At 33.7% G+C, this 127,772-nt stretch overlaps 1 protein-coding gene across 1 annotated transcript; it reads right to left on the minus strand.

Moving 5' to 3' along the window:
- Window positions 1-31,887: 31,887 nt before the first annotated feature.
- On the minus strand, window positions 31,888-93,410 carry SMC5 (structural maintenance of chromosomes 5). The gene is given in 26 exon segments (XM_074280714.1): window positions 31,888-32,612; window positions 34,408-34,503; window positions 34,589-34,768; window positions 36,501-36,620; window positions 36,891-36,995; window positions 37,387-37,482; window positions 40,955-40,988; window positions 40,990-41,035; window positions 41,038-41,074; window positions 45,021-45,143; window positions 45,521-45,644; window positions 46,655-46,824; window positions 47,793-47,966; window positions 49,991-50,123; window positions 50,263-50,357; window positions 54,959-55,072; window positions 57,243-57,397; window positions 58,243-58,498; window positions 60,821-60,892; window positions 62,190-62,351; window positions 63,632-63,772; window positions 67,891-68,025; window positions 71,207-71,369; window positions 73,398-73,450; window positions 76,861-77,002; window positions 93,012-93,410. Coding segments are annotated over 26 exon segments (3,249 nt in total). The 5' UTR covers window positions 93,191-93,410; the 3' UTR covers window positions 31,888-32,468.
- Window positions 93,411-127,772: the final 34,362 nt, after the last annotated feature.

Consider the following 127,772-nt stretch of genomic DNA (forward strand, 5'->3'; position numbering starts at 1 on the left):
ATATGCCCGTAACAAAAATATAGTTCTCAAGAGTTCTTTTTATCTTTATATGTGTCTCTTGAGTTCTATATTTGGAGGTCAGATTTTTTTGTTTAGCTCTGGTTTTTTCATTAGGAATAAATGGAATGTCCATTTTATTGAATGTCCATCTTCTTCCCTGGAAGAAAATGCTCAGCTTAGCTGGGTAGTTTATTCTTGGCTTCCTTCCAAGTTCTTTTGCCTTTTGGAATATCAGATTCCAGACCCTTTGATCCTTTAATGTGGAAGCTGCTAGATCCTGAGTAATTCTTATTATGGCTCCTCGGTATTTGAATATTTTTTTCTGGCTGCTTGTAATACTTTTTCCTTATACTGATAGTTCAGAGATTTAGCCACAATATTCCTTGGAGTTTTTATTTTTGGGTCTCTTTCAGAAGGTGTTCAATCAATTCCTTCGATGCCTATTTAACCTTCTGATTCTATTACATCTGGGCAGTTCTCTTTGATGATTTCCTGAAAAATAGTGTCTAGGTTATTTTTTTCATCATGGTTTTCAGGGAGCCCAATAATCCTTAGATTATCTCTCCTAGATCTATTTTCTAGGTCTGTTGTTTTTCCAAGTAGATATGTAACATTTTTTCTATTTTTTTCATTTTTTTTTTCGTTTTGCTTGACTGATTCTTGATGTTTCAACAAATCATTCATTTCCATTTATTCAGTTCTGATTTTTAATGAGTTTTCTTCTTCATTAACTTTTTTTACTTCTTTTTGTATATGTCCAATTGAGTTTTTAAGTGAGTTGTTTTGCTCTATGGAATTTTTTTCCATTTCACTATTTTTTTCTTATAAATTATGTTCTTCTTCCAATTCACAAATTCTGTTTCCCTGGGAGTTGTTTATATTTTCCAATTCACATTTCAAAAAGTTGTTTTCTTTTTCCACTTTATCAATTTTTTTTATGAATTATATGCCTTTTTCCATACTCTTTTACAGAGCTTCTCTTTTCTTTCCCCATTTTTCTTCTAGCTCTCTTTTAAGTTCTTTTATAATTTTTTTCTAGGAGAGCCTACCAGGTTATATACCCCTTTGTGGTTTTGTCTAGAGACTGTCTGCTATTAGTCTCCTCAGTGTTGGAAATCTGTTCTCTTTCTGTATAGATGTTATCTATAGTTAGAACTAGCTTTGCATTTTTACTCATTTTTTAAAAAGCCCTTGGAGGTCTGCCTTCAAGGCAAGGAGGTTCCCAGCTTCCTCTATGAACAGGGACAGATGTATAGTAACTGTCCTGCTAATGGGTTGCAAAGAGGAGCAGAGCTGCAGAAGTGTGAGTGCCCTGGGCAGAGACCTAGGCTACAGAATGCAGCTGTGTTATACTATGTTCATACTGATTCACTCCCGGTACTGGGTAGGTGTAGCCAGGTCCTGTGAAAGTCTGGAGTTTGGGGGCACACTCTACCTTTGGCATTTGTGAAACTTTTCTGCTGACCTACTGCTTTTCAACCAAGCAGAGCAGCCAACCTGCAGTAGAATCCTCCCTGCAAATTCTCCACCTGTGGAGATGCCTCCCCTCCCCCACTCCACTCAGCATGAGCTAGCCTCCATATTCTGCCTCTCTGCCTGTGCTGACCTCCTCCTGCAATCAAGATAGACCTATTCTGATGATCTTCCAGATTTTCTGCTGATAATTTGTTGTCCTCCCAATATTCGTGGATTCTACCAGTCAAACACTATTTCAGGGGCTGAATCTGGTAATCAGTAGTGAGAGTAGAAGCAGCTCAGAATGAATCGTGGGTCCTCTCTGCCATCTTGGCTCCGCCTTTTCATATAAGTCTTTCTAGGCTTTTCTGAAATTAGCCTGCTGATCCTTTCTTACAGAACAATATTATTATTTTAAAAAATAGCTTTTTATTTTCAAAATATATGCAGATAGTTTTCAATATTCACCCTTGCAAAACCTTGTTTTCCAAATTTTTCTCCTTCCCTTCCCCTATCCCCTCCCCTAGATGGGAAGTAATTCAATATATGTTAAACATGTGCAATTCTGCTATACATGTTTCTGTATTTATTGTGCGCACAACAAAAATCGGATCAATAAGGAAAAAAATTAACAAAAAGCAATCAAACAACAACAACAACAACAAAAAGGTGAGAAATACTATGTCATACTCCACATTCAGTTCCCACAGTTCTTTTTCTGGATGCAAATGGCTCTATCACGAGTCTGTTGGAAGTGGTCTGAATCACCTCATTGTTGAAGAGAGTCACTTCCATCAGAGTTGATCATCACATAATCTTGTTGCTGTGTACAATATTCTCTTGGTTCTACTTACTTCATTTAGCATCAGTTCTTGTCAGTCTCTTCAGGCTTTTCTGAAATCATCCTGTTGATTGTTCATTATAGAAAAATAATATTCCATAACATTCACATACCATAACTTATTCAGCTGTTCCCCAACTGATGGGCATCCACTCAGTTTCCAGTTCCTTGTCACTACAAAAAGGGCTGCTACAAACATTTTTGCACATGTGGGTCATTTTCCCTTTTTAATAATCTCTTTGGGATACAGGCCAAGTAGAGACCCTGCTGGATCAAAGAACATGCACAATTTGATAAGTCTTTGGGGCATAGTTTCAAATTGCTCTCTAGAATGGTCTACCAACAATGTATTAGTGTACCAGTTTTCCCACATCTTCTCCAACATTTATCATTATCTTTTCCTGTCATCTTATCCAATCTGAGGGGTGTGTAATGGTACCTCAGAGTATTCTTAATTTGCATTTTTATCAGTAGTTATTTAGAGCATTTTTTCATATGACTAAAATGGTTTGTTTGTCTAAAAATTATCTAGAACAATAATAATCCAATATATTCATATAATTTATTCAGCCATTCTCCACCTGAGAGCCATTCAACCACTTTCCAGTTCCTTGCAACCACAAAAAGTGCTGCAACAAACATTTTTGTATACATGGATCCTTTTCTCTTTTTTAATGATCTCTTTGGGATACTGACCCAGAGACCCAGTAGAATAATTGCTGCATCAGTGTGTGCACATAGTATAAGCACAGTGCCAAATTGCTCTACAGAATGGTTGGATCTAAATGAACATTTTTTTAAAGGCCTATATGCAAAGCACTGTGATTAGATCCGAGAGACTGGATGTGTTGTCTAAAAAGATATTAGTAAGATATGGTGCCTGATGTAGTTCAAGGACCAAAATGATGTGATATAGACACCAGATAATGGTAGGCACCAAAAGTTGGGGTTTGGTCATGTGAAGAATTCACAATGGCCAATCTCTTTGGCAAAAGGTAGATTAAGGGAAGAAGTTACAGACAAAATGAAGGGACACAATAGACTTTGATAATGGTAAATGTGAAATAGAGTGGGAAAGCATATGAAAGACAAGTTCCTCAGTAGAACCTACAATTACCTAGTGGAGATTGGGGCATGCCCTTAGCTGGCAGGTGCTAAATTTAGTACCCTAAAATAATTAGCTGTAAGGAGAGGTGTTAAGGACCATGCCTAGGTGATGGGGCAGGTCAATTCTTCAAGAGCCTCCACAGCTGTGAATCCAAGGAGTTGCAAAGCAGCCTTTACTAATACAGGTGTTGCTTGTGGACTGGGAATGAAATAAATTGGAGGCAGAGGGAAAAGGGAAGAGGAGAGGGGTCAGACAATGCAACTGCCTCTCAGTCTCCTTGCCGCATCATCCTCCTCTCACATGAAGAGATCCATTCTACAGGTCTGAATTAGACCTCCAGCAGCCATTGGCAGGTGGCTCACATATCATAACAAAGGAGAGGTGGGGTTGAGAAGCATAGTAGAATTAGGGGAGATATCACATAGCATAAGGGGAAAGAAACCACGAGACAGAATGCTGTGGCAGTTTGACTCAAAAGGCGGCAGTAGATGACCCATAAGTAGATTTTATAGGAAAAATCTAACCTCAAGGACATGATTAGGATTTCTGATGGGGCATGGCAAGGTGACTGGCTGGAGACTTCTACAAAAAGTGGGTGTCAGAGGTTTGGCAAAACTTGAATTTCAGAGTAGATGATCTCCCGAGAGAATGGGATCATGGAGCTAAACTGACCTCTATCAGTGCCTTCTCCCTGCCTGCTTCAGGGATCTTTATCAATTCCTCTACTAACAGTTTAGTAGAGGACAAGTACAAAAATAATTATAATACATCAGGCATAAGAAGTATTATCATTGATCTAATTAAAAGATAAGAATGGAAAGCTTTCTGAAACAGCAACTAAGACATCTATGGTGGGCCTATATTTTTATTAATTTAAAAAAATTAAAATTTTTTTCAATTAGCAAAAATCCATCTTTTCTCTTTTCCTACCCAATTCAATAAAAAAGAAAAGCAAAATCCCTGACCTCCCTAATTTCTTTTAAGTTTCAACTAAAGTCCTATTCTACAGAAGTTTTACCCAACCCCTTTCTAGTGCCTTCTCTTTTTAAATTATCTTATATTTGCTTTGTGTGTGTGTGTATGTATTTTGTATTTCTCATTAGAGTAAAAGATCCTTGAGGGAAAGGACTGTATTTTGTTTCTTTTTGTATCCATATAGTAAATGTTGATTGAAGAATGTATAGTCAAGTCAAACACATTTCCACACTGGCCATTTTCTCTCCTCCTTTCCCCTTTAAAAAAGGGGGGGAGGAGGAAAGGCTCTTTATTTATTTCAGGAGTTACTAATCTTCCCTGAACATACCTTAAATATACAAAGGTAATAGAATATTATTGTGAGGAACAATAAAGAGAGTGGTTTCAGAGAAACCTGGTAAGATTTTTATGGACATCTGGTGCAGAATGAAATGAACAAAAGAGAACTTATTCAATGATAACATTTAAAAATTTTGAAAGATACAGGAATTCTAATCAGGATAACCAGCCATGACTCTAAAGCACTAATAGTGAGACTTGCTTCCCACTTATTGAAAGAAAGCTGAAGGACTCAGAGTGTAGAATGAGCCTTTCCTCCCTGCCCCCCTCTTTTTTAAAGGGGAAAGGAGGAGACAAAATGGCCAGTGTGGAAATGTGTTTGACTTGACTATACATTCTTCAATGAACATTTACTATATGGATACAAAGAGAGACAAAATACAGTCCTTTCCCTCAAGGATCTTTACTCTAATGAGAAATACAAAATACATACACACACACACACACACACACACACACACACACACACACAAAGCAAATATAAGATAATTTTAAAAGGCACTAGAAAGGGGTTGGGTAAAACTTCTGTAGAATAGGACTTTAGTTGAAACTGTGCATGCACAGTGGACACATTGTGGCAGATGGCAGATGGGTTAAACCAGACTGAGGGTAAGCAAAAAGGTCTCACCCTATGTGGAGTTGGGGGGGGTGGATATTACTATCCCAAGCATGTAAAGACTTCCCCTCCCCTGAGGGAATGGGCTGATAAGAACAATTTATTCCAATGGCCATTATGGCAGATGAAATAGATGCTGTGAACACTTAGAGCTTGGTTAGCCACTGAAGATATCAAGGTCATCTACTGCATCTTGAGTCATCAACAGCCATCTTGACTCTGTTCTGCCATGGACAGTGATGACTCTGGATGTGAGAGTGAGGCTGATGACTTTGTGCCATTCACCTCACTTAAATTCAATTTTGTACAAATCAAAAAAGATCTGGTAGCAATGGTACCAGCAGATGTAAAACACTTGGAGCTGAGTCACAACCTTGCACACAAGTGGCCCAAGCCTTCTCACTGGAAGTAGCAATGAAATTCAACAGACTCTTGGGTGTTTGAACAGTTTTTTATAAGTCACACTGCTCACCTCCTGGTGTGATGAGGAGGTTAGAAAAGATGTTCTAAAAATTGTCTGCTTACCCAACTGATTGCTGCAGCAGGCAGGAATTCCATTCTGAGGTTAAAACACTAAAAAATGTACAAAACTTCTCCAAATTTGATTCCACTCATCATTGTTACATGGAGATGTGCTCACATTTATAAACAAGACAAAATCCAGTAAAACTGAAAGATCTATTGCACAAGAAGCCAACAGATATTATGTCCAAATAGTAGCCTCAAGTAAAAAAAAAAAAAAAAAAAGGTTGGCAAAGGAAGTTTCCTGCAAGTGGCAATCACCCTGTCATGAGTCTGTTGTCTATTCCTTTTGTAAAGCATAGGAGTTTATTTAGTAGATTAGTTCTGAATGCAAAACCTATACCAGCTTCACAGCACTCTCCTTCACATGACATGAAGTCCTTGGGGGGTGTGGATTTGGAAACAACAGCAGTGATCACTTACTACTGAAGATTTGTGCATCTCATGATTACCATCCATTTACCTAAATGCAATAAAACGTCATCTATGCACCATCAAAGCAAACATTGGCATTTAATAGACTAAGTGATTGTAAGAAGAGACAGATATAATGTAAGAATGATGAAGGGAATGTGTGGTGCAGAGTGCTGGACTGATCACAGAATTTATCCTTTTCAAGCTGAATATTCACATTACAAAAGTGGTGATCCCAAGGCAAAAAGACTAGAAGAAGAATGAATGTCTACAGATTAGAGTACTTCTATGAGAGGGAACAGTTTGTTACTGCCTTGGAGGGTAAGTTGAGCCAAAAGAGTTGGCAACAGTGGAGTAGAAAAGGAGTGAGCAATTTTTAGAGATTTTGTGCATAGGACAACATTTGCTCCAGATGAGTCAGAAAACTTGCAAACCTCAAGACTGGTTTGATGAAAATGGAGACATTCAGAAGCTGCTAAATGAAAAACAAGAACCCCACAGGTTGTACCAGCAGGATAGTTCATCCATTTCTAAGAAAGTAGAATATCATCAAAAGTAAAAGACAATTGAAATTTGAGAGATGCAGGATTCTTGGCTCAGTAAGAAGACAGATGAAATAAGAGTTTTTTGCTGATATAACAACAATCCAAAGTGCTTTTATGATGCAATGAAGGCTATTTATGGGTCAAAGACCTATGGTACATCTCAACTACTAAGTGCTGATGGAGTCAAAATTTATTAGTGATGATGTTATCCTAGAGAGATGAGCTGAACAGTTCCATAGTGTTCTCAACAGACTGTCAAAAATAAATGTGGAAGCCACTGACTATTTATCAATCATTTCCTAGCTGAAATCTCAACTGAAATAAGTTTTGAATGCCATTAGGCTACATTCATGTGGCAAAACATTTGGTGCCGATTCTATTGCAGCTAAGATTTACAAGGTGGCGGATTCAAAGCTCATATTAAAGCTGACTGAAATTTTCTAGATTATATGGGAGAGGAAGTTATGTTCTTGAAGTTCAAGCATGTCTCCATCGTCCATTTCTTTAAAGGTAAAGGAACTTTGTTGAATCACAAGAGGGAGGAGGAAGAAGGTGTCTCTTAGTCATTGCTGGAAAGATTGTTAGTCCTTTTTAATAGGCAAATCCTACATGAAGAAAGGCCATTTACCTGAGAGCTCATTGTGGCTTAAGAAAGGGCCAAGGGGAGGGAGGGAGAGAAGGAAGAGAAGGAAGGAAGATGGAGAAAGAGATGGAGAGAGATTGGGGGGGGCAAAGATGTGGTGTTTGCTGCCCGACAACTCCAGGAAAACTATTAGCAGCGGGAGAGATCTGTATGCAACATTTGTAGCTCTGACCAAGGCTTTTGATAGGCAATCCTGAGGGCTTATGGAAAAAATTAAGTCAAGATTTGGTTGTCCATAGAAGTTCATCAGCATAGTGCATCAATTTCATGATGACATGCTTTCCTGGATTCTGGATAGACAATGAACAATGCTCTCAAACTTTCCCAGTCACCAGTGGAGTAAAACAAGGCTTTTGTGCTTGCTCCCATACTTTTTAGTATGATGTTTTCAACCATGTTGGCATCAGCCAGCTATTGCACTGATGGCAGATTCAACTTGAAAAGGCTATAGGCCAAAAACAAAGTAGAGGTAATGTTGGTACATACTTTTTGTTCGCAGATGATTGTGTATTTAATGCAGTCTCTGAAGCTGAGATGCAGCAACGTATAGATCAGTTTTCTGATGTTAATGCTAATTTTGGCCCAACAATTAATACCAAGAAAACACAGGTACTTCATCAGCCAGCACCACACTATCCATATGTGGAACCATCAGTTATAGCAAATGGAGTTTTTAATTCTGTGGATGTTTATTTACCTTTAGCAGTACACTTATCAGGGATGTACACACTGATAATGAGGTTGACCCAAGCATTGCCAGAGCTAGTTTAGGGTCTGAAGTGTGAAAGAGGAGAGGTGTGAGACTGACTACCAAACTGAAAGTTTACAGAGCTGTTGTGCTGACCTCATTGTTGTATGCCTGTGAAACCTGGACAGTATACCAGAACCATGCTGGGAGACTGAATTTCTTCCATCTGAATTGTCTTAAGAAGATTCTGAAGATCACCTCTCAAGTATCCCAGACACTGAGGTCCTTTCTCAAACTAAATTGTCAAGCATTTAAACTCTACTTCAGAGAGTGCAACTATGTTTGGCTAGCCACATTGTTTGAATGCTAAATGTAAGCTTGCCAAAAAAAGGCTATTTTATGGAAAATTCACACAGGGCAAGTGCTCACAAGGTGGTCAGAAAAAGCAGTACAAGGACACTCTCAAGAACTTTAGAACTGATTGTATGACATGGGTGACATTAGCAGAAGATCTCCCAGTGGGGTGCTCCTTTTTCAGAGAAGGTACTATGCTTTATGAGCAAAACAGAATTAACTCAGAAGAAACACAAGATACTGTTAAGATTAGAATCCATCCCAATGTTGATAGGAACTATTTGTGCTCAACTTGTGACAAAGCATTCCAAATTTATATTGGAATGATCAACTATAGTTGGACATACTAATTTGATTCTAACATAGGTGATATAATTTTGGTCCCAGTCTGTTAAGGATCATGTCTAGGTAAAAGGGCAGGTCAATTCTCCTAGGGCCTCCACAGCTGTGAATCATAACATCTGAAGGAGCTGCAAAACAGCCTTTGCTGTTGCAGATGTTGCTTGTGGACTGGGAACGAAATAAATTGGAGGCAGAGAGAGGATGAGAGAAGTCAGACAATGCAACTGCTTCTTAGTAGGGAGATGAGAGAAGAGCAACTGCCTCTCAGTCTCCTTGTATCATTATAATCCTCTCACATGAAGAGATCCATTCTACAGGTCTGAGTTGAATCCCCAGCAGCCACTGGCAGGTGGCTCCAGTATCACAACAATGAAGAACCACCAACCATCCTGTGACTTATTCAGCTACGTCCCAGTTGGACATCCCTTCAGTTTCAAAAAATGTTCTATTTTTAAACATTCTTAGTTTTGCTTAGGACTAATCTTTCCCTTAATATGACCTTTTAATTCTCCCTTTCCTTATTTCCAAGATTTATTTTGTGCCTAATTGTGTATATACTCTATCCTCCTTTGAAAAGTTTTCAGTTCATAATGAGGTTCATGTCAGTCTTTTCCTCCTTTTAGAATTCTTGTCCACATTATGAGATAATTTTCTCCAACATTCCTCTTCCTTTTTTCCATTTAAAAATATTTCTTGCACATATTTAATCTATATTAGATTGAGAGAAGTAAAGAAAAGAGGGAGAAAAATTAGGAACACAAAGTCTTACAAAAATAAATGCTGAAAACTTATCTTTACATGTATTTAGAAAAATACAATGCTACTGAAAATTTTAAGAGTATTCCTTTTCCTTTACTTTCCATTTTTAACAACATCAAGAACCACTTCCAGGCCTTCTGTCTTGTTAAGACTCCTTTTATGACCCTTGCTAATAGAATACTGAGATAACGTGCATTATCTCCTCATATTGAAATGTATTATCTCCCCATATTGAAATGTAAGTTCTTTAAAAGTCCCTTTTGATTGATCCTAACTTGTTTTTCTTGAGCCCTGTTTTGCACTTGTTACTGTGTAGCTCTTGGTCTTTTCATCAGAAGCATCTGGATGGCAGAGTAGCTAAGTGCTGAGCCCAGGCCTGATTTCAAATTCAGACACTTACTATTTATATGTCCTTGGGCAAAATGACAACCTCTCTTTGGCTCCCTTTCCTCAGTTATAAAATAACACCAGTCTGATAGTTGTTGTCAGGATCAAATTAATTAAGCTGTAATGTTTATTCCTTTCCTGGCTCCCCCTCCACTAAGAAATGTCTTTAATTTCATCAAAGATCCATGTTTTTTGTTTTTTTTTCCAGTAAGGATCATCCTTTGTTATTCTTGGTTATAAGTCCTTTGACTTCTGGAATATCATTTTAAACTCTATTCCACTTTTCAGTTGCTAAATTTTGTGTGATCAAAACTATGGTTCCTTGATACTTGAATTCTGACTGCTAGTAGTATTTTAACTTTGACCTAAAAGCTCTGGATTTTGGCTATTATTCTTCTTGGAATTTTCATTTGGGGGTTTCTTTCAGGTAATGGCTGGTAGATTCTATTTTCACATCTGTCTGGATCTGGGAAGTTTTTCTTTATGATTTCTTGAAATATATGAAAGCATTTTTTTGGTCATAGCTTCAGGTAGTCCAGTATTCTTGAATTATATTTCCTTGATTTGTTTTCTAGGTCAATTGTTTGTTAATGAGGTACCTATGGAATATTTTATACATACATACATATATATATATATATATATATATATATACACATACACATATACACACACACATATATATATGTATATATACATATATATTTATATATATTTAACTTTGCTTTAGTAATTCTTATCTCATGGAATCAATCATTAGCTTCTATTTGGTTCATTTTAATTTTCAGGAAGATTTTTACTAGGATAAAATCACTTATCATTTGTGCCAAGCTATTAATTTCCTTTCCATTTCTTGCTTCCAATTCTTATTTCTTCTCATTTTTTATCCTTGAGCATATTTATTTCATTAACTAAAAAAGTCCTTAACTCTTAAAAAAAAATCTTCTGATTAATTTCTTCCAGGAATTCTAGCTGTATCCAAATTGTTTTTCTTTGCAGCTGTGCGGATAGATATTTTGGAATCATTCCCTTCTTCAGGTTTGTATCTTAAGCACCTGTCATCATGGAGAAATGCTTCTAAAAATGTTATTTTGGGGGCAGCAGTGGATAGAGAATTGGCCCTGAAATTAGGACCTGAGTTCAAAACTGGCCTCAGGTACTTAACATTTCCTAGCTGTGCGATCTTGGGCAAGTCATTTAACCTCAATTGCCTTGCAAACAGGAAAAAATATTTTTAAAAAATGTTTTTTGATTATTCTTCTTTCCAGCCTACTTTCTGTCTTTGGACTATATTAGAGCAAAAGCATACTGTGAACCTGAGCTGCTCCAGCTATTGCTTTCTTCGGAATACTGGATGTTGTGTTATTCCAGAATCTCAAACACAGTTCAGATTGGAGTTCTATAAACTTTCATTGTCTCACCTCCCCCAAAGCTAAATCTGAAAATACAGATCTGGGTTTGAGTTTCAACAATGTTTTGGGACTTGCACTATGCGGAATTTCAATAAGACTGCTGCTGGACTTATTATCAGGTAGCCTGAAAGCTATGTTGGATGGAGGCTTCTTTTTAGACTGAGAATGCTGCTCCAATCATTCTATTGAGGGCTTCATGCAGAGCAGGAGAACCTCAATTCTCTTGAGACTAAGACATATAGCTATTGCTTGCTTCTGAACTTACTCTTCAGTATACAACCTACAGCCTATAATTGCTCTTCACTCTCAAATGCCATCTTCCTGTAGGTTCTCTCCTCTGTCTGCTTTGGATCTGTGATCCAGATCTGAGTATTAAGTAACAGAACTGTCAGTTGGCACCTATTTCCTGATCATGCATACATTCAGTAACTTTTGTGCAGGATCCAGGGCTTCCTCTTAGAGATAACCTCCCTCTGAACTGAAGTGATTAGTTTCATGTGCTCCAATCACACCCCATCCTTAGTGTGGCAGATGTACAGGTCCTTCTCTTATGAATATCTGGTTTGAAAAAATGTGATGTTTCTCCCCCCCCCCCCTTCAATTTCCTTATCAGGATTTAGTCTGATTTATCTTCTAGATATGTTGAGAGGAAATCTCATTGTATTTCTGCCACCTAGCTATTTTGCCATTTTGGCTTTGCCTTTAAAAAACAAAACAAAAAAAAAAAACCTACCGAAAATAAGAATTATTTTACTAGTTTAGAAGGTAGTATAGACATAAAATTATTAAAATTTACATTAAGAAAATGATATACTTAAAGATTTTTAATATACTGTCTCAGCCTAGTCTTAACATTTTTTTAATGGCACAAAACACTCCCATCACAGTACATCTATACAGATGTCAAAATCAGTTTAAGCCAAGGACACGTTATAAACACTGGTTTTAAGTAAAATATGCTTTCACAAAGGAAAGGAGGCTATTCAAGGAAAATTATAAGCAAAAAGGAATAGAGATAAGGAACAAACTGAATATCAGGGATAACAGATTTATTTGATGAAGTTAGTGAGAAGGGAGAACTTTGGGAAGCAAACAAAAAGCAAGGCAGAGGAATGTGGAAATCACTGTAGATTCACTGCTAGCGGGAATTGCAGAGTATTTTTTAAAAAATAATAATTGTAGTATAATGGATTGCAACAAAATGCTTACTCACTTCAGACAATAACTGGGCTTACTGCAAATTAATTTGGGCTAAGATTTTGACTAAGTTATAATCCTGTTTCTGTTTCTATTTCTTTGTCTGTACTCCCTTTAGTGTAACTAGAAAGAAGTGATTCTATAGTTAATGGACCACCACTGTCTGAACTTGAGTAAAATTACTCTACTTTATTGAGTTTTGGCTTCCCCATCTCAAAATTTAACTTGGAATATTGCCTCCAGTTCCAAGTTCTATGATCCTCTGACCTTCCTCACAGGACTGTTGTGGAGAAAAACTGTAATATGGTTTGCAAATCTATTAATAGGAAGACATGTCGGACATAAGAGAAATAGAATGTAAATATATGATGAAATGATCCTGTGTGATTTCTAAGGATTGAGAAATGCCAATAAATGTTTAACAATTGGCTGAGGAGGGGGATATCAGGTAGAAAACAGACTTTTAACTTTACATTATTATTTTCTTCAGACAATCAACAAAACACTCAGTCAAACATTGATTTATAGCATGTACATGATTTCTAATTCATTAACGTTCACATTGGAAAATTTAACTATCAGCTCTAGTGTCAGCTAGAGAACATATGAGAACATATTTATAGTGACATATATTCAACAGTTTCATTATTATTATTTATTGCATTCTCTGGGAGGATAAAAAAAGCAACACTGAGCAAGGGAGAGGAGTCTCTACTCTAGGTCAGAGTTGGCCGCTCTCTACAGGAAGAAGAATATGGCCGAGAGATTGAGTTGAGACAGCAGATCTCCTCCCAGAGAATGATCTGCAGTTTCTGGAGACAACAGAATTTTACGTGAAACCAAAAATATTAATGGAAGCAAGGGAAAGTGGCCTTGTAGACCACAGTAAGGGTCAAAGTAAAGTATCCTGAATACAACCAAAATGGATCAGCTGCTTGAGAAGGATGCCCCTAAAGCCTAGATCCACTAGAAAAGTAAATCTCAGAGGTTTAAAAGCTGTCCAAAACCCCTTCACAAAAAATCAAAAAAAAAAAAAAAAAAAAAAAAAAAAAAAAAAAAAAAAAAAACCAACCAAAAAACCAAAAAACCCTACTAAATGGTAATAAAACTGTCAATGACAAGATCGGACTGAAGTGGACTTAAAAGTGTTGGTTTCCTTATTATAGGTATTGGGGATAGCTGATAAAAATAGTGGCAGTGAAAACCAGTAGGTGGAGCTAGCCAGCTGGGTATTAAGTTGGCTGGCATCAAAGCACTATGTGAGGTAGGGCAGCTAATAGAACAAATTAATAGAAACATGCCAAGTCATAAAAATGGGAAGCAAAGGAAAAATTGATACTACCACAAAGTTAAAAAAAAATCTAAAGTTGGTCTTGGTGAATCTTCTAACCAGTCAGAAAGAAAGACAATTAAAAACAAAAATTGAGAACTTGGAATAACTATCAGGTAAAACTAAAGCAATTTCTGGTACTAATCTTCTTCGTTATGTACATGCTTCCCACTATTAGTTAGCAAGCATTTATTAGGAGCCTCCTATGTGACAGGATAGGTGTATAGATAGAATGGCAGACTTGGAGGCAAGAAGACCATAATTTGAATCTTGCTTTAGAAGGTTAACTGTGTGACTCTGAATATCATTTCTTCATCTCCAGTATGAAAGGGTTGCACTTCATAGCCTCAAAGGTCTTTTCCAGCCATAATCTGTGACTTTTTTGAATGAATAAGAAAGGATTTATTAAATGCTAAATGTGCTAAAGCGTAAGGCATAGTTCTTCTCAAGGATCTCATATTTTAATAGGGAAACACAACAAATATAGATTTTAGTAGCAAGTCAAATGGAAAAGCCCAATGGCCCTTAGAATGCAGTGGCAAAAGACGGTTATACATCTTTTTTTAATGTCTTTTCTATTGATGAAATCATATCTGGCTTCTTATTTTTAACTGTTTTGAAAGTTCCAAAGAATTTAATGCTGAAAACTCTTTGGGGATTTTTATTCACTGTGATAGCTAAAATGAGGACTTAAGCAACTGTAGAAGTTGCCATGTTATATTTCTTGAGATGACAGAAGCAAAGGCTGGAATGGAAGCGGGAATGGACCTGAGAGAACTACCATTCATGGGACTTTGGAGCTCGCCTATCATTGCAATTCATCAATTGAAGGCTCCTTCTTTATAGTTGTTGGTCCGCTTAATGGTAGGGTGAGGATGGAAGCAGAATTGATGGTCTAGATTGGGATGCTTGTTCTAGAATCCATGGGCACAAGGTTCTGAGCTCTGAGAGAAAGATATGGCAGTTGTTTGGCTGACATGCTACTCATGTCTCTCTCTTTCCTTTGGGATCCCTTGCTACTTTGAACTCCCACAGCCCACAATCCCAATTCTTTTTTTGTAGAGCACATTTATGAAGTTAAGGAGCTTCTGATGTCATTCTAACATGCTACAGTATGATCAGCACAATTTTTACTTTATTATTTTTGGGGACTTTTAAAAAGTCAGGAGATATAAACCTTTGGTAAATTTGATCAAAAAAAAGAAAGAGGAAAATCAAATTGATAGTCTTACAAATGAAAAGGGGGATCTTTCCACCAATGAAGAGGAAATTAGAGAAATAATAAGGAGTTACTTTGCCCAACTTTATGCCAATAAATTTGATAACTTAAGTGAAATGGATGACTTCCTCCAAAAATATAGGCTCCCTAGATTAACAGAGGAGGAGATAAATTGCTTAAATAGTCCCATTTCAGAAAAAGAAATAGAACAAGCTATTAATCAACTCCCCAGGAAAAAATCCCCAGGGCCAGATGGATTCACATGTGAATTCTACCAAACATTTAAAGAACAATTAGCCCCAATGTTATATAAATTATTTGAAAAAATAGGGGATGAAGGAGTCCTACCAAACTCCTTTTATGACACAGACATGGTACTGATACCTAAACCAGGTAGATCGAAAACTGAGAAAGAAAATTATAGACCAATCTCCTTAATGAATATTGATGCTAAAATCTTAAATAAGATATTAGCAAAAAGACTTCAGAAAATCATCTCCAAGATAATACACTATGATCAAGTAGGATTTATTCCAGGAATGCAGGGCTGGTTTAATATTAGGAAAACTATTAATATAATTGACCATATTAATAATCAAATTAATAAGAACCATATGATCATCTCAATAGATGCAGAAAAAGCATTTGACAAAATCCAACATCCATTCCTACTAAAAACTCTTGAGAGTATAGGAATAAATGGACTATTCCTTAGAATAATCAGGAGCATATATTTAAGACCTTCAGTAAGCATAATATGCAATAGAAATAAACTGCAACCTTTCCCAGTAAGATCAGGAGTGAAACAAGGTTGCCCACTATCACCATTACTATTCAATATAGTACTAGAAACGCTAGCCTCGGCAATAAGAGCCGAGAAAGAGATTCAAGGAATTAGAGTAGGAAATGAGGAAATCAAACTATCACTTTTTGCAGATGACATGATGGTATACTTAGAGAACCCCAAAGACTCTGCTAAAAAGCTACTAGAAATAATTCAAAATTTCAGCAAAGTGGCAGGATACAAAATAAATCCACATAAATCCTCGGCATTTTTATATATCACTAACAAAATGCAACAGCAAGAGATACAAAGAGAAATTCCATTTCAAACAAATGTTGAGAGTATAAAGTATTTGGGAATCCATCTACCAAAGAAAAGTCAGGAATTATATGAGAAAAATTACAAAACACTTGCCACAAAAATAAAATCAGATTTAAATAATTGGAAAGACATTCAGTGCTCTTGGATAGGCCGAGCGAATATAATAAAGATGACAATACTCCCCAAACTAATCTATTTATTTAGTGCTATACCAATCAGACTCCCAAGAAACTATTTTAATGACCTAGAAAAAATAACAACAAAATTCATTTGGAAGAATAAAAGGTTGAGAATTGCAAGGGAACTAATGAAAAAAAACTCAGAGGAAGGTGGTCTAAGTGTACCTGATCTAAAGCTATATTATATAGCAGCAGTCACCAAAACCATTTGGTATTGGCTAAGAAATAGACCGGTAGATCAGTGGAACAGATTAGATACAAAGGACAAAAAAGGGTACATCTATAGCAATCTAATCTTTGACAAACCCAAAGATTCCAACATTAGGGATAAAAATTCATTATTCGGAAAAAACTGTTGGGAAAACTGGAAATTAGTATGGCAGAAATTAGATATGGATCCACACTTAACACCATATACCAAGATAAGATCAAAATGGGTCTATGATTTAGGCATAAAGAGGGAGATAATAAATAGATTAGAGGAACAGAGGATAATCTACCTCTCAGACTTGTGGAGGAGGAAGGAATTTATGACCAGAGGAGAACTAGAGATCATTATTGATCACAAAATAGAAGATTTTGATTACATCAAACTAAAAAGTTTCTGTACAAATAACACTAATGCAAACAAGATTAGAAGGGAAGTAACAAATTGGGAAAATATTTTTAAAAACAAAGGTTCTGACAAAGGTCTCATTTCCAAAATATATAGAGAACTGACCCTAATTTATAAGAAACCGAACCATTCTCCAATTGATAAATGGTCAAAGGATATGAACAGACAATTCTCAGAGGAAGAAATTGAAACTATATCCACTCACATGAAAGAGTGTTCCAAATCACTACTGATCAGAGAAATACAAATTAAGACCACTCTGAGATACCACTACACACCTGTCAGATTGGCTAAGATGACAGGAACAAATAATGACAAATGTTGGAGGGGATGTGGGGAAATTGGGACACTAATACATTGCTGGTGGAGTTGCGAAAGAATCCAGCCATTCTGGAGAGCAATCTGGAATTATGCCCAAAAAGTTATCAAACTGTGCATACCCTTTGACCCAGCAGCGCTACTACTGGGATTATATCCCAAAGAAATACTAAAGAGCGGAAAGAAACATATATGTGCCAAAATGTTTGTGGCAGCTCTTTTTGTTGTAGCTAGAAACTGGAAGATGAATGGATGTCCATCAGTTGGAGAATGGTTGGGTAAATTGTGGTATATGAAGGTTATGGAATATTATTGCTCGGTAAGAAATGACCAGCAGGAGGAATACAGAGAGGCCTGGAGAGACTTAAATCAACTGATGCTGAGTGAAATGAGCAGAACCAGAAGATCACTGTACACTTCAACAACAACACTGTATGAGGATGTATTCTGATGGAAGTGGAAATCTTCAACATAAAGAAGATCCAACTCACTTCCAGTTGATCAATGATGGACAGAGGTAGCTACACCCAGAGAAGAAACACTGGGAGGGGAATGTAAATTGTTAGCACTAATATCTGTCTGCCCAGGTTGCATGTACCTTCGGATTCTAATGTTTGTTGTGCAACAAGAAAATGATATTCACACACATGTATTGTACCTAGACTATATTGTAACACATGTAAAATGTATGGGATTGCCTGTCGTCGGGGGGAGGGAATAGAGGGAGGGGGTGTAATTTGGAAAAATGAATACAAGGGATAATATTATAAAATATATATATATATATATAATAAAAAAAAAAAAAAGTCAGGAGATGACAATTGGAAGTTAATTTTTAATCCCAGCTAGACAAGCAATCAATTGGAAAATATCTTTATTTCAAACATTTCTAACTAACAGGTAAGTGGTCTAAAGACACGAAGAAGCAATTCTCAAATGAATAGCAAACTTAATCATATTGAATATTGCTCAAAGTCACAAAAGAAAAATGAAATCAAAACAATGTTGAAGCTTTATTTCGTTTAGCAAACTAGCAAAGAATATCAAAGACAGGTATAGTATTAGAAAGTTTGTGCAAAGACAGGATTACTAATAGAGAGTTGGGATTGTAAACTGGTATGACCATTCTGGAAAGCAATTTGGAATTTTGCTAAGAAAATGACTAAAAAGTCTGCTTTTGACCCAGAGATTTGGTGAAAGGCACATATTCCAAGGAAGCAAAAGATGAAAAGTAAACAAAATTATGTACCCTGAAATATTTATAGTGGCACTTCCTAAAGTAACAAAGTATTGGAAACCCATCAACTAGATATTAGCTTAACAAATTATGGCATGTGAATATTATGTATACACTGCAAGAAACAAATATGAATAACATAAGGAACATGTGAAGGAACATATGAAGTGACAATGCAAATCAGAATCGGGAAAAACCATACAATGTTGTTTTCTCTCCCTTCTTTGTTGAACTGGAAAGACTATGCATGTAGAACACTTGATTGATCATTTGGGCAGATCAGACTCTACTGGTATATTTGTTAGTTTTCCCTAACTTTCATTATTTTCATTGTAAATGATGATTCTTTGGATGGAGAAAGGGAGAAGGATATAGTGGCAAATGAAGATGATATAAAACAAAATAGATAGCACACTTAAAAATATTTTTAAAAATATACTAGGCAGTTGACCTGGCAATGAGGCACTACCACCATTGTGAGACCTGTGGCCAGAAATTGAGGTTGCCATAGCTGAAGAAGATCACTCTCTTCTCTGGCAGCCTTAACAAGTGATGGAGGTGCTCTTCTTCAAACTTGTCCATCAGACAGGTCCTGTAATGAAAGTAAAAATCCCAAGGGATAAAGGTGATGAACCAAATAATTTTAAATTTATGAATTTCAAACAAAGATTCTGTCCCTTATGGAATAATTATATTTAATTTGGGGTCAATGAACTTGTGTAAGAAAAAAAAGCCACCCTTATTACTATTCTCTAAATGAAATTTAGCATTTCCTTCAATTATGATTACTTCTTAAAGGGTCCTTATGTTTTACCTGATTGCCAAAGTGATTTGCTATATTTAAAAAAAGTATTAGAACCTTTATAGACTTTCTAAGTCTATAAAGGATTAGACTTCTACAAAGGCCCATCAAAACTCAGTTGATTGGAAATAGCCCTATCTCTACAAGAACTCAGTTTATCTGCACTCACAAAATAATTTTGGGAATTCAAACCTCTCCAGAATACCAATCTACCTCCAACCTCTAGCAGGCATGAAAAGAATACAGATGTGACATCTAGATATAATTTTTTACACATGATATGTACAACTTTCATATCTAGATAATTTCCTAAGTCAAGCCTTGATGTAGAATGCGCTGCAGAGAGGTAGCTGAAGAGATCATTCAATATTAAGCCTGGATCTCCTCATGGATCAGCTGATTTTAGGCTTATCAGGTTATGAAATGGTATAGTCAATTTCTTTAATAAAACTTGAAGCTCTTAAGAGGGCCAGTGTCTATGAAAAATACAAATAAGTACTATCAGTTCTATCAGGGAGTCATTACACATAGGAAGCAGTGATATAGAGACATTGGAAAAGCTTATTATAAAGGAAGAACGCTGATTCTGTAAAGATCCTTGACAACAGTAGAAATGCAAAATGGTGCCCATCTTAGCATTAAAAAGTATTGTAATGAATTTGAAAAATTGGGTCAGTTAGGCCTTCTGGGTAAATCTTTGAAAAACTATGAAACAGCTTCATGATGGACTAGATTTTATTAGTTAATTTCGTCTATGGAAATAAAAGAATGTTAACAGGTGCATTAATGACACTGCCTTTTAGCTCAGTTTTATGAAAGGCTTTTGTTTTGCTTCTGTTTTAAAAAAGGAGTAAATTATGATGCTCACATAAGAAAGCAATACTTTTTTTGTAGTGAGATGTAATGAGATGAGTATCTATAGTAGGATATATATAAAATTGATAGTTTAAAACTGACATATCGTAAACTGAAAAGTACTTCTCTTCAATGGGTCATTAACAATGGTATTCAAGTTGAACACAGAGTGTAATACCCCACTGATATGTACTTTGTCCTGAGCACATATATAGAATAGTGAGCATCACTGTTAAATTTACATATATAATGACATAATTAGCATTATGTATGAAAAAAGTACTTGGTGTTAGTCAACTACAAACTCAAAATGATATTATATGGAATCCAAGACAGTGAATGTTATATTTCATTGGAAGGCACAGCTTCCAGGAATAAGGAAGTTGATAGTTGATAGATATTATATTCTATCCTGATCATTTGTGACATTATGATTATTAACACTGGAGAAGAACCAGAAAAATGAAGCACCTTGAAGGCATGCTACAATGAAGAGAGTCTGAAGAAGAGTAAACTTAGAGGGAATATAAGTTATATAAAAAAAATTATGTATGAAAAGAATTGAAATTATTAGGTAGATTTCCCTTTACTGGAGGTCTTCAGGCAAAGGTTGATTAGCGATTTTACAGGTCCATTACAGTGGGAAGGTTTTTGGGTAGTGTTCTTTTAGATGGGCATGAATGTTTATTCTAATTCTTAAATTTTGTTAAGTATATATCCTTAAAAAAGTTTTGTACTCAATTAAACACCAAATAAAAAATCCTGAAAATCAAAGGAGAGATTAATAAAATTTAAATAAAGGTCACTGAATTAATGAAAAGGGTGAATTCACCACAAATGAAGAAATTAAAGCAATCATTAGGAGTATTTTGCCCTATTAAATGCCAGTAAAATTGATGATTATTTTAAAATTTTTAAATTGCCCAAATTAACAAATAAGGAAAGAGAATACTTATATAACCCTACCTTAAAAAGTAGAAATTAAACAAGCCATTAAAGAACACCCTAAGAAAAAATTCCTGGGACAAGATGCATTCATAAGTGAATTCTCCCTAAATCTAATATTAGATAAACTATTTGGAAAAATGGGTAAAGAAGTCCTATTAAATTCGTTTACAACATAAATAATTTACCATATCAATATCATAACCAAAAGAAACTATAACTATTTCAGTAGATGCAGAAAAAGCTTTCGACAAAATATAACACTCATTCTTATGAAAAACATTAAAAAAAAAAAAAAAAAAAAAAAAGGAACAATAAGATCAAGAATGAATGCCCACTGTTATTCAATACTGAAACAGAAAATAGACCGGTAGATCAGTGGAACAGATTAGATACAAAGGACAAAAAAGGGTACATCTGTAGCAATCTAATCTTTGACAAACCGAAAGATATCAACATTAGGGACAAAAATTCATTATTTGGAAAAAACTGTTGGGAAAACTGGAAATTAGTATGGCAGAAATTAGATATGGATCCACACTTAACACCATATACCAAGATAAGATCAAAATGGGTCCATGATTTAGCATAAAGAATGAGATAATAAATAGATTAGAGAAACAGAAAATAGTCTACCTCTCAGACCTGTGGAGGAGGGAGGAATTTATGACCAGAGGAGAACTAGAGATCATTATTGATCACAAAATAGAAGATTTTGATTACATCAAACTAAAAAGTTTCTGCACAAACAATACTAATGCAAACAAGATTAGAAGGGAAGTAACAAATTGGGAAAATATTTTTAAAAGTAAAGGTTCTGACAAAAGTCTCATATCCAAAATATATAGAGAACTGACCCTAATTTATAAGAAATCAAACCATTCTCCAATTGATAAATGGTCAAAGGATATGAACAGACAATTCTCAGATGATGAAATTGAAACTATTTCCACTCATATGAAAGTGTTCCAAATCAGAGAAATGCAAATTAAGACAACTCTGAGATACCACTACACACCTGTCAGATTAGCTAAAATGACAGGAACAAATAATGATGAATGTTGGAGGGGATGTGGGAAAACTGGGACACTGATACATTGTTGGTGGAGTTGCGAAAGAATCCAGCCATTCTGGAGAGCAATTTGGAGCTATGCCCAAAGAGTTATCAAACTGTGCATATCCTTTGACCCAGCATTGCTGTTATTGGGATTATACCCCAAAGAAATACTGAGGAGGGGAAAGGGACCTGTATGTGCCAAAATGTTTGTGGCAGCTCTTTTTGTTGTAGCTAGAAACTGGAAGTTGAATGGATGTCCATCAATTGGAGAATGGTTGGGTAAATTATAGTATATGAAGGTTATGGAATATTATTGCTCTGTAAGAAATGACCAGCAGGAGGAATACAGAGAGGCTTGGAGAGACTTACATCAACTGATGCTGAGTGAAAAGAACAGAACCAGAAGATCGCTGTACACTTCAATGCTGTATGAAGAGGTATTCTGAGGGAAGTGGATATCTTCAACATAAAGAAGATCCAACTCACTTCCAGTTGATCAATGATGGACACAAATAACTGCACCCAGAGAAGGAACACTGGGAAGTGAATGTAAATTGTTAGCACTACTGTATATCTATCCAGGTTACTTATACCTTCGGAAGCTAATAATTAATGTGTAACAAGAAAATAGTATTTACACACATATATTGTGTCTAGGTTATATTGTAACACATGTAAAATGTATGGGATTACCTGTCATCGGGGGGAGGGAGTGGAGGGAGGGAGGGGATAATTTGGAAAAATGAATACAAGGGATAATATTATAAAAAAAATACTGAAACAGAAATGTTAGCTGTATCAATATGATAAAGAAATTGAAGGAATTAGACTAGGCTAGAAGGAAATAGAATCATCACTCTTTGCAGACAATATGATAGTATGTTTAGAGAGTCTAAGATAATCAACTAAAAAGCTAGGTGAAATAATTAACAAGTTCAGCAAAGTTGTAGGATACAAAATACATCTACATAAATCATCAGCATTTCTATTATACTAAAAAAATGTCTAGAAGAGATATAAAGTGAAATGTCATTTAAAATAATTGTAGACAATAGAAAATAATTGGGAGGCTAATTGCCAAGACAAACCCAGGAACTCTATAACACAATTACAAAATACTTTTTATATAAATAAATCAGATCTAAACAATTGGAAAAATATTAATTGCTTATGGACAAATTAAACCAACATAATAAAATGACAATTCTATCTAAATTAATTTACTTTATAAGTACAGTGCCATATCAAACCACAAAATTTGTCTGTAAGAACAAAAGGTCAAGAATGTCAAGAGAATTAAAGAGATTTTTAAAAAGGGAAAAGAACCTATACATAAAAATATAGCAGCTCTTTTTTGAGGGCAAAGACTTGGAAATTGAACGGATACCCATTAATTGGGGAATGGCTGAATAAACTATGGTTATGAAGGACTATTATTGTTCTACCAAAAAAACCTTGGAAAATCCTCCATATAGTGCAGCAAAGTGAAATGTAGTACGTACACAATAATAGTAAAGTTATGGGATAAATAGCTGTGAATGATTTTGCTATTCTCAGCAATACATCTAAGACTACTCTGGAGGATTTATAATAGAAAATGCTATCTCTACCTAGAGAAAAGAACTGACTGTGCCTGAATACAGACTGAAGCATCCTTACTTTTATGGAAATGTTTTGCACAATTTCACATGGGCCTTCTCAATGAGGGGAAGGGTGGTATGGAAAGGAAGGGGGGAAAATCTGGAACTCAAAATTTTAAATACAAATGCTAAAAAAATTCTTTTACATGTAACTGGAGAAAAAAAAACTATTAAACAAAACAAAATATCAAGGGAATTAATAAAATAATGTGAAGGAAGGTAGTCTGGTTATATCAAATCTAAAAATTATTATAAAGTGCTTATCAAAACAATGGAATGGTGGATCAGAATAAAGTAGGCACATAATTCACAGTAGCAAATAATCATAGTTAATCTACTATTTGATAAACTTAAAGATCCAAGTTTTGGGGGAAAAACTCACTAAAACTGTTGGCAAATTAAAAAGCACTTAGGTAGAAATTAGGTACAGACTAGTATCTCATATTACAGAAGTATGAAATAGTTTGCCTGTCAGATCTATGGAACAAGATAGAGCATTACAAGACAAAAATGAACAATTTTGACTATATTTAATTAAAAAGATATTGCACAAACAAAACCAATGAAGCCAAAATTAAAAGAAAAGCAGAAAATTGGAGAATTTTTTTAACAGCAAGTGACTCTGATAAAGATCTTATCTCTTAGAGAACTGAATAAAATTTAAATACTAGTTATTCCCCAATTGATAATAAAAGCTATTTTTAGTCATAAAAAATGCACTAAGTCCACCACTGATTAGAAAAATGCAAATTAAATCAACTGAGCTACCAACTCATTCCTATTAGATTGGCTAACATGACAGAAAAGGAAAATGAAAAATGTTGGAGGGAATGTGGGAAATTTAGGATACTAATACTCTGTTGGTGTTGTAAACTGATTAAACTCTTGTGGAGAGTAATTTGGAACTATGCTCAAAGGACTATAAAACTATGCATACCCTTTGATTCAGCAATACTACTACCGGCTGTATCAAAAAGAGATTTTTAAAAAAGGACTTATTTGTACAAAACTATTTTTAGCAATTCTTATGTTGCCAAAGAAGTAGAAATTGAAGGGAAGTTCATCAACTGGGGAATGGTTGAACAATTTGAGATACGATTGTATTATGCTATAAGAAAATGATGATTTCAGAAAAAACCAGAAAAAGCCTAAATGAATTGATGTAGACTGAAGCAAGCAGAACCAGATCATTATACACAGTAATAGCAATAATATATGATGATCAACTGTGAAGAATTTGGCTATCCTAAACAATATAGTGATCCAAGCAATTCTGAATAACTTATGATAAAAAAATGCTATCCATTTCCAGAGAAAGAACTGATGGAGTCTGAATGCAAGTCAAAGCAAGCTATTTTTCACTTAATTTTTTCGTGGGTTTGCATGTGCATTTTCTTTCATATGGACACATTTTGCATAATTGCACATATATAACTGTCAAATTGCTTATTCAAAACTCTAAATTTTAAAAATGAATGTTAAAATTGTTTTTATATGCAATTGGGAAAAATTACAATATTAAAAAAAAGAGGTTTCATAAATCTTCCTATAAGTTTATCCATATTAACTTCTAAAGTGTGTAAATAGCCAGGTGATGTAGTTTTGAATTTTGTTCATGAAATCCTTTTATGCATGGTTAAAAATGACTCAAGTATTAAATATTTTGATGCTATATTTACATAATTCCTCCCCCCCCAAAGGAATTCATTTGTATCACTTTTTGTGGGAAAGAATGTCTATTTTACCACACAAACTATGGTAGGTTCCTTTTTAACTTGATCAATTGAGACAGGAGGAAGGGAATAAGCATTAAGTTTGTTGGGTACCTTAGTGTTTTTATGAATATTACCTCATTTGGAAGAATTTAGTAGGTAATTTCACCCAATTTTAAAATCACTTAACAATTCTTAGTAATTAACACTAGTTTCCATTTTGATAGAGAAAATGAACTTGTTTACAAAATCAGATCTGAAAAATTCCACCTTCCCTTGTTAAGCAATGAGAAGGTAAAGTTTTATAGAAAAGGTCTTTAAAAACACAGAGGCAAACTATGAAGATTAGATTAGATGATTGTTAAAAGATCTTTTAGTGAAATTAGATTATTATTCAATTGTTTCAGTCATGTCTCACTCTTTGTGATCTCATTTGGGGTTTTCCTGGCACAGTGGAGTGATTTGCCATTTCCTTTCCAGCTCATTTGACAGATGAGGAACTGAGGCAAAAAGGATTAAGTGACTTGCCTAGGGTCACACAGCTAGTATCTGAGGTTGGATTTGAAATAAAAAGAGTCTGACTTTGGCCTGGCACTCTATCTGATGTGACTTATCAAATCCAAAACAGGAATTCAGAAATTTCAAGTAAATATTAATCTATTATTCAGGGGGTTCACGCTTTTGTTCTGACATATTTTTGTGACTTCAGATCTGAACTATTTTAATTTACAAGTTTTTTATCCCTTAAATTTTCTTGGAAGTGTCACCTGGGGTCAGGGGGAGAGACTGCTCTTCCAATCATTTGCATCTTTTTTTCCAATTCAATAGTTATTTTTCTGAGCTCGCTTTCCCTCTGGAGTATTGCAGGTTGCTTCTGCATTGATTTTTTTAGGTTTTCCTTTATTATTTATATTAGTATTTTTTCCTAATTTACAAATTGCTGAACTTCAAAGCTTTACAGATGAATGGCCCTAAGGACTCTTTCCTTGGCATTTTCCTCTATAGATTTCTCCAGGTTGGGAAGCTTAAGCTTATGTAACTGGTAAAGTAATGCTTCACCTGATAAATGATAATACATTGATAATAAATGATAATACATTACTGGTAAAGTAATGCTTCACCTGATAAATGATAATACATTGTTCTCTTAAGTTATAATTCCATTCAGAATCAAAGAGTATACTTCCTCAGAAGGTACATTTAGTCATTATTTGCCAGATTTGGGAAATCAAGGTAATCTAAAGAACTTTAAAAGCTAGACTTAATCAAGAAAATCTCAAGGATAACAAACACTTTGATCATCTTCCTCAGAAGTATGACTACTTTGTTAGCTAAAACTCTTAAGAAAAACATATTTTCTAAAGTTCTCTCAGATCTGGATTTTATTTGTTCCTCAACCATATTTTGTTAATTCTCAAAATATACTACCTAATAAAAAGGCATTGGTCCTAATAGAATGTTACACTTTTAAGTTAATAATTCAAAAAGTCAAAAGTTATTTATGAAAGGTCTATGTGGTTATACTATTTTCATCAATCATTTCTTACCTTGAAATCAATGATGCTGACCAAGTTTTAACACATTCACTGCTGAAAGAATTGGAGAAAATGAACTTAAAACTGCAAAGACTGAGTTATAGTAATGTTTTGTTTTTTTATAATCTATTAAGAACATGGAACAGGTCACAAATAGATCTTTTCTTGTATAGTCTTTTGGAGGAGAGGTCAGGTTATTTTCTGCTTAAGAGGTAGGGCAAAAAATCACCAAACTATTGTACCCATTCTATGTAAGATTCTAGAAAGATGACAAAAAAAAAGCAATTTGCTTTTGAAAACACACACACATTCTACTGGGGAATAGGACCCCTGTTCTTTGTGGAGTGGTGGTCCTCCTTGCCAAGATACATTTACTTGTGCTTTCAATCCATTTCTTCCCATAAGCTTCAAGAAGATGCCTATTTATCTGCTCATCTTTGATATCTTTCCCATGTCCTTCCCTACTGACTATAGTATATCCATCTCTTCTATCCTTAAAAAAATTATATTGGAACCTTAAAATCTTCTCAATCATCTTTTCTCTCTCTCTCTCTCTCTCTCTCTCTCTCTCTCTCTCTCTCTCTCTCTCTCTCTCTCTCTCTCTCTCTCTCTCTCTTTTGCCAAATTTATGGACTTCTAAATAAGTACACCTGAATGAAAAAAAAATTAGTCTAAACTCAGTACCCACTTGCAATCTTATTCTCTTCATTACTAATAATCCTGGAATTTCTAAGTATCATCAGTCTTTTCTCTGTCTTCATGTAATGAAATCTCTAAAACTTTTGACTGCTGAGTACCCTCTTTTTGGATTTTCTCTTATTCCTCTTATCTGTGGCAATGTCCTTTTTCATATCTGTTCACTTCTGTGACCTTTGCTAGCTCATCATTCTGTTCAAATTGTACTTAACCTTTTAAGATTCTGAATGAGGTTCTCTGCTTTCTGCCATGGTGACCTCTTCAGTTGCAAGGTTTAGTTTTCTATGCAGATGACTACCAAATTTACATGTTTTGACATTACCCATTAACTGCTGAACACTTCTATGTGGACATTCCATTAACATTAACTCAACATGTGCAAATTAGAGCTGATTATCTCTGCCCGTTTCCACTTTCTAACCCAGACACCTCAAAACATCTGTATTTCCTGAATAAGTCACCATCATATAAGTCACCCAGGTCAGTAAACTCAAGACTCTTCTTTCTACCTCACAGTACACATCTAATCAGTTGCTAAATGTTTAATTCCACTTCCCTAATATCCAGACTCTTTTCTACAGAGAATGCTTTTTGTTCAGGCTTCTGCTTGGATTAGCCTTTCTAATTTTAGCATATCCTCTTTCCATTCCATTCTCCAGATAACCGTTAGGTCAAAGGTCACCAGCAGCAACTATCACCTTCGATGCAGTAAGTCTATAGACACAGGATTATAGAAAGAATTTCTGAAGCATATCACATCCATAAAGTACATAGTTTAAATGATTATTTCAACTGTATTGTGTCTGAAGATGATAAAGAAAATAATAGTGACTCATTCTATTGATTCTGGTAAAGTATTAAGTGTGTCTAATAATGAAGTGAGGTAAAATTCATGAAATAAATAGCAGATTAGCAGTAATTTACCTTCCAGACAAATTTTCCCTTGCATATCTTTATGAATGGTTTCCTTATCTGAAGGATGAGCTAGAGTGGCATCAATACACAACTCCAACATAAAGCTAGAAAAATGGTTTGATAAGATTTCAACTAAGTTTATTAGTTTCAGGAAGGTCAAACAGGCACTAGTTGTGGCATCTGGTGAATCACAGTACCTTTCAGGTGTTTCTCTGAGGCTTATCTAAAAATAACCAACCTCTCCTTACTGCAGAAGTTCAGATGGATCCAGTGTTATAGAAAAACAAGACCAGACTATTTTTAAGCAGGGCTCAGGGAAATACCTGAGAATGCATTTCTCAGCTTCAAGTGCTACATGTAGAGTTGTATCAATAGCTGTTTTCCCCACAAACTACCCTGGTGCCAACACCCAAACCCACACTTACCTATACCCTAGTTACTAAGAACCTAATTTTTCGTAACCAGCTAACCTATTAAGTCAACAACCACTATATGCCCACAATACAGAAAACTTAGTGGGGGACATGGGCTCATCTCCAAAATTCATATATACTATAATTAGAAAGTGACAAAATACAAGGAAGGACTATTAAAAATATCAACCTATTTCCTTATATGATCTATTGAAACCAGTATTATTAATTTGCAGATCCTTCTAATGGATATAAAATCTTAAAGTCTTTTAAAAAAGAATGTCTCAAGATTATAGCCAATTGGCTGAAGACCAATATCTAGATATTCTCAACAATGATATTAAATTTATTGGACAGCAAAGATGAAAATTATTCACTAATTTTCAACTAGATTTATATATATATATATATATGTATATACAGAAATGAATACTTAGACATTTTGATGACCAAATGTTTCATAAACAATGTAAAAATAATTAAAATTTTTAAAATGTAGTGAGGCTAAGAATTAAAAATGGGGTAAGCTAGTTGATGTACACAAAAAACTGCTGGACCTGGATTCAGGAAGACCTGAGTTCAAATGTGACCTATACTTACAGGGTCCTCTGAGATCCTGGGCAAGTTGCTTAACCCTATTTGCCTCTATTTCCACATCTGTAAAATGAGCTGAAGAAGAAAATAGCAAACCACTCTTTGCAAAGAAAATCCTAAATAAGATCACAAAGAGTTGGACATGACTGAAATGACTTAAACAACAAAGTAACAATAACAACTGATTTTAACTCAAAAACTTCTATTACATTGGGTAAACTCAGCATTGGTTATTCTGAAGGGCAAATCTCTTTTAGGTAAATATTTTGTTTTCCAACTAAGTTTCTTGAAGATAAGCCTAGATCCTCAGCTCCTATTCAATTGTAATTCTTTATCAAGCCCAGACACTTTCTGTAAACACAATGCCTCAGAATTGTTTTTGATTGAATCAGAACCTCAAATGTGATTAATATATAAAAAATATAACTTTTTTCAATTTAAAATAATTTTCACCAAAAGTATATGAAAATATAGATTTATTTCCAAATTTCCCAACAACAAGGTGATAGGTTGTCCTTTCTTCCCAACCTCACTCCTCCCTATCCCACCATCAATTCCTAAAAATAAGGCTTTTGTTCATCATCTCTTTATTTACTCACATTTTTGGATAAAAATATTTCAGAAGGATGGACTTATGAAAATGGCATAATCTTGAAGGAAATATACAAAAGAAAAATAAATATTAAAACCAATTAGAAAATAGCAAAATATTTTCCTTTTACTTTGAATTACTGAATTAACATCAATGCACTAAATCAAATCTGATTCTTGATGTTTTTATGAATTGTGTGCAAACAGAATTCATTTTTTCCCTTTTCAAAATGACATTTACAAGTAGTTGAGAATATACTGACCTTGGTAGACTTTTCATTCTTTGCATTTTTTACTTTTTGTATTAGAATACTACATAATTTATCTTTGAAGTCAGTATTTCAAAGGGGAATCACACATTCATGTTTTTAGTACAAAAATTTGAATGCTTATAAAGAATGATTATGATATATAAATTGAAATGCCATTAACCATCTTATTTTTATCTATGGCATCTTTGAGCTTGTTTCCATAAATCTTTTATCTTGCTAAAAAGTAATGACTGAACTCAGGATAAAAAATTAAATCTATATTACGCTAACCACATAAATAATAGATTTAACTGGTAAAAATGAATATACTTAAAAATAAAACAAAAAATTTACTAAGTTTCAGAATTTCCATAAGGAACAAAATATCAAAGCAATTTGATAAACTCACAAGTAAAAATATTATTTACATATTTCATTCATTAGACTTAATAAGCAAAGGTTTTCTTTTAAACTTTTTATACAGGAAAATGTAATTTCACTCTTTTTCACTGAGAAAATCTCTAGGCTGAAAGAAAGAGTATAAGTTATAACACCATTATTTCTTGACCCAAGAAAAATATCAATTCTGAAGGCTATTTAAAATATATACATATATAAAATGCACTGAGTTCAATTTCTCATTTTTCCATGACCAGACACACTGAAGGGACATATGTAGATGACAATACAGATTTAACCAAATGGACTTCTTAGGGCAAGCCTGTTTCTCTCATATATAGATATCTCAAAAAGGTAAAGAATTTGCTTTGCACTGCTGAGGGAATATCTTCAATTTAAAAATTATTTAACAGGTTTTTCACTGATAAAAAAAAATTTAATTAGATTTGAGACAATGAAGAAGACCAATATAATTACAGAAGTGCAATAAATATGAAATTTTAAGAACTCTTTTATGTTCTGAATAAATGAATGCACTTTTCCTCTATGTAAAATATTTAAGAATCTTAGATTATAAATAAATCCCAGCACATATGAATCCCAAACTAATTCCTCCTAAATTATGAAATTGCTCAAGATTTAAAATGGAAAATAAAATTTACTTTTAATACAAAAATTTTATAGTGTTATTATTTCCTTCCCCAATAACCTCAACACCTGATTTTCTTCCTTGGAAGTTTCCTGGTTTTATTCATGCTACTTCCAAGTTCCACCTTGTGTCACTTCAAAAGAGTCCTACTATTACTTTCTAAACCAATATGCTTAACTGGGAAGCAGGAGGAGAGAGGAGGAATATGAAAGACAAATAGGACAAAAACTTCAAATTCCATAAAAATTTTCTAAATTTTCCAAAACAAAGGTATACCTCAGAGTAGAAACGAGTATTGACAAACATTTCAGACTAGAAATATTAAAATCATTTTTATCAATTAAATAAGGGACCTTAGAAGAAAAATCATGACCTAAGCTTACAGAACCAATTTTAGGTTTTAAAAATTACTTAGGTCTCTCTACATTTAACTAATGGTTGTTCTGTTGTAATAGCCACATGACCATGAACCACCTAAACTCTATAATCTGCATTTTCACATATTACATGACACAATTTGATTTCATACTAAAAGTTTTACATAGAACCTCAATGAATTAACATCAGGGTACAAAGGACCTCAAATCGACAAAAACTAAACAGGGTAACTAACTACCAGCAAATTTTCCAAAGGAGCACAAAGAAATATTAAGTACATGGTTTCAACCTTATCATCCTACTTATATTTGAAAGCAGGCTTCCAAATATAAATCTTGTTCTTTGTCGTTTCAGCAAACTTTCTCATTTTCACTCAACAGTTCTATAATTATAAACATAGTTTTAAGGCAAATTTCCTAAGACCCTTTTTTTTCATCACTGATCCATTCGGCTAACTCCAATACGTCGTCGTCTCCTAAGGAAAGCCTTTAAATTGTATTTCTTTGGCTCTAGCATGCAAGGGCCATTGTAGACAAATAACACTGTCATCTTTTCAGAGTAAGTGAGATTCTGAAGAAGCTGTAAAAATTAAAACACATAAAAACATAAGTTAAGGGACATTCTTTTAATATTATTATTCCATTATAACAATACTACAAAATTCTAGGAACTCCAAAATACTGACAAAAGACCAGTAATCACCAAATGACTTCAAATGTAACTGAGTCTAGGATTCTCAGTTGAATATCTTTGAAAAGGGTTTAAAGACCAACCTGTATGTTCCAGGGAACCCTCCAGATGATTAGTATTAAAGGAACATAATCAAAATTTCTGGGGAGACTCTGGTCCAGAATAGACTCTCTAATCTTGTTCCAGTTTAAACCTAAATCCTCATGTTTTCCCAGAATCAGCCAGTGCCCAGTGCTTATGATGCATAATAAGCAATAAAAAATTTCATGCCCCATCTCTAAGACAGCCAGGTGGTACAGTGGATAGAGCATCAGCCCTGAAGTCAAGAGGACCTGAGTTCAAATCTGACCTCAGACTTAACATTTTCTAGTTGTGTGATCCTGGGCAAGTCACTTAACCCCAAATGCCTCAGGGGGGAAAAAAAAGGAGTTGTGCTTGTAGCAGTAAGAATCCAAATCTGATTGGAGAATGAATTTTGAGTGGACTAACTGGTTAATAAGTAATAGTGAAAAATAGCAATAAGCTGGCATTTATATAGGACTTTAAGTCTACAAAGTGCTTTATAAGTTATTTCATTTGGTACTCAATGAACACCAAAATAGGTATGATACATAACGATATTTTCATTCTGCAGATGAAGTATATCTCAGCAGGATTAGACCTTAGTTGGAAGTGAAAAGTTTAGTAGAAGGGACAAAGTGATTATGGAAGTTAGAGGAAGGTTCAGACTCTTTAACACTAGGTGATTATGGAAAAGGTGACCACACTATTTCAGGTATAGGTGTTTTGTTTTGTTTTTTGTTTTTTTTTTAGGTAGTGAAATCCACCATCTGGTTTAGTGTTCTTATCACATACCAATGACTATGGTCATTTGTAGAGATATCCCTTATGTAGCATGAAAGGGCTGGGAAAATGTAATACACTCTGTCAAGGCAGGAGAAATGGGAGGTGACTAACTTTTTCTAACTGTAACAATGAAGTTTCAAATAGTAAAGTGTGCTACTGGAATAGAATGGTTGAATTTTTGTGAGCTTGAAGACAAATTTTTAATGAAACTACCTCATAAAAATCCTCCATCATTTTTACATTTACAAATTGAAGGATTAATATAAATGGGAAACAGTTTAAACATGGAAAGACAATATTTTGTTTCACAGATTCAAGTTTTCTAACATTTCATAATTGTAGGAAATGTATTCTGAAGTGTATGTATTCTGTCATACAGCATTCCATGAGGAATAGTAATTAACATAAATGTTCTACAACTTCAGAGAATGAAAATAAAATATAAAGAACACTAATCACAAAGAACAAAATTTCATTTTAAATGATGTAGAAGGTATTTATCTATAGGGCACAGAGCACTGGCTCTAGAGTGAAAAGGATCTTGCTTCAAACACATGCCAGACTATCTGGCATAATCTCAAGGAAATGACTTAACCTCCTTAGGCCTTAGGTTTTTTTTCCCAACTCTGGAGGTATGAGCCTCTATTATCCTCTTTAATAAGACAAACATTTTTTTAATTCTTTCTGTTCTTCCTTTACCGCTGCTACTACTATAAAGTACATGATTATTTTTACCATTGGGTAAAATCCTTTTAAATTATCCAGTTACTAAATGGGCATCATCAAATGGCAACATACTTAAAAATATGTTAATGCTTTCAGGTCATAGATTACCTACCTTTGGTGTAATTAAGAAATACTGAGATGTAGTTTCTTTACAGGCAGTATTTACAACCATCTCAAATACTCTTCTTTCATTGGCTGGATCCATTCCCTTGATGATAATAATAACAGTAAAAATTAAATTCCGATTTATTGGAAAATGAATAAAACTTAATTTCACAAAGTAATACTCTTACCTGATTGATTTCATCTACAACTCTGAATGGACATCTATTAAGTTCCTGGAGTGCCATCAAGTATAACATTGTGGAAACACTTCTTTCACCTCCACTTTGATGACTAGAAGTTAATTCGTGCAATTGGGTGCTACTGCGAAATTTGACCCTAATTCTAATTCCATATTTATCATAGTCTTCCTGTAAATCAAATACATATTATGAATAACAAGCCTTTTCCTCTCTTATTTCATTTACAATTATATTTACAATGGGGTAAAATAAGTTCTCAAAATAAAAATATCAATGATAAGATAAAGTGACTAAATTTTAGTGAAACTGTTTTGTCTGATTGAAATTGTTAAAATGCATAACTGGGCTCTAATGCACAGTTAAAATATTTCTGTATGGGTCAGTACAGAAGGTTCCCTGAAAAACAGGTCCCAGTTAGTTAGTCAAACAAATACTACCACTCAAACACCAATGGAAATGGAATCCTAGAAATAGTATCACCTCCCAGACTACTCATCCAATCCCTGCAGTAAATCAAGGGGAGTATTCATAATTGAAAGCCAACTATGTCTACCATATCCATGTCAACTACCAATTAATTGCCATCTTCTGATCATCCTCAGTATCACTAGCTCTATTTCTAGTTCCTGTGGGTACTGTTCAAGGGGAACAACTATTAGGGAGACAGATCCAGGAAGCTGCCTCCAAAGTAGTCCTACATTCAGGAGATCAGAAAGTTCTTATCCTCAAATGCCTGGACATCATCAAAAACTGACTTTAGATGGTTTTATCAGTATTAACATTACCACTCTTTTTGTCTCTATATCTTAAAAGTCTACTTGGTTTTCTATCTAACATCCATCTGAAACCTTCTAAAATGGCCTTCAGTAATGTGTACTCCTTGAACCCAAAGACTGGATTGCTTTTCTGTTTGTATTCCTAGAACTTAGCACAGTTCACAAAGCACTGTGAACATCTAAGTGCTTAAAAGATTTGTTTTAAAAAACCATTCACTACTCACATGTAACTAGATGAAAAAAACTATTTTCTGAAATTAAATCTGTTTAATCATCCAAGAAGCAAATCAACTAATCTAAAACTTTACAAACCCTTTAAGTTAAAAGAGACAGTCTTAGAATGATGGCCTTAGTTTCCAGATATGTTACAACTGAACATTATTGGAGAAAGGTGCATCAGTTCACCAAAATTAATGTAACATTTAATTAAATTCCAGGAAATGGTTTTGCCTAAGTTGGCTATCAATAATCCTCATCATATACAGGTGACGAAAAAAAGGATTCTAGGAGTGAGTCAATATCAAGAAAGAGAAAATATTCCTAGAGGAGGAGGAGGGGAGAATCCTGATAAACCCTATCATTAAGGGTTGCCTGTACTTCTATTGCACATTAAGCAATACTTACATACTTAAAAAATCCCTGGGCTCAACATTTTATTGTATTAACATTGTTTTACTATTTATCATATATTTAGTTATTTTACTTAATATTAAATACTAAAATTTATGAAATACTACCTTTTGCAATAGTACTAATTCTTTTTCACAAATTTTCATACTAATGAAATTTTATAGTTCAATTCTAAATGAAAAAGTTTTTTTCATTATTGTTCACCAAGTTGGATTTACCATTACTCACTTTTATTGGCTGCAACAGGTCAATAATGAGATTATTAATTCACTGATCTTTAAAAGTCACCAAAAAGGTTTGACTGAACAGATATTTTCCTTTCCTTCAATTTTTTTTTTTTTTTTTAGTGAGCAATGATTTTTAACAAAAGACTTCTAAGACCTCAAACTAAATAAACTTAAGGAGGAGTTATTTCTATAGGAGAAAAGTAAATTATAATTATTGTTCTTTAATTCTTTTGTAGTTCTTTTTGTAATAAGGAAAGATATCTATACCTCATTTTCTGTATGGAGATCCACTTCACCAGCACACTGCATGGAACTAAAAAAATTGCCAAATTTTTCATTTATTTGTTCTACTAGATGTTTCAATGGATTGAGCCACCTTTCTTTAACCTAAAAATAAAGAGACAAATATATAGTACCACATAAATTTGAAAAAAAAAAACCAACCCCCCAAACTACATTATAAAAAGAACACATCAAATTGGACTTTATTATATACTGAACTTTAAATACTGCCATTTTCTCTAAAAAAATTTCCCTCCCCATAAAAACAAAAAAAAAACTATGAATCTATTCATAGTATTTTCCCTTTTATGTCCTTCCCTCTCCTCATGTTCAATAGTTGAGTCAAGGGACAAAAAGCAGAATTTAAAATATCACCTTTGAAATAGTTTGCCTATAGTTATCCAGCTCATTAGTCTTTTGCTCTAGTTCTTCAGTTAGCTGTTGTATTTCTTGTGCTCTTTTTTTGTAATCTTCAACAACCTGGCAGCAAAAAGCACTTTACTTTAGGACAAATCTTTCAGATGATAAAATAACATTAAAATGTGCATCAATTAAAGTCAACTCAAAAATGCCAACTGTGTTGCTTTGTTTGCATGCAATTAACTCATGCACTCCTTATGTACTGAAAATATGACATTTCTATCTTTTGAAAATTGTTAGACATTGCTATTCTAAGTTAGCCCTACTATTCTTTTTATAAAGAAAAGGCAAGAACACCCTGTTTCTTAGGAAAAATCTATTTAAAATTCTAATAGATTCAGAAGCTGGCATTTAAAGCACATTGTTCCTGCTGTCTAGCTTATTATTACCAAGAGCTCTAGTACAGAGTGGGAGGCAAGTACTAAGAAGACTGGGGGGGTGGAAAGCATACTGAAGCATTCAGGCCTGTGAAGCAAGAAGCTCTCGTCTTCTCTTCAGCAAGTAAAGAATCAATTTCTTCCACTGTGTTTGGGAGATCTTGGAAAGCCTAGAGAAAAAAAAAAAAAATCTGTCCATTAGTACTAGATAGTAAGAATACTAAGAAATAAGAAAATTCAATTAGTATTTTACTGAGGCTGACACCATGTAGGAATACAAAATAATTTCATAAATATTGCTTTCAAAAAGCTTACAATATTCTTGAAAAAACAAGCCTTGTAGAGAATACATATAACACCATATAATTTATAAGGAATACAACATAAATTTGACATAAAGAATAAAAATAAATAGCATAAGTAGTGTTATTTGGGCTTAAAATATAGAATGAGAAATCAGGTAGGCTATAGCGGTCAGGAAATCTTTAACTCTTCATTTCTCACCAAACTGTATTCCATTGGACTTTTCCATTATTCGTCATCCTGGAAGATTACTTTAATTCTGGAACCCAAACCCTGGAAATACCCTCTGACTCTGATTGGTGTATTTAGAAGAGTTATTTGCATTCCCTATCTGGACTTTTCCATTAGGCATCTCCCCCCCCCCATTCCTGTCTCACTTTCCCCCTACCTTCCCAACCCAAACAAACTTCCTTTTTCTAGCATTCCTTTTATGTATTATTTTCTTCATTAAAATGTAAGCTCCTTAAAGACAGGTCTTCTTTTGGGTTTCATTTTCACTATTTAATACAGTACCTGGCACATTCTAAGTGGCCAGACTGTGGATAATGGAGTCCTCAGTTGAGATTTGGGTTTGTAAAAAGGGATGAAAGACTTTTAGCATTTTAATATCCAACAATATGAAATACAAACACTTTTGTCTGCTAAGACCCACTATAATTTTATTTCCACTCCTTTACTAATATGTATTGGAAGGATATAGCATTTGAATCTGAATACTGACTCACATTTCTTTTAGGTTAGTCATTGAATCCTTCAGGGGATTCAGTTTCTTCATATACAAAATGAAGTTAACATAACTGTAGAAGGACTTCAGAGGAGTGCTATAAGGATCTGCCCTTGGCTGTATTGTCCTATATTCATAATTTGGATAAAGTTAATTGTTGACCTGTTTCTGAAATCTGCATATAATAATCTGAGAGGAATAACTACTATGTTGGATGACTGACTCCAAAAGGATCTTGATGGGCTACAGATACCAATGAAGCATCTAACAGAGATAAATATAAACTCCTAAGCTTAGGCTCAAAGAAGTAAGTTGAAAAAATATAGGATGAAAAAGATCCATGGGGCAAAACCAGGAGCCAGGGGTAAAGCTCTCTTTAAGGGAAATGTGCCTAATGAAGTTATGCATGCCCTAACTTTGTAAGTTTTCAAGTAGATAAAAGCTCCATGATCCTTTTGAGAGAACTTTAGTTCAAAAGTTTTTGAGTATACCATACCATACCTCAAGCTGAGACTTTGTGCAATTTTATGAAACTAACTATTCATTCAAAACTTTTTACTTCATCAAGATCCATCTTTTCTCAATTTCACCTCTTGAAATCAATTTGACTTCCCTTCCTTTTTTAAATCTGGTATAGTAGAGGCAGGAGTAGGAGAGATGGATCCATACTGTACCTCTTTCATTTTATATTTCTCAAAGAATAATATGACTCTCTTGGGTAAGATAAAAAAAAAAAATTAGGGGGTAGGAGCTGTTGGTTAGTATGTATAATAATAAATCTAGATTAAATTCCATAGAGATCAAACCCTTTCTCTACTTTGTGAGTGATATTATCGCATTATATTTATGGACAGACTGACTTTAATCCCAATTAGAGGTATGTCTCAGTTGTCTACATTTCATTCATTTATCTTTGTGATTAATTATTATCTTTAATTATCTTTATGAAGTAATTAGTATTTTAAATAATTAGCAATAAATTATGGGGAAAATGGACAAGAAGCAAACAGAATGAGAAGGCATTGCTAATTGTGGAAAGAATACTTACACTAATTAAATACTTACACTTTGATATGTCAAATATCAAAACAACGAAAATTCCATATAAGTACTTAAAAATTATAAATACTATAAATATTTTCAAAGAATTTGCCACTCATTTACTCAGTACAAAGTATTCTAATATGTGAGAGCTAGAAAGAGATCATCTTGTCAATCTCATCATCTCACATGGAGCATTCATAGATTTAGAGCTAGAACAGACTTCAGAAGTCTTTTAGGCTAACTCCTTCACTTTATGGGCGAGGAAACTAAGAACCAATGAGGTTAAATGACTTACCCAATATCATAGATATAAGTGGCAGAGCTAGAATTTGAATATAATATTCCAAAGTCAGTGCTCTTTCCTGTCTCCCACAAAAACTAGACTCAGAGACATTAAGTTACTTGCTAAAGCTCATATGGTTAATATGAAGTGAAGAAATGACTATAATTTAAATGTCCTGAGTCCTAGTTTCTAAGATACATTTAATCTAGAAAAGACTTTAGAAATCACTCCTTCATTTTACAGATGAATAAGCAGAAGCTCAATAAAGCTGAGTGATTTGTCCAAGTGACTTGCTCCTAATGAATAAGTCAAGGTTTGAACATAAAACTATGCAACTCTAAATCCAATGACCTTTCCACACTTTGTCAGGATTTCTTTCCCTCTTTCAAGGAAACTGAAGTAAAGCATATAGGAGAAATTTTCAGAGCTTTGTAATTGGGGGAAAAACAAAAAACAAAAACAAAAACCATTGGACTAAGGAAAATCTTTCCTGTTATCTAGGACATCAATAAGTTGTCGAAATTTAACACTGAATGGAGAGTACAAAGGTTTTTCTTTTTCTTTCTTTTTTAAACTAACATATCTGGGACACTCAACTAATAATCCAATCTCCAGAAAATTTTTCCTAAAACAATCCAACCACCAGAAAAATTTTCCTTAAAAAAACAACCCCCCCCACAACAACACCCCTCCCCCCCCCACTCTCTCTCTCTCTCTCTCTCTCTCTCTCTCTCTCTCTCTCTCTCTCTCTCTCTCTCTCTCTATATATATATATATATATATATATATGTATATATATACATATATATATATATATATGTATATATGTATATGTATATGTGTGTATTTTTAGAAGTGGAACTGGCTAGGAATGGACCAATGTAAGTGCTCAGAGGAGAATGATTTTTTTGGTGATCACCAACCCAAGATTTGAGGATTATGATACTACAGCTAAAAAATGATCTCTTTCTGAAATGATCAGTAATGTCATAGCAAGTTATATCTTTATATAGCACTTAATTTAAAAAGCAATTTCCTTACAAGTAGTTTGTACAAGTCTTACAGAGATAAGAAAATGGGCAGAGAGAAATGAAGTGAAATCTAGCAAAATGAAGCAATTCATTAAAAAACTAAGATTAGAATTTAAGTCATCTAGTTCTCAATCTAATACTCTTTCCTTTATAGCACATTTTCTCTCAATAGTATGGGGTAGGAGCATGTCGAAGAGTTAAATGCTAACAAAAGTAAAATGCCAAAAATCTACATAATTATGTACTCTCATACTTACTGTCTGGTACTCTTGAGGAATGCTCTGATCTGGGCAAGGTTACCACGTGCCTAGCTTTCTTCATAAGCTCTTTGCACTTTCTAGAAGTCTACGTTTTTTTCCCAAAAACATGTATTGTTGCTATTATAATAAAATCAGAGAAGGGTTTTTGAGAATTTGGAGAACAGTTATTGCAAATAAAAGATGTTCTTTAAACCACCCGAGAAAATTCATCTATGTATTTTACTTCACAATCATGAGTAAATCAAGTGCAATAGTATTGAAAATTACAGTTAATTTACTGACAAAGAAATGCAAATTTTGTTCAATTTTGTTCTGAGAGTAAAGGGTAAACTTGCCTATATACATCTAGATAAGAAAAAATTAAACACATAGTGTAAATATGTTATAAAAAAAATAGCACTTATTCATCTTCCATCTAGAACCATAGGTGTCCATGTGATTTCCCCATCCCCCTCAAATAAGGAAGATCATGGGGGTGAATATGACAATAGAATACAATTGCTTTAATTGACATACATAACATAACAACTATTACTGGTATAAGAAAAAACATGCAAATGAAAAACTCTCATATAAGGTAAAAGTTTCTTGTCCCTATGCCAATTCCTTAAATTTGACTTGGAATTACTTAATTCCCATAACCTGCTATCCTAGATGATATTGATCCAGCAGGGCAGTATGAACAAATTTACCAATACTGTCATCAGTCTTGTTGAAACTGCATATCCTACACCATAATGGCCCTTCAGGGGTCACGCACCACTGAAAATTGGAGATCATGGACAGTTTGACTAACTTTTCTTTCCAGGGTTCCCTAAGACAGTTTTCAGTGGAGAATTGAAACATCAAAGAGCAAATAAATTCTCAGGATTGCTCAGCTATGGCTTTACATGTGAAGATCATATTTAGTCTTTCTCACAAGGTTCACCTTATACAAAGATAAATAGAGCAATTGGGGGGCCCTTTATAACAGAAAACAGTATAACAAAACTACAGAAAAAGACTTCAAGTCATACTACTAATTATAAGCAAAACTCTTAAGATATATATATGTACATATATATATACACATATATATATATATATATATGACACATTGCTGAAATTATTTCTTGAAAAAGTCTGATTTGCAGGTAGGAATGTCTGGGTTTAAAATGGGGACCTTATTTATTTTTTGGGGGGGGGGAAGGTGACCTCTAAAGGAAGACATTAGATCTTCAGAAATCTGTTCTCAAAAAAAATCTATATATACAAATATATGCATTTGTTGTTGTTCAGCCCTTTCAGTTATGTTGGATTCTTTTGTGACCCCACGTGACCTTGGTCTATGGGGTTTTCTTGGCAAAGGTCAAAGAGTAGTTTGCCATTTCCTTCTTCAGTGTGTTTCAAGTTTATGAGGCTGGATTTGAACTCAAGTTTTCCTTATTCTAAACCTGGCATTCTAAATCCACTAAGTAACTAACACATATCCCTAATTTTTAAAGAACAAATTCTCTGGCTTTAAAATAAGGAACAGCTTTTCTATGGGTGACCTCTAGTGGAAGACAGTAGAATAGTTCTACAGAGGAATGCACATACATGAACATGTATTATATGCAGATAAAAACCATATTATATATTAGAATTTATTATATTCTATATGCACATATATGCATATGTATATACACACATACACACAAATATATTTATATAAGGACAAATTCTCAGAACTATTTTACTATTTTAAACAAGAGGTCACCCATAAAAAAGGTGTTCTTTATTTTAAATCCAGATCCCAAATGCATACATATGAATTATATTGGATAAGAATCTTTTTAGAGGATTTATAGAGGAACATGGTCAAAAATAAAAATTTAAGTAAGGAGACATGAATTTTTACAATTTATATAACTTTAAAGATGACGTACACTAATGACATTGAAAATGTTTCAAAATATATAACTTAATAACACTGAAATACAAGAATCAAAAATGAAGGAAAAGATTTCATATGAGAAATTAAGCAATTCCAGATATATTGGACTTTTAACCACATTAACTATTATTTTCTTTTTAATCAGTTCTATTCTATATTTCTTTCTTTCTGTCATGTAAAATTACAACTATAACAAATGTCACTTCCCATTTCAAATTAATTGGATATATTTATAGCACAAGACAAATAGGTTTCAGAACATGAAAACTAAATTATCATCTGAAAACTTAAAAATACTGTGACAGTATAATTTTAAAAATCAGTATTACTTATGGAAATGATTTATTGATTTTCAAACTATTTAAAGTACTTTCCCCCCTTGGTTCTGCTAAAGAGGGAATGATAAGAGAAATAAATAAAAGCATGTGGAATGAGTAATGAATGGCAAGCATAAGGAATTCACTTCCTGACTGTTGCTTCTGGCCAATCAAGATAAGCTAGTAACAAAGAGATGTCTCATGGATGATATGCCATCAGCATGGCACGCTGATATCATTAGGAAGTATTGTATTTTTGAGAATCTGTACACCCAAATATGGACTTACAGTATTATTAGTTTTATTTTACAGATGAGGACGCTAAGAATCAGAGAGATTTCATGACTTGCCCAAGGTCATATAATTAATAAGTGGTAGAGCAGATACATGAACCCAGATTTTGTGATTCTAAATCCAGTGCTCTCTTTCCACTAAAACCATTACAAATATACTACAAATAAGGCAATGAATAAAGCACCAAAATTTGAATATATTCTGTTTAAAAGTATTGTACGTATGATCTGTATGTGATTGCTTACTGTCTTGGGGAAGGGAAAAAATTTTGGAAATAAAATATTACTGAAAAGAAAAAAAATGAACATATTCCTTTTATCCCATGACCAATAGCAATGTTAAAAGAATCTAGACTTTGCAAATGTCTGTTCCATAGTCTAATGATTAATTATAGGAATTTATGCAGATCACTTGAACAATAGATATTATTAACTCCCTTTTATAGAGAAGAAACAGAATCTGGGAAACAAGGAAATGACTTGCATGTGAACTTCTAGCATGGCATCCATGTCTTCCTGATTCTAAGGCCAACTTTCCCTTCATTTCTGCTCTGCCTTGCCTCTATTGAACCAATATTACTGTTAATTTGAGATTTCAAATAATAGGAAAAATGTTAACAAAGTATTTAATACAATCTTGGTTTTGATTTTTATTCTCTGAAGATATCCTCATGATTACCTTAGAATTTTGTTGGATTTAACTTAGTATGTATAGCACATCTGTCCTCAATTCGTGTCATCATTTAAATTACTATTTTGAAGAATATAAAAATATAATAAGATATATTTTAAAAATATTAGACCAATATTTTTTCTTTGAAGGGATGAGGCTATCTGGATTAAGTGACTTGCCCAGGGCCACACAATAAGTGCCAAGTGACTGAGGCAAAATTTGAACTCAGGTCCATCTGAATCCTTAGTGAATGCTTGATCCACCATACCACCAAGCTATCCCCTAGTAATAGTTCAATATACTAAAGGCTTTCGTAAAAATGTTTAGATATGGGTACCAAAATATACAATTATGTTCTATTTTATTTTTATTTATTTATCTTTAGATATTATACAATGTAAAGATAGCAATCAAATCCAATGGTTATTATTTACTAATTATAAATACCCTAATGTCCAAAAATTATCACAGGAAAAAAACACAGGCAATTGTATTAAATAACCAAATTAGGTAACCTAACTTCTCTTAATGATCATTTAAAATAAAACCAAACCCAACCCAAGTTTTGAACATAATATTTTTTTTTTTCATCAATAGGCTTCACGAAGACAGTAAAATTTAAGGCATATATGGATTCAAAATTCAGGGATTCAAATCCTTGCTTGGCTAATTACTACCTTTGTAATCTCAGGCAAGATCACTGAATATGTCTGGACACTCTCAGATGTAAAATGAAGAGGCCGAATAAAATAACTCTTAGGTGCCTTTTTCAAAACTAAAAACCTATGATCCAAATATGAAATTGCACAGATTTTTATAATTAACAAAATGTCTTATTTAAAATAAGTAAATGGTAAAATCTTACCTCTAGTTGCCGCTGGTTTGATATTGTAGTTTTATATTCTCTTTCTAATTTGTTCTTCTCATAGCCTTCAGTAGCTAGCTCAAGAACTAAATCTACTTTCCGTACATTCAACATTGTGCAAGTCTGGTAACAAAACCCATAAAACTTGTTTATATTTATTTTAAAAGCTCTCCTAAATTTCTTATCTAAAATTACTATACTATAGTTTAAAAAAAAAGCAATTTAATCAATCATCTCTTAAATTATTTGTGTCAATTCTGTTTACAATTTTCCTACAGAAAAAATTATGTTAAATGTGATTATTATCATACATATTACAATACAATTCAATAGAGGTAATCTGACTTATAAAGACAGAAGTCAAGGGTAGGAATTTATGTGTTTTTTGAGTATGTAAAATTTTTGAAGCAAAAATCCTTATTCAGAATGGCAAAATCAGGCTTTTAAATAAGTTTTAATATTTTTTTCTTGACATATCGCCTATAGATTTCAAAACTTACCTTAATTAGCTTCAATAATTCAGAAACCAACTTTGCTTTTTGGGCATTAATTTCTTTGATTTTGGCATTTGTTTTCTGCTCCTCTTCCTCAAGATTATAAGTACGATGTTCTATCAGCTTTAAACTATACAAAAAAATAAAATGATACCTTAATTAAGGGTGTCCCAAAGTACTGGGAGAAGAATTCCATCCTAACATCCAAGTCCTAGCTCTGCCATTCAATGGCTGTTTAGCCTTGTAGTCAGTTAACTACTTAATCTGAAAGGGGCTTCAGTTTCTCTCTCATATAATGAGAGAGTTGGGCTAGATGGTTTTAAGGTCTTTCTAAATCTCACACTCCATGATTCTAAAGGTTTAACTGAAGATCTACTTTACACCTACCATAACCTAGGTTTGTTGTAGCAAATACAAAAGAAACACAAAGCATAGCATCTCCTCTAATAATCTAGAGGAGGCAGAACTAGCTTAGTACTACTCTAAACACAATTTTTTTTTTTAAATGAATGAAACAATTTCAATTAAATCTTGAAGGATCAATGAGAGACTGACAGAGAAAGATGAAAGGATTCTAGGTGGGTGAAAATTCAAGAACAAAGGTGTAGAGGTGAAAAAAACTTGAAAGATGCAGAGTGCAGGGAGAACATTCATTTGATGGGAACATGTTGCAAAGGTTAAAAGAATAGAGTTAGATTATAAAAAGTCTTGGAAGCCAAGAAAACTTGATATTAACAGCAGGCAAGAGGGCAACCTATTCACTTAGCAAAAGAATTAAAAATAGAATTCTTTCATAGACTGAGTTTAGGAAAGTATATGTAGAGTCAAAACTGAACTTACACAAAAATTTGTCACTTATTATAGTGTGATATACTAGAAAAAGCACAAAACTCAGAGCTAGGAAACCTGGGTTCAAATACTGCTTCTTCCATTTAATAACTGAGCAACTTGCGGTACATCACAATTTCTGAAAATATTTTCTCATCTGTAAATGGGGATAATATTTTGTATTTTCTGCCTTATATAACAGTTATTCTTTGCTAACTTTAAAGAACAATACATAATTCAAGTCATTAATGTTGTTATTAAAAAGAAGAAAAGAGTCAAAAATATTACTTTAGGGTAAAAATAATACAATACCTATCTAATTTGGAACCAATTTTCTGTTCCAGTTGATTCTTTTTGGTTTTCCTGTCTTGAAGATCCTTCTTTTTATTTCTGAATTCATTGTCTCTGTGTTCAAGATGTTTGATTTTTTCACGAAAGACTGTTAACTCTATATCTAGTGTCTGAAATTTTTTAATTATTTCCTATGGAAAATAGATTCAAATTGTAAGTACATATTTAAGCAAGTCCTATTTGAATTCCAATATTGGTTTAAATATGGGCTACCCCAAATATAGCCTTTAACCCATAAATTAAAAAATTAAAGGAAAATGTATATAAAAAAGAATCATATAAAATTATCCATTTAGAAGAAACCCATCTCATGTTTGTAAAGATGAGAATCTTATTAAGTATTACTCTCAAATCCACATTTCCTGATCTTGTGCATCAAATCTTGATACCTTTAAGTCAGAAGCATCCCATTCAAATTACAAAGAAAAAATGTTTTACATGAGTAAATGAGGGAATGCTAGGTAAACAGCTTTAGGCTAAGAAATATCCCCTCTTTCTGATAACTTCTGAACATGACTTTGGTGAAATAAGTCATCTTGTTTATATTTCACCCATCCTTCAGAGTCTTATGACATTGTCCCACCATACCATATTCTGGTATGTTGGTAAACAACTTACTGTCGTGCTATCTTCTTAGGATTCTAAATTAAGGATGTCAATTTTATCCTGAACTAATCAGAAGCTCTTAATTGTTATCTATTTTGGAGGCAATAGAAACTTGTACATTTCTTTAGCTTTTACTGGGAAGAAGACTGATACAGACGGATTGCTTGTTCTTCTTTGTTCCTTAATTTTTCTCCATCCCCTCCCCCCCTTTTTAAAACTAAGACAACTGCTTGTCAGTTATACACATTAGAAACATTACTACTTTGTGGAATCTATCCACCTCTCTCTTATTCTGCCTGATGGAGCTCCATGAAATTATTTCTGCAGCAGTGAGTATTAGTACTAGACAAATTAATACTAAATTTTTACAGTTTTAAGTTTTATACATGTTAGTTTTTAGCGGGAAGGTGGGAGTGTGGGAAAGGGCAGAAGGTGGGGTGGGAGAAACAGAAAAGGCAAAAGTAGTGCTGTCTCCTTTAGAGAGATAACCAACCTTATCCTGATCTTCTAATTGTCTTCTTTCTTGAACATTCACAGTAAATGTGAGAAACTGGGCTGTTTTCAGGTGTGTATTACTAGATATGATGTCATTTGAATAAATAGAAGTTTTTACCACATACTTTTCTTGAGCAGTATAAATCTGTTTCAGTTTTGTTTCATGAATAACCTAAAACAAAAAATATTATCATTTATTTGGTCATGTTCATTTGCACTCTTTTTTAAAGGTTCAAAGCATAAATGAATATATTTGAATTCTGAAGGGGTAAATAAGACAACTATATTTGAAAACAGATTGACAAAATTTTTGCTAATTTTGAAAATTACTAAAAACTGAGCAAACTGAATCCGACACAGAAATTGTGCTTTATCATCAACTTAATTCTAATATAATAGTAAATCAAAATAATTTCATGCATTTACATCCACTTAAAAAATCTTCAATGCCTTCAAAGACTTATTATGCCACCTTTAGCAAATCACACCCTAATTCCACCATTAAAAAAAAAAGTCAAACATAAAACATATAACCCTATGTAGGTGGTCCTAGATCTTAGGAATTTCTGTTTATTAAACTAGTACCATAAATAAATCATATATTAGATAAAATATTTTGTTAAATTTTTTGTTGTTGATGTGAATTAATAGGAATAATAGGGTATGACTTCTGGGAAGACTCTGACTTCCTTAGTCTCTTGGATTTCAATGTGGTTTGATCCTGCAATTTTTCAGCTGAGAAGACTCTGACTTCCTTAGTCTCTTGGATTTCAATGTGGTTTGATCCTGCAATTTTTCAGCTGAGTAGAATATCAAATATAAATGAAGTATTCTGTGGCACTCAAAGTCTCTGATATCTACAATGACTCTTTGCTGAGGATTCGCTTCTTTTTGATTTTCCTTTCTAAAACTTTATAACAGACCATTAAAATTCCATCTGATGATTCCCTAAAGGTTTGGGATTTAAACCCCCCCCCCTCAAAAACAACAACAACAACAACAAAAATAAAAACAAAAACCTGAAGAGTAATCTCAGAAATGATGGTATTTTGGGGACTTGAGGCAGCTAGATAGCACAATAAAGTACTAAGCTTAGAATCAGAACACTTTAGTTCAAATTCAGCCTCATATACTTATTAACAATGAAACCAACAGTAAACAACTTAGCCTGTTTATCTCAGTTTCCTCATCTGTAAAATGATTATAATAGTATTTATTTCCCAGAGTTGTAAGGATTAAGAGATAATATTTGCAAAGGCCTCAGCATTGCACCAGGTGCATAGTAGGCACCTCTATCCATATCTTGCTAAACTTTTTAAAGATTGTTAACATTTTAAAAATAGAAGGTATTTTTTAATGGTCACTCCAAACAGACTCATGTTATATATAAGAAAACCAGGAATCTTTGAAGGGCTAAGCTGTTCAATTAATGATTGAGATGATGATCAGATTGAGACTTCCTGACTTCTAGCTCAGGGTTCTTTCTTTTGCTCAAAAGAAAAAAAAAAAACCAAAAAAACACAAAAAACCACAATCTTTATTCAAAGTAAAAGTACTGCTTTTTCTTAAAAAAAAAAAAAAAAAATAATAATAATAATCAAAAAAAATCTTTATTGGTTTAGTTCAAAAGATACATGATTCCATTGGTGTAGGTATTCCTTCCCACTGAAAATCGTACTAAGAAGTTTCATAAATTGCTATTCCAAGTAGAGATATGTTTTCATAATGGTAATGGATATTCACAAAAATATTTACATGTATGATAATGACTATATGATTTTATAACATCCACCATTTCAAAATTATATATTTCTAAGATGACAATTTAGACGTTGACAATTTAGTGATACATGTTTTTCAACAATGCCATCAAGATGAGATGGAGACAATTACCAAGAAAGAATAAAAGCGTAAGTGTTCTAAGTGAAATTTTAGATTCAATCTGTTAACTTAAACCTATTTGTTATTTACCTTTTACTTCTTGCTGTCAATTTTACTCAATAGTCCTGTTTCTGATTTACAAAAAATGAAAAATGCCAAGGTAATTTTTATAGTTACTTTCAAGACAAAACCACAAAGCTGTCATCTTATCTTACTGTTCTGAATGTTATTTCCAATATTTCTACCATTTCCTACAGGGATTTTAACTTTTAAAGTGTCACAATATAACTGCAGTATTAGTTATAACCTCCTCACCTGTTCAATTATTGCTCTGGTCTTTTCTGTTCCTACCGGGACATCATGAACATGATGCTGGTAGCAAAGGTAACTCATCACAAATTGAGGTGCATCAAACAATTCTCTTAGATAAGAAAAAAGTCCATATTTCCTAAGGAATACAAAGATGACCAACAGAATGGTCTTAGTTTTAATATATTTTTCCAAGAACTTTACATTGTAAACAATACTTAAAAACATTTAAGAGGTAAAAATTGTTCAAAAAATCGGAAATAAATTAAAATACTTACTTTAGATCATTCAGAGACCTTGTAGGTACTCTGTCTGCATATACGATACTGGGGATACAAACAGCATTTACTTTTAATTTGTGATTGTCACGCATCTAGATTGTAGGAAAGCAAAAGCATTCTTAAAAGGCAATTTCAAAACAATAAAAAAAGCTTTATAACAAAAAAATTTATGAATTAAGAGCTGGAATATAAAATTATTTGTAAAATGTGAAGAGAAGACTCTGGAATATTATGAGCAACATCATCTCATAAAACAGAAAAGCAGTCAAAAGTAAAATAAATTTAAGATTCAATTAAACAAAATCTTTCCCAGAAAGTTTAGGAATATTAGAAGGACAAAAAAATAGAAAGATAACAAAGATATACTAAATGAACTTCACAATTAAGATGAAGTCATTTTTTTAAACAACATTTTTTTTTTTTAAAGAAAAAAAAGAATAAAAGCCCAAGAAAACCAATTAGTACAATAAAAAAAAAAAAAATCTGGACATATATGCAATGTTTCACATTTGTAAACCTTGCACCTCTAAAAAGGTGTAGAAATTCTCTTCCCAGAGTTCTTCATAATTCTTTCTTTGTAATTCTGCAACATTCACTTTGAGGGTTTTGTTTTTTTTTTTTTTTTGTGGTGTTTGTTCTTTTCATTTACAATGTGGTACCCACTATGTATATTGTTTTCTTGGTTCTTTTTATTTCATTTTTACATCAGTTATGTAGATCTTGCCATGCTTCTCTGTTTACCACGTTTATTATTTCTTATAGCACAGTAATACTGAATTACAGCCATATACAACAATGTTAACTGTTTCCAATTTTTTACTATCATAAAAAAGTGCTGCTGTAAATGTTTTAGGGTACATGAATTGGTTTTTTCCTTAATGACCTCCTTGAGGTATATGCTTAATAACTGGATCTCTAAGTCAAAGGATATGGCCATTTTAGTTGCATGCTTGCTCTATCTATTTATCTATTATTTAGTTGCTTAATTACAACTTGTTTTCTTTTATGGCTGTATGGGGATTGACAAAAATGTATGGGATCAGAATGTCTATCTTCCAACAACATTTCTAATATTGGCTATTTCCATATTTTGTCATCTCTGCAACCTCAAGGTTGTTTTCATTTACATATCTCTTGTTATTGATGATTTGGAACACTTAGTTTTTTACAGGTTTTCTTTGAGAACTGTTTGTTCATATCTTTTGAGCATTTATTTATAAAGCATATCATAGCATTCTAGTAGATATGTTATCAATCAATAAATATCTATTAAGCCTCTACTGTGTGCCAGGCACTGTGCTATTTAAAAAAAAAAAAAAAAGGCAAAAGATGGTCACAATCCAAAGGGAGAGACAAGCAAACACATACACACAATCTTGGGGGAGGAGAGGAACCAGAGACAAGAGATATAAGATAGCTCCCACCTCAAACTGGTAGAGATGTTATGAAGGAAAAAGAACACAAATACAATCTAAGCTTCAAGAGCAAAGTTCAAGAGTATTTCAAAGAATAAGGTGGTCCCACTGCACTGCTCTGAGGAGGATACATCTTAGAGCAATGCGATCAGTTCCAGCGATTCTATTTTAGGAATAAAAATAGTAAACTGGAAAGGATCTAGGACAGAAAATTGGAAGGTGCAAAATTTGGAGTGAATAATATATGAGGATTGAAGGATTTGGGGACACTGAGCCTGGGGAAAAAATGAATTGGGAGGACATAATAGTTATCTTCAAACACTTGGCTCCAGAAAGCAGAACCAGGAAAAAATACTTTATAAAATACAAAGAAGGCTTCCAACTAAGACAACAATGTCAGAATGCTGAAAAGTCCATATTCTTCACAATCATACTATTAAAGTCCTAAAAATGTACCAGAAGGGATACTGGTTTAAAAAAAAAAAAAAAAAAAAAAAGACCCAAGGGAAATTCTCCAAGCCCTGGGACTGCATGAAAAGACTGTCAAAAACCAACATTAGATATGAGCAGAGAAAATCCAGTATAGGTAAAAGGCACAGGGTACAAGTAATCTGGACTCACATGAAACTGGGCCAGATCTACTACCCAGGCAGCTCCAAAGTCACAAAAAAGAGATAGAGGGTCTAGCCAGTGAGCAGAGCAGCATAATATTCAGGAAGACTGTCCATACTATTCAATACAGGAAAGAGCAAATTCTGATTTAAGTACAAAGCTCCAAACTAGAGATATGAATAAATAGCATAAAATACTAAACACAAAGAAATGCTATAAAATAAGAAAGGACCAAGAAGTAAACTCAAAAGAGAGAAACTCTCCAATAAGTATATAAAAGTATCCAGATGATTAAAGCAAGAAATAAAAAAAATTATGTAAAATGAGTTAATGAAAAAAGAATGTGAAGTTGAATTAATAGTCAGAACGGAAAATAAATCTTGCCTAAAGCTGGTCTCCTTGAAACTTAGAAGGGAGCTAAATCAGAAACAATGTCTCTACAATACAATACAATACAATTAAAAAAAAAAAAAAAAAAAACTGAAAACAAATCAAAAGATTAAAATTTTAAAAAAGAAAATTTAAAGTACATATTACTAAAAAATGGCCTGGAAAAATAATCCAAAAAGAGATAATATAGATTTCAGGAAATCACAAGTGAAAACTGTCCAAATACAAAGCAGAAAGAGAAAAAAAAAAAAAATTTATTGATTATCTCCTAAAAGAAACACTAGCAATGAGAAACAAAGCAAGCAAGTCCCCAAAACACAGCCAAAATGCAGAGTTTACAGATCAATGAATAAATACTTCAAGTAGCCAGAATGAAATATTTCAAGACCTAAAAAGCCACATGCAGGATCATTAAGATTTGGCAACTACTACTAAAAAAGAAAAATAATCTTGATAAATGATATTCTAAAAGGCAAAAAAGCTAAAAGACTTACAATCAAGACTATAATAGGGAGAGAGAGTCAACTAAAACTTTCAAATGTAGACACAAAAATCAAGCAAAAACTAGAAAAGTAAACATCTGAGCAAAGGAAGGGGATATACAATGATGAGTTGCTTATATTTTAACAGGAAAAGAAATAAATGTCCCTTTAGAAGCTTAATATTTTCAATGGTCAGAGAGACAGGACCAAGGGGTGGTTTTATTCTATTTTAGTAGTTTAAAAAGAAGAAAAGGAGAGTAAAAGGGAATTATTGGAAGAACAGAAAAAGCATTTACTACTATCAAATCTCAACTTTTTATGGGGATAATATTTCTAGACAATGGCATAAAAGTTTTAAAAAATATGAATGTTGGATCTATTGAACCTATGGGAAATAAAGGGTTAGGTTCCCGTGACCACCAAAAACAAATATTTCATTACTGAAAATACACTTTTCTATTAATATGTACTTTTTCTAACACAGTAATCATGTACACAAAATAAAATGGGTAACATACAAAAACATTTTCTCATTCAGTAATGCCCTAGAATTCTGTGACTTTGTGCTAACTTCTCAATTAAAAAAAAAAAAAAAAAAAAAAAAAAAAAAAAAAAAAAAGAAGCCAAAACAATGATTTCAGACAATATTCACTTTCCATAATACATGAAATCTATGGAACCATACTTTCCTCCTTTTTTGCAGATATAACTTACTACATCAACTTACTACACTGCATTATGAGCTTTGCAAGCTGAGGCTTAGAGTCTAGGGAATGTGCACTATGATTTAGAGGCATAATTGTAACCCCCAAATTTAAGTTTTAAAGGCAAACAATGAAAAATAGACAACAAATGCAGAGTATACTCTTTACAATGGTAAGTTAACAAAACCAGAAGTGTCTACTAGGTTATCAGCTGCTCCACAAACTTGGACAAATAACATCTCTTACTTTTTCTCTACTTTGCATAGCTGTGGATACTTGTAGATGTTAAAAAATATAAATCAGGTTACTGAATTGTGGAAGTAAAAAGCACAAATGTTAAGGATTGATTGTATTTCACAAAATAGGAATACACAAAGCAAATAATATACAATGAAAGAAAAAATGGGAGAAAATGGCATTTACATGAATTTCACTCATCTGAATTGGGCAAAGGAGGACTGAATACATTACACACACAAATTGTTGTTCTTCAGTTGATTAGTTGTGCCTGACTCTTTGTGACCTTAATTGTTGTGGGGTTTTTGAGCAAAAATAGTGGAGTGATTTGCCATTTCCTTCTCCAGCTCATTTTACATATGAGGGAAAAGAGGCAAACAGAATAAAATAATGTGCCCAGGGTAGTATGTATCTCAGATCAGATTTAAATTCAGATCCTCCTGACTCCAAGGGAGCCACTAAGTAGTATACAGAGACCATAAGGCTCTATGAAAATAGGGACTATCTTTCATTTTTCTTTGTATCCCTGGCATATAGTAAGTAATTAATAAATATTTGTTGACCAACTGACATTTTCACATATAATATTCTATAGTGTTATAAATTGAAATTTATTGCAATCTACATAAACTGAGGCACTACTCATAAAAATAAAATCACAGGTACTTAATTATATTAACGATAAACACAGGGAGAAGACAAGCAAAACCAAAAGAATCTACAAAATGTTACCTGTCAAAATTAATTACATCATGCTACCTTGGTAAGAAGAATAAAATTCTGGCATTATTTGAGCTCTGAAATGAAAAACATTTACTCAGATATTCAAAGAATTCTATTAGTAAGTACTTGCCTCTTTGAGAAAATATTCCATATCTTCTTGACTTTCAAATACAAAAGATCTCAAATCATTTGATGGAATATGATTTTCAATATATTTGGCATTTTTATAGTCTTTCACATGGATCTAAATCAAGAAAAGAAACAGTATATGACTATTGAAACCATTCAAAACCCAATGTCTCTATAAATGAAACAGCAAAGAAGGTCAAAGGTCCTAGAAGAAATATTGAAGTTTTAAAGGCTCAAATTAAAAAATACTTGTTTAAGCTGACAGTTAATTTAATTTATCAAGCCTAGTCTTGGATGAATTTAAAATAGATTTATAAAAAGACAAATCCAAGACTCTATTAGCAACTGATAAGTAGGCTCAGTCTCTGATCAATGTTTTCCCTGCAGAGTATTTAACTCCTATTCTGTATATGTTCTTAATTAATTAAAAAAAAGGTAAATGCATGCAATAAAAAAAAAAAAGTTTTTAATTATATCCAGTTAGAGAAAAATTTCCCAGAAGACCCCAAACTTAACATTTGTCTTTACATTATACAAAAAGATATATAAACTGAAATGAATAACTGGCAAATCAAATTTATATATACACATAAAAAAACACCCAACTCTTTATAACTTAGAATTTATGATGGCTTTAGTATAAAGCTAAACATTTTGAGAAGAACAATTCTTAAATTTGGCAGTTAATATCCTAGTATTCAATATTTACTCAATACCTGCTGTTTGGCCAAGTCCTGTGCTAGGTACTGGGACAGGGTAACTATAAGGAGAGCAAGGAGTTTGTAATCAATCTAGTGGGTTTAAAAAAAAAAAAAAAAGCAAGCTATATCATGAAATTCTCCTCAAAATAAATTTTAATATTTAAATGGTAAATGCATCACACTAAACTGATGAGAGAAGACTGTTAAGAAGAAAAGACGAAAATAGTTTGTCAAACTCCAGTAAAGAACAATTTTTACAGTTAAAATTTCTAGCTCATTTTATGTTGCTATGGAAACTTAATGAGAGTCACTTTCCAAGATTTATTTAATATTTAGGGGATTTGTAAAATGTCTCAAAGCTTTTCAAGTAACATTTTCTTTCAAGTAATATTTAATATTTCAATATTTCAAGTAAAATTAAATTTGAAGGCAGATGTGCCTTGAATTGTTTAAAACGGGTTCTCATACTGTGGTCCACTGAGGACGTTTATGCGGCCCGCCAGATTATGGCAAATGGGCTGAGGGATGGAGACAGAGTGTGAGTTTTTGTTTTTCTATAGTCCGGCCCTCCAACAGTCTGAGGGACAGTGAACTGTCCCCCTATTTAAAAAGTTTGAGGACCACTGGTTTAAAACATCAGAAATCTAGAAAGAACACATTATTAGAATACTTTTATGCACTCATTATATCATTAATATAAATTAAATAAATGAGAACTACCTGCTTTGAATATCTGCTGTATAAAATATAATTATATTTCACATATCCAATATTGAAAGAAAATTATCAATTTATTCAAACTAGGAATTCTTACCCTTTTGTGTGTGTGTGTGTGTGTGTGTGTGTGTGTGTGTGTGTGTGTGTGTGTGTCATGTACCCTCTTTGGTAGTCTGGTAAAGTCTATGGATCCCTTTACAGAATGTTTTTAAATATACAAAATGAAATACATAACATTACAAAGGAAACCAATTATATAGAAATACAGTTAAATACAGTTATCACTATATATGTATATTTTAGAAGTTCAGGAACAGTCTAGTTAATTCTTCTTGTTAAGTAAAATAATTTTGTTTTGCAGATTATTATTCTCTATTTTATGTTTCATTATCTATACACAATATCCTATTTATAGCATGTCACAGAATGTTATTCCACATAAGTGATATATTAATATTCTATCAATATTTTTATATAATCAAATACATATGAATATATCAATAAATTTATATTTTAATTACTAGATTTTCATTTAAGTTATTTATTATTTAGTTATTTAAGCAATCATACTATATACTTCCCTTATTAAACATAACATATAACATAAAAATATTAAACTAAATTTTAATCTTATGAATATCAATTATTGCATTGTTTTAAGTGGTAAAGTGAAGGCCTCAGAGATTACAAAGGTGTGAAAGGATGTGTGTTTAAATTCAATTCTAGATTAAAATCTGTTACAAGTGGCCATAAGCATGATGATGGAATAAATGAGGTGTTTCTTGTCCAAACATTTTTATTACAACAAAAAATATCAATTAGATTACTGACAAAACAAGCTTTCTTAAAATGAACAGATTCTCTTACCATGAGCACTATGGGTTCAAAAACTGTTTTCTTAAATCTTTGTTTATTTTTTCTTAGCCACATAACAGCATCATGTGTATCACGATATCTCATTCTCAATTTCTCTTCCCTTTGATTCAATAGGTTATCAAGGCATACAATACGAGCAGTTATAGCTATTTTTGAAAAACAAAAATAAAGCATTATGCCTCTGAAAAGTATAACAAGTTAAATTGGCCATTTATCAAACATGATATAGTATTATATCCACTGTAACTGTTTTATAGGTAATTTTAAAAAACAGAAAATAAGTTTCCACCTTCTAACCTAGGAGTCATCCTCAATTTCACACTTTCTCATCAACTTATAAACAATCTGTTGCCAAGTTCAACTGTGCAATATTTCTTATGTGTATCATTTCTCTGTAGACAATGCCACCACCCTGGTGCAAGCCTTCATCACCTTATTCCTAGAACTGCAATAAAACCAACATATTCTGTGATGCATTAACAGTGGCCTCCTTGCTGTCCTTACACACAATGCTATGACTGCAGGCATTTTTTCTGGCTGTTCCTATACTTGGAATTCTCTCTCTCCTTTCTGTCCTCTGGATTCTGTCAATCCCAGCTAGAATCTCAGCTTCTACAAAAAAAATCTTTCTTAATCACTTAGAATGCTGGTAACTTCCCTTTCATACTATACCCAATTTATTCTATACACACACACATTTTTTTTTAATAGAATTGTTTGCATGTTGTCTTTCTTTTTAGATTGTGAATTCCTTGAGAGCTGGGCATTTTGCCTTTCTTTTTGAGTCTCCAGAACTTGTCACAGTGCTTAGCTAAGCAAAATAGGTTCTTAAAAATGCCTATTGACTGAGAGGAAGTAAATATATATAATACATGAAAACAATATATTATAGGACAGCTTCAGGCTTTATATAACAAATATGGAAAAATAATATTGCCTTTATTTAAAACAGTATAATATTCAAGCATATACATACTTTAATAAAACTTACTTTCTTTATCTTTCTTTAGATTTTCTATCTCTTTTAGCCTCTCATTTATCTCTACATCAATTGCTGACTTTTCCTCATGCACTTGTTTTAGATCTTCATTAAGGGAATCAATTTGAGGTTGCAGATCCTCACAGCTTCCTATGGACTCAATTTCACTCTGCCAATCATCGATCATCTTACGAGTATTACTTATTCTCTGCAGTCTATTATCTTCTTCGTCTTGCTTCACTCTGAAAGCATGTTTTGCTTCTTCAATCTAACAGAGTACAAGAATAAATTATTACTTGGGACTTTTTCTGTTGCTTTAAAAGTCTGTATTACTGATTTTTTCAAAAAAAGGTAAAATCAACATTCTAAGTGTATATTTTATTTATGCCTTAGTACTCATGAAAAATATCCCATTTTTAAGCCCAACTAGATATTTCAAAATATATGTAAACAAGAGTCATTCTTATGCATCAAGTATCCGAGTAAAAAATCATTCCCAGGGCACAAGAGACATATAATATGATTACAGTAACAAATTCATAGAAATGAATGCAACTTGATGGAATGTTCAAATTTTTATATGGAAAAAGAAACCATTTTATTTCAGAAAAATTCAAAACCCCAGTGTCCAATAAACTGAAACACATACATCACTAAGGAATTCTCTACCTGATTTTAAAAAAATGTGGAAAACTGACAGAAATTAGGCATATATCAACATTCCACAATAAATTTTAAGTGGATACATTACCTTAATACTAAAGATTATATTAATCATATTAAACTAAAAAGCTTCTATACAAACAAAATTAATATACTTAGGATAAGAAGGGAAGTGGTTTTTCTCTGATGTAGTATCCAAGACTATTAACATTTTTTGCTAGAGCAAATTAGTCAAAGAACAGGAATTAAAAAGGAATTAAACAGGAAATAAAAATTCACAAAAGAACTGCAAATTACATTGTTCTTTATCCTTTGTTCCTAAAGAGGACTACATCAGTGAGGCAATGCCATGTTATCCAAGTGAGTTGGATTTAAGCAAGGAAGGGCAAAGTCACTGATTTCACTTTCTCTTCCAAAACCATCTGGGTCCAGTGGCAAGATAGATCAGGAGGATTAGATATATCTCTGGACACAGTGAGAGACCTTGGCCTTTTTAAGCTTAGGTCTTTGGTAATGCCCATTCAGTCATTAAGACTAGATAAAGAAATGGGGCAAAGAATGGCTTTTTTTTACCTACTCCAAAAAAAAAAAAAAAAAAAAAAAAAAAAATCAATCTGGGAGAGGTTGTTCCCTATGCCGAGAATGAAAACACCTTTCCTTCTCACTGCTATCCTGTAGAGTTTCTAGGTTCATATAAGACTCCACTCAAGTTCCACAGCCTACGTAAAATCTTTTTAGATCTACATTTGTGTAAAGAGTGTTTTATTATTGTGTCCATACAGTTCCAGTGAGTAACTTAACAGGAGACTCCCAAGTTTAAGTTTGCAAAATGAACTTGAAAGTTTTTGAAGAATCCACCAAAGCACAATTTAGAACTTTTCTTGCTATTAACTTTAAGTTTAATAATTGTCTCCCTTTCTCCTTAGCCCTTCAAAGAAAGAAAACATTTGACTTCCTTTGGTGCCGAAATTGCACATACACACTCCTCTTTGTTGCTTAAAATTCAAAATTCTCATAGCTTCCAAAAAACTAGTTATTGTTACATATTCTACCTCAGTTTCATTTTTTAAAATCAGCTATTGGAAGAACTTCCAGAAGTTTGGGAAAGAGAAGGAGGAGTGAGAGTATCACCTTAATTCTGTTTTCCTGTCTTTTTAAGTATGAGATAGAAAAAGGGGAAAATGATATTGCTATTGTATAAAAATGATATTGTATCAGTATGAAACCTGTACAATTATCTGTCCACAAATGGAAATTTCCCTGGCAATTTATACTTTCTGAAAGAGTACAAAGCACTTTCATGACATATTTTAAACTATGACCAAATTTGTAAATAAAATATCTCCTTCCAAGGCAGCAATCTTTCTCTTAATTTCTTACCTATATTATATCTAAATATATTTTGGAGAGAATAGTTAATAGTTAACTTCCATGTAAACACAAATTCTGAACACTAGAAAACCCTCATGGGTCAAATTCCAATGAGGTTGCTAAGTATGTTTTTATCAATTATTTTTTTAATTAACTTAGGTGATCCCAATCATATAAGTCTACTATTCCCATGAGTGGGAAAAATTAACAGAATTCCCTATTAAATCAGTACAATTTTGAACAAGCCTTCCTTCCAAACATATATCACATATATCACACATACATTTACGCTCTAAGAACAGGAGTTCTTATTCTCTTTGTACACATGGACCCCTTTAGCAGAAGTCTATGAACCTCTTCTTAGAATGATTTTTTAAAAATGAAAACAATTTTTAATATATAAAAATTTGCAAAGTAAACCAATTATACTGAAATATGGTTAAAAACATTTGTAAGATTAAGTTTATGAATCCCACATTAAAAATCACTGCTTTAAGACAAGAGAAGTATACGCATCATGGATTTATGTAATTAATATTTCATTATGTAGTCTTACTTGTTTCTCTCTCCTTTCTAATGCATCTTGCTTTTCTTTGCATTTACAGGATGTATCTCTGATGTCATTATTCTGTAAGGAAATAAAAATGTATATACATTAAAATTTAAGTAGGTGCATAGTCATTTATTCATCTGATCTTAACTTCCCAGACCTCAAACAGGCAGGAAAGCTAAGAAAATTTACACAACAGAAGAGCAGTATCAGCAATAAAGCAGGATCTTTCCTGTGGCACCTTCATGTCATCATGTTTATAAACTAATGTCCAAACATTTATTTTCTACAAGTATAAGCATGTTTTATGACTGTCTTTTTGCCAGTAAAAAAGTTTCTCTCTACTTGACTTCCTGTTCTCTAGCATTTTGTCCTCTGATGAGAAAATTTCTGGCATAGTAAAAGCTAATACTTCTGATTTTTTTTTTAGCAGCTGCCACTCAGATTATTAACAAAAAGGGAGAATAAGAAAAGGCTGGGATCTCCTTTAGCAACTTTTTAAGTTCCCTGAATGACTCTCAACTGCTCCCAGAAACAAAGGTTGGGTTTACATAGCAATAAAGAAACACATGGGGAGTATAAATTAGTGTGTATAATATGTAATTGAAGAAGAAATTAAAAGAAGAGTTTAACAAAAATTCATCAGGAAAAAAGGAAGATAGTAGGGTGGTAAAGGTAAGTGATATTAGGCATATAGTTCAAATGTTCCCACCAATATCTTCTCATCAAGAAAAAGGGGGGCAGCTACATTTTTGTCCAAAATAGTATTGAGAAGGCTGGCTGGAATCAAGATTGGTTGTGCTGAGCAATTTATTTCACTGTGTGAAGCTTAATATTCAGAACAGGGATCATACTTATGACACTGAGTTTTTTAAAAGTGATTCACATAACTTTTTTTTTTTTTTTTTTTTAAACAGTGCAATGAGTAAAAGTCACAACTGATTAGAAGTCTGAAGAAGCAAGGTCTAGTTTTATTTTCTTAAATGTTCTAAGTCTCATCTACCAGACTATTAATCTTTAAAAGGTCACTTCCAAATTTAAAATTCAATGATTTTAAGATCGTGGTATCCCAGTATGCTTCAAAACTCACTGAATTCAGTATTCAACCATTACAATGATAAAAAAAAAAAAAAAAATGCTTCAACACATGATGCTTGCTTGGCACTCATCATACTTGGTTATTGTCTTGATTGAGGAGTAGGGATGAGTTTCCTATTAGTAAGTTTTAGTAGAGAGAATACTCTATATGCAAATCTCTTCCCAATTCCTCAATACAAAGGCAGATTTGGTAACATCAATTTAGGCTCTATATTATACATTTTCACTCAGCTTTTCTACACGAGAAACAATTTGAAATTCAATATAGATACAGTACCTTTATTCTGACTTGATTATCCAACTGCCGGCGCTGCCTTTCATACTCTTGGATTTTTTGTGTTAGAGGGCCCTGTGTCTCTTTCAGTTTTTTGAGCTCTTCCTTCATCTGCTCACGATTCTGTTTTACTTCTTCATACTGTTGGCGAACATTTTCATATTCCTTGCAAAAAAAAGTGAGGTGATGGAATTTAACCTGCTAGTCTAGGCTGGTATCTAAGTGATGTTAAAGTATATAAGCTAAAGAGAGTAAGAAAAAAATAGGAGATACAAAGATTTAAAAATAAATAAATATATATATATATAAACTAGACAGGAAAAGTAAAGGAATATTTGAGAAAGGGCAAGGAAAAAAAAAAAAAAGGACAAACATAGAGGTCTTTCTAGTATTCAAAACTAACCACTCCTATTCTACTTAAATAGTAAAGAAAAAACACATTTCATAATGCATCTTGATTGACAGTGGATACATTAATGAAATCAAGAAGCAAGGAACTAAAATTTTAACAGAAAAATGTAAAGTGAAAAACCATATTGCTCTTTACTGACATCTTAAGAAATATTAATTCATGTGGATTCAATAATTTAAAGTGCTTAAGGTGAAAACAAATATGTTATACATGAATTAGAGGCAGAATCATAGAATACAGAGAATATGAGATTTTGGTAAAAAATTTAGATGAATTAGAATGTGAATTTTATATTTATTTTATCTTCCAAATGATTTCTCAATGTCCTGACCATGAGGACACTGTAAAATTAAATTCTCACAAACATGTGCACATGTGCTCTCTCGCTCCTTGAAAATAAGCGTATTTTTATTCACAAATGCAAATCAAACACTCCTCATTTTAAAAGCTGCCATGGTCAAAAGCATTTTTTTGGATGGTCAATCTTCTGGTGGAGTTCTTCTATCCTAAGTTAGCTAAGCTGGTGTGTCTACCCCATAATCAAAGGGTCCATTTCCAACTTGAAAAAACCTATTCCATACCAAAACAAGACACCAGAATAAAACTTGATTGGAAACCTTAGATGAATAAGATTGAAAAACCCAGAAATGATAAAATCCATTCCAAAACAGTAAATATTCATTAAATATCCAGTATATGCAATAACATACATCGTCTGGGATTGCAAGGATAAATTAAATATGTCCTTCTCCCTGCAAGGCGCTTACCTTTCTACTTTAAGATACAATGTATCTTATAGGTATATATGTATATGTATATATAATTATAAAATATTTGGTTGAAATCTACAGACAGAATTTGAGAATTCTCATACATATTAAATTATTCCTTGTCTAATTACTCTGTAGTAAAACAACAATTAATAAGAAGTGAACAAAACACAATTTCACAAAATGGAACAAAAAAACATACTATACTATATGTAATAAATAAGGCAAAAGATAAGAAATGGTCTCCAAGATTTAAGACTTACCACCCATGGCCTTTTTGCTTCAAGCATCTCAATTAAATCCAAATGACGTTTACATTCATAATATCTCTCCACATCCTGCTTATGCCTTTCATTAGTCTGTTTCAATTTTTCCAAGTAGTCACTTTTTTCTTTGCATGCGATCTATACAGGTATATATTACACAAAGCAGACTTAGAATACTTGTAGGTAAAAAACTGTTCAAATAAAAAAATATGATAAATGTAAAAATTCCATTATGGGGGGCAGCTAGGTGGCACAGTGGATAGAGCACCAGCCTTGAATTGAGGAGGACTTGAGTTCAAATCTGGTCTCAGACACTTAACACTTCCTAGCTGTGTGACCCTGGGCAAGTCACTTAACCCCAGTCTCAGGGGGGGAAAAAATTTCCATTATGGTAAGTTCCATACAATTTTCAAGTTATGTTACTGTAGTAAAATTTAAATGACAAGGAATTTTATTGTTATCATCTTCATTATTATTCATTATTCTCAATCTTCAGGTTCTAGAAATGAAACTTAATGGTAAAGTACAATTTTAACACTATGAATTAATAATCAGAAAGTTGTCTTTTATACATATGATCAAGGAGTCATAAGTTATTCTCAATCCATATGCTTTCTAAAGCTACTAGATGATTCTGAGTTATTTACTAGCTTTGTTTTTGTTACATAATTGAGAGCTAAGATAAGATTTTTCTGATGGGAAGTATTAATATGGAAAAGAATTATTAGATTTATAGCTAAGAGAATCAGGGTTCAAATCCTATATCTGGTACTTATTAGTTGAATGATCTTGAACATGTAATTCAACTCCTCTAGGTATCAATTATTTCATGTTAAAACAAGACAATCAGATTCATTAATACTTAAAAGCCCTTTTAAACCTTTAAATTCCACTGTACTCTATAGGAAAATATATTCCCCCAATATTATGTACCACATAGAAAATAGAATGCTTTTTTTTTTTTTTTTAAATACCTTACTACCAGCTATCTACCAAGAAATAAATTGAATTCTGTTATGGGATTCTTCTGTAAATGGTATTTTTTTCATATTTAATATTTTTATTTTCCCCAGTTACATGCAAATTTTTTTTCATTTGTTTTAAAACTGAGTTCTAGTGTCTCTCCTTTCCTTCCCATCCTCACTCCCCATTAAGATATATGTGAAGTTTTGCAAAACATTTTCATAAAAGTCACACTGTGAAAGAAAAGATTCCTCCCCTTCTCCCTTTACAAAAAAATTATCAAGAAAAATAATGAAAGAGTATGCTTCAATCTGTGTTCACATACAATCAGTTATTTCTCTGGGTATAGACAATACTTTTCATCCTAAATTCTTCAGAGTAGTTGTGGATCGTTGTATTATTGAGAATAGCAAAGTCTGGGAATGGTATTCATTATAGAATTATACTAGTCTAATATATTATTGGATATACTGATATTCTGCGTGAATGACATATTCAAGCAAAGACTAAAATTTCTAATACTGGCCAACTTTGTCTTTTGGGAGGAAAGGGGGATACCCATACTTAGCATAGTACCTGGAACATAAGAAGAAATTAATAAATGTTTGCTGATTGAACAATTACCATCAAGGAGACTGGTGAGAGACAGCATAGTCTAGGGGAAATAGCATTAAATTTAGAGTTAAATGACTTGTATCCAAATCTCAACTTGGCTACTTATTATTTGTATGACCTAGTGAGATTGCTTTATTAAGGTCTCACCTCTCTAAACCTATTTCTTTCATAAAATGAAAGATTTGGAAAAACTTTTTTGGGTTTTCATCTATAGAGTATTCTTATGTATGGAGAAGCATTTAAAAAAATAAATGAATAAATGTTAACTTCAGAAGAGAGACAAACAACTAGGGGGATGAACAAAAGTTTCCTCAAGAAAGAGGTTCCTTTCCTTAGCCTTGAAGGAAGCCAATAATTATAAGAGGAAAAAGAGCATTATGGGTATATAAAAGAATGGAGGATTAAAAGGCCTCATTTGGGGAAAAACAAGTAGGCCAGTTTGGTTTGGTAAAGTGTGTGAAGGCAGGTTGGGAATATATTTGAAGGACTTTAATTGCCAAGTTGAGAAATCAGCAATTTATCTAAGAGACAATAGGGAACCAATTAAGAATCTTGAATGAGGAAGTAACATGGTAAGATCCCTACTTTAGGGAGATTATTTAGCAATAAAGCTATCAATAAGAATTTATTAAATGCCTACTATATGCCAAATACTGGGGCTACAAATAAAAAAGTGAGACAGGTTGTGACCTGAAGAAGCTTAAACTCCACTGAAGGATATATAGCATTCACAGATAAGGAAATAATACAAAGAGAAGCAGGAACAACTGAGGGAATCAGAAAAGGCCTTTTGAAGAAAGCACATGAGCTAAGCTTCGAAAGATACTAGAAGTTGTTCCAAGAGACTAAACTGAAGTGGGAGAAAATTCCAGGGATAAAGAATAATCTGTGAATTATCAAAAGCATGAAGGTAGGAAAGAGAAACTTGTGAATGTTTGCTAAAAGTTCAGGTAGGGGGATGACGAAGGCCTACACTATCCTGATTATGGTATGACAAGTCAAGAGGATAGATATGAAAAATATTGAGGAGGCAGAATTTGCAAGAGTCAGCAAATGATCACATATAGGAAGGGAGGGATGTGTGACTGATAATGAAAAGTTTAAGATGATATCTACATTGTGAACACTGTGAGCAACTGACAGAATGGGAATAGTTCTGAGATAAACTGCTAAGTTAGAAACAAACAAAAACAAAAAAAAAACAAAAAAGGTCAGTTCAGGGGGAAAGATAATGAATTTGGCTTTGGCCATGAGTTTTGAGATGCCTACACAACATCCAATTAGTGGTGGAGGACTTGAGTTTGAGGGATTAGGGACGGATACATGAGTCTAGGAATCACCTGCAGAGAAATGACAACTGAACACAAGAGAGTTGATGAGGTCACCAAGAGAGAAACATGAGATAGAACAGAACCACAGTCTACATCAAAATACAGATGTAGGACATGATTCATAAACCTACAAAAGCGACTTAGAACTATCAGCTATAGAAGTAAGAACATGACTAAAGAAGCATACTGTGGAATGAGCTAGAAGTGGATCAAAGTCATAAATAGAAGGGGTTAGTCTTGGCATGGATAAGGATTACCTTTTCTTTGAGAATGAAGTATAGAACCAGGACAATATATGATGCTGAGGTATTCTGAAGAATGGTCCAGGGGGGAGGAGGGGCCCTATCCACAAGGTAGAGCTGTGTGAAGAATGGACTGAGAAAGGGAAGTGGGGAGTCTGGTTAGGAGATTATTGTGAAAGTCTAAGTGAGAGTTGGGGCAGTCTGAATTAGGAAGTAGCCCCATAAGTGATAAGAAAAGGATGGATGAAGGACATATAGTAGAGATAGAATTGAAGACTTGGCAACTGATTGGATGGAGATGTATATGTGAAGACCAAGCAGATGACTTCATTTTTATTTTTGAGGATGACATTAAGGTTTCAAACTAAAATAACTAGAACACAGTGGAAATACATGCAATTGATATAGAGATGCTTGGACAGGAATATAACTTGTGATGGAGAATTGGAGCTAAGGGGGAGGTTTGGACTTCGTCATCTGCACAGATGATAAATCAACTTCAGGGCCTGAAAAAAATCAAATGATGAAATTACCAGAAGAGAGGGTATAGAGAAAAAAAGAACTTAAGATTGATCTTTGAAAAAGACACATGATTATGGATGATAAAACCTATGAAAGAGTGGTCATCTTTCAAAAAGAAAGAACAGCTAAGAATAAGGAAAATATATTCAGAAGGAAGTAGTTAATACTTTCAAAAACCAAAGAGAATAAAGAAAAGGGTGATTAAGGAAATACAATTGAATTTAACAATTAAAAGAGGTCTTTCCTAAGCTTGGAGAGCAATTTCAGTCATATTGGAAGGGGCTGAGAAAGGAAGTAAAAAAGTGTTGCCTCTTTTTTTCCCCCTAGCAACTTGGCTCTAAAAGGGAAAATATAAGCTCCTTGATAGCAGGGACTGTCTTTTGCCTCTTTTTATATTCCTAGTGTTTAACATAGTACCTGACACATTTAATAAGTGAATTTTACTGAACTGAACTCAAGGGTGACAAGGTGAAGTTTTTAAATAATAAGGACACCAGAATTAAAATAAAGTACACACATTTCATTATTTTGAGAAGTTAGAGATCTTTATGCACGATTGTAAATGTCCAATACACATAAATACCTGGAGATGTTTTTCTTTTTCTCTGAAGTTTTTGAGCTCACAATGAAACTTGTGCATTTCTGGAGGACCAATAGATTTCTCAGTAGCTTCAAGAAGTTCAACTCTGCTGAGTTTTGCAAATTCTCCAACTTTATCCTGGAGTATCAGAAAAATCAGTATTTAATTATAAAAATAATATTACAGAAGACATAACAGTCAGTTGATGCTTTCTGTCTAAGAACCACAAAAAGCTATTTCAAATGAAGTATTGGTAAAGAAAGGCTACAGGTAGTCTTTTGCCAATTACAATCAAAGTCAGAACAATTGTCTAAGACTTAACCTGCGGTCCATAAACTTGTTTTTAAAATTTTTTTCTTAAATGTATATTGGTTTTCTTTATACATAATTATAAAGAAAACCAATATACATTTAAGAAAAGATTTGGTTTTGGCCATGAGTTTGAGATGCCTACACTACATCCAATTAGTGTAATCTTGTGTATTTTATTTCATACACTTAAAAACATCATTTATTCTAAGAAGGGGGTTACAGATTTAAGAAACTGCCAAAGTTGTTCACAACACAATAAAGGGTAAGATACAAAAAAATTATACCTGACTATGATAAAACACCATTAATATAGTTCTTAAATTTTCTATAATTTTAATAGATATTTATAGAAAGAGATCCAATTACTTCAGTACTTTTAAAGTACAAAATTTGGTATCCATCTATTTATCTAAAAAACACAATAGCACCAATGTGAAGCAGAACTAAAGGCTAAAGTCAAAGCCTAATTAGAAGAATAAAATGAGACAGCATAGCAAACAATTGACCTATTTTCAACAAGCTACTGACACTAACAGCAGAAACCAACACAGACTCTCACCATTTCCTAAAGAAGTGTAACTAATGTAAAATAACTCTCACAATGAAGAAAACCAAGTGTCCACAGACTGCCTCATCCAGAAAATGCTTGCTCTGCTTGTAAAATATAAAGATATACCAACTAAAGGCAACATTAGTTTAGAATATGTATCAAATTAATTTGTAAAAATTTTATGAAATCTAATTAAGCCACATCATCTTGATAACATAGAAGCATGAAACTTAAATAGATAAAAGAAATGAAAAATATTAAATGTCCGTCAAAATATCTATAACAAACTATCATTGAAAAGGTAGGGATCATATCTGGAGACCCTAATAAAAATAATCCCTGATGAATTTTTAAAAGAGTAGAAATGGCATCGAAGAAAAACAAAAGAGAATGGAAACAGTTGGATTAGTTATGTATTCAGAGACTCAGAGAGGTCTCTATTGGAGATATCAATTATGCTTTTGAGGTTAAAGGACAAATTCTTTAAATAAAGGATATAATACTATGCAATTTTTCTCATCTAGTTGGGTGAAAAAAAAGATCAGTGTTCCTATTGTTGTTAAAAAAAATGCAAACAAAATAACTACTAACCCGTTATATATATATATTTATATAAACCATTCCCATTTATAATATCTTTGTAAGGTATTATCTTTATATGTGCAGGATACTCTTAATAAAAGAGGGAAATAGGTAAATCTTTAGAAAAAAGATTCTTTAGCTAAGTCACCCAAGTTGCTGAAACATAAAAACAGTGGCTCAGAAAGCTTTTTGTCCTCATGATTTAGTACTTTTTATCAAGAGGAATTATGACAAAAGAACATTTAGGATGGCAACAAAGAGGAGTTTCCAGGCTGTTGGACTTCCAGATCTCTTACCAAGCTCTGAGATATTTCTGCCTCTCTTGCAATCTCACTCATTAATCCTCTTGTTCACTTACATAGGACTAACAACAGAAAAGGCAGTTTTGTACATTTGTGGATTAAATTGCTATTGTGAACTTCCCAATACCAAGCTAGAAAAAGAAAGCAGTTAGCTAACTGCAATTAGGTTATAATTGCAATAGGGTTATAAGGAAGGAGACTATGGGAGTCTTGGGGTAGAAGGAAGCATTTTGTGGCATACCTAGTAAAATATAACATACTCTTTGCTATTTATGTATATAAATAATGTAATATCCTATCATACTTACTGACTAAATAAACATTTGATTTAGCAGAATAAAATATTGTCTTAAGATTCTCTTCCAACAAGTTTGTTTCTATGAATGCATTAAAATAATACAAATTCCTTGGTAGATTAACAGAGATGATTATTTTTAACAATCCTCTTATATATTAATGAGAAAATAAGGAAATGTATGTTTGCTACCGGCATTTGCCAGTACAATGAAGATTATTTGGAATAGAATACAAGGTAGGAGAATATGCTGCAGATGGTGGGACCTCCAAGCTATTTATCAATATTATTATGATTATTGTTTCAAGATCCAGAACACTATACAACCTCCTAAATTATATTTATAATCACTCAAAAGAGTTCAGCCTAATTATTCACATAAGAAAAACCAAGTGGATAAGGACTATCTATTGTTCCGACTATGATATACACATGAAAAAAATCAGTCTATAAAGCTGGTCCATCAGAAGAAACAGCCTGGACTGGAATGACAATGAACTGTCAAACATTGAAGGAAATAAGAATAAGCGGGTTTCTAGTTGGGAAGATGTACAATGCATTCAATGTCCTAAAACTTCCCCTGAAACAAATCTTTTAAACATGAACATTTTTTGTATAGCTATAAAATCCTGGAATTGATTAATGCCTCTAAAAAATTAAATGCCATGGTCACTCAAAGGGCAATGAGCAGATATATAGTAAAGTACAAATAGAATGCAGCATTATCATCAATGAATAATTACCTAGAAGAAATGCAAAAAGGATATTAAGATGCATTATCTGAAAAAGAACTATTCATTTAGCAAACCTGAGAAATAACCAATAGAGAATCTATATGCTCCAGTGGTATGAAAAAGTTCCATAATGCTGGGTAAAGCCCAAAGGGAGAATTTATATGAGGACATAAATAAAAGCTTTGTATCAATATGTAAAATACAGAAAAGCTTGAATTAGTTGCAATTTGTATCTTTGGAAGGAGAAGTCACATTGAAGACATCATAGATTCACTAAAATAAGTGTTGATGTAAGAGATTATTGATTCAGATTTAATAATTAAGAGAAACTGGAAAGTTAAGATTGTGCTACAAGCTATTAAGTATTGCTTCTTAGAACTATCAATTTGCTATGCATTAAGAGTATAACTTGCCCAATACTACTAAATTTACAATCTTTGTAAAATATATCCCAAAACATCTCAATTATTTTCTTCTTCACAAAACAAAAGCTCTTTAAATCATGCAAACAAAAAAATTTCCAGTCTTTACATCTTCTTCATACCTGAGGAAGAAACTGGCAAAGATTGCCTACTTGAATATTCAAGGCTGCTACCTGTTCTTCTACGGCTTTTTGAGTTGCAGATTTTTTATCAATGAACCAAGAAGACTGATTTTTAAGCACATCAATTTCTCGAGTAATTATAACATTTCCAGAAGTCTTGAACCTGGTTAAACACATTTTAAAATATTTTATTTTAAAAACACAGTTTGAAAGTTGCCTAAATTTGTCATCTAAATTAATCTGTCACAATTTTAAGGAAAGTAAATAATAACCCTCCCCCCCTAATATACTTCAATCTTTGCTCCATCTGAAATCCTACTTGTCATTTACTTCAGCTTCCAAAAAGCAGTTAGGTGGCACAATGGAAAGAGTGCCAGGCCTGGAATCAGAACAATTCATCTTCTGAGTTCAAATCTGGACTCAGACACTAATTGCATGATCCTGGGCAAGTCACTTACCCCGTCTGCCTCAGTTTCCTAAAATAAGATAGAAAAAGAAGTAGCAAATTGCTCTGGTATCTGCCAAGGAAATCTCAAATGTGGTCATGAGGAGTTTCTCTCTATAAATGTTACTTATTTTTCAGAATAATTAGTGAAATGCTATAGACATCCAAACCCAACCTACCTATGGTAGCATTTATTTATTAAATTTGAAATCATTTAATTGATATAACTTGTCAAATGACTGGATATGAAGGGTAAGATAACCTAAAATTTTTTAATTGAGTGACTGGTAAGAACAACTGTGAAGTTGCTAATAAAAATAAGGAAAAATCAGAACAGTGAGCAAGCTGCTTCATTCCAAAATAATTAAAATAACCTAAAAAAACCTGCTATGGCAAACTATGACCCTGCCATAGCAAAGGTGTGAATTATTAAATGTGATATGCTATATCCAATAATTTAATGTCCTAATAAGTAGTCTTGTGAAACAGTCTGAGAAATGGTGGATTCATTTCATTTCTAGATTAGAATAGAGAATAAGTAAGAAAAATGAATATGGAAGCTGGATAGGGGAAAAATGAACATTCAGCCTGTAAAGTACATATTATTTTGAAGCACTGTGAATTCTCAGATAAGATACAACCAAATTCAATAAAAATTAAATCTTGCAAATCTCAATAGTACAGAAAACAGAGCTAAGATTTCTTTTATTTACCTATCTTCTAAGACTACTAAAGTCACTTCAAGTAATAATTTTAATTGTTTCATGAACCTTGATTAATTTAGCTATAAATTCTCCAAGTTCAATCTCTCAGTTTTACTTTCTCTTTTTGCGCACTTAAAAACTTTTTTAAAAAATCATTTTCTTTTATTCTAAGCTGTAAATTAGAAAGAAGTATGGTACTACATAAAGAACATTGGACCTAGAATGAGAGGACTGAGTGTCTGAGTCTGATATTGCTATGCAATCTTGATCACAAAATTTACTTAATTTCTCAAAATCTCAGTATCCTTATCTGTAAAATGAGGAGTTAGGCTAGATCTTTAAAGTTTCTTCCAAATCTAATATTCTATGATCTGTGTTATCTCCTCACCTAAATTTTTTTACACAGTTCGTCTATTAATAACTACTTCAAAGATTAAAAGTCTTCGAAAATTCTTGCATATGTTCTAGAAAATAGAGTGTAAATTTCCAACTAAATCTCCTGAAAAAGCCAATTTATATTAAACCATTTTTATTTTGTATTTTGTCTCTGGACATCATCACAAACCCTAAAAATGACTACTAACAAAAGCAAAATAATTTATTTAGACTCTAAACATTTTTAAACAGATAAGCTTTGTTCTGCTTTAGGTATACATTTATGGCCACTGAGTGGTCCTTATACTGCAATATTACACACTGTTAAATTCTGTTACATTTGATATTATAATTCATTATCTAAAATAACTTTAAAACAAGAAACATTTTAAGTGATTTCAATGGAGAAACTATGCCCTAAAGGAAGCTAGTTTTTAAAGGCAATGCATGCATTAAAAAAACAAACAAACAAACAAAAAAAACTCAAAAAGCAAAGTTAAGTAGTATATTTACTTATTTGAATAAGTTATATTGTTGAGAAGACATAATTGATATTATTGCATTATTATCATTTCCTACAGCCAATGCATAAAACAAAATAACATGTATTAAATGTAAAAACTAAAAGTAAATACTAAAGTTTAATTTGAGCATTTTCAACACTCACAATTCAATTTCAATTGAACCTTTGGCACATCCTCGCTTCACATAAAAGCCAACCTAAAGAACACAAGAAAAGGCAAAATGAGAGAATTCTTGAAAAATTATTTAACTTGCTAGATAGGAGACACTGAGTAATTAGATTACTAGATATCTATATTTATCAGATGACCATATTTGGTTTTTTAATGCATATGATACATACATACACATCCCCTCAACTGTGTGAAGTTGTAATACCTAAATTATAGGCACTATCATTACTTTTTCCTACATATATCTTTAACATAGTACAGACTGAAAAAAACAAACACATGAAAGCTTAAATAAGATAACATTGTGGTGCTTATAGTCTAGAAAAGGGATATCTCACATATCACATATATATCACATAATTAAGAGAGTATATAAGCAAGTGCTAAGAGAGGAGAGGAGGAGGAGAACATTACTGTTTTGAGGGAAGAGGGGAATAAAAGGGCCAGGAAAGTTTCCTAAAGAAAATGGTATTTGATAGGGGCTTTAATGGATGAGTAAGACAGAGAGAAGAAAGTAATACAGGCAGAGAACACAAGAAAAGGTCCCTTTTCTTTCTTTTAGGAAAGCAGCCAACTTTCTAAACAATCAAATTAGGTGGTGTTAGAGATGCTACATGAAGAGGATTATTAAATGTTAAGGGAAGAAAGGTAGAATGACCCCATATTCTGGAGAATTTTGAATGCTAAGCCTTTCATATGATAGCAAAATATAGTATAAATTAATTGACTGTGGTAAAAGTGAGTAGAAGCTGGTTACCTTGTTAGAGGAAGCTATTGCAAAAAAAGTCCAAGAAGGGGGTTACAATTGAGATAGAGGATGAATTTGAAGTACACTGTAGAAGGAGAATTAACATATGGAAAAAAGAAACTACTGAAAAGCATATTTTCTATGTTTGACCCAAAAAAGTAATCTTTTTTCCTAAATCTTAATTACTTAGCAACAAGCAGTTTATGGCTAATGATAAACATTGGATTTTTATCCTTTAAATAAATAAATACTAGTTTTATAATTCATTATAGCAAAACTTTTAAACTGATTAACTGTGTGCTAACACAGTGACATTAAAGAACTGCTTTTCTCAAATATATTTTTGATGCCATTAGGACTCTGAAATTCCTTCACAGGTAATGACTATTATGGAATCAACAAGCAAATGCAAATGGAGTCTTTCTATGTTCTTATCATTATGCTAGATACTGAAATAAGAGACAAAAATGAAATTATTTTATCCTTAAGGAACTTACATTGTCATACTTTTAAGTGATTTGTACATTTACACATATTTATAAAATAAATACAAGGTAATTTTAATAGGGAAGGCATTAACAGCTGAGGGGATGAAGAAAAACTTCATGGAGAATATAGCACTTTAGGTGAATCATGAAGGAAGCTTTATTAGACATTAGGTTGAAAATGATCAATGGGCAGTTGACGTAAAACTGGAGCTTAAGAGACATTTATATAGACCTGAAAGTCAGCTTCATAGAGATAATGAAATCTATGACATGTAATAAGCTCTTTGAGAGAGAAAAACAAGAAAAAAAGAAGAGAGCCCAGGATAGAGCCTTGATGAATACCACCAGTTTGGACACGTGATATGGATGATGATCCACAAAGGTGACTGAACAGTCAGACAAACAGAAAAAAACCCAAGGGAGAAGAGTTTTCCCAGTGGGGGAAAAAAGAGAATCTAGGAGGGAAGGGTAGTCAATAATGTTAAATGCTAAAGAAAGGTTGCAAAAAGGAATGTAGAGAAAAAAATGTCATCAAAGTTGGCAATTAAAAGATAATGTTCTTTTTAACACATTGACTGTTTTGAATCCCAACACTAATTTTTCTATAAATAACATATGCACACTAGGCTTAGTTTTTCCCATTAGTTTCAAACACCCCTCAATGCTTCTTAAAAAGATGTGTAAATCTCAAGCGGGTATAAAAAAAAAATTACAACTTCAGACTTGAACATAGACACATACACATCCCTTATAGAGCAATATATTCTTTTTAAGATGAATTCTGACACCAATAAGTTTTTATGGGTTATAAGAAAATATAAAATATAAATTACAGGTAGAAGAGTAAGAGCTGAGACTTAGTGCAAACACTCCATGTTGTCAGGAAAAAAAAAACCTGAAAACAAAATGTGTTCTGAAAATCAGGATGTATGACATACTATCTTTGATGGTAGTCCCCAGAAGGTTTTTTCCAGATTGTAAGTGATTTAAAAGAGAAATACCATATTTACAAGTTTTGGTGACTGTAGAAATCTATAATCTATAAGGATTCAGTGTAATAGCATATGCAATGAAAATGCTATATTCTGTTACAATGCCTTCTTTATGTAATGATAACAATGCTAGAAATTTTGACAGACACCATTCAGATCTTATATCGAAAAACATTGTCTTCCCTCTGCAACCTTCTCAACTACTTTGGACTCACCCTAGCCCATGTGCCCTGGGGTCCCACAAGTGTCTTGATAATTTCCTATACCCTAACACTATTTAGGAAAGCTAAAGCCATGCTTCACTTCATACTCATCTCAGGCCAAGTCCTTCACAACCTGGACAACCCCCCAGTCTGTCCTCTAATTCAGGAACCACAAATATGAGCATATCAAATCTGCCACTGTTTTTTTTTTTTTAAGATTGCATATATCCACTAAGGCCCCACTTACTATTCCTGTACCCTTCCCCTTCTTGGCTATCACTTCTCAATGTGTGCTTTGTTTTTGTTTTTATAACTCTAGAGCTTAACCCTACAATACAGCACAATAATTGTTTATTTAAATGATAAATTTCTAAGCTGCTTGTAGAAGAGATTGTACTGCCATGGGAGCAGAATTAGGGGCTAAACAAGACAACTTTCAGCATGTATTCATGCTATCAAACACACATACACAGATACAAAGGCACGTGAGCGCGCGCGCATGCGCGCGCGCACACACACACACACACACACACACACACGAGACAATGCTTTTAAACTTTCTTTTTGCCAGATGCTATAAACCTTAGCATTGAAACCTCAGCTTTGAAAATGTTGCTGTTATAATTTTAGAAGTTTCAGTCTCTTATAATTACAAGTAAACCATCATTCAGAATTTCAATCCACTTTAAGAGCTGATGATCATTTTATAAGCACAGCTTCAAAGTTTTTCCTAAATCATCTAGTCTGGAAAAATAAAATATGATGACTAAAAAGTTTTTAAATTAAATCCACCAAAAAACAATGGGAAGATCTGACTTTCTTTTAAAAAATATAAGCAAAACATTTTACCTCATATTCCCCTTCCCTCAACTTCTTTTCTTATTTGACCACTACTCAAATAAAATGGGTTTATGGAATCAAGGAATTCAGATATAGCATCAAACAACTCAGAATTTGTTAAGCACTAAACAAATGCTTGATAATAAATAAGGAATGCTACTTACCTTATCTACTCGGCCTATAAAAGATGGTTTACCTGCCAATCCAAGACAAATGGCACAAACTATGCTAGATTTCCCTGTTCCATTAGCTCCAACTATCATATTCAAGTTGGGTCCAGGGATTACTTCACAGGTATCATAGGTTCTGAAAGAAAATGCAGGTAAAATTACCAAAGAGATAAAGCTGGGGATAATGACCTAACATGCATTAAACCAAGCCACAACTGTTTTTTCCCTAGCCCATTCCTCTCACTCAAGGAGTTAAATAAAGGAAATCATTTCCATTGATATCTTAATCCATTGTAAATAGAGAAAGTACCAATATTAATCCCAATACTAATAATTCTGGTAATGAGGAAGGCAAAGATATAACCTTATGATAAGTTACTATTTATCACCTTTATCCATTTCCCTAAGAAAGTGTCCTCTATCTATCTCCCAAATTTCTAAGGGGATTTTCCAAGGATTTTGGAAAGAGTTTCAGAGAACTATTTCTTAATATTGTTAGAAAAACTAAAAGTTTTAAGAATTTTTTGAGGTCAGCTAGGTGGCGCAGTGGATAGAGCCCCAGTCCTGAAGTCAGGAGGACCTGAGTTCAAATCTAGCTGTGTGACCCTGGGCAAGTCATTTAATCCTAACTGCCTCAGCAAAAAACAAAACAAAACAAAAAACCAGAAAAACTAAAAGTTTTTAATAAGCTTTCACACTAATGACTTCTATCCATCACTGATGATCTAAAAAGACACAAATGATACTGTCAGAAGGAACCTATAAATCATTACAAAGAGTCTTAATCAATAATTAGAGATCTTAGGAATACCAGAAGCATTCTCACCCACTAGTAGTAGTAATTTATATCCACTAAACTAGAAAATACAAGGGGAAGCTAATTTAAATGCATAGTTCTCAATAAGATTTGGTGGGGAATGAGCCCCATGACCAGAATAAATCAATTAACCACTAAGTATTTATCAAGTGACTATATGCCAGGTACTATGCTGGTCAACGGGAATAGAAAGATGAAAATGATAGTCTTTGACTTCAAGGAGTTTATATTCTATTGCAAGGGGAGGAGGGAGAGAGAGAGAGAGAGACAATAAATGCATACCTAAGCATAAAAAAGCAATGGGGATGGAAGGTGAAATGGGACGTGCTGGTAGCTAAAGGGATCAGCAAAAGCTTTAAATGGGAGGTGGTTTTAAGCTAAACTTTTAAGTAAACTAGCAAATGCAGAATCCAGAAGGCTCTGATTAGAGGAAAGAGTTGAAGGAGGATATTCCAGGCATAGGAGATAACCTGCACCAGGTACAAAGATAGGGAAGCTTAACAGTTCTTTAATTTAGAAGGGTATGCTTTATTCAAAAGAAAATAGCTAAGAGACTAGGGCGTGGGACAGTATTAATGAGACATGCTTATGTGACCCAGATACCAGAGTAAAGAAACATAGTAAGTAGGAAGCTGCTTTGTTTTGTACTCTTGAGATTTCCTAGCCACCCATCAGTATAATGTCTAGAGCCTTAACCCCACAAAGACATAATTTTACTAGCAAGCAAGTGGGTAGAACTAGGAGTAATGTGTGGAAGTTGCAAAAAGAAGCTTGATGTAAGGAAAACTTACTAACAATGAGAACTATCCAAAAGCGAAATGGACTGCTCTGGGAGGTTGTTGGTCTCTCCCTCACTGGAAGTCTTCAAGCAAATACTGGCTGATCACTTGTTGGGTATGTTGTAGTAGATATTCTTTTTCAAGTATGGATTGCATTAGTTGAATGCTAAGGTGAAATTCTATGATAAAGAAATATTTAATGTGAACTATCAAGCACATGGATTATAAGGGAAAATCTTAGAGCAATAAGTAACATGTAAATGCAGTATAATTTGATTCTATCAAGTAGGGAAATTACTAGAGGAAATTCCTAGCTCAATATAAAGAACAAAATCTACTAAAACCATTCCTTAATGTAATTTTTTTCCCCCTGAGGCAACTGGGATTAAGTGATTTACACACAGGTCACACAGCTAGAAAGTGTTAAGTATCTGAAGGCAGATTTTGAACTAGGATCCTCCAGACTTCAGGGCTACCGATTTATCCACTGGGCAACCTAGCTCCTCTTCCTTAATGTAATTCTTAACAATAATCCTAAAAATATGACACACTAATTTCAGAAGGGTGGAGTGGAGGAGGATCCATAGATCATCTCTTTGGGTTTAGTTGAACCTTACTTTAACACTGACTAGGCCATACTAACTTCTCAACTCCTGGTGGAGAGAATGAGCAAGACAGAAAAAAGAAAGAAAAAGATTATCCCTGTCTATCAGAAGACTAGCCAACCTCTATATACATCTTACAGTAGGTTGCTAGGGAGCCTTCCATACTTTCTAAAGTAAGTAAAAAGTATTTCTAGTTACTCAAGCATTTATTTTTAAGGCACTTACTAAGCTTTAAGCTACAGGAAATACACACACAAATAGACAGTCTTTGCCCTCAAGGAATGTATTTTAAATGAAGGATTACAACAGATAAAATGGAACCTGAAATAAGAGTAGAGAGAGAGAGCGCCAAAGGCATGTTCATTTAGAGTAAATGGTATAAAAACTGACTTAAATGGAGGCTCTAACAGGAGTCTAGTAAAAGGAAGGTTGTAGGGGTGAAAGGTACTTTCTATGTGTGGATTTTAGGACTAAGGCATGGTAAAACAGCTCTTTTCCTTCAGAAAAAGAGCCAGTCCCTATTACATGCCAGCCATGTGCTAAGCAGTTTGCAAATGTTATCTGATTTGATTCTCACAATAACCCTTATTATTCCCATTTTATAGGTGAGGAAACTGAGGCAGGCAAAGATGAAGTGCGTTACCTAAGGTCACAGAGCTAATGTCTGAGGCCATACTTGAACTCAGACCTGGTACTCTATCCATGAAGCTGATATGAACTTTAAACCAGATGATTCTGTAAATGCCAAAAGGAGCCCATACTATTCCTATTATTAATCTTTTCTTTCTTTCTCTCTTTCTTTTTTTTTTGGCTGAGGCAATTGAGGTTAAGTGACTTGCCCGGGGTCACACCACTAGGAAGTGTTAAGTACCTATTATCAATCTTAAACGAATATAAAAGGTTAATTTTCCCAAACTGTCTTGTTAGCCTATTTAAGAAAGTCATGCTATGAACTCTACCAACCATAACCACACACAAAAAGAAGTCAATTTTCCCAAACTGCCTTCTAACTTATCACACAATGTGGTCACTCACACACTCCTCTCCTTATTCCCAGACCCAATCTTTGTTCCTTCTCACCCAAGACTTTTAAAGGTTCCTGAACCTCAAAGAAAGTTGATATTTCACATAATGAATGGTAAATCTCTGGTCCTGTGATAAATGCCTGTGTCATGATTGTTTCATGTCCCAAATCGAACCATTACACTCTCCCAAATCTACTTCATATAACTCTTATCAGTGTCGCCTCTACTTCCCTACTTAAATCAAGCTTATGAGAAATGGATGGGATTTTGTGTTCAAACTTATGAATTGGAAAAATGAAACTTAAATTAAAAAATTGAAATCCACAAGGACATCAAATAATTATCAGAGGTGGAGATTTTAGATGTGAACAGGAGATCTCTAGAACTTTGCCTCCTCAGGTTATTTTTCCCTATAAGAATGTAAGTTCCTAATTTTTTTTAAAGTCATATAGAAAAAAAAAAAGTTAACTGTAGTTAGTACCCACCTAACAGAGTAGTGGTGAGAATCACATGATTGTAAAGAAAACACTATGCAATTCTAAATTGCTCTTGAATACAATAAATTTAAAATGTCAAAAGTGATCAAGTAAATGATTTTCTATGTAAGATAATTTGGAAATGTCCTTTACTAAATTGATGATATATTACTGATAAGTGTTGCTTCATGTTTTAAATAAATGATATTGTGTATGTTATTTTTGTTTTTCAAAATTTTTTCTTATGTTGTGAAATTTGGGGAACCATTGTATCAGAAATGCTATTTAAAAACACCTTCCCTTTTCATCTGTGAGAGTTTATTATTCCATTACTCAAAGGAACAATTTCAATGACTCCCTATTGACCCTAGAAGATATAATTATTTTTAAAGTCCTTTATAACCTAGCCCTGGCCTACTTTAGGCTCACTGTGACTACTATGTCCATGGCCCTACTCTTAACAAATACTCCCTCCTCCCTACTGCCTCACTTCAACAAGAGGTACTGAACACCACCTCCTCCAAGATTCAACCAACTACTAGTGAGATCCCCTCTCCTAATTACTTGGCAGTGACTTTATACTTATTGTATATATTCACACACTTATAATTCTCCTCTTTAAAAAAAAAAAAAAAAAAAGCTCCTTGAGATCATGAACTGTTTCATTCTTTGATGCCCAAATAATTACTTTTTATCTCTTGATCAAAGCCCAAGGATTCAAACAATCCATTTAGTAAAAATATACTCAAATTACCTTTGATCTAGTAAAAGAAGTGGGTTAAAAAGTTCAGGAAAAGGAAAAAAAAACAAACAAATAAACCAAAAACCCAACAAAAAATAGAAAGGTCTCTCAAAATAAAGGTTGGGTAGGGGGATCAGAATTTTGAATTAAGGAAATCCTAAACCAAAAACTAATGCCTTAATCTGGGACTCCTGAGACCAATCTTGCCTGATTTTTATTGTCTCAGCTTAAGCAAGAAGAGACAGGACATGCAATGTCCCTTCCCTAATTCCAAATAGTTAGCAACTAACTTGCTATCAGATGAACTGAAGTAAATGTAAAGAAGCTCACCAACCAAGGCAGACTTTAAAAAAAAAAAAAAAAAAAAAAAGTTATTATAAAGAAGACAATAAAAAAGTATTGGCGGCTAAACAAAAAAAGCATCTCAATTCTTATTGTTCTGTTTGTTTTCTCTCCCCAAAAGATTCATCCTTGGTTTGGAAAGGATAGAAGAAAAAAGACTAATGGGGAGCTGATAATAAACATAAAGCTGCTCTTGGGTTCAATCATCAAGTTCAGATGAATTACATCCTAAAAGGTCATATAGTAAAAGTACTGAAAAAGCTGACAGATATATATGTCTGCCAGTCACTGAAAGGTATATAACTGCAGAAGAGCAGTCCTAATTTTCAAAATATACTCTGCAAATAAAGGCAGAAAATTTAACTTCAATTCCTAGAAAAATTCCAGAGTAGATCATTCAAGAGATAATCAATGACAAGGAAGTGATGAGATTATTAGGGTTGCAAAATGAGATATATTTTGGGGGGGGGGCATAGCTAAGTGCCTCCCCCTTTTTTTGGCTTGATTAGGTATATTTATTACAAGGGTTTTGTTTTTCTTTCCTTTCCAAATGGAGAGAGAATGGGATGAAAAGCAGAGTGTTTTAATTGGAAAAAAAATTAAAATAAAATAGAAAGATAGTTTATTGCTTGTCTTTTCAATGGGTAAAGATGGCTGAAGGGAAGAAGAGAATCTGGAGATCAAAATTTTAAAAAATCACATGTTTAGAAGAGATGGTTAGTGAACATTTATTTAAGAAAGCAATGGTTACAAAAAGTCATCATAGCCTCTTCATGTCAAATTAGCCTCATTTTTTTTTTTTTTTTTTTTGACAGAAGACTGCTAGATGAGTGGAATGCTGTATATATGGGCAGAAATTTAATGATAAGATTTAAACAAAACAATTGACAGTTTTTCATCTCATGTATTGAAGGAATTCTTGATAACATTATTAGTAGGCAATGAGGAGGCTTTCAGTCATTTTCCATGGCATATCACACATCTTTTTCACTCCACAATTGATTGAAAATACTATGTGAAACAGGTGTCAAACTCACTGCTGCAAAATCCCCAGGTGTGACCTGGAATAAGATTAAAATACAATTAAGAAATGTTTACTAAAGTAAATAAAAACCACAAACCAACATGTGAATATGTAGGTTTTCTAAGTTAATGTATAGACAGTTGAGCTCTTTTTCATTTGAATTCAATACCACTGATGTAGAGGATATAATTCCACTTATTTAATTACTTTAAAAAAAAAAAAAAAGTACATATGATTTGATAGAACAAAATACCATCTTAAGGTTCTTCCAACAAGGTAGATGCCAAAATTACAGAAGATTCCTAAAATGACATAACATCAGAGATAATATAATTTGAGGATCATAAATGTCAGAAAAGTAGTAGAGGAGAGAATGACTGCACGCCAAAGATGTCTGTCAATATGATGGAAACCTAGCACAAAGGTTTAAGGTGAAGATGGAATGGTATTGAAGATGCTCATGTTTGCAGGTGAAAGATAGTACAAGGGATCTTAGGATTCATCCATTTAACTAGTTCATTATCCATCTAGTTCAAATGCTTCTCCCACTTTCCATTCAGTAGGTGACAGGTAATCATACTTGGATTGCATTATATAGGTTCCTGGAAGAGATTCATTAGCACTCAAATGTTTTCCCTTCATCTCCCATCTTCATGTTATTACAATGCCTATTCCCTATAACTGGAATGTTTTTCTTATCTCCACCTCTTTCAATATTTGGTTCCTTCAAGACTGGGTTCAAGTGGCACCATCTGCAGGAGATCTTTCTTGGTCCTATCACCACTCCCCAATATACTGTTCTCCCAAATAGTTAACACAACTGTCAAGTCCTACTGTTTTGACTTCAATGTCTTAATACATCTCTTCTTTTTCACTCCCACAAGCACCACTTTCAAATGAAGTTCAAAACCTCATTCTCTTTCATATAGACTTCTACTAAAAAAGCTTTCATCTCTACTTTCTCTTTCAGCACTTTCTATCTAATCCAGTGACACCTGTCCTCTTGCTGTTGTAAACCTATAGACTCCATTTCCCAATTCAGTGCCTTTCAATGGTTTATTCCTGACTGTCTTTAAAACTCAGCTATCTCAGTGCTACTACTGGGCTTATATCTCAAGGAAATACTAAAGAAGGGAAAGGGACCTGTATGTGCAAAAATGTTTGTGGCAGCCCTTTTTGTAGTGGCTAGAAACTGGAAAATGAATGGATGCCCATCAATTGGAGAATGGTTGGGTAAATTATGGTATATGAATATTATAGAATATTATTGTTCTGTAAGAAATGACCAGCAGGATGAATACAGACCAGCTTGGAGAGACATCAACTGATGCTGAGTGAAATGAGCAGAACTAGGAGATCATTATACACTTCAACAACAATACTGTATGAGGATGTATTCTTTTTTTTCTACCCCCCTGAGGCTGGAGTTAAGTGACTTGCCCAGGGTCAAAACAGCTAGGAAGTGTTTAGTGTCTGAGACCACATTTGAACTTGGGTCCTCCTGAATTCAGGGCTAGTGCTCTATCCACTGCGCCACCTAGCTGCCCCATATGAGGATGCATTCTGATGGAAGTGGATATCTTCAACATAGAGAAATTCGAATTCAGTTCCAGTGATCAATGATGGACAGAATCAGCTACAGCCAGAGGACCACTGGGAAATGAGTGTAAACTGTTTGCATTTTTTGTTTTTCTTCCCAGATTATTTTTACCTTCCGAATCCAATTCAACCTTTGCAGCAACAACAACAACAATGACAACAACAACAAAATTCGGTTCTGCACACATATATTGTATCTAGGATATACTATAACATATTTAATATGTATGGGAATGCCTGCCATCTAGGGGAGGGGATGGAGGGAAGGAGGGGAAAATTCAGAACAGAAGGGAGTACAAGGGATAATGTTGTAAAAAATTACCTATGCATATGTACTGTCAAAAAATGTTATTATTATAAAATTAATACAAAAAAACATAAAAAAAACCACTCAGTTATCCTATCTCAGCTAGTCTATCTTCTACAAAATGCCACCCTTGTTATTCCTCTTTTACTAATGTTTTCTTTCTGAGATTATCTTCCATTTATATTGTATAGATCTTATATGTACTTAGGTGGATGCATGTCAAAACAGTTAATGTGAAAAAATGGCAGTAGGGAAAATAATCCTTTAGTGGACTACAAGGTTAATAATATGATTAATGCTAACTAGGTTTTTTAAAGAAAAGCAGAGTCCACACTGTATCTAGTTTGCTCCAGACCAAATATTCAGCTTCATATCCCTTCCATCCATTTACTCAAATCATCTTGTCATTTGTCTACCTTCCCTGCCCTATTTCTCTCTGTACCAGACCTTCAAATATATGTCCTCAGTCTCTGGGACCCTTGCTGTTCAGTCATGTCTGAATGACTTTTGGTTCTTCTATACTCTACTATTTCCAGAAGTCTGTCTAAACTCATGTTTGTTGTTCCTTGACACTATCTATCCAACTCATCTTCTATATCCCCTTTTGCTTTCAATCTTTCCCAACATCATAGTTTTTTCCAATGAGTCTTATCTTCTCATTATATGATCAAAGTACTTATACTTTAGCTTCAGTAGTTATCTTTCCAAGGAATAGCTTGAATTTCATCAAGTATTGACTGATTTGATTTCCTTATTATTCAAGGGATTCTTAAGAGTCTTCTGCACCACAATTCAAAAACAATTTTTATGAGGTTTAGACATACATTATTATTAGAAAAGCATAGCTCTGACTATATGAATCTTTGTTGGCAAAATGTCTCTTACTTTTTAGTAGCCATGTCTTCTGTCCAAAAGGTAAGTCTTAATTTCAAGGCTTGCATCTATAGTGATCTTTGAACACTCATTTTAAATGGTGACTGAGAGTTCAAATTTACTTAATTTATTCAACTTTACTTATCAATTTACTTTATATTTAGCTAGCTCCAGATCCCCCCCGGATGTCCACCTATGCCATCTTGAAAGTAAGTGAACACATTACACCCACCCTCTACTCTTCCCCAAATCTTTCATCCAATCCTGTTTTCTACCTCTTGCTCTAGAACAGGGGTTCTTTTAACCCTTTTTGGGTCTTTTTGACAATTTGATGAAGCCTATGGACCTTTTTTCAGAATAACATTTTTAATGCCCTAAATAAGAGATAAACAACTACAGAGGAAACCATTATTTTGAAATATGACTATAAAATTTTTCTTTGAAGTTCACAGGCCCCAATCTCTTGGAAATGACAACAGTTGAATTCTATGGAACAACTCACCATCCCTTTATAGACCAAAACTGTCTTGGAAAATGGTCTTCTATCCTTCTGTCTCCACATTGTCCCTTTTTCTCTCTCTTATTCTCTAACACAACCCCACACACTATCTTCTTTAAGAATTCAAGCTCCCCAAATGTAGGGACTTTGTAATGGAAGCACTTAGCACAGTGCTTGGCACAAAATAAGTGCTTAATAAATTTATTCATTCACAATCCTGTTCCACCTTATTGTGATTACACTATGTCTAGAGTACTGTGTTTAGTTCAGAAAGGATAACCTTGGACACAACTAAAGAAGTGAATACAATAGTTATGGAACTTAAGGCCATATAAGGATCATCTGAAAGAAATGCAGCAAACTTAAGGATTATGACAGATGTCTTTAAAAATTTGAAAAAACCCACATAGAATAAAAATTAACTCTTTAAAAGGCAGAACTAAAAGCAGTGTTTAACAGGTTAAATAGCACATAGATTTTGGGTTGAGATAAGGAAAAACTTTGTGAAAACTTCTTATTCATATCCTTTGCCTAGCTATCAACTAGGAATGGCTCTTTTGAGAAATGAGACCTTTCTCACAGAAACTTGCTGTAACCTTCCTTCCCATCCCCATTTCCTGCTTCTTTTTTTCTTTTGATTTTGAGTGTAATGCACCTGTCAGATTGGCTAAGATGACAGGAACAAATAATGATGAATGTTGGAGGGGATGTGGGAAAACTGGGACACTAATACATTGTTGGTGGAGTTGTGAAAGAATCCGGCCCATCTGGCGAGCAATTTGGAACTATGCTCAAAAAGTTATCAAACTGTGCATACCCTTTGATCCAGCATTGCTGCTATTGGGCTTATATCCCAAAGAAATACTAAAGAGCGGAAAGGGACCTGTATGTGCCAAAATGTTTGTGGCAGCTCTTTTTGTAGTGGCTAGAAACTGGAAGATGAATGGATGTCCATCAATTGGAGAATGGTTGGGTAAATTATGTTATATGAATGTTATGGAATATTATTGCTCTGTAAGAAATGACCAGCAGGAGGAATACAGAGAGCCTTGGAGAGACTTACATCAACTGATGCTGAGTGAAATGAATAGAACCAGAAGATCGCTGTACACTTCAACAACAATACTGTATGAAGATGTATTCTGATGGAAGTGGATATCTTCAACATAAAGAAGATCCAACTCACTTCCAGTTGATCAATGATGGACAGAAATAACTACACCCAGAGAAGGAACACTGGGAAGTGAATGTATATTGTTAGCACTACTGTCTATCTACCCAGGTTACTTATACCTCCGGAATCTAATACTTAATGTGCAACAAGAAAATGGTATTTACACACATATATTTTATCTAGGTTATATTGTAACATATGTAAAATGTATGGGATTGCCTGTCATCAAGGGGAGAGAGTAGAGGGAGGGAGTGGATAATTTGGAAAAATGAATACAAGGGATAATATTATATAAAAAAAAATTACTCATGCATATATACTGTGAAAAAAAATTATAAATAAAAAAATAAATTTAAAAAATTTGAGAGTGTAATGGTTTTGTTTGTTCAAAACCTTTTTAATTTATATAAGTAAAATTATCCATTTTATCTTCCATGAAATCTCTATCTCTTTTTTGGTCATGAACTCTTTCTCCAGCTATAGACCTGACAAGTAATTCCCGCCCCCCCCCTTATGATTTGGGTCTATTTGTGGTCTATGCTTAGTTTCTGCCAGATGACTTTCCTGTTTTCCTAGCAGTTGTCAAATAGTGAGTTCTTATCCTGATAAATGAGATTCAAACACTAGATTACTATGCTCATTTGCTTCTATCTATTGCATATTGATCAACTACTCTATTTTTTTTATCCAATCCCAAACTGTTTTGATGAGTACTTTATATTTTGAGACCTGGTATTGATAGATGTCTTTCCTTCACATTTTCTCCATTGATTGCCTTGATATTCTTGACATTTTGTTCTTCCACAAGAATTTTGTTATTTTTTTTCCCTAGCTCTTCAAAGTAATTCTTTGGTAGTTTGAATGAAATGGCACTGAATATGTCAATTTAGGTAGTACTGTCATTTTTATATTATTGTCTCAATCTACTCATGAGCAGTTAACATTTCTCCAATTATTTAGATCTGTATTTGGGTGAACTTTGTTTTGTGTATTAAATACCAGACATTGAGATCCTTTCTTGAACTAAACTGTCAAACATTCACTCTACTACTGAGAATACTACAACTCTGGTGGGCTGACCAAACTACTGGAATGCCAAAAAGACTTTTATGAAAAACTCACATGGGTCAAGCATTCACAAAATGGTCAGAAAAAGATACACAAGGATAGTGTCAAGAATTTTACAATTGATTGATTGATACAGGAGACACTAGCACTGGACTGCTCAGCATAGGACACCCTCATTAGAGAAGATGTATTCTATGAGCAAAGTAGAATTGAATTAGCTCAACAGAAATGAAAGATGCACAGTTAGACAACCCACCCCAAATGTTCACAGGGATTTATATCTGACCTGTGACAGAGCATTCCAAACTCATATTGTGTGTCTTATCAGCCACGGCTGCATACACCAACTTGATTAACATAGTTAATTAATTAATCAACAAAATTTTGGTCCTCTTCTCAAACATCTGCATTCATTTTAAATAAAATATCTAATTCTTTGTGTTGGATTTTGTTAGTAGTATACAGAAATGTTGATGATTTATAAGGGTTTGTTTTATATTCTGCAATTTTGCTAAAATTTTAATTGTTTTTAATTGATGCTCTAGCTAATTCTAATTCTATGCTAATTCTCCACTTAAAATACACCATAATATAATCTGCAAAGAGTGATAGATTTCTTTACTGATTATTCTTATCTTTTCAATTTCTTTTTCTTGTCACTGCTATAGTACAATAATGAATATGAATGTTGATAATGGACATCATTGCTTTACCTCTAATCTTACTGAAAGACTTCAGTTTTAGATAGCTACTACTTATTATTTAAGAAAACTTCTATTTTTTTTTTCTGGACTTGGTATTGCTTTTAATTGAAATGGATGTTGTATTTTGTTAAAAAAAAAAAAAAAATTCTCCATCTATTGACCTAATAGTGATTTTTTTTGGTTGTTTTTGATACTGATGCTAAATTACACTTATAGATTTCCTAATATTAAACCTCCCCTACATTTTTAGAATAAATTCTGCTTAATCACAGTATATTATCTTTGTGATATATTGCTATAATCTTGCTTTAAAAGGAAATTAGTCTATAACTACTAGGATTGTTTTGTTTCTGTTTTTGCTATACCTGGCTTAGGCAACAAAACAATATTTGTGACAGAAGAGATTTGATAGAACTCTTTTTAAACTTATTTTTTCAAACAGCTGAAGTTTTTCTTAGAGATATCATTTATAGTTTACTAAATTGGTTTTTCTAAGTTAGTGTTATCATAATTTCCCTTATGTTAATGTGGGCAATACTTATTTTTTTTAATTATCATCCACTTTATTAGACTGTTGGTTTTATAGGCAGATAGTTGGGTAATATAGCTTCTAATCATTAAGAGGCTTTCAAGCAAAAGTTGGATGATTCCTTGCCACTGATGTAAAAAAAAAAAAAAAAAAAAAAAAATCCTTCCAAGCAGGACAATCCTAGAATCCAACAAATTAGCTTTCTCTAGCCATGCAACTCTCTTGCTTAAAAAATCTTTTCCCTCCACAAAACACAACTTGAATAAATTTAATTGGTCATTCAAGGACTCAACTTTTCCTCATTTACTTTACACTATACCTTTTTCATGGAACTATGCCCCAATGGCTACCAAACTGTACATCCTTTTGATCTAACAGTATTTCTACTGGGTCTGTATCTAAAAAGGGATCATAAAAAAGGGAAAAAGACCTACATGTGCAAAAATGTTTATAGCAGCTTTTTTTGTAGTGACAAAAAACTAAAAATTGAGTGGATGCCCATCAGGTAGGGAATAGTTGAATAAGTTATGATCTATGAAGTTAATGGAATATTATTGTTCTATAAGAAATGATGAGCAAGCTGATTTCAAAAAAGCTATTAAGAATTACATTAACTGATGTTGACTGAACTGAGAAGAACCAGGAGAACACTGGGCACAGTAATAAGAAGATTATATGATGATCAGCTAATGACAGACTCAAATTTTTCTCAACAATGGGAATTCTAATTAGAGTTGGGATGGAAAAAAATGCCAATCACATCCAGAAAGAGAACTATGGAAATTCAAAGTGGATCAAAACATAATATTTTTGTTTGTTGGGTTTATTTCTTTTTGGTTTTTTTTTTTTTTTTTTTGCACAACATAACAAATATGGAAATGTTTAAAAAGATAGTACATATTTAACCTTTATCAGAGGGGGGGGCAAAGGAGTAAGAGAGAAAAATTTGGAACAAAATGTTTTACAACAAATGAATGTTGAACATGCATCAAATTACCATTTTAGGGAGAAAAATTAGAAACTCAGAATTTTGTAAAAACGAAAGTTGAAAATTGTCTTTACATATAACTGGAAAAATATCAAAGAAACTGGATGTTTCTACTTATTTCACTTTGTATTAATTCATATAAATCTTCCCTGAATTTCCAGTATTTATTGCTCTTCATTGCATTCCATTAAATCATCTAGTTTAGCTTCCTACCTTGAACAAGGTTGTTCAACAATGGTTCAACAAAAACTCTCTACATTGTTACCAATGATTTTTTAACTGGCATGGCCTTTTGCCAATCTTTATCTTTCTTTACTTCTCAACACTATTACCCTCTTTTCTTTGATAAAGGCTCAAATGTTCAAAACTTATCAAGGCTTATCCTAAACTTCTCACTCTCATTTCCCCATATCCAATCTGTTGCCAATGTTTGTTGATTTTACTCCTATATATATACATATTCCCTATTTGCCTCTAACACTGCCTCCACATTGGTGTAGGCCCATCTGAATTGCCAATAGTTTGGGGATTGGTCTTCCTTCCACAAGTCTCTTTCTCTTCCAATCCATCCTCATTTCAGTTGTCAAAGTGATTTTCCATTTCAACCCTTTCTCAGTGAACTCTAGTGGCTCCCTCTCACATCCAAGATCAAATATAAAAACCTCACAGCCCTTTGAAATCTACTCCACTTTCCTCCCCAATCTTCCTTTATACCTTATACTCCTTTTTCACTTCCCACATACTGCTATCCACAGCCTGGGCTCCTTGATATTTGTTCCTAGGAACATAACAGATCATTTCCTGATTCCAGGCATTTTCACTGGCTTTCTACCATGCTACATTTTTTCTTCCTGCCTCCCCTTCAAGTCCCAGTTAAAATTCCATCTTTTATAAGCCTTTACCAATCCCTGTTTAATATTTCCAATTTAGTTTGTTTGTACAGTTATTTCCAGGCTGTCTCCCCCATTAGCTTGTGAGCTTCTTGGAATCGAGTGCTATTTTTTATCTTTCTTTGTATCTTCAGCACTTAGCACAGAACTATTAAATATAGTACTGAATGGCACAGTAATCTAGTAACAAATAGCTTACTGTAAAGATACTGCTTAAAAATATTTAGGTGGCTGAATAAATATTGGACTAGGATAAGAAAATCTGAACTCTTGTCCTGTATGATCCTAGATGTTACCTTTTCTCAATCTATCTTAGTTTTCTCATACATAAAATCAAGTTTCACCTTATAACTCAAATGATCTATGAAATAGAAAAAAATACTCATAATTACAACACAAAACAAACCCAAATGAAAAGGACAGGACCTAAAACAATATGCAAATTTATAAACTACACAAATGTAAATAAACACAGATTTTAAAAAACCCACACACATACATCTAAGGTACTTTTCAAAACTTTTAAGTCTTTTATGTCAGAAGCTAGTACTAATTCTCCCAAATGAAGAAACTTTCTAGACTGGTAAATAGAATTTAGAATTTAACAGAAATATCTAATTGTTTTGTAAAACCAGCAAAGGTTTAATAATCGTGTAAACTGTCTCCTTTTCAAAACTCAATTTCATGTGGAGGTATACGAAAAATAAATTCAGCATGTGTATCTCTGGCCCTCATTACCAGACAAATTCAATCTTACAGGGGAGAGCTACCAATGCTGATTACCAAAGTGGAAGAGGGAAAAAACAAACAAACCTCAACACTCTGCATCACGCTGAAAGTCAAAGTATTAAAATAATTTCCTTTCCCAACTCAAAATAAATGAAGATAATGCAACTCGGCTATTTAGGAATCAGAGAAAGCCCAGAAGCAGCAGTTTAAGGAATGGGATTTTCATCCTGGGAGCTGAAAGGGGAAGTGTATATTCAGAATAGAAAATGAACAGGAAAAGGCACAAATGAAAACAAAACCAAAAAAAATCCCAACCAACTAGATTCAAAACAAAAGACCTGGGATTTAAATATTTGCTCGGCTACTATCGGACTCTTGTATTTTCCTTCCTTGTTTAAAAAACAAAAACAAAAACAAAAAAATTACACTAAATCAAGGGTTCTTTACCTGAGGGAAAAAGGTTATCTATGTAGATATTTCAGTCATTCCGTGAATTAAGGGGAGGGGGGACTCTTAATTTTCATTATATGAAATTTAGCATTTCCCCCAGTTATTTAAAAATATTATTCGGGGATGGGGTCCATCGGCTTCAACAGGATTGTCATAGGGGTTGGGTTTAAGACACAAAAAGGTAACAATTCCTGTCCTCGATAAGCTCTGCGGTCCCTTCCAAGTCTAACAATCTTAAGGTGCTTGCACAAAATAAGCCCTTAGAATGCAATTTTTAATGATCGGCAAGGCTTGGGGGTCAGGATAGGCTGGAGAGAGGGGGGAGGAGATAGTAAGAGGGAATAGATGGGTTGGAAGAAGGGATAAGGCAAAGGATTGGGCACTGGAAGGTGGAGGAAGAAAGAGGGACTAGACTTGGGGGGAGGGGCAGGGACAGCTGGGATTCGCGCAACAGGCCCTAGAGGCGGCCTAAAGATTCCCGCCGCTAGGGTCCAGCCTTAGCGCTCCCACCCCGGCTTTACTCACAGGAAGTTCTCCATGGTGATGCGTACGATGGAGCCCTCTACGAATCCTGACAGCATCGCCCGCGAAGGCGGAGGCAGGAGGCTTCCTTTTTTCCCCCATCTAGTCTCTTCGAGATCCAGAGCCGTCTTCTTAGGGTGACCCACCTCCGAGTCCGCCTTCCTCTTACCAGTAGTCGCCATCGCTGCCGACTCAACTGCCCCGATTTCGGCTTCCACTCTCTCCAGGACGAAAAAGAAAAGAAGGACGGAAAGGAGAAGAAAAGAAAGGAGAAGCCTTTCGATAGCGACTCCCGCGCAGAAAAAGCGCGCGCGGGGGTTCCGGCTCCCGCGTCTGCGCCTGCGCGGCTCCTTGGCCTAGCCTTTTTTCCCTCCGCCTCGGTTCCGCTGGACTGCTGGCCGCGCCTTCCGGAGAAAACTTTCAGTTTCAACGGAAATGGATCCGCTAGTCGCTCTACGTCATACTCAGCAGACGAATAAAGGCGGGCGAGGAAGGAAAGAATCGGGAGAGAAAAGAGAAGAGCTGAAAGGTTGTGGGGAGTAGGGGAGAGGCGGGTTTTAAGACTTCTTCTAATCTCTTTTCTTTTGTGATTGAGTTGGAGCAAAGGGAGAATTGTGGAAAGCGAGGGAGGAGTGGTTCGAGATCAGACTCCTGATTTTAGGAACTAAAGGGATTAGTCAATCTGGGTGTCCCTCATCTCAAGCAATTTGAGTTTCTTCCCATAACTTTCTCTCTAAATGTGCACTGGAGGTCATTCTTTATTGTTGTTGTTGTTATGAAGAGGGCAGCTAGGTGCCACAGTGAATGGAGTGCTGTCATGCTGGGCCTGGAGTACGGAAGACTCGTCATCTTAAATTCAAATCTGTGCTCTGAGAGACTCTTGTTTGTTTCAATTCTTACTCTGAGTTGGAGAAGGAATGACAAACCATTTCTGTCTCCTGGCCAAAAAAATCCAAAAAAAGGTAACTCAGAACAAGCAAGAGGAGAAGGTGATAATGTCGGTTTCAAAATGATCTAGACTTCTCAGACACACCCAGAAATCTCCTTAACTCCCCCGCCCCCCCAACAAAACAAAACAAACACGAAGAAATCCAGCAAAAGGCAAAATGAGCAAGTCAAATACTTAATACATTTTTTAAAAAATTGTTAAAATACCAGATAATAAGGTACTGAAGTAACAGAGATGGAAAAAAGAAAATATAAGATGACAGAAATCAATAGTAAAAAACAAAAATCAGTGACATAGTCTGATACAATGATACAGTAAACAAGATCCACAACAACAGCATATTATTGACTGTGTGAATTCTCTTCCTCTCCAGTCGCAAAACCTCTCAGAACCCCTCTCTCCAATTCCCAGACATGAAAAATTGCTTTCTTCGCTGAGGAGTTACCTACATCACAGAAATCACATCAGTTTAGAAAATCATGTCTCAATTTCTAAAAAAGTCAAAAGCCTCCAGCAAGTTTTTTTTTTTTTTTTTTTTTTTTTTTTTAAATTAAAAGTACTTACATTAGCTTGCAGTCTTGGGTGACTGAAAGGAGCATAGTTCCCTCAATAATAGGAAAGTTTAGACAAGAAGTAGACTTATGTAGAAAAGATAATTAGTTCTGGAAATCCTGAATTTGAAATCCTTACAGGATATCCACTTCAAAATATTTCATAGGCAATTAGTAATGTGGAACTAGAAAACTAGATATATTGACCTGAGAATTAGCTGCATAAAGATAATTTTTAAATAGTATTTTATTTTTCCAAATATTGTAAAGATAGTTTTTAACATTCATCTTTGTAAGACTGTGTTCCAAATTTTTCTTTCTCCCTTATGTCCTTCCTCCCCAAGAAAGCAAGCAATCTTATATAGGTTAAATATGCACAATCCTTTTAAACATATTTCCATATTTGTAATATTATACAAGAAAAATCAGACCAAGAGGGAAAAAATCCATAAGAAAGAAAAATGTTTCTATCCACATTCAGTCTCCATAGTTCTCAATCAGTACAGCTGTCATTTTCCACCCTAAGTTGGCAAAGATGATAATTGAACTCATTAGAGCTGATGAGATACAACAAACTTAAATGTGGAAAGAATAGAGAAGGTCTAGGATAGACCCTTAGGGAAACCAGTGGGACTGACATAGATGAAGGTCAAGCAAAAGACTAAGATGAAATAGTGCTTCTCCATTTTGTCCACAATCTTAAAATTATACATTAAAAAAACCCAAAACTTTGTGTGGATCCTATTTTCTTTCTTTTGGGGGTAAATTATAATTTTTATTTTATTAGTCTTGTGTTTCTGGTATTGTTGAGGCATCAGGTATGTGTCATGGTACAACCTCTGAAAGAATTCAGGCTCAGACAGTCTCCAACCTAAGCAAAGGTATTTTAAAAATATTTGTGTGTGTATATATATATATATATATATATATATATATATATATATATATGAAATGAGATATATGTACTCATAGGCAGGCCATATGTACTCATAGGCAGGCCAAGCTCCTTGAAGAAGTTAGCAGAAGAAGAAGTTAGCAAAGCAAGACAAGGATTTGTATGTAGTAAATGTACACATCACTAGAAATGTAAATTTTGGAGGTTCTGCATAATTGGAATGGAATAGGAGAATGCCAACTATTTAGGAGTAAATCCAGACTAGATAGCTGTAAGTTCTGTGGATGGAGGCAAATGACTAGAAGATGAAGGTTGATCCTTAAAGTTTTGGCAGAACCTTCAGCTGCCCACCTCTCTTACACGACAGATATGAGCAAGACGTGGTGTGTTTCTCATCCCGTAGCAGTAGGTAGTCTGTCCCAACCAACTAGGCAAGCATGAATAGACTTTGAAGAATTAGGAAGTCTACTCAGTAGGTAGGGGTTAATATGAATGAGATTTGACTGGGTTGTGAATCTTGTGACATTCAGAAATTTAGCAAGGAGACAGGTTCTTGGCCTTTGGCCTTCAATGCCAGGATACTGAAGGCAGCTTCTCCATACTTTAGAAAGTCATTTTTAAAATTTTCAGTGTGAGCATTTATATTTCAGAAATCTACAAATGTTACAAATATCATGATTTGTTTTATTGCTTTGTTGATTGTCTTGACTGATAAAGAAATTAATGCATATTAAACTTAAAAATGTATCATGTATACATTTAGAGTGAGTTGGTAAACATCTACTAGTACATTCTTGAATATTCCCCCTAATTTTTTCTTTTTCTTTTTTTTTTTTTCTGGGCTAAATATCTCTAATTCCTTTAATTAGTCCACATACGGCATCCTCTCTTGATTCCTATGCCATTTTAGGCCTCTCCCTAGCTTTTAAAAATATAACATCACTGACTAAACACAATATGCTAGATAGTATGTGACTGTGACAGATAGTAATGGCACTATTTGTGCCCCTAATCCTGAACACTGATTAGTGAAGCTCAAGATACTATTAATATTTTTAGCTATAATGTAATTTTTTTTCTGACTCATACTTAGCTTGTAGTTAATTAAAACTCTTAATCTCTTGGAACAAATCCTCTTCCCGGTCCACTTTCAATCTTTGGGAAATGAATATGAGTAACAAAGGTGCCAGTTGACACCTGTCTCCATTGAGGTGTTTTGGTATAAGTCTCAGGGTACCCTGCATGGGTCTAGGACTTCCTCTTCATGTACTGTACCTTTCTTTAAAAGGCTGGAGAGCTCCTCCTGTGGTACTTTTTCCTGACCAGATCTATTTCCCAGTGTCCACAGACCTCTATCTCTTTTTCCTTATGTCATCCTGGGCTGGAAAAATAACTCACTGTAATTTTGTCTTGGATTTCCCTATCAGGATGCCACTTGATGTGTTTTCTAGTTCTGTTTGTTGGAATTTAGTGAGGGAAGTTTACTGTACTTCTGTTACTCTATGACCTTGGCTCTGCTTTCTCTTTTTTCTCTATCTAGCCTTAGATCATTCTGAGCATTCTGTGCCATTATTGTTACAGTATTCTGTTAGTTTTCTATTCAGCCTCAGTACTTGTCCATGCTTCTGTCTTTTAAAAAATAAATCCATGTTGGTCTGTGTATTCAAATTTGTTTTAACAGAACTTCCTTTTCTTCATCACCAAAATAATTAATTTGTGTTATCAAATTTTATTTCTTAAGAACTTCCCCATCTACAGAATATTCATATATCATTGGTGCACCTGTGAATTGGTTCAGCCATTCTTTTTTTTTCAATTTAATAATATTTTATTTTTTCCAATTATATGTAAAGATAATTTTCAACATTTATTTTAATAAGATTTTTGAGTTACAAAATTTTCTCCCTCTCTTCCTCCTCTATCCTTTCTTTTAAGACAGCAAGCAATCTTAATATAGGTTATATGTGTACAATCATGTTTAAACATATTTCCACATTAGTCATATTGTGAAAGAAGAATCAGAACAAAAGGGAAAAACTACAAAAAAGAAAAGCTAAAAACAACCAAAAAAAGTGAAAATAGTATGTGCTTCAATCTGTTTTCAGATTCTATAGTTTTTTATCTGGATATGGGTAGCATTTTCTATTTTGAGTCTTTTGGAATTGTCTTGGATCATTATGTTGTTAAGAATAGCTAAGTGTATCATTCTTGTCTTCATACTATTTTGCTGTTACTATGTACAATGCTCTCCTGATTCTGTTCACTTCACTCAGTATCAGATCATGTAAGTCTTTCAAGCTTCCATTCATTCATGTACCACAAATTGTTCAAATATTCCCCAATGAATGGACATCCCCTCCAATTTCCAATTCTTTGCTACCACAAAAATAACTGCTATAAATATTTTGTACATGTGAGTCCTTTCCCCTTTTTTATGATCTCTTTGGAATACAGACGTAGTAGTGATATTGCTGGATCAAAGTGTATGTGCAGTTTTATAGCCTTTTGGGCTATTAAACCTAAATTGCTCTCCAAAATTAGTGTTTCTATTTTCCCACATTTCCAACACTTACCATTTTCCTTTTCCGTCATATTAGCCAATTTGATAAATGTGAGGTGATAATCACAGAGTTGTTTCTCTATCAGTAGTGATTTAGAGCATTTATATGTGGATATAGATAGTTTTAATTTCTTTATCTGAAAACTGTCAGTTCATATCCTTTCACCTTTTTTTATCAATTTGAAAATGACTTGAATTCTTATGAATTTGACTTAGTTCTCTATATATTTGAGAAATGAAGTCTTTATTAGAAACATTGGCGGTAAAAATTGTTTTCTAGATTTCTGCTTTTTACTCTTGGTTGATTTGATTATATGTGTGCAAAATCTTTTTTTTTTTTTTTTTTTTTTTTAATATAATCCAAACTATCCATTTCGCAGTTCATAATGTTTGCTGTCTTTTGTTTGATCACAAATTCTTATCTCCATAGACCTGGACAGGTAAACTATCTCTTGCTCTCTTAATTTGCTTATATCTAAGTCATGTACCCATTTTGATCTTATCTTAGTATATGGTGTGACATGTTCTGTAGTTTCTGCCATACTAGTTTCCAGTTTTCTCAGCATATTTTTCAAATAGTGAATTCTTATTCTAGAAACTAGAATTCTTAGATTTGTCAAATAGGTGATTACTATAGTTAGTTACTACTGTATCTTTTGTACCTAACCTATTCTATTGATCCATCACTACTTCAGAGCCAATATTAACTAGTTTTGGTCATTGCTGCTTTATATTATAGTTTTAGATCTGGTATGACCAGGCCACCTTCTTTGAATTTTTTCCACTAATTCCCTTGCTATTTTTAATCTTTTGTTCTTCCAGATAAATTTTATTATTATTTTTTCTAGGTCTCTACATAATTTTTGGTAGTTTGAATGGTATATACTGAGTAAGTAAATTAATTTAAGTTGAATTGTCATTTTTTATTGTATTGGCTTGATCTATACATGTGCAGTTGATATTTTTTCAATTGTTTAAATCTGATTTTATTTGTGTGAAAAGTGTTTTATAACTGTGTTTTTCTAGTTTCTTGGTTTTTCTTAGTAGGTAGAATCTCAAAAATTTTATATTGTCTATAATTATTTTAGAAGGAATTTATCTCACTGCTTTGCTTTATTGGTAATATATAGAAATGCTGATGATTCATGTGGGGGGTTTATCTTAAAATTTTGCTAAAGTTGTTAATTATTTTAAATAGTTTTTAGATTATTTTCTAGGATTCTCAAAATATATTATCATCTTTTGCAAAGAATGTTAGTTTTATTTCTTCATTGCCTATTCTAATTCTTTCAATTTTTTTCTTCTCTCATTGCTAAATTAACATTTCTAATATAACATTGAATAATAGCAGTGATAATGAGTATCCTTATTTCACCCCTCATCTTGTTAGGAAAGCTTCTAACTTATCCACATAATTTATAATGGGTGCTGATGGCTTTAGATAGGTACTACTTATCATTTTAAGGAAACTTCCATTTGTTCCTATTCTCTCTATTGTTTTTAATAGCAATGAATGCTATGTTTTGTCAGAAGCTTTTTCTGCATCTATTGAAATAATTATATGATTTGTTAGTTTTATTATTATGATTAGTTATGCTAATAATTTTCCTAATATTGAGCATTGCTAGTATAAATTTCACTTTGTCCTAGTGTATTATCCTTGTGATAAATTGCTGTAATCTCTTTGTTAATATTTCATTTAAAATTTTTGCATTAATATTCATTAGGGAAATTGGTCTATAATTTTTCTTTTGTTTTGGCTCCTCCTGGTTTAGGTATCAGCACCATAGTTGTATTACAAAAGGTGTTTGCATTGACTCCTTCACCTGTTTTTCCAAATAGTTTATACAGTACTGGAATTAATTGTTCTCTGAATGTTTGGTAGAATTCACTTGTAAATCTACCTGACCTTGGAGATTTTTTCTTAGGGAGTTTATTGCTACTTTGTACAATTTTTTCCCCCTAAAATGGGGTGATTTAAATATTTTATTTCCTTTAGTGTTAACCTAGGTAATTCATATTTTTGTAAATATCTCATTTCCCTTAGATTGAAGACTTATTGGCATATAGTTAGGTAAAATAGCTCCAATTATTGTTTTAATTTCCTCTTCATTAGTGGTAAATTCACCCTTTTAATTTTTGATACTATTAATTTGATTTTCTTTCTTTTTTCAAATCAAATTAAAGGTTTATCTATTTTATTGGTTTTTATTTTTCATAAAACCAACTCCTTGCTTTACTAGTTCAATAGTTTTCTTTAAATTTTATTAAAATCTCCTTTGATTTTCAGAATTTCTAATTTGGTATATAATGGAATTTTTAATTTATTCTTTCTATAGCTTTTTTAGTTGTGTTCCCAATTTATTGATTTGCTCTTTATTTTATTAATTTAAGCAGTTAGAGATAATTTTCCCTTAAGAAATCCTTGTGTTAAAAAGTGGTTTAGCTTAATCCCATAAGTTTTTGGAATGTTGTCACATATTGTGAAGTCTGAGTTATCTCCCTGTTGACCTCAGTATCAGCCAGAGTCAGGAGCAAAAGTCCTTGGTCTTTAGGGTGAGAAGTAAAGGAGATGGACTAAAACTCCAGGAGCTCTCCACAACCTCCTCTCTCCTCCTTGTCCACAGACAAAGTGACCCTGGCTTGTCTTACTCCATCCTCTAATCCCTCCTATAATTATCTATATACTCCAAAAGATCAAGCCAGCACACAATAGTGAGAAGGGCCATTATCCAAATATAGAGTATTGTCCAAATAGTAATTAGCCTTAAGTGCTCGGTTGTCTGATTCCGGTGCACCAACTCAGAGTTTCAGCCCTTTACATCTCCAACTCTCTTTTGTTTTAGAACACAGGTGGTCAGCCATCCCTGACTTCTAAGGGAGGTGAGAACACAAAAAAGGAGGTGATCACACCCCCCCCACCCCCGACTTCTCAGGAAGGGAGGTGAAAGCACTGAAATGGAGATGATCATGCCAAAGGGAAGTGGGGAGTCAAACCAGATGTTGCAAGTGGGTTTCTGGGCTGAAGAATCTTACTAGAAACAGGTATGCAGAAACCCATCAGCATGGGAGGTATTACACAAGCACATAGCAATGATGCACAGGCTATTAGTGATGACTCTCCCCACATCAGGTGCAGGGTCAATGTGATGTAACAAACATGAATTGTACATGCAAGTAGTGCTATAACACAAACAAACAATATAAATCAACATGGTGGTGTAAAAGATTTCAAGAAGTCCTAGAAGGAGGGTATGTAAACAACAGTCACACATGCGCCTTCTTCAGTAGCCAACAGATAGTCCAAAACCAATCTTTTGTCCATTGCTTCATGTGTCAGGGAATCCCATGATCCCCACAAGTTTTTGAAGTCCTGTAACAGTCTTATTATTTCTCAGACAATCCAATGATTCCTGAGGGTTTTCAAATCCTACAACAGTCTTATCATGTCTCAGAGAATCCAATGATTCCTAAGGGTTTTGAAGTCCTACAACAATTTTTTCATGTCTCAGGGATTCCAATGATTCCTGAGAGTTTTGAAGTCCAACAATTTTTGATGTCCATGAGTCAAATGCCATAAATGTCATGCTCTTTTCAGTGGTGGGCACAGTCAGCGATGGAACCACCTGATATTTCTTGGGTCTTCTTCACATCAATGTATGTATGAACACTGTTTTGTAAGTACTCTCAGGAAGTGAAATGGTCAAGCCTACTGTACCTGGAGGCAAGGGATCTATAGGCTGGAGAGGAACAGATTTCACCTCTCCAGGGGGTATATCAGTTGTCCCAGCTGCATACAACTCTGTTCTCCCCAATTGTAATCCCTTTCTCCCATCAGGTTGCTTCCTGGCTGATTGGTCATGTCTGGGTATTGAACTTCTAAAGGCTCTATGGGTGTAGCATTGGCTGCTATCATGCCCCAAGCATTTTTTTGCCTTGGGCCCTGGGACTGAGTCTCTCATCAAGTTTCCCTGAATCAGTCTACATTCTGATGCCCAATGGAAGCCTCTGTTGCATTTTGGACATGGGATATTGGTTCTTGTTCTCCCACCCTGTTTTCTCACTCTGTCTTTATGCCAATATTGAGCTTTCAGATTCCCTACTTTACCACATTGCAAGCATTGACGAGTCTCTCTGGAAGTCCCTTGCCAAAAGGGACCCTTTCTTCCCATGTTCAGATCTTGGAAAGTCTGCATCATAGCCTGGCTATAAAAGGTATTTGTGCCCACTGTGGCACAGTGTCTTATGATCTCCTGTAAAGGAGCATCCTTGCGCAGTCCTAGTATAATTCTTCTACAAACCTCATTAGCATTTTCTTTAGCAAGTTTCCTTATCATAATGTCTGTTACTGCAGTTTCACCAATAGTTTGTATGACAGCTGTCTACAAATGTCCCACAAAATTAGCAAAGGGTTCATTTGGCCCTTGTGCTATTTTTGTGAAGGCTTCACCCTTGTCATGTTTACCGGGAGAAAACCCCATGTTTTGATAGCAGCAGCAATTTGCTCATATGCTGCTATGGGGTAATTAATTTGTACTGAAATGTCTGCATAAGAACCTACACCTGTTAGTTTGTCATAGGTGATTGGAGTATTAACTCCACTTTGACTATTTTGTTGGGCTTGTATCCTACAGAGCTCACTATATTTGGAAAGTCAAAACAAGTTTTGTCCAGGTTCTAAGCTTGCTATAGATTTCCAGTCCCTAGGGTTTAAGACTTCATAAGCCAAATTCTGTAATAACATCTTAACATAAGCTGATGTAGTGCCCCATAAAGAGTGCAAGTCTTTTTCAGGTCTTTGAGGATTTCTACATCAAAAGGAGTGTATCTTCTACTTTCTTGACCTGGAGAGTTAAACTATTGAATCACAGGATATATTTCTATTGTCAAATCAGCTATATCCTGCTTTCTTTTGTAGCTTTAAGTAGAACCTTTTGTAATCTAGTCATAGGAGGGGGTGATTGCTGGGGGGAGGTGCTAGTGGAATCACTGCCCGTCCCACTACTCCTCCCTCCCTCCAGGAAGGTGAAGTTGATGGGGGTGTGTTAAGGACCTCTTCTAGTTTTTGGGGGGGAGGCTGAAGCTGCCTTGTGAGAGCTAGAATCACCTTCAACTTCACTTAATTCCTCCTGCCTTCTGTGATATTGCCATTAATCTGTCCTTTGTCTTCTTTTTCCTCACACTTCTGGCTGTTCTTAAAACTTTTCTTTCTTTCTTTTTTTTTTTTTTTTTAAATAACTTGCAGGATTCTTTAAGGCCAATTGTATTATGTTGTATATATAGAATGTTTCCTTGGAAATTGAATCAGGACCTTTATCATTGTAGTAGTCAATCTCCTACTAGTTTCCAATTATCTGCCCCTATATCTTCTTTATTTAAGAACCAAGGGGACATGCGTTCTAATGTACCCAAGAGTCTAGTGATTTGCTCCCAAGGTACAAGTAAGCCTTGTCCCTTGATCAACTTGAGTATGCTTTCTAGTGCCTCCTCGGTATGGGGGTGGGGGTGGGGGGGAGAATCTTTTCCTAATATCTGCCCCATTTCAGCTAGAAAAAGTTACTAGTTTAGCCCTTAACAAAGTAAGTTCCCTGTATGTCTATTAAAATATTCACCCTATATCCTGGTTACCGGGGACATCTTCAATGAAATTAGGGTCCTTGGTTCACACGTTGGACACCAAATGTGAAGTCCGAGTTATCTCCCTGTTGACCTCAGGATCAGCCAGAATCAGGATCAGTAAAAGTCCTTGGTCTTTAGGGGGAGAGAAGTAAAAGGAGATGGATGAAAACTCCATAAGCTCTCTACAACCTCCTCTCTCCTTTCCACAGTCAAAGTGATCCTGGCTTGTCTTACTCCACCCCCTAATTCTTCCTACAATTATCTGTATACACCAAAAGATGGAGCCAGCACAGAATAGTGAGAAGGGCCATTTTCCAAGCATATTCTAATAGAGTATTGTCCAATTGGTAGGTAATTAGTGCTTGGTTATCTGATTCCAATGCACCAACTCAAGAGTTTCAGCCCTTTTTACAACATATTGTCATTCTCTTTGATGAAAGTATTGTTTCTATAATTATATGATAATTGTGGTTTTACTCATTTATTCTTTAGGATTAGATTATTTGATTTTCCAACTAAGTTTTTAGTTTTATCTTTCCATGGCCCTTTATTATACATAATTTTATTGCATCATGATCTGAAAAGGATGCACTTAATATTTCTGTCTTTCTGCATTTGATTATAAGGTTTCTATGTACTAATAGATGGTCATTTTTTTTTGTGTGTGTGTGTGTATGTAGGTACCCTGTAATGCTGGAAGAAAAAGGTATTTTTCTTTCTATTTTCATTCAGTTTTTTCCTAGAAGTCTAACTTTTCTAAAATTCCTTTCACTTCCTTAATTTCTTTTTTGTTCATTTTGTGGTTAGATTTATCAATTTCTGAGAGGGAGAAGTTGAAGTCCCCCACTAAGATAGTTTTGCTATTTATTTCTTCTTGTAACTTAATTTCACTTTTAAACATTTGATTTATTTGGATGCTATACAACATGGTGCATATGTCTTTAATATTGACATTGTTTCATTGCTATGGCAGAGCTTTTTAAACTTTTTCCCCTCATGACCCTTTTTGCCCAAGAAATTTTCATGTGACTACATCTTGAATCTGAGTTAAGGTGTTTCTGGCAGTGTTCATGCATGTGCTATTCAAAATGTGCATGTTATATGTTTAGAATCTAGACTCCATTGAGGTTGTATGATGCAGCATGGGTAGGTGTTGCCAGAAATACCTTGGATTCTTTATGAGTTTGATTTTGGATTAATTTTTGTTTGTTTGCCCAGAAACTTTTTGCTGTTGCCAGATTTTTCACCCCCCCCCATTCAATTACACAATCCTATATATGGTTGTGACTCACAGTTTAAAAAGCTTTTGATGATCTTTTTTTCCCCCCTTTTAAATCTGATATACTTTATTTTGTGACTTTAAAAACATTATACTGAGGAGTCCCATAGACAAGGTTCCCAGGATCTCAAAGAAGTTATAATATAGAAATGGTTAAGAATCCTTCACCTAGATGAATAAGACAATCTTCCACTTATCTCCAATTAAATATTTTCTTTTTTAAGCTTTTAATTTTCAGAATATATGCATAAATAGTTTTCAACAGTCATCCTTTGGTCAAAGTTCCATATTGCTCTCCAGAATGGTTGGATCAGTTCATATTTCTACCAATGTATTAGGGTCCCAGTTTTTCCACATTCCCTCCAACATTTGTCATCATTCATTTCCTGTCATCTTAGTCAATCTGAGAGGTGTGTAGTGGTGTTTCAGAATTATCTTAATTTGCATTTCTCTGATCAGTAGTGATTTAGAGCATTTTTTATATTATTTATATTATTTTATTTATAATATTATTTATATTACTAGAAATGGTTTTAATTTCTTCATTTGAAAATTGTCTGTCTGTCTTTGACCATTTATTGATTTATTGATCTTTTAGCAAGATGTACTTTCTTTCCTTATTTCTTTTAATTAGATCTATTTTTGCTTTTGCTTTGAGATTGGTATTGCTACCTCTACTTTTTTTTACTTCAGCTGAAGCATTAATATATTCTGTTCCAGCCTTTTTACCTTTACTCTGGGTATATCTCTCTGCTACAAATGTGTTTCTTGTAAATAACATATTGTAGGATTCTGGTTTTTGATCACTCTGTTATTCATAAATGTGTTGTTCACATTTTGTCAAAGAGTTCATCTCATTCACATTTAACAACTGTTGAATTTCCTGTTTCTCTCCTACTTCCCAATAGGGTATGATAAATTTCTCTATCCAACTGAGAATATCTGTTATCTCTTTCAGACAAATCCAGTGAGAGTAAGATTCAAACTATGCTCACCCTCTCCTTTCTTCCCTCTGAAGGGACCTGTAATAGGTCTTTTGTACTCCATGTGATAAAATTTACTCTATTCTGCCTCTCCCTTTCCTTTTCTTTAACTTCAATCCATTTATTCACCCTTTAATTTTTTTTATCTCATCACATCAAAGTCAACTTAAACTCACACCCTCTTTCTATGTATACTCCTAACTGCCCTATAAAAGATAAAATTCTCAAGAGTTACAAATATCATCTTTCTTTATAGGGATGTAAACAGTTTAATAACTTCATTGAATAACTTTTTTTCTTTCCTCTTTATCTTTTTTATGCTTCTCTTGAAGCATATGAAGATCAAATTTTCTGTTCAATTCTGGTCTTTTCATCAGAAAAGTTTGAAAATTCTCCATTTCACTGAATGTCCAGATTTCTCTTGAGAGATTAGCTCACTTTTGCTGGGTAGTTGATTCTTGGTTGTAATATAGACTTTTCTTTCCAGAATATCATATTCAAAGTGATTTAAGGTAGGAATATTCTTGCTCACATATTGAAACAATTCCAGTTATTATTATCAGTTCAGATCAGCAAAGCCATTATTCTTCATTTGTTCCTGAAGCACTAATTGATCAGAAGTTATATATGCCTGAACTTCTGGGTAGTCTTTTCTGAATACTACTTGGCCAGGGAATATTGTCTAGATTACAGCTGATTGTTCTTTGCCCCTCAGATATCTGGGAGGAAAAAAACCAAAACCGTGATGGACTTGTTATCATAATTACCGTAAGAATACTATATGATTAATGATATTGGGAAATGGTAATTATCTTAGGATGAGTAGTCTGTTTAGTTTTGATATTAATAAATATTCCAAGAATAACAGTGGTATCAATTCAAATAAAAATGGGGACTCTCAACTATATATAAGGATTCTTTCTAGTGACGTATTAGCTAACCTTTAAAATGTAATGTAATACTATGTTTTATTGTGCTTTCATTTATTATTTTAATCTGATTCAGGTCACGTTTAGGAGTATTGCCTCCTGCATGCCCTTGGAAGTCCAATGTTTTACACTTCTTATCTAGATAGAAGCTACTTTTTTCTTATAAAAGGAGAGAAGAATAATAGAATTATTAAAAAAAAACTTTTATAGAAAGTGAGACAAAAACTTGTTGCATTTTTAACCTCTCCTTTTATTTTCAGAATTTCAGATTTGGTATTTGAGGATTTTTAATTTGTTCTTTTTTTTAGCTTTTTTAGTTGCAAGCCCAATTCATTAGTCTTCTCTTTATTTATGCCAGTAAGCATCTAGAGATATAAAATTTCCCCTTCAAACCACTTTGTCTGCATCCCACAAATTCTGGTATGTTGTCTCATTATTGTCATTCTGTTGGATGAAGTTATTGATTCTGTCTGAGTTGTCTTTTCATCCATTCATTCTTTAGGATTAGATTATTTAGTTTGCAATTAATTTTTGCTCTATTTTTCCCTAGCCTTTTATTGCATATGATTTTTATTGCATCATGATCTGAAAAAAATGCATTTACTATTTCAAGACTTTCTGCATTTGATTTTGAGGTTTTTAATGTCCTAATACATAGTCAGTTTTTGCTTAGGTTCCTTGAATTGCTGAGAAAAAAAGTATACTCCTTTCTGTCTCCATTCAGTTTTTTCCAAATATCTATCATATTTAACTTTTCAAAATTCTGTTTACCTCAATTTCTTATTTATTTTGTGGTTCCATTTATCTAGTTTTGATAGATTCTAAGATTGAAATCTCCCATGAATCTAGTTTTGCTGTCTTCTTGCAGCTCTTTTAACTTCTCTAGGAATTTGGATGCTATACCGCTTGGTGTATATATCTTTAGTATTGATATTGCTTCATTATCTATTGTAGAGGGCTGCAGATAGTGAGGAAACTCTGGGTAAGGTATAAGACCCTTCAGTCCAGACAATGTTTGCTGACAATGTTTGGTTTGGCTCCCCATCTCCCTTAAGGGCTCTCACCCTTCCTGAAAAGTCATGAAGGATGTGACCACTGTGTTCTACTTGAAGCAAGGGATACTTACAGTAAAGAGATACTAATAGTTAGCACTTGCACAATGTGATGTGGTAATGTCATGGTTCTCTAGTTAGCACATGCTTAGTGTATTATAATGATGGAATCATACTAATATTTAAAGGCTGAGAGGACTTGAAATAAATGGACTCCATCTTTGACCATCCTAGTGGGTCTCTTGCCTTCATCACTCCTCCACTAAGACCAAGGATTTGGGCTGGTCCTAAGTTCCTCCAGAGAGCTAGTCTGGACCACACATTTGAGCACCCCAATTTGGGGACTCTAGAAAGCACACTACAATCTATAGTACCCATTAATAAGATATAGTTTCCTTCCTTGTCCCTTTTAATTAGATCTACTTTTGCTTTTGCTTGATCTGAGATCAGAATCGCTATCCCTGCTTTTTTTTTTTTTAACTTCACCTGAAGCATAATAAATTCTGCTCCAGCCTTTTACCTTTACTCTGTATATGTCACTCTGCTTTAAATATATTTCTTGTAAACTACATATCATGGGATTCTGGCTTTTAAAACAGTCTGCTATCTGCTTATGTTTTATGGGAGAGTTCATCCCATTCACATTCACAGTTAAAATGACTTAATTCTGTATTTTCTAATATCATATTCACCCTGCATTTTGCTTCTAACCACCATCTCCCTCAGACAGCCTCCTCCTTTCTTTCTTTCTTTTTTTATTATTTTTATTTACAAGATATGTATGGGTAATTTTTCATCATTGACAATTGCAAAACCTTTTGTTACAATTTTTTCCCCTCCTTCCTCCCACCCCCTCCCCCAGACGGTAGGTAGACCAAGCAGTATATGTTAAATATGTTAAAGTATATGTTAAATACAATATATGTATACATATCTATACAATTATTTTGTTGCACAAAAAGTATTGGACTTTGAAATAATGTACAATTAACCTATGAAGGAAATCAAAAATGCAAGGGGACAAAAACAGAGGGATTGGAAATGCTATGTAGTGGTTCACACTCATTTCCCAAAGTTTTTTTCCTGGGTGTAGCTGGTTCTATTCATTATTGAACAAATGGAACTGATTTGGTTCATCTCATTGTTGAAGAGAGTCACATCCATCAGAATTGATCGTCATATGATATTGTTGTTTTAGTATATAATGATCTAGTCCTGCTCTTTTCACTCAACATCAGTTCATATAAGTCTCCAGGCCTTTCTGAAATCATCCTGTTGGTCATTTCTTACACAACAATTATATTCTATAACATTCATATACCACAATTTATTCAGCCATTCTCCAATTGATGGGCATCCACTCAGTTTCCAGTTTCTAGCCACTACAAAGAGGGCTGCCACAAACATTTTTGCACATACAGGCCCCTTTCCCTTCTTTAAGATTTCTTTTGGATATAAGCCCAATAATAACATTGCTGGATCAAAGGATACGCACGGTTTGATAACTTTTTGAGCATAGTTCCAAATCGCTCTCCAGAATGGCTGGATGTATTCACAATTCCACCAACAATGTATCAGTGTCCCAGTTTTCCCACAAACCCCAACATTCTACATTTTCTTTTCCTGTCATCCTAGCCAATCTGAGAGATATGTAATGGTATCTCATAGTTGTCCTAATTTGCATTTCTCTGAACAATAGTGTTCAATAGTCTGAACAAAAGAGTACCTTTTCATATGACTAGAAATAGTTTCAATTTCTTCATCTGAAAATTGTTCATATGGCTTGATTTCTTATAAATTAGAGTCAATTCTCTATATAATTTAGAAATGAGCCTCCCCCTTCTTACATCTTTCTGCTACTTCTGTTTTCCCTTTCCTCTCCCACTTCCCTATAAGGTAAGATAAGTTTCTCTGTGAAACCAAATATGTCTGATATTCTCTCTTTGAGCCAAATCTGATGAGAGTAAGATTCCCATAATGCTCATCCCCTCTCTGTTCTTTCCCTCAATTATAATAGGTCTTCTTTGCCTCTTCATGAGATATAAGTTCCCTCATTTTATATCCATTTATCTTTACACAATCCCCGTATTGTTGCTTTTTCATATTATCATACTAGAATCAAATATATAAGTACTCTCTAAGTACTTAAAAGAAATAAGTACATAACAGAAATATATTTTTACCTTTTTATGCTTCTCTTGAGTTCTGTATTTGGAGATCAATTTTTTTTGTTCAGCTCATGTCTTTTCATCAGAAACAGATGAAATTCACCTGTAGCACTGAATGTCCATCTTCTTTCCTGTAAGATAATGCTCATTTTACCTGGATAGCTTATTCTTGGCTGTAATCCAAATTCTTTTGCCTTTAGGAATATATAATTCCAGGCCCTTAAAGTAGAAGCTGCAAGATCCTGGGTAATCCTGATTATGGCCCTTCAGTAATTGAATTTTTTCTTTTTGGATGTTTGCAATATTTTTTCCTTAGTCTGATAGTTCTGAAATTTAGCCACTTTATTCCTTGGGATTTTTAATTTGGGGTCTCTTTCAGGAGGTGATCAGTGAATTCTTTCAATTTACCTTCTGATTCTAGGATGTCAGGGCAGTTTTCTTTTTTTTTTTTTCATCATGGCTTTCAGGAAGTCCAATAATCTTTGGATTGTCTCTCCTAGATCTATTTTTTTAGGTCAATTGTTTTTCCTACAAAGTATTTCATATTTTCTTCAATTTTTTTCTCTTTTTTTTTGGTTCTGTTTGATTCTTGAAATCTTATTGAATCTTTCTTTTCCATTTGTTCAATTCTAATTTTTAGTGTATTTTCTTCAGTTACCTTTTAAAATTCCTTTTGCATTTGGCCAATTGACTTATTTTGTTCATTGCATTTTTTTTTCCATTTCACAAATTCTGTTTTTCACCCAATTGGTAGCTTTTCATATCTATTTTATAAGGAGTTATATGCTTTTTCCATTTCATCAAATATATTTTTTATGGAATTTTCTTCAGATAATTTCTTTTTTTCCTTTTCCATACCCTCTTGCAAAGCTCTTATTTCCTTTTTTCATTTTCCTTCTGTCTTTTAAGATCTTTTTTGAGATCTTCCAAGAAGACCTTGTGAAATGGGGACCAGCTCATATCTCCCTTTGGGGCTTCTTCTGGAGTTGATTTGTTTTTGGGAACCTCTGGATTTGAGGTCTGTTTTCTCTCTTCATAAAAGTTGTCTATGGCCAGAATTCTTTTTACTTTTTTACTCATTCTTAAGGGTTGAGATCTGATCTTAGGACAAAGGAACAATAGCTGCCTTAGTTTGCCCTGGGGCTGGTGTTTCTGACTGACTTCTGATACTGGGTAAACCAAGTGCTAAGTTCTTCTGGGGTTCAGCAGCTTACGATTTTTCCCTTGTATTGGCTTTTGGGTGTCTTGCAGCAAATCCAATAAGCCACCCATTTGTAACCAGGGCAGAGTAGCCTAAGAGACCCACAGAAGGTTCTCTGGTCCTCAGACGCAGCAATGCTCTTGACTCCCCACCCCAGCTCCTTGCCCTGGGGTCTGGGCTCAGCAGACTGTCCCTCTGCTCATTTGAAGGTTCTGAAGTTCTTCCAAAGTATCTTCTTCTAGAAATGTGTTGTATTCCAAATATTTGTGGGTTCTGTTGCTTCAAAACCATTTTTGAGGCTTAATCTGTTGTTTGGGAGAAAAATCAAAGTACACAGAAAGTTGTGTCTGCTCTCTGCATTTTTTGACAAATAAATTTATGAGGTTATAAGTGTCACTTTTCAAGGAAATTATTAATATACAAACAAAAAGGATTAAATAAAGCATGCTGTGATATGTTTTTTCTGTTTAAGAAAAGAATTTCAGATTAGGTATGACCCTTGCAGTTCTATAGAGAAGTAAGATGATAATAATAATCACTAGTGATGATTACTGGTAATGATTAGTAGCTCTCTTGGCCTTTTGTACTAGTAGGATAGATTCGGGTCCATATGAGTCCTGAGATTCCTGTAGGAGATCCCTAGGATGTAAAGGAGGAATTTTGTTTTCTTTTGAATTAGATCGTGCTTTCACTAGTATAGTAAAAGGCTGATATATTTGATCAGTCGTGCTACAATTTGTGGTCTTAATGGTGTTTGGATCAAGGTGGGGATAGGAGACAGAATTAAGAGGTGACATGATTTGTTTAGAGTCACAGAGCTAGTATTTTTCAGAACTAGGGATTCACGCTCTTATCTTCTTGTCTTTGTGACCAATCCTTTTATCCACTATACCATGTTTCCTATAAGGTGTCATTAGTAAACTTATTTTACAGATGAGGATACTGAACCTCAGGTAAAATATGTGATTTAATGTGGGTTATACTACTAGAAACTGAAGGAAGATTTGAATCTAGATTTTTGCAACTTCAAGTTCAGTTCTCTATTCAATAAAATATTTTTCCAGAAATCCCTGAAATCATTCTTAATTTACTCTAATGATGAGATTGCATTGAAATTTCTTTACTTGGAGTATCGAGGTGGCACACTGGATAGAGCAACAGCCTTGAAGTCAGAAGGACCTAAGTTCAAATGTGTCCTCAAACACTTAACACTTCCTAGCTCTATGACCTTGGGCGAGTCACTTAACCCCAATTGCCTCAGGAGAAAAAAAAGAAATTTCTTTAGTCTTTAATCTAGTCATGAAGTCATTATGTTATTATAAGGAGATGGCAAAAACAAAGCGGTTTTGGTTTAAAAAAATTCAGGTAATATTTTGTTGAAAATTTTAGTAAGTGCTTCGAAGTCCTTTTTTTTTTTCTTTTTTTTTTTTTTGTTGTTGTTATTGTTATTTTATGGAATTTGGGCCATTGAGTGAGTATGCTTAATTTTTTTTGCTGTTATCAGAGACAAATTGAGTTAGCCTAGTAGTACACAGAATATTAAGAAATGGAAAGAATTTTTAGTGAAACGATAGCATCCATTAACAGCCAATGGACATTTAGTAGGGCGGTTAAATTTTTTACATGAGAAATGATTTATGAAAAAAATCATACAGTTATTCCAACTTAAGCACTATTTTATTAAAACATGTTAGTAGAAAAGAAAGCTCTAAAATAATATATCACTTGTTTAACCTTAAGATGGCAGTATAGATTAAAAATTCTTGAAAGGATGAAAACTAACCCATGAATACATAAGTGGAGTTAATTTGGAATTTCCCCTCAAATCTTTTTAATAATACAATAAGTTAAAAATGTAGCAAAAAAAATATAGGCCATCAATTATAGTACAGTTTGATTTACAAGAATTTTGGCAATAAGAGAAACTTTGTCCTTTTAATGATAGATTATTCACACCCAGTCTGTTCTGACATAGCATCATCTGCATAAGTTATCCTTGATACCTCAAATAAGTCAGGTTTCTCCCAAAGATCTCGTCTGTCAGAATTGCTTATACCAGAGTTCTCTTCAGTGCTACTTTTTTTTTAAAATCAGCCATAATTCTTCCTCTTATAAGTTTGACTCTAAATCAAAATCTCTTCACTTTCTTTTCTTTGATTTCACTTTCCTTCCTTTCTTTGGTCATAACGTAGCCAGCAAGTTGTTTGACAATGAAACCAATCTGAGATCAAATATTCTATTAGGTTTTCATTAGAAATAAGCTTGATTTGTTTATTTAAAATCATAGTATTTAGTATGGGAGGGGATCTTGGAGATAATCCAGTCCAGTGGTTTCTAAATTCTAGTAATGATGCCCTCTTTTCCATATAAAAAGTTACTGCTTCTCCCAATTTTCATAAAACAATATATTCAAATAATTTTCTTAGCTCATATTTTATTCAAATAAATTAAGAACATATTAAAATTTTATGACAATACATATCTAGAACATACAACAAAAATGTTATAGTAATTACTATTTTTTTTTATAATTAATGTGATGAGGTTTTTAGTGCAAAGTTTCTGAAAATATAGCATAATAAAAATAATAGTGTTAATTTATTTTACTCATCTTTCTGGGTTCAAATCTAGCCTCAGAAATATATGGTCCTGGACAAATCACTTAATCCTGTTTGCCTTCCTCATCTGTTCAATGAGTTGGAGAAAAAAGTGGCAAACTACTTTAGTAGCTCTACCAAGAAAATCACAAATAGTGTCAAGAAGCATCAGAAATGACTGGATAATTACAATAAGTTAAATGAACATCTTTTGCTACATGTCTTACATCATCTGCTTATAATACAAAATAGGAAGATTTTAGTCTCTCAATAAATTAATCAAAAAAGGCTTCAGACATATGATCATTTCTTCTCAAATGTATTTTCTCCAAGCACAGCCATTTGAATTTTACAACTTGCCAAACATTATTGATAGCACTGTTTCTCCTGTCATCTGGTATATTCTTTTTCACTCAGAAACTTTGCAAATGATTGAAGTTATCCTTTTTATGTCACAGACATATTTGAAATTTAATTGTATTAAGGGCATATCAATAATCTGCCCAATCAAAGGTTTTTTTATTCCAACTGTTACCATCCCTTCCAATTTTGTATCATTTTTAATTTAGAAAGAATGCACTATTTATTAAATTGATATTTTTAAATGGTAAATAATACAAGGACAAGCCCAATTCCTAAGGGCATTCCACTGGAGATTGCCTTCTAGATGGACATGGAACCATTAATACTATTTTTTAGGTATGTTCATTCAACCAATTCGAAATCCATTTAATTTTGTTATTATCTTCCCCATATATCTTCATCTCTTCCATAAGAGTAACAGGAAAATATTTATCAAATGTTTTGTCAGAATCCAGCAAACTAGATATATAATACTTTTATAACTAGCATTAAAATAAATTGCTACATTTTCATCAAGGTCTTTTTGGAGATCTTTTGTTTATCTATAAATTATATCCTTAAATGTCAATTTCTTCAATGATTGCTTTCTGTATTTTCAGGGATATATTTATAACTTCAATTACCTTTTAAAATTCTGCTATTTCTCACTAGAGAAGATCACAAGCCCTCATGTTATTGCCTAAAAATGAAAGTGGTATCAGTGTAATGAATTTCAGATTAGAGTTGGATATGATCCTAACGGTAAAGTAGAAGAATATTCTAAAAAATGACATTGCATTGGAATATTGAGGAACTGGAGTTTTATTCCTAGCACTGCTATTAGTTATGTGTAACTGAATTTAGATTAAACTCTTTATCTCCAGGTCCTTTTAGTTATAAAATTTGATAATTCTGAGTAGATGAAAACAATATTTATGAATACATTGAGATATTTTGATTTTGCATTTACAAATCTATAACAATGAGGAAAAACTTTGTTAAATATAAAATATGATTTATCCTGAATAATGTGAGCTCCTTGGGGGCAGAGACTCATTTAAAAAAAATGTTTACTCACTGCCTAGGTCATATGCCTTGCACATACTTGAAACTCAGTCCATGCTTATTCAATGAGGAAATGAATGAATCAACACTGAAACCCTGAGTATTTTCCTTTAGTTATCTTCATTTAAGCCAACAAAACATGAAAAAAATTAGACTATATCAGTAATTAAGCAAGAAACTTTTATTTTGCTAAGAATTTTCAAACAAAGAATTTTAAAAGTAGAATGTAACAGGATAGAATTCAAGCCTCTTGAGGGTAGACTTTCATTTTTCTCTAACAGGCAGCCTGGCACATAGTAAGTACTTAAATGCTTGTTGATTGATCTTGCTTTCTAGATCACATCTTGCAGGTAACTCAAAAGCCAATTTAACTAAAACACTTCTCACTGGTGAAATTTAATTATTCAATGCTTCATTCCTCTTTGAGGGGCAAAGTAGGAGAGAACTTGGAGAGAAGTGGTAGAAAACACATAATTCTTGACTTTCCTTACATCCTTGAAGAGAGAGAGTCTGAGAAGAAAATGATAGGGAGAGGAAAAGGTGACCTCAATCATATTCCTATATCTAGTTGATTATAGTAGAGATCCTTTGGATAAGATCTGTGATATATTTCTCTATGTGTACTTTCTCTGATGATTTATTCTTTGATATTGATTTGGATGAATGGGTTTAATCTTTATTCACTATGTGTTCTTTCTAAAATTGGCAGTTGGTAGGAGGGAAGTTAAGCTTTCTATCTATTTCTGTCTCTATATCTTATAGAATTCCTTTCTTTTTAGGGGATAACAATTGGGAAAATAGCTTGTACCTAAAAGTTATTTTTCTTAGACTTAACAATATCATAGCCTGGGAATAACTCTCTCTGAGGAAAGCAGAGTCAACAATCTCTGGTTCTAACTTTCTATTTCCCCTTCTGGAAGGATCGAAGTCTCCTTTTGGAGAAGGGTGAAATGAAGAGACTCTAGAGATCTGTTTTTCCCTTTATTCGAGTCTCATCTGACATTTAGACATATAGTCTCATCTGACATTTAGACATATAGTCTAAATGTGTCCACATAGCACCACATATACTTATAAAATAAAAGAAATGTAACTGTCAAATCCTACTATGTAGTAGAGATCTCTAGGCACTAGGGAAATTACTAAGAAGAGAGAGAAAAAGAGGCAACCAATGGAAGTAGTCCCTGTAGTCAGGAAGGTTGCAATTGGTGTAATACTAAGTCTAAAGTAATTTCCTAACTCTGGTATTAGTAGTAGCCTTTGTGACCTTGAGCAAACTAATTGACTGCTTTGGACCTCAGCTTCTACATTTGTAAAATGTTAGGATTGGATTAGAAAATCCCTAAAATCACCTCTAGTTCTACATCCTATGATTATTCTCTGAAACCTCTGACATAAGATGCTATGGAAAGAAGGCTGACAAATATTTTCTATACATGGAAATAAAATTAGAAGCAATTCTCAAGATACCTGCTTGGTAGCTTTCATTAATCCCTGAGGACAGCTATTCCTATTTTCTTTCTAGCATATTTATTAAGGTATAAGACTATTTTAAAGTATCATCAGAGCTCAGTTTGATGACATTAATAATTAATTGTCCAAATTAGTTTTGAGAAAGCCAGAATAATTTATATCTATATTTTATATGACTATATACTTATATGTGACTATATGTATATAACTATATATGTGTGCATATATATCTATACATGTTATATATACATACATATTGTATATATGTGCATATATCTATACATATATGTATATGTGTATGTGTGTTTATATATATATACAGATATAGATATAGCTAGTTTTAGATAGATCTGTGACCGTACACCAACATTATGAACTACTTTATATCTGTGAATTTATATGTATATAGTTATAACTGGATAAACTACATTACCATATACCATATATAGTTATATATGAAAAAAAAAATATATATATATATATATACATGTAGGCATACTATATTTATATATACTATCATATAGCAATTGATACATAGGTATATCTACATAAAATAGGTATTTATAGATGTATCTACATATTACATATATCTATCTGACATTATGTATTATATATCAATCCCTATACATATCATATAGGTTTGATATATATATATATATATACTATTTTATGGAGAATTCACACAGGACAAATGCTTACAAGGGTAGTCAGAAAAAAGCATACAAGGACACTCTTTAAGATCTCTCTTAAGACCTTTAGAATTGATTATATGACATGGGAGACACTGGCACAGCACTGTCCAATATAGCATGCTGTTATCAGAGAAAGTGCTGTGCTCTATGAGCAAAGCAGAATTGAATTAGCTTAGAAAAACCATGAGAAAGTTGGAGAATCCACCTCAAATGTGCATAGTGTTCCAACTTTTGATTGCTTTGTCATTTTGAGGCTTTGGGGGGAGGGGAATGATAGAATTTTCAAACTCTATTTGTGTGGCAGAGCATTCCAAACTGGTATTGGTTTGATAAGCCACAGTCAGACATACTAACTTTGACTATGACAGAACAATGTTCTTTTGGTACTCTTTGAGAATGAAGGCAGCAATATGATATATGATATATATATATATATATATGATGTATGTATGATATATAATTATGTAATTGTATCTAGATATAACAACATATCTATATACCTGTATATATGGTATTTTAGAATTTTGGGGTAGGGTTCCATATTTAGGGAGATCCCTGTATCTGTGGTGTACTTGGGGACCCATCTTGTTCTGTCCTTATATGAGTAGTTGTACATTTTATCTTGGGTTTTTTTGGGGCAGAAATGAACAGGGATTCTAAAGTCTCAATTTTCCCTGGCTTGTGGGAGCAATCTGGAGCATGGGTCAGTTTTTTCAGATCACAATGAAAACTAGCCTGTATGACATGGAAAAGACCCTATGTTCTGCTAATTACCAAGGACTCAAAAAGTATCTAACTGAAGTTTTCTCTGATCTTACCATAAAAGGGAGTGCTAAGCTGGGAAGACAGCCTATGGCAACTATGACCTACAGTTTTCTGAAAGATGTAGGTATCAGCATAAGATTCTATAGGCCTCAGCCTTCTGTTTCCCTCCATGCCCATGGAATAATTGTAGTACAGTGAACTATTATTATTTACCCCTGTTTTGCAGCTGCTGAATAACCTTGGGAAAAAATACAGTTTAAAGAACACTGTCCTGTGTGGATTCTGGCCAAATCCACCAAGGACGCATTATCTATATACTGGAACTAGCCACTCCAGGAGTAAAGCTTAACTTTTGACAGACTCTGGCAGAACTGGCCTCCCTTCTGGATTCGCTCAAGAAAGTGAAGTCAGTCTTGCTGGCATTTAGCCACCTTTGTTCCCTGGGCTATTTAAGTCATGATAGGTCAATACCAAAATTGGAATCTCACTCATGGAGAGGATACTCTGCCTGGGAACCTCCTGATCGCAACTTACAGGGTTATATGCATAGCCCTACCGTCTGCCATAGGGTTGTGGCAGAACATGTAGATGTGCTCATACTTGATAAAATACATTTATTGCATTTCATAGGTGATATAATGATCCAAGGAATGGATTAAAAATCAGTGGATCAAGCTTTGCAGGATACAATTAATCACATGAAAAATAAGGGATGGGAAATAAATCCTGCCAAAAGCCAGGATACCTCTCAATCAGTTAAATTCTTGGGGATAATGTGGAATGCAGGACATTGGAAAATTTTACCTAAGGCTAAGCAAAAGAGCATATTTCCTTCCTCCCATTACTAAACAAGAAGCTCAAAAATTTATAGATTTGTTTGGATTATAGAGGAATCATATGCCGCATTTGGGGCATATGATTTAACAATATGATTTAGCCTTTATATAGAGTCACCAGAAAGAAATATGAATTTGAATGGGAGGGCAAAAGAACAGAAAGCTTTTGAGGAAGTAGCAATACAAACTGCCTTAGATTTATAGCCCTTGAAGTAAGGGTCAGTGGAATTACAAGTCTCTGTATCAAGTGATTACATGAATTGGAGCTTGTGGCAAAAGCAGGGAAATAAAAGTGTTCCTTTAGGGGTTTGGTCTAGAAAATTACCTAATGCAGGTTTAAACATATGCTTTTTGAACAAGAGTTACTGGCTGTTTATTGGACCTTGGTGGAAACAGAACAATTAACTATCACGAAGTGATATTGAGACCCCCAAATTCCCATTATGAGTTGGATTATGGGCACCCCCACTCAAGAATCCAGTATTATCAAATAGAAATGGTATATTCAAAACCAGGCCAAGCCTGTAAAGTCAGGGGTTGGTCCTGCATGAAAAGATAGCAGAAGCACCGCTAACTTCTGACCTGCTGGAAAATAAAAACCCTACTTCTAAAGTATACTTTCCCATTTATTGGAATACTGGTGGGTTTGACACAGTTTTTCCCTGATCAGAAAAAAACAATACATGGTTTAACTGATGGACCTGCTAAATACATTAGACAGGAATGTTATTGGAAAACTTTCTCATAATCCTGTAACAAAAGTTAACACATGAAACTACTGAAAAAGGGGGAAGCAGCCAGTGTACTGAATTAGTTGCTGTATATAAGGTGATTAAACAAGAGAAAGGAGGACAATGTCACCTATTTTACAGATTCTTGGACAGGAAGAAATGGGTTAACTACATGGATGCCTGTATGGCATACAAAAAATTGGGACTTGTATGGGAAACAAGTTTGGGCATATGAAATGTGGAAAGACATATGGGACTGGGATCAAAATACTAACATTTTTTTTTCAATGTAGATGTACTACCGACATGAACACTACTGAACATGAGTATAATGCATTTACGTATGCAAATAGGTTGGCCAAGATTGGAACCATGCAAATAACTTCTGAAATGTCTGAAGAATTATTGTCCTTGGCCAGATGGCACCACATAACTGCAGCACATTTGGGACCCCAAGCTTCCTACAAGCAGGCTTTTGTTAGGGAATTATCTATTCCTATTACTATATTGAGATAAATTACTGATTAATGTGTGCAGTGTCAACTGTATATAGAGAAACCTATTCCCAGTACCACCAATACTAGTGGAAATAGAGAGAGGAAGTCTGCCTGCACAAATTTGGCAAATTGATTATATTGGACCATTACCTATGAGCTAAAGATGTCAATATGTCTGCACTTGGGTGGACACATATTCTGGAGTATTAATAGTCTGCCCTTGTAAGAGGGCAACCCAAAAGAACACATGTAAAACTTTGGATATTATTACTTTATATTATGGTTCCCCAATGCAGATTCAAAGTGATAATGGTTCCCCTTTTTAGGGGAAAGAAATTGATCAATATTGTCAGGCCCATAATACAGAATGTATACATAATATACCATAATGTCTACAAGCTGCTGGCTTGATTTAGAGGATAAATGTCTTATTGAAAGAAAAATTGAAAAAGTTATGTAATAATACATTGTCTAAATGGAAAGATAACTTATTTGAAGCTTTACAACAATTAAATAATCACCCTGTGGGTGATGGTACTCCACTTTTTAGAATGATGACCTCCAGTTTGCATAAGAATTGCACAAACTATTCCAAGACTTTGATGATTTCTTTACTTTGGCTTCCTATCTAGGGAAGCCAGGATCAGCTGGATATGACTTGGCTACTGTAGAAGACATTGAACTTGGACCAGGGAAGACTGGCCTATATAGGAATAGAGATTGCCTTGGGATACTATGGTCAGCTCCTCACCCATTCCAACATGGCTATTAAACAAGTTCAAATAGTGGGTGCAGTGACAAATAGTGGGACAGTGATTATTACAGAGAAGAAATTAAAGTGTGTCTCCATAATTTCAGTACCACTGAAGAATGTATGCCCTTTAAAGACATCAGAATTTGTCAGTTAATTATAATACCTTGCATAACTGTTCAGTGGGAAAAACATGATGGGCCAATTACTAGCACAGCTTGAACTGGTGATTTTGGCTCAACCAATATGAAGGCTGGAGCAAAAGTATGAGTAAAGAGATAGCTTACTGATGCTCCAAAGACCGCCGAAATCATAGCAGAAGGAAGAGACAACACTGTCATAATTTGTTGTTCAAAAGAGGACACATGGCATCACATTCCTAAATCACAAGTAAATCAAAAGAATGATCAGTGTTTTGTAGCGTTCCTGGGAATTGGTGGACTGACGAGGCATGCTCACAGATGGACTGCTGGAGAGTTACTGGAACAGTGGTAGTGGAACACTACCCCGGACACAAGGCAATTTTACTTGCCCTCCTTATCAACTATGTCCCATCATGAATTGGACAGCACTGAACTGTGGGGAGCATGTGCCAACATTTTATGCCTATTGGTTAATAACTCAGAATTGCTTAACACCACTATGACTGTGTCCCCAGAAAAACATATATATGTGACATGTTGATTTGTGGAATAGTATTTTTGGAAAATATCTTCCTGAGGCTCATTGGGTTTCCTCTTCTGTGACAGCCCCTCAAGTGCACTGACATCTCATGCACCAGCACTATTATACATTTTATGGTTCAACACCACATAGTAATGTGCTAGTTTCATGTTATTCCATTTGTCTTATACACTTATTTTGCTTTACCATATATTATAAGACAGCATATAGAGTTGGATACTGTAACTTATTCTTTAGATGATTGTATTAGTTGTTATCAAGGACTTGTCTATGGAATGGTTACCAGGCAGATGGAGCCCTGTCTGTTAAACTATTCATGAAGTCTATGTGATCTCACTTTGTATCCATTCTCTAACTTTTCTCTGTTGTATGAGGTTTCCTTACAATTTATATGTATAACCTCTAATGATGTTAATGATGTTACTTCAGTAGGGCAAAGTGTTGTTTAGTGAATGGTTTGTATCTCCATTGACAGAGTGATGATTTGTACTTTTCCCCTGACAAAGTGGATGAAGATACTTTGGATTGGGTACCCAGAACCCTACCTCTACCTTATACATATCTATCCTTGAGTCCTCTACTCTCTGTTCTCAAATATTCTAGAATGTTATATAAACTGTTAGAAAAGAATCAGAGAGCTCTCAATGAACATTGCATACAAACACACATAATGGCAGCAAATTAATTGAAGCTTCATATTTAGTCACTTCTGATACTAATCATCATTGGTATGATTTAATTTTTAAATCTAATGCTCAGCGATGTTTCTCTTATAGCCCATCCCCTGTTGCTAGTTGCTATGTTGTTAGCACTATTATCAATATGCAACATATATCAGAATTAAAAGAATTTATACTCATTTTACACCACAAGAGGGGACAACCTATGCCACTATAACCAGAAATGGCCTATGGCCTACATAATCTTAAGGCTGAATGAAAGATATAGGTATAAGGATAAGATTCTGTAGGCCTTGGCTCAGTATCCCTCCATGGGATAATTGTAGTACAGTGAACTATTATTCAGCCCTGTTTTGCAGTTGCTGAATAACCCTGGGAACAAATACAGTTTAAAGAACACTGTCCTGCCTGGATTCTGGCCAAATCCACCAAGGACATATTATCTATATACTGGAACTAGCCACTCCAGGAGTAAAGCTTAACTCTCGACTCTTGGCAGGACTGGCCTCCCTTCTGAATTTGCTCAAGAAAGTGAAATTAGTATTGCTGGCATTCAGCCACCTTTGTTTGCTGGGCTATTTAAGTCATGATAGGTCAATACCCAAATTGAAATCTCACTCATGGAGAGGACACTGTGCCTGGACCCTCCTGGTTGCAACTTATAGATCTGTGATTAGAGATTCCCTAGCTTGAGGTCTGCAAAGTTGGTACTTCCCCCAGTTGTTATTTTCTTCTGTACCCCTCTAGTCTATGTATTGTACTATTTATACTTTTTATTGTACTAGTTATATTAATCATAGGATGCATTAAGTGCTTTTGCTTGTAAGAACTATACTGTCAATTCTTGTTTTCCTTTTTTTTTAAATAATTCATCATTATTAAACATTTTCATACAACCTGGTATCTTAGATCTTGTTGTGGGAGTGAGCCATTCTGTGGGAGCAAATTATGAATCTTAACCTTAGTTCCCAAATTCTGGAGTCTGCCCTTAAAAATCTAGTGAGGAGAAAAAGGAGGAAAACACCACAAGGTAGAGGATACTCACTCCTACAGAGGAGGTTCCCCTCAGCTTTTGGAATCTTTAGAAGAGGTATAGCTAACCTATGTACAGCTGGCTTGAAGACTGCCTAGAGGGAAGACAATAATGGGGTTACTCTTTCCCTTCTTTACTCTTGTTTTTCCACTCTAGGAAAAAGTCTGCTGCCTTGTTAAAATCCCTTTATCTTCTGCTCCCATTTCCATGTTTGTCCTGTTTGAAAAGAGTGGTTGGGATTTGGGGAGTGTCACTTTATTCTTGAATATTTCACATAATATGGTGTTCTAACTTTTTTGATTGCTTTGTCATTTTGAGGCTGGGGAGGAGAGAAATGGAACTTACAGTAAAATTCTATATCCAACATCTGGCCTTTTTTTCCTTTTTTCTAAAGTTAATTATACAATAAACACAGGTAGTGAATGGCAAGAAATATTTATTCAAATAGGTAGCAAAATAGACATCAAAAATGGTATAGAGAGGATATGTGTCAGGCAAAAGAGTGAAGAAACTCTCATTGGGAATAAGGTAACTCATCTCAACCAATCCCAACAATCCTTGATCTCATACTAGGGGAAGTTCCTCAAAGTCTCTATAGAAGCAAATTGGGAATAGGGGGATGATAAAGTGTACCAGCTCCTCTCTCATCATCCTAACATTTTTTCTTTTAGCAACTTGAAAAAGGATTGGCTTCTTCCATCTTCTCTCCTAAAGCTGGAAAGTGTTCAAAGCAATTCGACTTAGCTGCCTGTGTGACTTTAAACAAGACACTTCATCTCTCTGGGCCTCAGTTACTGATGTATAAAATTGGGGCTGATTACTTCCTTCCACCTCTAAATTTATTGAAACTTTGATCTTTAAAATGTGACAAAATTGTTGGCCAACAAAAGCCTAAGTGGTTTGTCACATTTTAGAAAATAGGGATCAGAGAAAACCATGAAGAATATATTTTGCACATCAAACTTGGGCTGGGGATAATATACATACAGAACCACAGAAGCAGAATAGAATTAGTATTAAAGTTTTACAAAAGTCATATCAGAAGTACTTAAGTATATGATGGCTGAGGAGTAATAAAAGCTAAGTTTTTTATTTTGTCATGCTGGAGTATGGTGGCATCCGAGTATACATCTAAAGGTATATATGCATGTATGTGTGTATATATATTAGCAGATTAGGAGAAAATAAGTAAATCAGAAACTAGGCTAGATAGAATAGGGTTAAATTATCACCCTTCCCAGGGATTATACAGTAAGAATTTTTATAATCCAAGAATCTGAGCAAGAAAACAAGGGGCAACTAATTTTCAGAAATCGGCAATAAACAGGCCAGAAAAATAGTCAACATAAGAATTAAGGAATTGAACAGTAAGAGAGGTCAGGACAAGCACAAATTCTAACATCTAGAAAGCAAATAGGGCTGAGAAACTAATAATTAACAATTGTATTGCAAAATGTAGTCTAATCCCAGTGAAGACTTTGGAATTTAGAACAAAAAAGGGGCATATAAAATAATTGTAGAAGCAGCTTCCAGTTTGGGAAAAAAGGGATAGCTTAAAGAAAGTGTGATGTGTGGATATAATGGAATATTACTGTGCCTTAATTATAAATGTGAAGAATTCAGAGAAGCATAGGAAGATTTACGTGGTGTGGTATAGAATGAAATAAGAACTCAGAAAACAGTATATATAATTATTATAACAAAAATGAAAGCAAAAACTCTCCAAAATGAATAATGTGTAATTATTATGACCGCTTGTCCCCAGAGATGTGAAAAATGTACTTTCTTCTCTCCTTTTTAAAAGTGAAACTATATGGGCATATACTATCAGATTTTGTTGATACATTTTGTTTTGGCTGAACTTTTTTCGCCCATTCTTTTTCTATTCTTTCTTATACATGATAGTCTTCTTTGTAGTGGATAGGTAATCTTAATGAAGTAAAAACAAAATGTGTCAATGAGAATTAAAAATATAAAAAAAAAAGATGTCATTATGAGTGTTGTGATTGACATTATGGGACTTGTGCAAAATCACTTTGTCTCTTTACTTTATTTGCTAAAATTCAATTGAATTTTATGTAAGCATCTATTATCTACATTGTACTGTAGCAGGTACTTGGCATACAAAGATGAAAAATTATAGTTTCTGTAGTCAAGATGCTTATTATTTAGAGAGAGGGATAAAATTATAAACACAAGCATAGGGCATGATGATACCTAGAAAGGCTTACAGAAGCAAGAATTCAGCAAATGAAGAAATAAAAGGAATCATTCCAAAGATGGGGAAAGGTATATGCAAATGATTAGAGAAGGGAAAGGGAATAAGACTAAAATCTTTTGCATTAGATTTCAAGTTTCTTGAGAAAAGGGACTAATTGTTTGGTATGGTGGGGAACATTTCTTTGTAATCTTTGTAATTCTTTGGAATTTAGCACAGTGCCTAGCACATAGTAGTTACTTAATAAATATTTGTCAATTTAATAACTTGATTTGAACAAACTAATAGTCTAGTGTGGCTAAAATGTTCTTCTCTGGGAGCCTTTTCCCTTCATCATTCCTGCTTTTTCTCTTATATTTAATTTTTTTGGTCTTTTGACTCCTTAATATTCTCATTCTTTATCTTCTTTCCCCTTCATAGCCAAGATTCTTTTTTTAAAAAATTTATTTGTCTTTACTTTCTTTTTTAAAGTTTTTTTTTTAATTTTCAAAACATAAGCATATATAATTTTCAACATTCCCCCTTGCAAACCCTTGTATTCCAGTTTTTTTTCCTCCCTCCCTCTCCTTTATCCCCTCCTATCACAGCCAGATTCTTAAAAAAAAAAAAGATGCATATCATCTTTGCCACTCACTCACATCTCATTGCCCTATAAGCTAACTTCAGGCTCAGCACTCGACTGAAATTGCTTTGGTATCCAACATAACTCAACTGCTGAATTAAGTTATTTTTCTTAGTCTTTGACCTAGATTTACTTCTCTGTAACTTTTGACTCTGCCTACCAGCCTCTACTGGATGCTTTTTCCATTCTTCTATTCCATGACACTGCTCAAACTAGTGTACTGCAAGAGGTATTATGAGTTCAAGAGCCTAGGCTTGAATTTTATTTCTTCTACAACTTGGGGCAAGTCACTTCATATCTCTGGGCTTCAATTTAGCACCAGTAAATTGAGAGGATGGGACTAGGTGATCTCTCTCTCTTTTTTTTTTTTTTCAACTTTAAATCTATGTTCCTGTGATCTTTATACCTATATGAATGTGCCTTATTTTTTGTTAGATATTATCTATTTTATCTAAGAAGGCATATTTCTTAAAATTCAATCTTGGGCCCTTTTAAAATTTCTTTTCTATTCTCTCACCTGATGAATTCCAGCTCCCGAGCATAATTGTCATCTCTGTATAGATGATTTCCAAATATATTTATCTAGTCCTATTCTCTTTCTTGAACTCTAGACCTATATCACCAACTGTGTTCTGAACCTGGGTGTCTTCTAGGCACTTCAAACCCAACATATCTAAAATGAAAATAATTATTTTTCTTCATAAACACCCCCCTCCCTCAAAAGCATTTCTTAGTTGAAAACATCTCCATTCTTCCAGTTACTCATTTTTACTTACAACCTCGGAATCAGAGATTTATAGATTAAAAATTGGAAGTAACATGAAAGGAACATTAAAGCCTGTGATCCTTCAAATTTGCCCTTCCAATTTAGGAATTCAAAACTGGACACATTAGAAGTTAAATGACTTGTCACATGTCAGTTGTTTGAAGCAAGGTTTGAAGCACACTACATTTATTTTTCCCCTTTTCTCCAATTAGGGGATCATTTTTCTGCTATGATTTTACATTAACAACATCATCTTATCTACCCCATTCTTCCCTTTTACCTGTAGTTCAGGTCCTTATCTCCTATTAAATAAAATTTTATTGCTATCTTTTTTCATATTAACTGAATTTCCCTTACCTTTTCCCAGAGAGCCATCACATAACAAATGATAATTTTAAGAGGAAAAAGGTATTTATGTGGAACCCAATCAATCATTCCATCAAAAAAAGTTTGAAAAGATGTTCCATATCCATGTTTCCCACCTTTGCAAAGGAGTGGAGTGGGGGTGTCTTCTCATATCTCTCTGAGGCATTTTACTTATACATTTAATGGAAATGTTACTAGCACATTTTTCTAGTATATGATGATTGCTTTTGGATTTAGATAGATACTTTTTATGACATAGATGCATAATCTTCCCACTGGTCTATCTTCTAGCTTGTTCTCTTTCTAATCTACAACTATCAAAATAGTCTTCACAAAACATACATTTGATAAGGTCATTTTACTCAAAAATCTTTATTATTGTTTTTATGATAAAATTCAAACTTCCCAGCCTGAAACAGTTTAATTCAAATCTACTTTTCTAGACTTATTTCGTGTAAAC

The sequence above is a fragment of the Sminthopsis crassicaudata genome, chromosome 1 (genome assembly GCF_048593235.1).
Source record: "Sminthopsis crassicaudata isolate SCR6 chromosome 1, ASM4859323v1, whole genome shotgun sequence".
NCBI lineage: Eukaryota > Metazoa > Chordata > Mammalia > Dasyuromorphia > Dasyuridae > Sminthopsis > Sminthopsis crassicaudata.